Source organism: Amblyraja radiata, chromosome 13, assembly GCF_010909765.2.
Source record: "Amblyraja radiata isolate CabotCenter1 chromosome 13, sAmbRad1.1.pri, whole genome shotgun sequence".
NCBI lineage: Eukaryota > Metazoa > Chordata > Chondrichthyes > Rajiformes > Rajidae > Amblyraja > Amblyraja radiata.
In genome coordinates this window covers 12,395,667-12,525,154 of record NC_045968.1, presented here as the reverse complement: position 1 = coordinate 12,525,154, position 129,488 = coordinate 12,395,667, and the positions used below count along the sequence as shown (strand labels likewise).

General features: G+C 43.1%; 5 protein-coding genes across 14 annotated transcripts; 3 read left to right on the top strand and 2 right to left on the bottom strand.

Annotated features, from left to right (window-relative positions):
* Positions 1-10,586: 10,586 nt before the first annotated feature.
* c13h3orf33 (chromosome 13 C3orf33 homolog) lies at positions 10,587-18,722 on the bottom strand. The gene is made up of 5 exons (XM_033031245.1): positions 18,537-18,722; positions 17,019-17,078; positions 14,041-14,194; positions 12,659-12,819; positions 10,587-11,100 (listed from the first exon to the last, which is right to left on the bottom strand). Exons 1-5 carry the CDS (start codon positions 18,618-18,620, stop codon positions 10,828-10,830), a joined length of 732 nt encoding a protein of 243 aa, XP_032887136.1. The 5' UTR covers positions 18,621-18,722; the 3' UTR covers positions 10,587-10,827.
* Positions 18,723-22,441: 3,719 nt separating this feature from the next.
* slc33a1 (solute carrier family 33 member 1) lies at positions 22,442-49,946 on the bottom strand. Of its 9 annotated transcripts, none has more exons than XM_033031235.1 (8): positions 45,035-45,133; positions 36,815-36,934; positions 34,735-35,533; positions 30,296-30,489; positions 25,315-25,499; positions 24,435-24,552; positions 23,696-23,911; positions 22,442-23,545 (listed from the first exon to the last, which is right to left on the bottom strand). In XM_033031235.1, the coding sequence occupies exons 3-8, from the start codon at positions 35,477-35,479 to the stop codon at positions 23,378-23,380; spliced, it is 1,626 nt and encodes a 541-aa protein (XP_032887126.1). In that variant the 5' UTR covers positions 35,480-35,533; positions 36,815-36,934; positions 45,035-45,133; the 3' UTR covers positions 22,442-23,377. The 9 variants fall into 9 exon arrangements, with proteins under 9 accessions (XP_032887126.1, XP_032887127.1, XP_032887135.1 ...); XM_033031236.1 differs by having other exon boundaries at positions 22,450-23,545; positions 36,825-36,934; positions 45,035-45,145; XM_033031244.1 differs by lacking the exons at positions 36,815-36,934; positions 45,035-45,133 and adding exons at positions 49,306-49,391; positions 49,897-49,946 and having other exon boundaries at positions 23,378-23,545.
* On the top strand, positions 45,266-73,687 carry gmps (guanine monophosphate synthase). 2 transcript variants are annotated; one of them, XM_033031234.1, is made up of 16 exons: positions 45,266-45,605; positions 57,980-58,158; positions 59,667-59,781; positions 62,094-62,191; positions 62,333-62,436; positions 63,409-63,602; positions 63,716-63,881; positions 65,446-65,597; positions 65,723-65,896; positions 66,272-66,377; positions 66,462-66,577; positions 67,620-67,745; positions 69,076-69,191; positions 69,289-69,419; positions 70,402-70,574; positions 71,410-73,687. In XM_033031234.1, the coding sequence occupies exons 1-16, from the start codon at positions 45,579-45,581 to the stop codon at positions 71,509-71,511; spliced, it is 2,079 nt and encodes a 692-aa protein (XP_032887125.1). In that variant the 5' UTR covers positions 45,266-45,578; the 3' UTR covers positions 71,512-73,687. The 2 variants fall into 2 exon arrangements, with proteins under 2 accessions (XP_032887125.1, XP_032887124.1); XM_033031233.1 differs by lacking the exon at positions 45,266-45,605 and adding an exon at positions 49,963-50,111.
* Positions 73,688-83,873: 10,186 nt separating this feature from the next.
* LOC116979620 (extracellular calcium-sensing receptor-like) lies at positions 83,874-99,137 on the top strand. Its single transcript, XM_033031232.1, has 7 exons — positions 83,874-83,902; positions 86,788-87,079; positions 91,043-91,879; positions 93,897-94,124; positions 96,444-96,567; positions 97,086-97,969; positions 99,072-99,137. The coding sequence occupies exons 1-7, from the start codon at positions 83,889-83,891 to the stop codon at positions 99,105-99,107; spliced, it is 2,415 nt and encodes an 804-aa protein (XP_032887123.1). The 5' UTR covers positions 83,874-83,888; the 3' UTR covers positions 99,108-99,137.
* A 6,406-nt stretch (positions 99,138-105,543) lies between these two features.
* Positions 105,544-129,088, top strand: LOC116980126 (vomeronasal type-2 receptor 1-like). Its single transcript, XM_033032237.1, has 7 exons — positions 105,544-105,691; positions 111,461-111,626; positions 113,739-114,030; positions 116,557-117,447; positions 123,239-123,466; positions 126,500-126,623; positions 128,106-129,088. Exons 1-7 carry the CDS (start codon positions 105,544-105,546, stop codon positions 129,086-129,088), a joined length of 2,832 nt encoding a protein of 943 aa, XP_032888128.1.
* The last annotated feature ends 400 nt before the right edge of the window (positions 129,089-129,488 follow it).

Genomic DNA, 129,488 nt, shown 5'->3' with positions numbered 1-129,488 from the left:
TAATCCCTGACACCAAATGTGTATCCAATTTACATCATCTGTCTGTCAAACCAAGAGTTTATAGCTTTTTAAACAAAAGAACGAAGCTAATAGTTCTCACGCCCTCCATCAAATATATTTCAGATTGGATCCAATTCACTAGATTTTGTTTTAAACCATTAAGCATTGGTGCTAAAATAATAATCAGAAAATATAGGCTCAGGTTCCCGAAATTGATAATATTCTAGATCCATGCAAACAAGGATCAAGGGATAAATGCCCTTTCAGATTAATTCTGAAAAAAAAATCAAAAGTAGCAAATTCAGTCCTACCATTGCACATTATTTCTCTATTGACCTCTAGAGTAACTCTACGTATGGTACATACGAAATAAAGCTTGATAGCATCCAAAAACTGAAGGGAGAGCCAGTGGATGTAATGTACCTGGACTTTCAGAAAGCATTTGATAAGGTCCCACATAGGAGATTAGTGGGCAAAATTAGGGCACATGGTATTGGGGGTAGAGTGCTGACATGGATAGAGAAGTGGTTGGCAGACAGGAAACAAAGAGTAGGGATTAACGGGCCCCTTTCAGAATGGCAGGCAGTGACTAGTGGGGTACTGCAAGGCTCGGTGCTGGGACCGCATCTATTTACAATATACATCAATTATATGGATGAAGGGATTCAAAGTAACATTAGCAAATTTGCAGATGACACAAAGCTGGGTGGCAGTGTAACTGTGAGGAGGATGCTATGAGAATGCAGGTTGACTTGGACAGGTCAGGTCACAGAGTGGGCAGATGCATGGCAGATGAAGTTTAATGCAGATAAATGTGAGGTTATCCACTTTGGTAGCAAAAACAGGAAGGCAGATTACTATCTAAATGGCGTCAAGTTGGGAAAAGGAGAAGTACAACGGGATCCGGGGGTCCTTGTTCATCAGTCTATGAAAGTAAGCATGCAGGTACAGCAGGCAGTGAAGAAAGCGAATGGCATGTTGGCCTTTATAACAAGAGGAATATAGGAGCAAAGAGGTCCTTCTGCAGCTGTACAGAGCCCTAGTGAGACCACACCTGGAGTATTGTGTGCAGTTTTGGTCACCTAATTTGAGGAAGGACATTCTTGCTATTGAGGGAGTCCAGCGTAGGTTTACAAGGTTCATTCCCGGGATGGCAGGACTGTCAAATGCTGAGAGAATGGAGCAGCTGGGCTTGTACACTCTGGAGTTTAGAAGGATGAGAGGATATCTCATTGAAACATATAAGATTGTTACGGGTTTGGACACGCTAGAGGCAGGAAACATGTTCCTGATGTTGGGGGAGTCCAGAACCAGGGGCCCACAGTTTAAGAATAAGGAGTAAGCCATTTAGAACGGAGACAAGGAAACACTTTTTCTCACAGAGAGTTGTGAGTCTGTGGAATTCTCTGCCTCAGAGGGCGGTGGAGGCAGATTCTCTGGATGCTTTCAAGAGAGAGCTAGATAGGGCTCTTAAAAATAGCGGAGTCAGGGGATTTGGGGAGAAGGCAGGAACGGGGTACTGATTGGGGATGATCAGTCATGATCACATTGAATGGCGGTGCTGGCTCGAAGGGCTGAATGGCTTACTCCTGCACCCATTGTCTATTGAAATTATAAACTAAATTATATGAAATAAAAATACTTTATGAGGTGTTTAAGACTTATGCTAGATTGTCTCTTCTTCCTGGAGGAAAAGCTGCATGCAATTTCCCACATTTGTTGAATTGTCCATTTGAGATAGGAGATAGGGAACCCATCATGAAAGAAATGAGGTTGAGCTTCACAGCGCCAGACGGGTTAAATCCTGACCTCAGGTGCTGTCTTTATGGAGTTTGCATCAAAGATCCTATCCGCTATAAGATCTTTGGTTTGCATGGTCTCCTTGACTGTTTGGGATTCGTCCAAGTGCTCTGGTTGCCCCCACATCCAAAAGATGTGTAGGTAATTGGTTAATTGGCCGTTGTAAACCGTCCCCAAGAGTGGTAGAATTTAGGGAAGATAATGAGAATGAGGAGAGAATAAGAAATGAGATAATATAGGACTTGTGGCACAGACATGATGGGGCAAATCTATGATACCATGATGATGATCTATGATTCTATGACATTTAAACTACTTGAAATTAAGCCATCTCGTGATAAAATCCATTATCCGCCTACATCACATTAAAAATAATTGCAAATTTTACCTTATGGTTTAACTATAAAACACTTTGACCAGTTATATTGCTTATTAATGCACGGAAAGATTGTTTGTGTTCTGCTGTAGCATGCATGTTTGAAACTTGTGGTTTTACCTTATGGTTTGACCCGTTCTATTGTTTACTAATTTATTGAAAGATTGTTTATGCTCTGGTAAATCATGCATGCTTGATGTTGCAGAACATACATTCTTAAGAGAAAATAGTTGTTTGGGTTAATTGAGTTTTATTTTACTTTTTCATCGAGGTAAAGTTTTTGAATGGATGCCATGGTTTCAGTCCCACCTCCCCGGCTTCTAACTGCCCATGGCTGGATAGGTCAAAGTCTTTTACGCTCACTAATCAGCTTTCAATACACCTTCCATTTCGAATATTTCCACCAATGGGAACAAACAAACGCAGCTTTCGTCATAGTTATTAGCACAACAATCAAGTCTTTTGTTTTTTGTGTGTGTTCACGTTGGATTTCTTGTAGAAAAGCTGGAACCTTATCTATTTACATCTGAAAGAACTGCTTAGCAAACACAGCTTCTCCCAAGTCTGTTTGCTTTATACCTATACATTTACAGTTGTTCTACAATTCATTACCTTTTATTCTAAATGTGTTCTCAAAATCAATTATTATTTTGTTTATTTCAGTCTATCCCTTACTGTTTTTATCCTGTGTTATAGTTGGTTGCTAGGAGATAAGAGCATGCGTCGAATCACCTTGCAATCTTCTCTAACCATCTTGAATGGGATTATCTGTCCAGAATGCTGAACCGGGAGAATATAAACAGATTTAAAACACTTTGTTGGTGTAATTGATACATTAATTACATCAATGCATGTAATTGATGCAACCGCAGCTTTTTCAATAACATATTTTAAATGAACAAAGCAACCGAACACGTTGTGTTTTGTAAACCTGTATCTACAGAACTTTGTGTAGAAAGGAACTGCAGATGCTGGTTTAAACCGAAGATATACACAAAATGCTGGAGTAATTCAACGGGACAGGCAGCATCTCTGGAGAGAATGGGTGACGTTTCGGTCTGAAGAAGGGTCTCGTCCTGAAACGTCACCCATTCCTCTCCAGAGATGCTGCCTGTCCCGCTGAGTTACTCTAGCTTTTTGTGACTATCTCTGCAGAACCTTGTGTCTCTTCACTAATCAAGAATTTATTGCAATGATGCAATATATGAACATGCTATAAAACCACCCGTCTGAAGGGTCCGGATCCGAAACGCCGTTTATCCATTCCTTCCACAAATACTGCCTGACCCGCTGAGTTCCTCCAGCACTTTTTGTTTGTTTTCCAGTATCTACAGTTCCTTGTGTTCCTGATAAATCTATCAGTAGTGCGCCTCAATATTCTCGCATTATATGTTCGCTAAATGTAAGTAAAGCGCTTCAAAAAGTTAATGATTAATCATTTTAGCCAGTAAAATGTGCAACAATCCGAAGCCATGCACTTGCCCTTCAAGCTCCACCTATCTGTGGCAATCGGGACATCCTGCAAAGGACTCCAGTCACCACAGAACCCACAGCAAGTCACAGTATAGGCCTGTAAATGAAAGACCCTGCAGATTTTATATATTATAAAAAATGCTGGAAACCAATGCCAAAAGTGGTTCCCTGCATTTTCATAATGCACTGTAATAATGAGCATGGGGATTGACATTTTTGAGATGAATGCTGGAGTACAGATTGGCTGCAATTAGAATAGTCATTTCGTTCTGGGCACCACATCTCTCTAAAGTTATATTGAGTTTTGGTGGCCACAAAGCATAAATTTAGCAGAATGCTATGGGGCCAAAAGGTTTAAATAAGAGAACAGGTTTCATCAACTTGATTTGAATTGCTGTCAAGTATTAAATACTGCAGTTAATTTACCATTTAAATTAATATTAGAACATACTTTTCCACACAAACAGTAGTGGTAATGGTCATAAAGTCTCACAGCACATAAACAGGCCCACCATGTCCACACTGACCAACCCAATCTCAGTACAGAATTACTATGGACTTGTATACTTACTTACTTACTGCCTATTATGCCTCCTGGCATGTACACTCCTGACTGTTCTGGGCTAGCTTTTGGATCATACTCCAAGTCAGGTCCATTGTTTTCATTTCCTCCTCTACAGTTCGACACCAGGTGGTTTTGGGTCTCCCTCTTTTCCTTTTCCCTTTCGGTGTCCAGTGCAGGGCTATTCTTGGGATGCTGTCTGGTACATTCATCCTAGCATCTGTCGATAGCCCTGGAAGTCCATCACGCCCAGTAGTGTTGATTCCTTCAGTTGCTGTTTACATAACATATTTGTTTTACGAGACAGGATTCTTAGCCCTGTGCTCAACCTCCAACCTGGAGGACCAGTGGATCGCTTTTCGTCTCGCCTCTACCCTTCGACCTGCATGGGAGACCCTAACAGGAGACGAATCTCCCGCTGGCATAGCTCTAGGGGTCACTGAGACACACAAGCTCCCCGACCATGACAAGGTTGCCATCCAACGGGGAGGGACTTTGTATAAGGTTACACTAAAGTCACACTACTTTGGCTTGCACTATTATAGTCTGGTTATCTTGAATAACTGACAATTTGTTGTATTACAGTTTACTGTATTGTTTAGTTACTGTCTGGACCACCTATTAATTCTGGAGATGCTGACAAGGTCCACACATACCTATGATATAAATTAAACTCTCAGACGCAATGGTTTGTGCTTAACTTTGTGGAGTTGACTTCGCCAAGACATGTTGCAAATGTATGGCATAATGCTTTTAACTGCCAGCTTTACAAGATCTTCAAGAAGAAATATGCGAGAATAGGGATCAGAAATTCTTGACTCACCTCTCTGCCTTACAGGATTATATACAAAGTTATCACTGATCAAGTCAAATCTTTTCTGAGACAGATCAGACCCAACAGGACGGCTATTCAGGTATAAAGTGCACGATGGGGGAGTAGTCATTTGTTTTGTCAGCTTGGACCAATAGGTTCTTGATCACATATGCTCATAGTGGGTGTGCTCTTCAAAAAGGGGTTTGGAGATAGAATCTGCAAATGGAAATGATCTGGAACGAATTGGATAGGTAGGAAAACCTCCCAATCAAATCTTGAGTTAAGCAAGAGTGTCCTCTCGTCTCCGTCTTGTTTGTGTGTTGTATCAAAACCTTGTACTAAGTCCCAGATATACGAGTCACTCTGGTCAAAGCCTCCGTTTGTAGATAACATCATTGCCCTCTGTTTGGATCTACCAGAGAACTAAATATATTATTAAGTCAGATGGCATGGAACTTGGTGAGATCCCTGAAGATGATTCTAGAATTCCCATGCCTCTTTATGGACAGTGTACACTCGTCATGGTGCCTGGGTGATGTTTAGTTTAGAGATACAGTGTGCAAACAGGCCCTTCGGCCCACTGGGTCCGCACCGAACAGCGATCCCCGAATATTAACACTATCCTACACACACTAGGGAGTTTTTACAATTACCAAACCAATTTACCTGTACGTCTTTGGAGTGTGGGAGGAAGCCGAAGATATGAGAAAACCCATGTGGTCACGGGGAGAACGTACAAAGTACATACAGACAGCTCCTATAGTCAGGATCGAACCCGGGTCTCCAGCGCTGCAAGCGCTGTAAGGCAGCAACTCTACCGCTGCGCCACTGTGCTTGATGGATGAAGTGAATGTTTAAGAATGCAAATAGAGTTGAGTGAAGTAACTTGCATTATCCTGGCTGCTACAGTTTGACCGACACACAACTAGGTAAGTGTTGCAAATCACTGGAGGAAAACTGCCGAAAATGATTTATCTGTGAAAATGTAAATTTTTATGTATAGCACAATGCTTTTCACTAGCAGCATATTCATTTAAAACACTTGATAACATCTATTTAAAACACTTGATACCAATTTCAATTCTTCAACACTGAAAACAGCTGAATTGCTTACAGCTCAACCGATTAGTATCTAACGGCATAAACTCCCAAAAGCAAAACTCAGCTACAACTCTCTCTTCCTCTACATCATTCAAAATAATCAGAACTATTCAACTATGAAGGATACAAATTATGACTTGGTCTTTGTGAGGAAAAAAACAATTTGTCATTGCTAAAAGTATGTGCAAGTACCACTATTAGTTGGACTCACCTTCATGTATTCATTTTCACACATCATTTGAAGCAGATAGATTTTTATGCATTTAGCGCTGGTCATCACTGATGAATTTCTCTTCATTGTTTTACCTGGATGTCAGATTGTGCTTCTTCCACCTACCACCTGAGAGGTGGTATCAAAAGCGGCGGCTGTTTGTAAAGAAAAGGCTTAGTGGGCTGGAACTGCCTTCTTCTCAATGTGGTTTAATAATTATCTTCACTGGGCAACTACAGTGTTTGTTGGCCAGTCTAGTATCTCCACTGTGTTATTTGCACCATATGCTGAATATTGGAATAGTGTTCTTTGAAGCTCTCTTACTCTGGAGCTGCAGTTTGCTGCCATTTGAACAGGATACACTGGCGTGTCATTAACTACTTCTGAACTGCATGTGCTTTGGGTGAGGGAAGCAAAAACAATCATAGATCCTCATAATGTTGCTATAAATTTAATTGATGTCTGTAATGTGTGAGACTTGCTCCAAATGTTTTTAAATATGGTCCAGATACAACGTAGCATATTCAGCATAGGAGCTGGCTCTTCTGCCCACAATATCTGTGCCTAACACGATGCCAAGTTAAACCAGTCTCCTCTACTTGCATGTGATCCATATCCCTTCACACCCATGTGCCTATCCTAAAGCCTTTCGAATGTCACTATCATATCAGCTTTCACTGTGGTTGCAATGCGGATCAGGCGCCTACCACTCTGCGTAAATGAACTTTGCCCTGCACATCTCCTATAAACATTCTGTGGAGTGTAGCGGCGCCTAACGGCAGCGTCTCGACTGCAGTCCGTCTGTCTTTTTTTCATTTTTTGTCTCGTTAAATGTATGTTCTTGATTCTAGTTTTATTATTTATTAGCTGTGTATATGTGGGGGGTGGGGAACCGTTTAATCTCTTCCCTGTACTGGGACCCGACTTTTTCCGTCAGGTCTCAGATGACGTTGGGCCTAACATCGTGGAGCCGGAGGCGGCCTCCAACCGGAACGAACCTGAGAGCTCTAGTCGCGGAGCCTGCGGACTCGCCATCGCGGAGCTGGCCGGCTTCGGAGCGGGAAGAGCTGTGGTGGTGCGCGGCTGCAACCCGACTTCGGAGCTTCAGAGGCTCCGGCCGCAGGCCCGGTGGACAGGAACATAGGGAGTTTGCAGGACCCTAGTGGGAGACCACTTTTCGGAGCTCCCGCAATGGCAACTTCTTCCGCCAGAATCGCGGGGTTTAAAGGACTCGGAGCGGGGCTTAACATCGCCCGGCACGGCTTAATGGCCGCGGGACCTACCATCTCCTGCCGTGCAGTCTGAAGAAGGGGATGATTACGGAGTCAAAAACATTTGTCTACCTTCAGATATTTCTACTTTACCCAAACTGTTCTTGAACCTTGATCTTGTTCTTGAAAATTGATAGGACTGGTCGGCACTTTTGTACTTTGTCAGTGCCAACACGTGGTGACATTTGTGTACTGCCTAGGATTGCAAAACAAAGCATTTCACTGTACCTAGGTACCCCAGGTACATGTGATAAAATCATTCATTCAATCTGATGATGAAACTTTGCAGTGCCACTGCCATGTCCTTCTGGTTCTCAAAATATTTCTTGAGAAACATCCTATGATACAAACTCATGGATTTGTGAATTTCTCTTCTTTGGTTACCTGGGTTTCTGATTTGTCACAAATATGCTAATTTGCTTCTCATGATCTTCACAGCTAACATGAAATTTTAATGTCTGCTGAAATACTCAACTGTCCATGAGATACTGTTTAAAATTCACTTGTAAACAAGTCAAATAACTGCCCACAAGAGCACATTGAAGCATTTGCAATGGAACTGAACAAAATAAGAAACTGCTACAGTGGTCTGTAGACCATTAATCCTTCCAGTCTCACTAGTCTCAGCTATGTGGCTGAGATTTACCAAGCACGTCGGTCCTATCGCAGGATACAGAATTAAGCATAATCTGCAGGGAGGGTGAAAAAATAAACATTGCAGCAGGTGTCGCTCCCTTAAGTGTCCTAATTTATAGCTGTTATTATACAATTATTTTTAATTTACTTCAAAGTAAATTCTTCAAATTATTTGCAAAACAGCAGTTACAGTGTGTTTTTTGATCTTTGGTCTGATTTTTTCAATCTTTTCCCTTTTTTTGCATACTTCACTTTAGTTGCTTAAATGATGCAGTGTTCTTGAGCTGTAGTTAGTATTACTCTCTGAAGAATCTCTCTCTCTCTCTCTCTCTCTCTCAAGAGAGAAGCAAATGGACAGACGCAGAGACATACCTGATCAATGATCTCCCTTCATTTTCCAAATCTGTAAATTCTGAAGAATCCGAGAAGAAAAACCACCAACAGTTAGTAAAAAAATGTGCAAGTGAGTACAGATGTAGTGCAGGAAAATAGAAGAACTATTCCTGCGATTCAAAGGACTTTACAGGATAATTCAGGAAGCATTGTAAACATTCAGTTGCAGGGATACTAGTATTTCTCGATCATCATGAAAAGAGGTCCCCATCTATAAAAGCATACCATTTCAAACTCCAGATAGCACTATTATAGTACGTGGCAAAACAACTAGGTCTAAATGGCTCTATAGTTGTTCACTGCCATATGTACAAGTATGATGGGATACAGCTAAATATGAAAACCTTGCTTGCAGCAGCATCACAGACATAGGCTCAGACAGACACCATAAACACATTATTTATAAATAACAAACAATTCCGCAGGACAGTAACAATAAAAAAAATTGTGCAAAAAAAAACACGAGTGCAAAATGCAATTGGATAATGGTAGAGCAAGAGATGATCCATAGTGCTCCATTGTTCAGTAGGATTAGGGTTGTGTAGGTTGGTTCAAGAACCAGATGTTTGAAGGAAAGTAGCTGTTCCTGAACCTGGTGCTGTACGACTTTAGGCTTACCCTGATGGTAGTAGTGAAAAGAGAGCATTTCCCAGTTGGTGGCACCCTTAATAAGTGCTGCCTTTTTGAGGCAGTGCCTCGTGTAGATACTTTCGATGGTGGGTAAGATAGTGCCTATGTTTGAGAGAGCAGAATCCACCACGCCCTGTAGTCTGTTGCATTTCTGAGCATTGGAATTGGCATACCAGACTTTTAATCATCTAGTCAGGATATATTCTACAGTACATCTGTAGAGGATTGTTAGTGGAGTCAATGAAATGCCAAAACTGCCGGCATACCATCTTTGTGATTACATCTATGTACTGGGCCCAAGACAAATTCAAGATGTTGTTATACGAGAATTTTGCCTGACCCATCGCGCTATCTTTAAAGCCCGTAGCGCTGTGGCCGGTAGCATTATATTTAGAACCATAGCGCTGCACCCGACAGCGCTTTGTTTAAATTTCCACGCGCTAAGCGGACAGCGCCGTTTAAAACTTTGCACGCCCAGTTTGTAGCACTGTGTGTATTACCTTTGCGCGCCAAGTCTGTAGCGCTATGTGTATTGCTTTGCGCGCCAAGTCTGCAGCTGATAGCACTATTGTTTTACCTTGCGCACCAAGTCTGCGGCTGATTGCGCTTTGTTTCCGGGGGGGGGGGGGGGGAGCAGCACTATTGGCCAGGACTTACCAGCAGTCATTTCAATAAATTATTTCTGCCTGTATGATGGCAGGTGCCGGTAAGCCATAAGGTGGTTCTTGATGAAAGGGGTTCACCGACGGGCTGGGTTGCAATCAGCGCCGCGGACGGAGGCCGAGAGAGGGGGAGGTGTGCTGCTGTAAGACGGGCCCCCGCGCATACCAAGATAAGTATTGTTTTTGTTTTCTCTCTCGTATCAATAAAACTGCTTTGTAACTTAACGGACAAATGTGCCTTTTTTCTGTTCTACTAGTCAGATCCTTGAACCTGTTCCATTGTAACAGATGTTAACGCCCAGGAATTTGAAGCTGCTAACTGTCTCCACCACTGGCCCAATGAAAACTGCCGTGTGCTAAACCAATTTCCCCTTTCTGAAGGCAACCATTAATTCCTTGTTGACATTGAATAAGAGGTTGTTGTTACAGCACCACTCAAGCATGTGTGTATATCTTACAGAAGCAAAGAACTGCAGATGCTGGTCAGTATACTTATCTTGGAGGATTTACCAAATAAATTAGTTGGGTCTCTTGTGAGTGTCTTTGTATACAGCCTTCACAGTGTAAATTATGTATATCATTGTTCTCGGTTAATGGTACCTTCACTCAAGTAGAGGGTAATCATAAATGGAAAATACTATGGTGAAACAGCAGAGCTCATGGAGTGCAATATACACAGGCTTTGTTTATTGTAGCAAGTCAATGTACAGTTTAGAAAAGTGAACAATAATTTCCATTTCTGAATAAACCAGAAAAATAAAATAACACCTTGCATAGCAATAAATGGGTCTATGTATCTTAAACAAGATAACAAATTGTGATAGTGTAATGATATTGAAACTTATACATTCAACAATTAGATTTATATCATAGTTCACAAAATGTTTCCACAAAGGATTTATTTGTTTCTGAATGACTTGACCCATGAAAGTAGATTATTCAAATGGTGAAAAATATTAGAATTCTGTACATTATTTGAGACTTTTTCCAATATTGTAGGCTCTTTCCAGATGCCTTTACCTGTTTTTTGCGCCTTCATTTCTGCTTTAAGCAATTTTGTCTGTAGCCTCCAGTACAGTTTGGGATTAGAGTGTAAGCCTTCGATTTTTACGGCTCGCCCAAGACCTTTCTTCAAAATCTCTTCATTTAGGCTCACTGAGAAAATTGAACCCTTAAAGACAGAAATAACAACTAAACTACTTTTTGTCTCACACTTGAAAAATATTATATGGCTTTAATAAATAATTTCTTCAGACTTGATAATATTATGTGATGAGGTCCAATGGTGTTGGAATTAGTATGATCTCCGTGTAAACATAAGAAATATATACATTGAAGCATTTCAAATCATGCTGTTACAGTGGAATTATGCATTATTTTCTTAAATAAATAAATTAGTTTACAGATCATAAGGGATAGAAGTAGAATTAGGCCATTCGGCCCATCAAGTCGACTCTGCCATTCAATCATGGCTAATCTAGCCCTCCTAACCCCATTCCCCTGCCTTCTCCCCATAACCTCTGACACCTGTACTAATCAAGAATCTATCTATCTTTGCCTTAAAAATATCCACTGACTTGGCCTCCACAGCCTTCAATGGCAAAGAATTCCACAGAATCACCACCAGATAAATGGTCTTTAGTGAATGGGAGGAAAGTCGCCAAAAGTTGGAAGAAAAGAGTACCTTTAATGTTCACAACGCTTCTGTACTGGGGAGACCAAACATGGACAGGGAGAAACTTTGTTGAACATTTCCGTTAAGTCCACAAACCTGACCCTAATATTTTGGTGGCTGACTCATTTCAAATCTCACTTTAAAAACATTTGGGTGTAGCGGCCTGGACGAGATCAGGAAAAGGCCAGACGTCAGGCAGGTTCAGAAGTAGTTTAATGAAGTCTCGAGAACACACTGCACCTCAGCGAGCAGGACCTGGGAAACCCCTTGGACATCCCTGTCCCTCAAGAACCGAGGGGGATGACCCAAGGAGTGGCCTAACCCCCAGGGACCGCCACATGGACCAGTTAGACTTGGTTTTGTAACAATTTGTACTATTTGTCCAATGTATCTGCGAGAATCTGCATAGTTACTGTAATGACAAACCCTTTTGCATGGCACATATTACAAGCAATTATTCCTCAAGCATGTTATGTGAACACATACAATTTTTCTCAATGCTATTATTTCTTTAATGTTTATACATTTGAATGACTGGACAATTTATTTTTGAGCAAAGGTGCATCTGAATTAACAACAGTCTGGCAGTGTAGTCAGAAGATAAAATTATGGCTGTTGCAAATTTAAAATAATTCAATTGAAACCTTTAAAAAATGTATTAACAATCCTGTGCTCTGATCCAAGATGGGCGCCCAAGCCGGGCAAATCTTCGTGTGTTAGTCACAGAAGTGGATCTGCGATCAAGCTTTACAATGGGTCCACTCTTTTAAATCTTACACTGTGGATGGCTCCATTGAAATCATGCATTGTCTTTCCGCTGACTGGTAAGCATGCAACAAAAGCTTTTCACTATACCTCGGTGCACGTGACAATAAACTAAACTCAACTCAACTGTGGGCAGCTTTAAGTTCCAACATTACAGAAGAACCTAATATTTCAGTAGCCCTCCCAGCTTTAAAAACAGCCAAGCACTATTTGGATGCTCGTCATAATCTTTTTGCACCATTCTAATGAAACAAAAAATAGGAAAACATTCTTCTAAAATATTATTTACCTTGTTTAATTTCACCATGCAATCAACAAAAGAATTATCCCGTGCCAAAAGCTGAAACCAAATAACGTGGGGAGATTTTACTTGCTCGGTTAACCAGGTTCTGCCTTCATCGGTCATTTGCAAGCCCGCCAACCTAACCATCAGGAGACCATCCGATTGCCCTGAGGAAAGTGGAAGTGTTTCTTTACAAGACCAGGCAAAGTAAATGAAAACATATCACACCTTCAAGCAAAACCATTTACCAGACTATATTCGTCCAAATCAGCTCTGGTTATATACTCAATGCCATGAATTCTGGTTCAAGATAACATTCGGTGGGCTGAAGGGCTTGTTTTCATGCTGTAATCAATCTCCAATCAATGCATGTAACCATGCTCCAATCAATCAAAAAACAACACGCATTGCATTGCTACTATATTACAGATGAACAGCTCTAATATTCACATGACCAATGTTGAAAAAATCTACAAAGCCAGGACATTCAGGACCAACAATGGTCAAAGAGAATGCTAACAGTCAACTGTGTTTCAGTTTGTCACACATTCATGCAAGTCAGAACGTTGAACGTTCCATTCTGGAGCCAGGACAACAGCCCAGTGCAGTGATGGTCCACTCCATTTTTAGAGCTGCTGTTAGGTGCTGAGATAGCCTGAAAATACACCTGTTAACTCTCTTAAGTGGACGTTCAAGGCTTCACGGCAATGATCTGGTGACAGGCAGATTTGTCCATTATCCAGGCTAATATTTATCCGGTCATCACTGATATCGAAACATTTCCAAATCTTGTTTCATGGATGCTTGCTGCGAACAACTTGATGTTTTGTGCATTAATGCCAAATTCCAATTTATTGGCTGTAAAGTGTTGCTCCGGTTGTAAAGTACCGCTGAAAGGATGCTATTTAAAAATAAGTTTTTATTTTGCTCTCTTTCTTTCTGCTCTAAAATTGAGGCTCCAAATTGTATTTTAATTTCATAGAAATCAAGTTGCTTTCTTGATCTAACAATGTCCCAGAATTTAAAAATCTGCTGAAATTAAAGGCATAACCTACCTATCAAAGACGTTTCAACAGCAGTATCAAATAGATCAGTTATACTTACAACTGAGTTGTAAACTGTGCGATCACATCATTACAATTCCAAACTTAGACAAGCTTAAATCTATTGTTTACAATTTTTTTGCATAGAAACACATTACTTTCATTGTCTAAATCCGTTCAAGTGAGTCCTATACTGCCACTAGATTAATTTTACGAAATGTTCATTAAATATTAACATTAGCCATATTCAGTCACTTGTAGAAGACAATAAGCAATGTTTCAAATTTTATTCAGTACTTCTGCAGTTTAAACATGCTAAGTGTATGCCATTAAGTATTTACTCACATTTTCTTTGCAGAGATGAAATAAAAGGAAGGTAAATAGGAATATGTTCAATTTCTAGTCCATTTTCTGTTACTTGATGTATTCTCCCTCGAAGCTTAATACTTTTATCAATAAAATTATTAGGTATCTCCAAGACACTTGTAAATTTAGTCATCTATTAAGATGAAGGAAAATGAACTTTCATTATTCATCAGATTGTTTTATTTTATATTCAAGTGGCTACTGTATAAAATTATAGAGCATCAACTTTTCATACATTATGTAGTGAGTGTGAGTTATAAACAAAGGTAGTTTTGTAAATGCACCAGATCGCCCAGCATGTTATCTGACAATAGTAATGTCAGAAACAATGTGTCGTATACAGTGTGCAACTGTGTGGAAAATACAGTGCCCTCCTTAATGTTTGGGACAAAGACCCATCATTTATGTATTTGCCTCTTTACTCCACAATTTGAGATTTGTAGTAGAAAAAAATCACATGTGGTTAAAGTGCACATTGTCAGATTTTATTAAAGGCCATTTTTATACATTTTGGTTTCACCATGTAGAAATCACAGCTATGTTTATACATAGTCCCCCCCATTTCAGGGCACCATAATGTTTGGAACACAGCAATGTAATGTAAATGAAAGTAGTCATGTTTAGTATTTTATTGGATATCCTTTGCATGCAATGACTGCTTGAAGTCTGCCATTCATAGACATCACCAGTTGCTGGGTGTCTTCTCTGGTGATACTCTGCCAGGCCTGTATTGCAGCCATCTTTAGCTTATGTTTGTTTTGGGGGCTAGTACCCTTCAGTTTTCTCTTCAGCACATAAAAGACATGCTCAATTGGGTTCAGATTGGGTGATTGACTTGGCCACTCAAGAATTTACCATTTTTTAAGCTTTGAAAAACGCCTTTGTTGCTTTAGCAGTATGTTTTGGATCATTACCTTGCTGTAGAATGAACCACCGGCCAATGGGTTTTGAGGCATTTGTTTGAACTTGAACAGATAGGATGTGTCTACACTTCAGAATTCATTATGCTACTACCATCAGCAGTTGGATCATCTATGAAGATAAGTGAGCCAGTACCTTCAGCAGCCATACATGCCCAGGCCATAACACCCCTACCACTGTGTTTCACAGATGAGGTGGTATGCTTTGGATCTTGGACAGTTCCTTTTCTCCTCCATACTTTACTCTTGCCATCACTCTGATATAAGTTAATCTTCGTCTCATCTGTCCACAAGACCTTTTTCCAGAACTGTGGTTGCTCTTTTAAGTACTTCTTGGCAAACTGTAACCTGGCCATACTATTTTTGCAGCTAACCAATGATTTGCATCTTGCAGTGTAGCCTCTGTATATAATAATAATAATAATAATAATAATATATTTTATTGTCATTGCACATGTGCAACGAGATTTGGTATGCAGCTTCCATCCGATGTCATAACTTAAATAAGTAATAACATTTAGATTTAGATACCCCGAGAACATGGTTTGTAAAAAGAACATTAAAACAGTCTATTTCTGTTCATAAAGTCTTTTGCGGACATTGGTCATTGACAAATCAACACCCGACTCCTGAAGAGTGTTTCTGATCTGTTGGACAGGTGTTTGGGGATTTTGCTTTATTATAGAGACAATTCTTCTGACATCAGTTGTGGTCTTCCTTAGCCTGCCAGTCCCTTTGCGATAAATAAGCTCACCAGTGCTCTCTTTCTTCTTAATGATGTTCCAAACAGTCGATTTTGGTAAGCCTAAGGTTTGGCTGATGTTTCTAACAGTTTTATTCTTGTTTCTCAGTCTCATAATGACTTCTTTGACTTTCATTGACACAACTTTGGTCCTCATGTTGATAAACAGCAATAAAAATTTCCAAAGGTGATGGAAAGACTAGGTGCTGAGAACTCTCTTTTACCTGCATTAAAGAGGCAATTAAATACACCTGAGCAGTTACAAACACCTGTGAAGCTATGTGTCCCAAACATTATGGTGCCCTGAAATGGGGGGACTATGTATAAACATAGTAATTTCTACATGGTGAAACCAAAATGTGTAAAGGTACCCTTTAATAAAATCTGACAATGTGCACTTTAACCACGTGTGATTTTTTCTATTACAAATCTCAAATTGTGGAGTACAGAGGCAAATAAATAAATGATGGATCTTTGTCCCAAAATGGAGGGCACTGTCTGTACATGCTTGCCAGATTAAAACAATAAAAGTTTGATTGCCATAAATTAAGAAATTCTATGGGAATTCATTTTGATGGAAGAGCTAGAGAAATTAAAACGTGTTACTCATTTTTATACTGCAAAGCAGAGCTAACAAATTAGAGCATCTGGCACAGTGAAAGTGCATTGCCTCTACAAATAACACAAACTGGAACATTTTAACACAAAGAGACCATCTTTGAATACAAATCTCCATTCATAATAATAATAATAATAATAATACATTTTATTTATGGGCGCCTTTCAAGAGTCTCAAGGACACCTTACAAAAATTTAGCAAGGAGAGGAAAAACATGTAAGCGGAATGAAATAAATAGTAGACATGACTAGTACACAAATTAAAGACAGAATTCAATTCAAAACACACTCCTTTCTTCAGAAGGGTCTCGACCTGAAACGTCACCTGTTCTTTTTCTCCGGAGATGTTGCCTGTCCCGTTGATTTATACAAATATCTGGTTGTTTTGGTGTCAGTGCATAACGAAATACTCTTGAGAAGTCCATGTCAAATTGGTACTATAACAACATTTAAAAGTCATTTGCACTGGCACACATGGATAAGAAAGGTTTAGAGGGATATAGACCAAATGCCGGCAACTGGGACCAGTGTAGATGAGACGGTTTGGTCAGCATGGGCAAGTTTTTCTGAAGGCATACTGTATGATTCTAACGACATGCCGGGTATGTTAGTGACACAGACAAACAGGTGGTTTCTCACTAACTTTGGTTGAAACATGAAATTCCAGGACCACTTACTAGTCTGACGCTTCTGCCCAACATCACGATTCCGATCACTACCAGGCCTGTGGTGATGGTCTAAAAGCACAAGCGGAGAAACCAGATGATGAGAAAAGATCCACTAATGCTGACCTTCTGCTAAACACCACCACTCCACCTCAAATTACAATATAGCCTTCATCACTTGCTCCACAAATCTGCCAATCACACCCCATCCCTCACCTCAATAAGATCTTTGGGGATTTGACAGGCTAGATGCAGGAAAAATGTTCCCGATGGTGGGGGAGACCAGAACCAGGGGTCACAGTTTTAGAATAAAAGGTAGGCCATTTAGGACTGAGATGAGGAAAGAAGTTTTCACCCAGACAGTTGTGAATCCTTGGAATTATCTGCCACAGAAGGCAGTGGAAGCTAATTCACTGGATGTTTTCAAGAGATGGCTCTGAGGACTAACAGGATCAAGGGATATGGGGAGAAAGCAGGAACAGGGTACTGATTTTGGATGATCAGCCATGATCATATTGAATGGCGGTGCTGCCTCGAAGGCCTGAATGGCCTACTCCTGCACCTATTTTCTATGTTTTTATGGTCAATCCCTCTTCTCCCATCAGGCTGCTGGTACTGAAGTTTGAAAATGCATTTCTCCAGATCCAGGAACAATTTCTCTTCCAGCTGTTATCAAGCACCTGAACAGTCCTCTCATCATCAGTCCTTACCTCCCATCTACCTCACTGGAGACCTTTGAACTTTCCTTAATTGTACTTTATTGGACTTCAATGTTATGTCTTTTCTAAATGCTGGACCCTTTATTGTTTATCATTGCACTGTGGACAGCTTAATTGATTGTATTCATGTATAGACTTTTTCCTGAATGGATAGCAAGCAAACAAGCTTTTCACTGTATCTCAGTACACATGAGAATAGAAAACAAAACAACTTGCCGGGCTTTGTCCCACCCCCAACTTTCTTTATCAGTTTTCCAAACCCCAACTCCATTAGACCGAAGAAGGGTCCCGAGCCGAAATGTCACCTGTTGTTGCATCAATCCAGTGCAGGCGCCATATATCCCATTTGACTACATAGTACCCAGCAAAGATACTAGAGGAGCTATAATCTTTGGTACCCAGTCTGTATAAGACCATAAGACGCAGGAACAGACTTAGGTCATTCAGCCCATCTGCTCTGCTATTCCATCATGGCTGATCTATTTTCCCTCTCAACCCCATTCTCCTGCCATTGACGCCTTCAACCTATAAATGAAAGAAACCAACGTGGAAACTTCTATAATCATAATGTCCAGGTTTAAAAAATGTTTTATAAACTTGGAGTACTGCCTTTCACTTTGCTGTGAGGCAATTTAATACATTTAATCCCCATTTTTGGAAAATTATTCCTGAGGAGAGGATATGCCCGACCCGCTGAGTTCTCCCAGCACTTTTTGTGCAAAATAACTCCTCCCCTCACAGTGCCGCCATTTTACAGCAGCTCGACCTCTGCAGGAACGTGAAGAGTCCCCCCCCGTCCCCCCCTTCGTACCCGCACGGCTTGAAGGTGCCCGTCCACAAACTGCACGGCGCTACCCAGAGTGGAGCCGAGCGAGTTGGAGCCGCGGTCAGACATGTTGTCTCCACCGCGGGCGGGAAGCGATGGACAACCACCAAGGCGCGCGCTCGCGCTCGCTCCCGACTGCCCCCGCCCCCCCCCCCCCCCCCCAGCGCGCGTGCGCGCTCGCTCGCTCCCGACCAAAGAGCTCCGACTGCCCCCGCCCCCCCAGCGCGCGTGCGCGCTCGCTCCCGACCACGTGCACCGCGTTACAAGGGCATGCGGCGCGCTCCCGACCAGGACTCTCGCTGATTGGTCATCCTCAACACGTCATCAGATGGTTGGGGGAGCGGGGGAAGCTTACAGTTTCCACCAAAGATCCCACCGAACTTCATAGAGCCAAGCTAATTTGTTAGCTCTGCTTTGCAGTCGAAAAATGAGTAACACGTTTTCATTTCTCCGCTCTATGATCTTTGGTTCCCACTATAAATAGCCGTCATAAAGACAATGTGGTACAGTGTGGAAGAAGCCCCTTTGGTCCAACTTGTCCACACCTACCAACATACCCCAAACAGCACGAGTACCACCTGCGCGCATTTGGTCCATATCCCTCTAAACACTGTCTAACTGTTTCTTAAACGGGATAGTCCCTGCACCAACTACCTCCTATGTGTGAAAAAGTTACCCCTCAGATTCCTATTAAATCTTTTCCCCTTTACCTTAAATCTATGTCCTCTGGTTCTTGATTCACCTACTCTGGGCAAGAGACTGTGCATCTACCCGATCTATTCCTTTCATGATTTCATACCTCTATAAGATCACCCCTCATTCTCCTGCGCTCCAAGGAATAGAGTCCCAGCCTACTCAACCTCTCCCTATAGCTCAGTCTAGTCCTGGTCAAAATCACTATGGTCAAAAATGGTTTGCATATCGGGCCAATAGATCTGTGGATGATGCAGTCAATCTGGGCCTGCACTTCATTCTACAGCACCTAGACCGGCCATCGTAGAGTCTGTTCTCACCTTCTCCATCATGGTCTGGTTTGGCTCAGCCACCAAGCACGACACCTGGAGGCTGCAGCGAATCTTCCGATCAGCAGAGAAGGTTATTGGCTGCAACCTTCCCTCCATTGATGAACTGTACACTGCAAGGGCCAGGAAGCGAGCGGGCAAGATCATCTGTGACCCCTCTCACCATGGCCGCAAGCTCTTTGAATCACTTCCCTCTGGAAGGCGACCCCGGATATGTCGACATTTCGTTCAGACCGAAAGGTCTGAATGACAAATAAAGGATTCAATTCAATTCAATTCAAAGCTGCCACAGCCAGACATAAAAACAGTTTTTATCCACAAGTAGTTGCTCTACTCAACAGCCAAAATCTGTAGCCGCCCTGGTATTTTGTTGGTTCACATGCTTGAACAATGGTGTTTTATCATTAATGTTTTATTATTATTAATGTTTATAGTGTTTTCTGAGTCATTCGTAACTGTCACTGTATGTCATGTTGTTACTTGTGGGCGGAGCATCAAGGCAAATTCCTTGTATGCGAATACTTGGCCAATAAACTTATTTATCTACCTGCAACTCCACCTTCAAGGAACCATGCACCTGCACTTCTAGATCACTCTGCTCTGCAACCCTCCCTAAAGCCCTACCATTCATTGTGTCGGTACTGCCCATGTTAGACTTCCCAAAATACAACACCTTGCATTTCTCTATCAGCCATCATTCCATCAACCATTTCTCAGTCCACCTGGCCAATCGATCAAGATCCTGCTGCAATTTTTCACAACCATCTTCACTATCTGGAAAACTATCCATTTGACTAACTTCCGACACACAAGTGGATCTACCATCCAGGGTCCCGACTTGAAACGTCACCATGAAGAACAAGATGCCGGTAAATTAATTGCTGAATATAGCAGAAAATATTTAGCTACTGAACACACTAAATATAATCTGACTCCCATATTTTCAAAAGGAAGTCTCCCCATGCCAATGGTAAAATCGTTCAAAAAGTTATTTTCATTAAGTTGGAAAAAATGCAGAAGAGCTGCACCGGGATGTTGGCCAGGTGGAGAAATTGAATAGGCTATGACATTTTTTTATTTGAAGTGTAGGAGGCCAAAGGGTGATCTTATAGAGATACAGTCTCTTCCCCCCCCCCCCAAGAATAATTTAAGAGGAACCTCAGGGGCAACATTTCCTCGCAGAGGGTTGTCTGTATATGATACAATTGCCATAGAAAGTTATAGAAGTGGACACAATCACAATCATCTATCTCTTTGATGACCCACGGATTATCCTTGATCGGGCTTTGTTGCCTTTACCTTGCACTAAACGTTATTCCCTTATCATGTATCCATACACTGTAAATGGATCGACTGTAATGTATTGTCTTTCTGCTGACACACAAAAAGCTTTTAACTGTACCTCTGTACACGTGACCTCACTGCTTTCATGCATAATTGTCTTTAAAGTATATCAAATTAATTTTGAAAGTTTCTAGCAATTGCCTACAATTGGTTGTGAGTTACCTCTTTGTTAACTAACTTTCAAAATCAATCATAAACATGCAAAAGAAAAATATTTAAATTGTTGAGAATTCAAAATGCATCAATGCATCCCAGTAAATTGAGTAAAGGTCCACTGATTTGCACGACACCCTTGGTTCCAGAGCCTTGCTGGATTATCCGTTTTGTTGGTTCAGAGATTGCAGCCTCAGAGTTGAACGGGTACAGGGACAGTCAGCCAAGATGCCGGCCTGCACAATCGACTATGGGAACGGATCTGCCAGCTCCTTCAGGGCCAGAGTTCCAGAGTTCCGGCCGTAGGGGGCAAATCGACCTGCCGATTGACCGCAGGAGTCCCGATGAGGTCGAGATCGGTACCACAATTTTGGAGAGACTTCTGGATTAGAAATGTCACCGACAGAAATGGAGATCAATAACAAAAGGAAAGTTTTTTTCACCCCATAAAGAATTGAGTAGGTTTGTGGAAAGCAAAATACCACCTGGAGCTATGTTGGATATTAATTACAGATCCATGTTATTTAACACTGTAATTCTCCTAAAGCAATAAACATGTTTGCGACAGGGAAAAGTTACCAGCAAGTCTGAAGAGTCCAAATGGTAGTACAAAAATTAAAAAAAATGAATCTCTGTGGTAATAACAAGAACAAATTGAATAGATTAATGAATAGAATAATTCAAGATGTTTTAAGATTTGTTTTTATGATTTAAATAAAGCAAATCACAATGTGGCAATCAGCATAAATTATTCAGTTTGTTTAAATTCAAGTAGGTTTTTGTCACTATAATGTTCTTCTGAAACTGATGATCAAATGCTTCTGCTGCTATGCTTGCATATTGTTTCCTCAGATATAACTTGGATTTTTTTTCACATTTCATTACATCAGAATGCCATAAAACAGTCCACATCCAATTAATTATTTTGTCACTGTTATGTTACCAGATAAAGTAGCTAATTCTAACGTTGCATTCTTCCATAAACAGCCAATGAGTTGAATGAACACTTCATCTTTTGCTGGAGCTTTTGATGAAAGATGAAAGTTGTTGAGAACTTCACGACAACTTCAAACTTTACTTCAAATGATTCCATGATATATTTCACAACCACCGAAAAAAAAAGATATGGTTCTTGATTTAACACCTCATTTGAAAGATCATATCTCCATGGTGACCCACTAGATTAATGTGCTCAAAGCCTGGACAGATAGTTGAATCACAAACATTGGATTGAATTGATTACCATATGATAACGCAGTTCCTTCAGTTAAAAGAATAAGAGCATTTCACTGTTGGAATCTTGTTTTCATTCGACAATTTTTATATTGAAAAAGGCATTATGGAAATTAAAATAACTAGACGGACAATAGATAGATGTCGACTTTTTGAATGGAATCAATTTAATGTACAATTTACAAGCTATTCTGTTTTTTTGGACATTTGTCATACAAAGGATCTGTAACTCTTTTCACTGATGCTGCATGACCCACTGAGTGTTGGACACTTTCTCTTCCTGTTCTGCCGCTCCGATTTCATTAAAGTTCGTCCCAAGTTATTTCATATTATAAAATTCTAACTAGTTGAAATAGGTGTGGGACTACATTAATGTGGTAAATTGCTTTTATTTCCATGTGGGAAGATACAAAAATTTATGGTACATGGTACGAGGTTGGGTATTTTTTGTCGAGGATGGTTCTTTGTAGACTCCTTCCTCTATCATGTTACGGTCCAATTGTGTAAAAGAGTTTCAATGATATATAACTGCAATATTGTGTGCAGGAAAAATAGTTAGCACAATAGTATCTTTCATGTAAATTGACCCAAAAATGTTCATATGAATTTTCAATTCAAAATTTGACCTCGATTTAGAGAGGTAGTATGATTATTGGATTTACTTAACCAACTGTGCTCTTAAACAATTGCCTTATGAATCCGTTAAATAATTTGTGCTTGCAGTGGAGGGACAGTGAGCTTGCATAGTCAATCACCCAGTTTCTCTCACAAAAATACAATTCAGTTTGGACCAACTTTTAAAATGTGTCTTGTATGGCATCTGAAACAATGTAACCTGATAGCTATCTATGAGTGAATTTTGCACCATAGGTAGGTACTGTAACCAAAGAAAACAAAAACAAATGCATCATTAAAATTAATTCAATGCATACCATCACCAGTTGTAGCATAGACTTAACTATTCAAAATAAACTTTATAAAACGGATAAAATACTCTTTTTTCTCCTTGTTTCCATGAATATTGGTCATGAGGTCTAAATTTCATAAAACTCCAATGTTCCCATCACTAAGACCTCAATTATTCCTCTTGCACTGCCACGTGGATGGATGTTCATCCTGCAGATTTCGGAATTTCTTTCCATTGCAGAGCCACCAGGCGAACCCAAAAAGAATGCAGAACACAGATTCTACATAGTAGCCATCCAATACAGTTGAACAAGAACCACCAGATTTAACACAAAGCTGTATGGGAACAAAAGAAAGAAGATGGAAAATGAATGTTTCAATTTTAATCCAACAGAGATCTGATTTGTTGTGATCAAGCACGAAAAGCACTCCACCCCTACAATCCCACAGATCACACATCCACACCTCTAGTAAATGAAAACTCACCTCAGAATCTATTGCCGATCTACAGCTTTGTTCAGGTGCACCTATACACTTCTTGACAGTGAGTGGATCCACCAACCAAAGAGCTAATGTAGCTGGCCAGTTTCCAGCAAGGTTAGAGATGGTATTCAATAAAGTCATGTATGTTCCTCCAATCGAAGGATCACTAATTTTAGCATTAAATGCCATAACAGCTACATACATGCTATAAACAGCCACCTGAAAGGGGAGAATATTTAAGAATTATATAGTTGATCAATATTGAAGGCAATGCAATTTCAAACAAATGGTCTTTTAACATTTTAACAAACAAAAAAACTTACTGACAGTTCTGCTACAACATGCATTTCCAAAAAGCGAATTACATAGAACATGATTGATGAATTGTGGTACGGTCTTTGTATTATGCAGAATTATTTAAAAGTTACTTTGGAAATTGATAAGTCTTAATATTATGAGTGTAACAGGAAACAAACTTCATTCATTACTTTAGAACTCAGTTCAATTTCTTTTAAAGAAAAAAAATCTGGATGTTAGCAACCATCTCAAAATTAAAGAGAAAGGAAAGCGATGGCTCAAGGTTGGCAACTCAGATTTCCTGTGTATTATATAGTTTGTTCAAAAGCATGAATTTATACATTTTAGTTCTGTTCCTTTAGAATTCAATAGCTTTTAAAAAAAAGCCTTAAAATACTACAAATGTTAATGTACTACATTAAACTTTTGCAATGCATTCACTCACCTGATGCAAGGCATAACTGAACAACAGCGCTCCATAGTAATACGTAGGAAACTCTGTGCCCTGTTTTACCATTGGAGTCCAAAAAACTAATAAAGCAAATATTATGCCCATGGTTAATCTGTAACAGAGACACAATTAAGTTTAAAATCAACAAATACACAATTAAGTTTGATGACCACCAAATATAACTGATCTTAAAATCATATTAATATTGTCCTATTTCAGATAATAGTCACCGACTAACATACTTGTCTTTGGATTCCTTTTTACAATGCAAAAATAAATTATAAATCAGGTGGACAGTCATAAACTTTGAGAAGATCATTGTACTTATGAAATTAGGTTCCATTGAAGTTAATGATATTGAATTTAAGAAGTGCTTTATGATGTTTAGTATTACCCATGGAGGATGATACCAGGTTCTCGACCTAAAACATCACCCACTCCTTCTCTCCAGAGATGCAGCCTGTCCCGCTGAATTACTCCAGCATCTTATGTCTATCTTCGGTGTAAACCAGCATCAGCAGTTCCTTCCTACACATACTAATTAATTACATCCCAGGATTATGTTTCAATCCTTCAAAAAAATATTTGGCACAAAGCATTTTTAAGTAGGAAAGCCAAATTCAGGTAGAGGAAGGAACATTTGAAGGAACGATCTGGGGGTGACTTGATAAGGTGCCAAATTTATGCCAGTATTTTGATTGAAAAGTAGATATAAACATTTATAATGGAATAGTGGTCAAAGAATTGGAACAAAGAGGTCACTGGAACTTAAATTTTGGAGGTACCTTGCATGATATCCATTAATTAAGTAAGTATTGTTTATACAGCCACCTCCACCCTCACACAATTTAGTTAGGTAAAAGATAAACATTACCTGAATGGCATTGCCCAATAAAAAATATTCAGCGGTTTATGGCCAGCTGTATATTTGCTTATTGCGATGGGTAGTAAAATCTGCAGAGGAACCATGGGCACTGCAAGTATAGCCAACTGCTCTTTAGGCACTCCCATTTCAATCAACTTCAGTCCAGTCACTTCATCAGCAGCCGAGAAGCCAATCTGTAAATGTACATGTTCAATGGAAATATCAATTGCTTTTATAAAAAATACCAGTTTTTAGATGTTTGCACATAACATAATTTTAATTAAAACCATTTCCTACATTATGTAAAAAGATATTACGTAATCAAAATATCTGGTTCCAAAAAAGACAATTCAAATATTTACAGCTGAGCTAGGATGCATACCATTTTTCTGCCTTCTCAATTAATTTCATAACCACTCAGTTGCTCTTGCAATTGTTCATTTTTTTAATACACACACACACGCTACCTGTATTTGAATAATTTCCACTGCAAATGTTTAGTTAATCAGTTACAAAACAAAATTGAGTAGATCAGGGAAAAAAATGTAGTGCTTGCAGTTTCTGGAACAATGCATCATAGTATATTCATATATTTTTTGTATACAAATTGCAAACATGGTTAGTAAAAACATAAAATGAGAAAAAGTAAATTAATGCCCAAAAAGAGTTCTATTGCTCAAACTATTTTTGCCTACAACTCCCCATTCCGTGTTCAGAATCAAATACCCAATCAGACCGATGCACTTTCTCCAGTGATGCTACCTGACCCGCTGAGTTACTCCAGCACTTAGTGATTTTTTATGTAAACCTACATCTGCAGTTCTTTGTTTCTACACTCCTTGATCGGGGCGTTAGATCAAAGATGCGAGGAAGCTCACATGTTGTATGATCACTGGCCTGGATCCTCTATATTATCATCGAAGGGAATCAATCATTTTACAATTTTATGATATCAGAAATTTGACTTCTTATTTGAATGACAAGAATAAACTTAACTCAAAAGTTTCTAACCTACACATTTATTTTCATGCAGTGCAGCATTCTGCATCCGCTGCATCACAAATTACAGGGCAACATCTTCAAATTATTCTTCAACTATTCCAGAGTTATTCAACTTTTGGAATTTGTTATATACTGGGATCCTGAGTGAGGATTGCTATAATGGACATCCCAGAACATTCTTCTAGGCTGGAATGTTTAATGTGATGGCGGCAAAAAAAACAAAAAAAAAACGGTTTAATATCAGCATTCTCTGAGGAGTAATTCACAAGTTTTTCCTCTCATATGTTTAGTAAAGGTTACGGCTTCAAGACTTGGTTGAGTGGCAATGTACATCAAGAGATTTCCAATGTCCAATTTATAAAATATTTAAAGGGAAGCAATACCATAAAAGGTAAATCAATCAGCTCTTGCTCAGTAGAATTCCATCTGCTTTCTCATGTAATAATAATAATAATAATAATAATATCTTTTATTGTCATTGCACGTCAGTGCAACGAGATTTAGTATGCAGCTCCACTGATGTACAAGAAAGGTAAATAAATACAATACATAAATAAACAAGCTGAATTGATTGACGTGACCATCTGAGGGAGACTGTCCAAAGGGGGTGAGTGGGGGGGCACTCATTAGGGCCGGTTCAGAGCCGCTATAGCTCTTGGGATAAAACTGTTCCTGAGTCTGGAGGTTCGGGCGTAGAAGGCCTTGTAACGTCTGCCGGAGGGAAGTAGTTGAAACAGACCGTGGCAGGGGTGTGATGAGTCCTTATGGATGCTGAGGGCCTTCCTGATGCACCGCGTGTGGTAGATGCCCTCCAAGGCTGGTAGCTCTGTCCCGATGATCCGCTGCGCTCTGTTGATGACGCGCTGAAGAGCTCTCCTCTCCGCCTCCGTGCAGCTGAGATACCACACAGAGATGCCATATGTTAGTATGCTCTCTGTGGTGCAGCGGTAGAACGTTGTCAGCAGCTGTTGGGGCAGACCAGTCTTTTTTAATGTCCTCAGGAAGAACAGTCGTTGCTGCACCTTCTTGACCAGCGCGGCGGTGTTCGTGGACCATGTGAGGTCTTCTGAAAAGTGAGTGCCCAGAAACTTAAAGCTGGACACTCTCTCCACACTTTCCCCGTAAATGGAGATTGGGGCGTATTCTCCAGAATGGGATCTCCTGAAGTCAATAATCAGCTCCTTGGAGGTGTTTAGTGCCAAGTTGTTATTGGCGCACCAGTCCGCCAGGTTCTGCACCTCCGCTCTGTAGTTTGTTTCATCACCGTTGGTGATCAGCCCAATCACTGTTGTGTCGTCTGCAAACTTCACGATGGTGTTGGTGTCGAATGCAGGGACACAGTCGTGAGTGAAGAGGGAGTAGAGAATGGGGCTTAGTACACAACCCTGTGGTGTGCCGGTGCTCAGGGTGATGGTGGATGACAGGTGCGGGCCCAGTCTCACTGCCTGCGGTCGCTCCGTGAGAAAGTTCAGGATCCAAGCGCATATCGGTGAGCTGAGGCCTAGCTGGTGGAGTTTGGTGGTGAGCTTGGTGGGGATGACCGTATTGAATGCAGAGCTATAGTCAATGAAGAGCATCCTCACATACGTGCCATGTCTGTCCAGGTGAGTCAGGACAGTGTGAAGGGCCAGAGAGATGGCATCCTCTGTCGATCTATTTGCCCTGTATGCAAATTGATGGGAGTCCAGTGAGGCAGGGATGCTGGATTTAATATGGGAGAGGACCAGCCTTTCGAAGCACTTCATAGGGATTGGAGTCAGGGCAACCGGGCGGTAGTCGTTGAGGTTGGTGATTTTGGACTTTTTCGGCACCGGCACTATGGTGGCTGTTTTCAGGCACTTGGGGACCGTTGCCAGAGATAGAGATAGATTGAAGATTCTCGTGAATACCTCCGCCAGCTGTCCAGCACAGTCCTTTAATACTCTTCCCTGGACTCCATCCGGGCCTGCAGCCTTGCGTGGATTGATCCTACGCAGAGCGCACTGTACCTCCTGAGTGCTCAGTGTTAAGGCCTGTCCCTCCGCAATGGCCGGGGTTATTCCACACCTGGTGGTGTTGCCAGTTTCGAACCGGGCAAAGAAGGTGTTTAGTTCATTGGCCAGTGTGATATCACCGTGGGGGCAGGCGGGGCTGCTCTTGTAGTCAGTGATGTCCCTGACACCCTGCCACATGCTTCTGGTGTCCGCGGTATTGAAGTGGTCTTCTACCCTTTGCCTGTAGCAGTACATTGAGTGATATGACATCATTTTGATAAAATGTAGTTCCTGAAAGAACGATTACTAATGCAATTTATACAGATGCAAAGATGGTATTTGATCAAAACTCCAAATTAAAACTAATGATAATTATTGACCTGGTTCAAGAAATTCTTAAATTGTCAGAAGTCCAAGTATAAGGAGGGATTTTATGCCAGATTGGATCTGTAATAACTGGTTAGAAAATCTATAGCAGGAAAAGAGCAATGATTAGTTAGGCAGCCAAGTATCTGGTGAGGAGTTACTTAGCTTCACTGCCAAAGCCTTTCCACCTTCCAAAAAAAATCTCCAATTGTCTGCAATGATAGCAGCTCTAAAAATTTTCAAATGTCTCAACGCCATCCAAGGTACAACATACTTGATTAGCACTCCATCATCGGCATTACATAGTAACTTCATCACAAAAATGTTGTGGTCGCAATAATTATCATCATAATCATATTTTATTAGCCAAGTATGTTTTGCAACATACAAGGAATTTAATTTGCCATACAGTCATACCATTAAAAGCAACAGAACACACAAAATACATTTTAACATGAACATCCACCACAGTGACTCCTCCACATTCCTCAGTGATGGAAGGCAAAAAAAAGTTAAATCCTCCCCTTCTTTGTTCTCCTACAGTCGGGGGCCTCGAGCCTTCCGTTGACGGGACGATCTTGGCTCATGCAGCCTGCGGCGTTTGGGCCCTCGCGTCGGGGCGATCAAGCTCCTGCATCGGGTGGGGAGGTGGGAGGGGAATCTCAGCTCCCCCGCGTCGGGTGATCAGACCCCGGGTCGGGGCTGGCCGAAACCTTCTGAACATTGTCATCCTTCAAGTTACTCATTGTCCCTACTTGAAAATATTCCACTGTTCCTTCATTGTCATTGGGTCCAGATTCTGATATTCTTTGCTGAACAGCACTGTTGGAGTGCCTTCACCATGTGCTAAGAACCAGAGAATTAACATATAAGGACACAACTTTCAATGGTATAAAACCTTGTAACTATGTCCCATTTGCCTCACCCAATTGTTTCCTAGAGCTCACGCCCTCAAGTTCTGGCAGCATCCTCGTAAATCTTTCCAGCTTTGGAAAATTTCCCTAAAATTGGTGAAGCTGTCAGAAAAGATTGCAAAATCTTGAACACAAATGTTCAATACATTTTGGGAAATCCAAATCAAACCAAAACTTGGCCTTGATCCAAATGGTATGAATTACCAATACAAGCTTCCAGAATTTGTGCTAATTTGCAAGCCTTTGAGGAGGCTCTAAAAATTAAGCTATTTCTATAAGGTACAAGGGCAAATCTTGAAAACATTGGATTTTTAAAACATAACAAGAAATTGGCTACCATACACCAATGTTAATTCCAAAAGACCCAGTATATTTGCTAAAAAATGATTTACTTACAGGCAGCGGAATGATCAACATTTTATTTTGTGATAAACCCATTATTTTAGTTTTGGCAAGTTGAAAGGACGGCATTTATTGACCATCCCAAATTGCCCTATAAACATCATACTGCTCAAATATTTCAAGGAATATGCCCTAAAAATACACCTTTCTCAGTTTCATAGGAAAGACTGCTGCATTTAGCAGGTTTATTAACTTCAATATTAGAAGCAAAAATCTAAAAGAAAATCAGAAGCAATTAATAAAAAGGCATTATATACTGTGATTTTTAATTGGCCTTAAGGTACAGCATTGTTTCCAAGTTACTTTTAAAACACTGAAGTTAAATTATCTTACTTTTGATGTTAGCAGAAGGAAGCAGAAATTTAAGATAGCAGGCATCCTTATTATACAGATGAGCGACTTGTAAGTTTCCTTGATTCCTTGCTGAGCAGCTTGATGCAACCCCGCTTGTCCACTGTTTTCCTTTTTAAGAACCATTACCAAAGTTGTTGTCACCACGAAAACTATCCCCCAGAAAAACAGAAAATCTAAAAGTAGAAATTTTAAAACAATATATTGAATTGAAAAATGTGTAACTTTTTCTTGGTAGACACTTGTAATAGTATGATGACCTTGTTTACATTTCAAAATCAAGCTGTCAGCTCATGGAACTTGCTGTAAATGAGGAATTTGTGCAAGTTTGAAAACAATGTCCTTTATATAGTATTGCAGAAAATGACAACATTTGCAAAAAAGTTTGATTTTAGTTCAGGCCTTGTGGAAAATAAGTCTCCTAATTTGAAATTAGCTTCGGAGTTGGAATGATACAATTAAGTAAAAATTGATATTCAGCCTTACATACAATATCAAAGAACAGTACTGCAGAGAATGAGACAATTTGGCCCAAGAAGTCCGTTCTGGTTCTATCAAACAACAAATGATGCCCTTGCTCTTTCCCCTCCAAGTAGTTAGCCAATTCCCACATGAAGCAGAACTACAGAATGTGCATCTACCACCTTGGCAACAGCAAGCAAAATAACCAAATCCCAACTGCTCACTGGCACTTGTTGGGATATATGCAAATATATATTATATATACTATTTAGCCTTTACTTTAGAATCCATTTCACTTTGTTAAATGTGTCCTCCTATCTTCAACAATATAAGGCTTCTGTTCTAACCCCCTTACTTCCTATCAACTACTCCAGAATTCCAGGATTCACTGTTTACAATTTCAGTACGAAAACATCACTCTATATGGTGACAAAGCTATAAAGAAAATGTAGATTAGAAACTATAGAGTAAGTTGCAAAATATCAGGAATATTTGGTCTTGATTTCCAGATGAAAGCTCAACCAGGTTATGCATTGAGACAAAAGTAAAAGCATGACATTTTCAAAATCGGCTTTATAACATTATATTCCGTTGAATTACATTAAACATCTGCAGAACCTTTGCACAATGATGAACAGAGGAAGTTATTTGGACCTTGAAGGCTGTTTTGACCTTCAAAGAAATAATTGCTGATCTGCAACTTAAATCCCTGTACAGATAACTTTTCCCTATATCCCCAGATTGGTTGCCAAAAATGTATCCAGTTTCAAACTAACAACGAACAAGTAATCAATTATCGTCTGCAAGAATGTTCTGCATTTTTCTTCCCCAATGTACATATGAACTACATTTCCCAATTTCAACCTGAATGCCTCGTTCCTTCGACTTACCCACATTCCTAGATTCCCCAACCAGTAGAGTTTCCCTCCACCTAACTTGTCAATTCTGTTTAACATCCTGAAATGTTCAGTTCAGTTATCACTTAATTATCTAAATTTCTGGGAATGTAGCCTTAGTTTATCCAATCTCAGCTCAAAATTTAAACCTTGGGAACCCAGGTGCCATTCTGATAAATCTGCGCTGCACTCCATCCAAGAATAATACATTTCCCAGAATTGTTTACTGTACTGGAGGTGGATTCCAAGGCTTTATATAACTGTGACACAACTTCTTTCCCGTAGCAAACATCATCTTTGTTTGTAACTGTCCATGACATTTTAATGAACTATATTTCTAGATCCCAAATACTTTGACTTCTGCTACTTTTAGCTTGAGACCATTTAGTAAGATGGTTTTATCTTGTGTTCAAAGTGGCTGGTATCACATACCCAACGCCAAAATCCATTTCCCACTATTTTGCTTAATTGTATATTTTCTTTTAATTTTGAAACAAGGAATGTTGGAAATATTCAGCATGTCAGGTAACATCAATGGGAGGGGGGGGGGGGGGGGAGGGGCTCTTCCTCACCACTAATATCAGCTGATTTACTGAGTAGATCCAATGCTATTGGTTTCTATTTCAGATTGACAGCATGTTTGGATTATTGGATTATTTTTTTCTTCAAACTTATTTGAGAGAAATTGTGGGTGTTACCAGAGTGATCACCATATATTGTTTCTAACCTCACCTTCAGCTGAGTGACGTTCAGGGTCAATCACGCCATTGAGACTGATGTCACTAATCAGCCTGATTGGGCAAGGATGGCAGATATCCTCCAAGGACATTAGTTGGGTAACTGGGCTTTCACAGTAATTCAGTGGTTTCAAGGCAACCATTCTTTCCATCAGATTTTATTTCTTGATTTAGTTTATTACTAGAATTTAGGTTCCCGGCTACTGCAGTGGAGTATCAGTCCCCTGCATTCTACGTAGCTTCCTTTAAGTCCTTTAGAAATGCAACATATAGTTGATCCCCACATTGATTCTTTCAACAAACTATATGCTGCTAATTTGAATGCTTGTCTATTTTTTTTCTAATTCTGTTCTCTTGTTCAATAAACTTTATTAAATGGCTTCTTTAAATCCATGCACATTTTCTTGTCCATTACTTTAGTTTAGTTTTTAAAAGATTCTAATAGATTTGTCAGGCATGACGTATCTTTGGAATAGACAATAGGTGCAGGAGTAGGCCATTCGGCCCTTCGAGCCAGCACCATTCAATGTGATCATGGCTGATCATCCACAATCAGTACCCCATTCCTGCATTCTCCCCATATCCCTCGACTCCGCTATCTTTAAGAGCTCTGTCTAGCTCTCTCTTGAACGCATCCAAAGAACCAACCTCCACCGCCCTCTGAGGCAGAGAATTCCACAGACTCACAACTCTCTGTGTGAAAAAGTTTTTGCTCATCTCCGTTCTAAATGGCTTTCCCCCTATCCTTAAACTGTGGCGTCTGGTTCTGGACTCCCCCAACATCAGGAACATGATTCCTGCCTCTAGCGTGTCCAAACCCTTAATAATCTTATATGTTTCAATAAGATTCCCTCTCATCCTTCCAAATTCCAGAGTATACAAGCTCAGCCACTCCATTCTATCAACATATGACAGTCCTGCCATCCCATGAATTAACCTGGTGAATCTATGTCGCACTCCCTCAATAGCAAGAATTGCAAGTTAACCTCATGATATCACATATTGAATCTGAATATACTCTGTTTACAAAATTATTAAGGCTTGCATAACACTAGACCATTTTTTGGTTAATCAATTGAATATAGGATAACAAATAAATTTATTAATACACTGGATTACAAACAAACTCAGTGGTGCAGAGACAGGGACTGAAGTCACCACAGGAAAATAAAGTTGTGTTCCCGCGCCCTCAACTAAGACAGGAAAGGTCCTTTAATCTCCAGGCTCAGATGTACGTCTGGGCCGTTTTGGGAGCTCAGTGCAGGAAGAAGAGGCAGGTAAATATTTGAATGGAAAGAATTTGTCACGGGGAGATGGCAAAAGTCTGGGACTGCTCTTTCAGAGAACCTGTTCCAAATCAATGGTCCAAATGCCATAGATTTACATGATTCACTGCTATCTGGGTGCATAGACAAGTGAAAATCTGTTAAAGATTTCAAATACACTACGTGGAGGGTTGAGTGATATAGCTGGTGCCAGTCCTGTCATTGTAGTTAGAGCAATGCTCTATGGTGTAGGTGATTGAAGGAGTACATCCTCCAATTTAGTGAGGATAACTTTGTAGGTAGTACAAATGATTTTACATTGAACCAATGACAAACTAATATTAGCAAAACAAGGACATTCCCCATTTTCAAACTACAATATTGTTGCAAACCACAAAATTTACCTAGTGATTCTGCAGCAACTTCTGCCACCTAATGGTTTTATATTGAAACTGCATGCAGATTGTGTCATTGAGTTAAATGCTTCTAACAGACAGACACAAGGAACTGCAGATTCAGATTCAGATTCAATTTTAATTGTCATTGTCAGTGTACAGTAGAGACAACGAAATGCATTTAGCATCTCCCTGGAAGAGCGACATAGCAAATGATTTGAATAAATAATAATAAGTGTCCGGGGGGGGGGGTGATTGGCAGTCACCGAGGTACGTTGTTGAGTAGAGTGACAGCCGCCGGATGCTGGTTTACAAAGAGAGACACAAAGTGGTGGAGTAACTCAACCGGTCAGGCAGCATCTCTGGAGAACATGTATAGGTGACATTTTGGATTGCGACCCTTCTTCAGACTGAAGATGGGTCCTGACCCAAAATGTTACCTATCCATGTTCTCTCAAATCACGTATAAAAAAGACATAAAGGTCAATAATGGTGCTGCTAGAAGAATGAAAGATAATGTAGAAAGTGCTTTTGTAAAATATTTTGTTAAAGAAAATGCTAGAGTTTTCACTGTATTTTGAATTGTAGCTTTGCAATACCAGTTCTAGTGTAAATGCCTCCCAAAAATAAACATGCAGATTGAACGGTAAACATTCAGCACTTTACCTGCTAAGGTGACTATTCCAGTTGGTTGAGATTGGGTGCGTAGATATTTGTTGCAGAACTCAGCTGATTCCAGTGCCAAAAAGAGTATATTACCCAGAAAGTAACCAGCTGTCTGTCCAACTGAATTGCAAGTAGATGCAAGTCCGACATTCTCCTTGGACAGCATCGTTAATGCCCAACCATCCACTGCTATATCTTGCGTAGCAGCCAGGAATCCAAACATAAAAAACACAGCTGTAAGTTTAATAATATTGGGGCTGGTGTGTTCATTGCTTTTCAGTAATTCATCCACTTCATATGATAGAAAAAACATAAAAAGGCCTAGAAAATACTGAGTTGGCACCAACCATGACTTTCTCCGCCCAAATCTTGAAAAATAAGCAGCGTCCACTAAAGGTGCCCACAGCAGTTTCAGACTGAAAGGCCAAAATACAAAGCTGTAAATAGCTTGGTCAGAATAACTAACGTTTTTGCTCCGCAGTATTAGTGGGATGCTCCCAGCCACACCAAGTGGAATTCCCTGCAAGACATAGAGGAATAAGAGCAATAGAATGTTACTAAGATCATTTTTAAGAACTATATTATGATTGGATTTGTATAATCCATTGTCATTCAAAAGGGCTTTTTTTTCATCCATTTCCAAACTAGTGTCGTGGGTAAACACTTCATTTTGCATACGCCAAGCTTCAAGTGGATTTTGAAGACGTTGTCTGCTGCGTTCTTTAGGTACACCCGATGACGACATGTCAGATCTAAACAGCTGAGCTCAGTTTTTCAATCAGTGTACCACATTAGGAGCCTAAAAGCAACAGGGCAAAAAAAAAGATAATAAAGTCATAATTGTCCAAAAGCATTTTCCTAAATCAGAGATATTTTGCATTGTATCCCAAAGCATCTTTCAATATATATTTTTAAAAATCTTCTAAAATTATTCAATTGGAACGCAGGTTCCATTACAATGTTTAAGTAACATTTTGACAGGTACATGGATAGTTGGGCCAATGGGCCTGTTTCAACACTGTATGACTATAACTCTCTTGCACAACCTTCTAATATGCATCTACCCCAGAAAAATGTTTCAGCTGTATCTGTGTATATTTTTACTTTCTTACAACCAATCTGAGTAATGGCTTCATTAAATGTGAACAACCATAAAGTAACAATTATCATCCTTATTAAACCCATCACCACATGAATGATTTTTGAGCTCATGTTAAGAGGAAAATAAAATCCAATCACCCAAATGTTTTTAAAAAAGAGTTGTCATTGGCAATTTTGGCTAATAGTAAAACTCTCAAATTTTTGAGCATCAAAAACCATCAGCAGTTCACGTTTTGCTGTATCATAACTTCAATAAACAAAAGCAGTTATAATTAATGAATCAAATTGCATTTTATGATTGGGAATTTCCTTAATTTAAACTGTCTGCTCACATAAAAAAGAGAATGACTCAATTTACAATAATTACTGGGTGCCTTCCCGAGATCATCAATAACTTGTACAGCCTCACTGCAAAGGGGCAAGCATACATCTGACAAGTTGCAGCTAACCAAGGAAAACACTAATAGGAGAATTTGCCAGACACCCTCTACAGCTGCAGACAAATGTCACACGACGCTTCAGCGTGATTGCAGACTTCATACGTAGATAGCTGCAAAATATCCATGCAGGTGTGACTTGCACACCCTGACAATGGAGTCAGCACGGGTAAGAGGGAATGAGCAGCTTCCTCCATCAGACAGAATAAAATGGACCCTCCCCAAATACTCAAAGCTGTTTCTATACCCATTGGCTACCACGTGGTCAAGAGCCACGACAGCAAAGTAGGGCTGTGCTCTTATACCCGATGTGTGATTGCAGCAAAAGGTAAACCATGCAATGGCTTTTGATCAGCTTGATGCAGATGAACCATGCCTTGGGATGTTGCCAAAGCTGATTTAGGAGTTTTCCATTCTGCTCATCCATGAAAAGACTCGTGACTTTGATTGGTGGAGGGGACACAAGGAGAGAAAAATGCATCCGGACAATGAATTACAAAGACAAAGTGCATTTATCAAGGTAGCCAAAACCAAATGCTGACCCTTTCTTACTTTACATTGGTCTCTGGCAGGGCTCACTCATTGCAAATGGCTGTTGTTTCCTTCCTCTAAATACAATGACGAGGAGAAATTCCCGTTTCCATTCAGAGAAGTAAATCAATCTGAAAGTAAAACCAAGATAATGGTCAGTCACATTTTAGGCTTTATTTGAGTGCCTCAGAAGGATAAGTAAGAGATGGACCAGAAACCCAAGATCCTAAATATGGGAAGAAGCTTATTTAAATGTTGCCCAAGAAGAGCAAGGTGACGTGCCTCAATGACTATCGACCAGTGGCAGTAACGTCTGTGGTGATGAAGAGCTTTGAGAGGTTGATTATGGTACATATCAACTCCTACCTCGACAAGAACCTCGACCCACTGCAGTTCGCTTACCGCCACAACAGGTCAATGATGGATGCGATCTCACTGGCTCTCCACTCCGCTCTGAACCACTTAGACAACAAAAACTCATGTCAGGCTGTTATTTATAGACTACAGCTCAGCGTTTAATACCATCATCCCTTCCAAGCTGGTTACCAAGCTATCAGATCTGGGTTACTGCCCATCCCTCTGCAATTGGATCCTCGACTTCCTCATCCACAGACCAGTCTGTCCGTATTGGTGGAAATGTGTCATCCTCGTTAACAATCAGCACGGGAGCACCTCAAGACTGTGTGCTCATCCCCCTGCTGCTGTACTCACTATATACTTATAACTGCATAACTGGACATAGTGCGAACTCCATCATCAAGTTCGCTGATGACACCACTGTTGTGGGACAAATCACTGATGATGATGAGTCAGAGTATAGAAGTGAGATCAACCGATTGACCAAATGGTGCCAGCACAACAACCTGGCTCTCAACACCAGCAAAACCAAGGAACTGATTGTGGACTTTGGAAGGGGTAGGATAGGGACCCACAATCCAGTTTACATCAACGGGACGATGGTGGAAAGGGTCAAGAACTTCAAATTCCTGGGCGTGCATATTTCCAAAGATCTTTCCTGGTCCTAGCACACTGATGCAATCATAAAGAAGGCACATCAGCACCTCTACTTCCTGAGAAGATTATGGAGAGTCGGTATGTCAAGGAGGACTCTCTCAAACTTCTACAGGTGCACAGTAGAGAGCATACTGACTGGTTGCATCGTGGCTTGGTTCGGTAACTTGAACGTCCAGGAGCGGAAAAGATTGCAGAAAGTTGTGAACACTGCCCAGTCCATCATCGGTTCTGACCTCCCCACCATCGAAGGGATCTATCGCAGTCGCTGCCTCAAAAAGGCTGCCAACATCGTCAAAGACCCACACCATCCTGGCCACACACTCATCTCTCCGTTGCCATCGGGAAGAAGGAACAGGAGCTTGAAATCTGGAACATCCAGGTTCAGGAACAGCTACTTCCCCACAGCCATCAGGCTATTAAACTCGCCATCAAACAAACTCTGAACAGTAACAGCCTATGTTAATTTATTGTGTATATATATGGTCTATTGTGGTGACTCCCAAGGGTCAGGCCATTTCCACTATCGAACCCCTCGGCACGGGAATGGATGAGTCCGGGGGCGGCCCTTAGCTACAGGGATAAAGGGCAGGGGTTTAGGTGCAACCTCCCTCTTGCAGACTCGTCTGGTTAGGAGAAGGGCAGTGATTAAAATACCTCCTGAAACACCTGGCTCCTCGCTTTCATTTCGGGATTATCGTCGCGCTACATTGGTGACCCTGACGCTCCATTGTCGTCATGATGGAGGCAAAAGACAGAGCCGCCCATCCGTCCGCCTCACAGGCCGACCGGGCCCTGTCTCTCGATGCGGTCTCTGTTAAATTACCTACCTTCTGGACCGCCAGGCCTTGCGTCTGGTTTCAGCAGGCGGAGGCCCAATTCCTGCTGCGGAGCATTACAGTGGATGACACCTGATACTACTACCTGGTGGGGGCCCTCGACCAGGACACGGCCGGAGAGGTAACTCAGTACCTCGCAGACCCCCCGGCCACCGAGAAATACCTCGGCTTTAAGGAGCTCCTGCTCCAGTTTTATGGGCTCAGCAGAATGGAGCGTGCAGCCAGGCTCCTTCATATAGAGGGCCTAGGCGACCGGCGGCCATCAAGCCTCCTCAACGAGATGGTCGCGCTCCTGGATGGGCACACGCCGTGCCTAATGTTCGAGTACACTTACCTGCATCTGCTGCCGGCCTACATCCTCCTACAACTTACTGACGCCTCCTTCGCAAACATCAGGGCCCTCGGTAGGCGCGCCGACGCGCTGTGGATGGCGCGCCCGGATGACATCAGCGCGCTGGATGTCACTCCGGCAGCGCCCGATTTCCTCCGGTTGGGCGGGGGAGCTGTGGAAGGAGTGACAGCTGCGTCCCGGAGGCCTGTGCGATCGCCCCCCCCGCGGCCGTGGCGGGTACCACACGTGCAGTCCAGCACCAGCAGGCTCCAAGCTCCACCAGCAGGAGGCGCTGGTGCTATTACCACCAGCGCTGGGGTGCTGCAGCATGTCAATGCTGTCAGCCATACATGATCCTGGGAAATGCCGGGGCCGGCTGCCAAAAGTCCCTGCGGAGGCCGGCCAGATTCATCGCATCTTCGCCTGGGATCGGCGCTCCGGGGGTCACATCCTCGTGGATACCGGGGCAGAGCTGAGCATCCTGCCCCCTTCGCTGGCGGACATTCGTTTCGGTAAGCGGGGGCCCGTCCTCACCGCGGCGAATGGCAGCCCCATCCGCACATATGGGGTTTACACGATCCAGATCGTGTTCGGCACCTGTTATTTCTCGTGGAGGTTTACCATCGCTGATGTCTCACAGCCGTTGCTCGGGGCCGACTTCCTCCGAGCGTGACATCCACCAGGCGCTCCTGGTGGATGTCAGGCATCAGCGCTTGGTCCACGCCACCACGATGGAGCCGATCACGCTGCGTTTGGATGAGCCGGTTGTACGCCCCCTGTCATCCGTGGATTCCTGCTTTGCTCGGGTCTTGTCTGCGTTCCCGGACATCCTGACCCCACAGTTCCAGTCGTCGACCCCCAGGCACGGGGTGGTTCATTTCATACCGATTACCGGCCCACCTCTCCACTCACGAGCACGCCAACTGCCGCCGGATAAGCTACGCCTGGCACGGCAGGAGTTCCGCACAATGGCTTGGGGATCATCCGCCCTTCAAACAGCCCATGGGCGTCCCCACTCCACATGGTCCCTAAGGCATGCGGGGGCTGGCGACCCTGCGGGGAATTATCGGTGGCTGAATGCCGCTACCACCACAGACCCGATACCCTGTACCTCACATCCAGGACTTTAACGCCCATTTGGCTGGGCTACTTTTTTCTCCAAAGTGGATTTGGTGCAGGGTTACAACCAGAACCCGGTCCACCCGGAGGATGTGCCCAAGACGGCAATCATCACGCCGTTCGGGCTGTACGAGTTCGTGCGGATGCCGTTCGGCCTTAAGAATGCCGCGCAGGCATTCCAACAGTTAATGGACAGGGCGTGTCGCGGTCTCGTATTTGCGTTCATCTACCTCGATGACATCTTGGTGGCCAGCCGCTCCCGGCAGGAGCAATGTGCCCACCTCCGGCAGCTCTATCAGCGAGCATGGTTTGGCTGTGAACCTCACCAAGTGCCGGTTTCGGGTAACCACCATCGACTTCCTCGGCCACCGTTTTGTGCCATCCGCGGCCCACATCATGCAGCCGCTGTATCAACTTCTGGCGGGTGGGCGTAAGGACGTCGAGTGGACCGACGAGGTGGTGCCGGCATTTGACGGCGCGAAGGAGGCCTTTGCTCGGGCCGTACTGCTGGTGCACCCGCGGGGAGATGCCCCGACTGCCCTTACGGTGGACGCATTGGAGTCGGCGGTTGGTGCCGTGCTGGAACAACTGACGGACAGGGGTTGGCGGCCCCTGGCCTTCTTCAGCCGGCACCTCAACCACACCCAAAGTACAGCGCTTTCGACCGCGAGCTCCTGGCTCTTGTACCTGGCCGTGCGCCACTTCCTGGAGGGCCGCCCATTCACGGCTTACACACACCACAAACCGCTCACATTTGCCCTGGCAAAGGTTTCCGACCCCTGGTCCGCACGACAGCAGCGGCAGTTGGCGTACATCTCCGAGTACACCACCTCCTTCCGCTTCACCCAGGGGAAGGAGTTGTCCCGCCCCGCCGTCGACGCCATTTGCGAAGTGTGTTGCCTGCCTACCGGACTGCCATCTCCGTCCTTCGCCTTGAGGATGTCCCTCTCGCCCCTGGAGGAGCAACAATCCTGTGCGATGTGTCGTCCGGTCAGCCGCGCCACATCGTTCCTGCCGCCGGAGGGTTTTCGATCCACGGGCTGGCTCACCCAACCATCCGGGCGACGACGGCACTCGTGACTGCTCGGTACATGTGGCACGGTCTGCGCAAGCAGGTTGGCCACTGGGCCCGTATCTACATTCCGTGCCAGACGGCAAAAATCCAGCTCCATGTCCGGGCGCCCCTCCAGGAATTTGGTCTACCACGCCGGCGTTTCGACCATCTCCACATGGCCTCCTTCCCGCCGTCCCGGGGCATCACCCACTTCCTCACGATGGCGAACCGCTTCACGCGGTGGCCAGAGGTCATACCACTGGCCGATACTTCAACGGCTACATGCTCTTGTGCATTGTCCGCACACTGGATTGCTCGCTTTGGGGTGCCGGTGGACATCTCCTCGAACCGGGGGCCACCTCTGAGCTGTGGTCGGCCATGGCTCCCTTGTTGGGTGTGCGGCTGCACCACACCACGACCTATCACCCGCAGGCAAACGGGCGCGACTCTCCGGCCCGGACTGGATGGATGAACTGCCTTGGGTCTTGTGGGCATCCGAACTGCGCCTAAGAAGGACTTGGCCTCAACCTCAGCGGAGCTCGTTTATGGGTCGCCACACACGGTGCCCGTGGTGTTCGTGCCGTCGGCGCTGGGGCAGCAGGGAACAGCCTCATCGACTCTACAGCACCTTCGCGAGCGAGTTGGCAGGCTCGCGCCCATTGTGATGTCCCACCATGGGACATTCCGCCCGCACGTGACATCGGCCCTCCGGGACTGCCCCTATGTGTTCCTGCCCCGTGATGCCCACCGGATGCTGCTCCAGTGGCCGTATGAGGGCCCGTTCCAGGTGTTGGAGCATGGACAGGCAACCTTTGTGTTGGACATGGGGGGGCCAGCCGGAGGCCATGTCGATTGACCGGTTAAAGCCGGCACATTTCGACATTGACCAGCCGGTGCTGGTTGCCCAACCTTGGCCGCCCCCCCCCCCTTCGCGGCTCCCTCCGCCTCTGCCTCTGCCGGCCCCTCTATCGGCCGACTTCCCTACGTGGTCCGGTCGGGTTGTACACCCGCCGGTACGTTTCGTGCCTCCGGTTCTGGGGGGGGGGGGGGTCCTGTGGCGGCTCCCAAGGGTCGGGCCATTTCCACTATCGAACCCCTCGGCACGGGAATGGATGCGTTTGGGGGCGGCCCTTAGCTACAGGGATAAAGGGCAGGGGTATAGGTGCAACCTCCCTCTTGCGGACTCGTCTGGTCAGGAGAAGGACAGCGATTAAAATACCTCCTGAAACACCTGGCTCCTCGCCTTCATTTCGGGATTATCGTCGCGCTACACTATGGTATGTAGACACACTGAACTGTTATCTTCTGTTCCATATTATGTTTACATATTCCGTTGTGCTGCAGCAAGCAAACATTTCATTGTCCTATCTGGGACACATGATAATAAAAACTCTCTCTTGACAGGACATGGCAAAAATTGACAGGGCACAGCTACTTACAACTACATTTACATCCAATGAATAAATACATTTAAAAGTGAAACAGTGGGAACAAAAGAAAAGGACACAAAGTCTAACGAAAGACACAAGTAACTCAGCGGGTCAGGCATCATCTCTGGAGAACATTGATAGGTGACGTTTCGGGTCGGGACCCTTCTTCAGACGGGCATTTCAGGTCCTAACCCAATACGTCACCTATCCATGTTCTCCAGAGATACTGTTTGACCCGCTGAGTTACTCCAGCACTCTGTGTCTTTTTTTGTAAACCAAAATCTCCAAGTCCAAGTCCTGGACAAAAAGATATCGCTCATATTCATAGTAGCTCGTTTCCACATAACACACAGCTAACAATGGCCTTTCCTTTATCTGTTACCTTTTTGCATATCTTTCATCCATTTGTTCTACATCTCTCTACATCACCGTCTATATCTCTCGTTTCCCTTTCCCCCCGACTCTGTCCTGAAGAAGGTCTCGAACCGAAACGTCACCTATTCCTTTTCTCCAGACGCTTTCTGACCCGCTGCGTTACTCCAGCTTTTTATGTCTATCTAAGAGATATCAAAGACTAGAATACAATAAAGGAATCATACAGCAACTATAGAAAACTGGAAATAGAGGAAGATAAGACACAAAATGCAGGAGTAACTCAGCGGATCAGGCAACATCTCTGGAGAGGAATGGGTGACGTTTTGGATTGAGACCCTTCTTTTGACTGAGGAACCCCATTTGGCATATAGAAAATGTATTAGCATACTTAAAATTAGGAAGAGAAGTTAGGGCACAAAATATCATTGGCAGATAGATGAAGTCATTTGCAAGTAAGGGCATAATGGACAATCTGAGCATGAAGGCAGAGGCCACAGGTGAGATCTTAAATGAATTCTTGTGTTTTCACCAAGCAGAAGGACTTTGTGGTTGAGAAATGGAGATCATAAAATTCATGAATAAGTTACCATGAAAAGTGGTATCTTTATATTCTTATTTCTTACATTTATGCATCAACCTCTCCAGATACTAGCACATACACTACCTGTATTATAATTAATGCACATTCAGTAAACCAATGACCTTTTGAAAGTCATACAATACTGCCATTATACAAGTCTTTACTTCCTTAACAGAAAAGCCTATTCACGATTATCATTGTTTCAGAGAGGCTAACATAATCAGAGCCAAAACTATAATTTAGGGTTCAGGCATTATTATGTGATTAGGACATATAGCCACCAAAATCTTATGATTAAATCAGAGTTGATATTCCACAATTCAATAAATTGCACAAGTAGTACTTTGTTACCCATTATTAATTAGTAAAAGTAGTGACTAAGGATAGTTTAGGTTTATTATTATCACATGTACCTAGGTACAGTAAAACACTTTTGGATGGCATGCTGCCCAATCAAATCAAATAATACATACATAAATACAATCAAACCAAACTCAAGTACCATAGGTAGAGCTAAGGAAAAGATACAGAGTGTGAAATATAGTTCTCGGCATTGTAGTGCATAATTTCCATTGACAGAGTGCAATGTCTCAATGGGGTAGAGATGAATCAGACAGTACCCTAGCTTGTGGACGGACGGACTGTTCAGAAGCCATATAACAGAAGAAATAAAAAGCTGTTCCCGAGTCCTAATCCTAAATCACATAATTGTTCTCACATAATAATAACTGAACGCTAAAATAAATTCGTTTTAGCTCTGCCTACATTTGCCTCAGTGAAACAAGAGCATTCGTTTTTGTGCCCTTCCATATCTGGTTTCTCTCTCAGTCTGAAGAAACGTCACCGATTCCTTCTCTCCAGAGGTGCTGCCTGTTCCGCTGAGTCACTCCAGCATTTTGTGTCTATCTCTTAATAATATTAGTGAACAGGCTTGTGCTACACGGAAATAAAGACTTGGGTAGTGGCAGTATTGTATAGTTTCAAATGAGTAATTGATGTGCTGAATGTGTAGGCCTTGGCGGACGTAACACTTCTTGATAAAATCAATGTTGTTGAAATGCACAACGTTAATCCGTGTAATGTTATTCTGACTCTGTGATTTGGCAGCTTCATTCACGAATCAGCGAAAGGGAAGAGACCCAGCGATCAGGCCCTACGGTAGACACAAAATGCTGGAGTAAGTCAGCGGGACAGGCAGCATCTCTGGAGAGAAAGGAAAGGGTGACCTTTTGGGTCGAGACCCTTCTTCAGACGTGTCACCGGCGGCATCAGCAGGAGCAGCGGCTCGGGTAGCGGGGCTCACACCGCTGGGAGCCGGTAACCGGTTACCCGCGCCTCAGGTCGCCGCCGGGAAGCCTGCCCTGGGGGTGGGGGTGGGGGGGGGGGGGGGAGAGAGAAGCGCGACCGGCTGCTTTAACCACCACCCCCCACCCCCCACCCCCCCCCCCCCCCCCCCCAAAGCGGCCTGAGGCCCGGCGAGCACCGTCCTCACCTGACGCCGTCCGTCAGTCCCCGTCCCTGCAGCGGGCGCGCGCTGCGCGGCCTCGACACCCTCTCTCCCGCGCGCGGCCCCGACACCCCTCGCGCTGCGCGGCCCCGACACCCCACGCGCGCGGCCCCGACACCCCTCTCGCTCCTCCCCCCGACACCCCTCTCGCTTCCCCTCGCGCGCGGCCCCGACACCTCCCCCCCGTGCGCGCGCGCGGCCCCGACACCCCCCGTGCGCGGCCCCGACACCCCTCTCTCTCTGCCCCGCCCCGCCTGCCTGGATACCAGTGACGTGGCCGCTTCTCATGGGCTGTGCGCGCCCCCGCGCCCATCTTGTCCAGGGGTCGATGGCAGCTTCCAGTTGTGCCTTCACCATCACCCTCCTCCCCACAGTCCCGGCCATGCCCTCAAGGTTACCTTTGTGTGAAGAATTCACTTCCTTTCCTTTTCCTCTCCCTCCCTCTCTCTCCTCCTCCTCCTAGTGCCAAACTGAACCACTGTCACCACGATGTGAATAACTCTGCGGTTTAACCGTTCCCTTTATATTTATGCTGGAAGGAAGTCGAGTGCTCATGGTGAGTCATCGGTTTTAGAAATTGTTTCACGCCATGTAACCAAGGATATACTGAAAAAGGAGCACTGGGACATCACAGAATTGATTTGGGGTACTCTTATGGGAAACATGTGATGAGGTCCCATACTTGCCAATATAATTATGAATAACAGCCAAGGCACAAGTGGTAGGGTTATTATTCAAGATACAGTGGTATGGCTTATTATTTAAGGCACAGTGGTGTGGGTTATTATTCAGACCCAAGAGGTGTGGGTTATTATTCAAGACATGGGGGCCATGAATACAGAATTTGTATTCAGTTCTGAGCACCATCTTATAGGAAAGATGTTATCAAGCTGGAAAGGATACAGAGAAGATTAATGAGGATGGTGCCAGGACTAGAGGGTCTGAGCTACAGGCTGGGACCATTCCTTGGAGCACAGGAGGATGAGGGGAGATCTTAGGTGTATACAATCATGAGAGGAATAGATCGGGTAGATGCTCAGAGTCAATTGCCCAGAAAAAGTGAATCGAGGACCAGAGGACATAGATTTCAGGTGAAGGGGAAAATATTGAATAGGATTGAGGAAGGACATTCTTGCCATAGAGGGAGTACAGAGAAGGTTCACCAGACTGATTCCTGGGATGTCAGGACTTTTAAATGAAGAAAGACTGGATAGACTCGGTTTGTACTCGCTAGAATTTAGAAGATTGAGGGGGGATCTTATAGAAACTTACAAAATTCTTAAGGGGTTGGACAGGCTAGATGCAGGAAGATTGTTCCCGATGTTGGGGAAGTCCAGAACAAGGGGTCACAGTTTAAGGATAAGGGGGAAATCTTTTAGGACCGAGATGAGGAAAACATTTTTCACACAGAGAGTGGTGAATCTCTGGAATTCTTTGCCACAGAATGCAGTTGAGGCCAGTTGATTGGCTATATTTAAGAGGGTGTTAGATGTGGCCCTTGTGGCTAAAGGGATCAGGGGGTATGGCGAGAAGGCAGGTACAGGATACTGAGTTGGATGATCAGCCGTGATCATATTGAATGGCGGTGCAGGCTCGAAGGGCCGAATGGCCTACTCCTGCACCTATTTTCTATGTTTCTATGAATCTGAGGGCTAACATTTTCACATAAAGGGTGGTGGGTGTATGGAACAAGCTGCCAGAGGAGGTAGTTGAGGCAGGTTTGGAGGGATATGGCCCAAACGTGGGCAGGTGGGACTGGTGTAGCCGGGACGTGCTGGCCAGTGAGGGCAAGTTGGGCCAAAGGCCCTGTTTCCATGCTGTATCACTCTATGGAACAAGTGGTATGGGTTATTATTTAAGGCACCTGGTATGGGATCATTTTCATATTAAATATCTGAGGTAATGGAAGATGTTCCACAGCACCATAGGATCTTTTTCTCTATCCCTCAAAAGTAGTGTGGCCCATGGAATTGGAACTTATTGATTCAAAGGCAGAACCAAGCCCCATTCCAAAATTTGACAGCAGGAACTGAGCTGCCCCCTCATAAGGTCATATGGAAGACATTAGACAATAGGTGCAGGAGTAGGCCATTCGGCCCTTCGAGCCAGCACCGCCATTCAATGTGATCATGGCTGATGATCCCTAATCAGTACCCCGTTCCTGCCTTCTCCCCATATCCCCTGACTCCACTATTTTTAAGAGCCCTATCTAGCTCTCTCTTGAAAGCATCCAGAGAACCTGCCTCCACCGCCCTCTGAGGCAGAGAATTCCACAGACTCACCACTCTCTGTGAGAAAAAAATGTTTCCTCGTCTCCGTTCTAAATGGCTTACTCCTTATTCTTAAACTGTGGCCCTTGGTTCTGGATTCCCCCAACATCGGGAACATGTTTCCTGCCTCTAGCGTGTCCAAGCCCTTAACAATCTTATATGTTTCAATGAGATCTCCTCTCATCCTTCTAAACATCAGAGTGTACAAACCCAGCTGCACCATTCTCTCAGCATATGACAGTCCCGCCATCCCGGGAATTAACCTTGTAAACCTACGCTGCACTCCCACAATAGCAAGAATGTCCTTCCTCAAAACTGCACACAATACTCCAGGTGTGGTCTCACTAGGGCGCTGTACAACTGCAGAATGACCTCTTTGCTCCTATATTCGATTCCTCTTGTTATAAAGGCCAACATGCCATTCGCTTTCTTCACTGTCTGCTGTACCTGCATGGAGTAGAGGAGTATAATTAGGCCATTCAGCTCACCAAGTCTATTCTGCCATTCAATCATGGCTAATTGATCTCTAACTCCTAACCCCATTCTCTTGCCTTCTCCCCATAACCTCTGACATCTGTGCTAATCAAGAATCTATCTCTGCCTTAAAAATATCCACTGACTTGGCCTCCACAGCCTTCTGTGGCAAATAATTCCACAGATTTACCACCCTCTGACTAAAGAAATTTCTCCTCATCGTCTTCCCAAAAGAACGTCCTTTAATTCTGAGGCTATGACCTCTAGTTCTAGATTCTCCCACTAGTGGAAACATCCTCGCCACATCCACTCAATCCAAACTTCACTGTTATTCTGAAAGGTCATAAGCTCTCGGAGCAGAATAAGGCGATTCAGCCCATCAAGTCTACGCTGCATGGCTGATCTATCTTTCCCTCTCAACCCCATTCTCCTGCTTTTATCCCATGACCTCTGACATACATACGTACTAAGCAAAAATCAGTCAATCTCTGCCTTAAAAATATCAATTGACTTGGCCTCCACAGCCATCTGTGGCATAGATTTACAAAGGGCGTTACATTATTTACATTTAAGCGCCTTGAGTATTAGAAAGGCGCTAGATAAATCCCATCCATTATTATTAGATATGCAAAATTTTCAACTAAACTCAGGAACCACCAGAAGTTCACCAATGTTCAAGCTGATATTAGGAAGTCAATCAATGCTTTCATTTGAATACCTTCACCACAAACCACTTGAATCTAATGAAGAGCCTCAGTTCGTTAAGTTTATACTTTCTATGTTTCATTCCCTAATCCAAATCATTCCAGCAGTTCCTTACACCATTCACAGCCCAGTTGCCTCTTTCTGCAGTACTGGTACCAAGTACATTCAACTGTCCTGCTTCCTCCAAACAGGAATATCATCCTGCAAAACACAAAGTGCTGGAGTGGGGGTCAGGTAGCATCTGTGTATGAAATGGATAGGAAACGTTTCTGCTTTGGACCCTTCAGAAATGTCAATCCATTTCCTCCATAGATATGCCTGATCAATATGCCGAAAGCCTGGTTTGGTTTACTTATTCCAGTAAAATTCCCAATCGTTCACTGAGCGACTATTTGGAAATCCTAATGGTTTGGTACCTGGCACACCAGATAATATCTGCCTCCTCCCCTCTAACTTGCCCCTGGTCCCTGTGCTCCCCTCCCACTCACTCAGGGCCTGGGTTCTTGCACACTGTTCCTACTTGAGTTATTATCATAATACTTGGATTTATGATGACATTTTTTAAAAAGAACGAATTGGGAGTTTGTTATTAATAAAGACCAATAAACACCAAATCCTGAGAGTGCTGCATTATCAGAATTTTACTGTACTACACCATAACAGGAACATTCCATATCTTAATAAAAATATGTTTGATGTCACTTTCCTCATTTCCCGACTTACAGTAAATGCACATGTAGAAGTTACAACAATGGTTTGTTTCAATCAATCTGTTGGTTTACCTTCCATGTGAACAACGTTTTTTACCCTCATCCCATGTCCTTCAACTCCTTTTCCTTCACCAATGTATCCAGTTCTTGAATATTTACATACTTTCTGCTTCAACCTGTAACCTGGATTTGAAATTCATAATCTTTCTGCTTTAAATATCTGGTGTTTAATTTTGAAGATAGATACAAAGTGCTGGAGTAACTCAGGAGGATAGGCAACATCTCTCTGGAGAGAAGGGTCTCGACCCGAAACCTCACCCACTCCTTCTCTCCAGAGATGCTCCCTGACCTGCTGAATACTAAACTGAAAACTGAGTTACTTTCCCCTCCCTCTCCATCTCTCCCCCCACCAAAGTCACACCCAACAAACAGCGAACAATAGGAAACAGCGAACAATGTCCTTTTTCCTTTATCATCATTATTTTTTTGCGTATCTTTAATTCATTGTTCTTTATCTCTCGTCATCATCGTCTATATCTCTCGTTTCCCTTTCCCCTGATTTGTCTGAAGAGGGGTCTCGACCCGAAATGTCACCCATTCTTTCTCTCTAGAGATGCTGCCTGTCCCGCTGAGTTACTCCAGCTTTTTGTGTCTCACTCCAACCTTTTGTGTCTATCATCATATATACCAAACTTAAGATAGGCACAAAAAGCTGTTTGTTGTTGGCTGTGCTCAGCACTTTCCCAGCGGCGGGGCAGCGGGTCCGGGGCGAGGGGAGGAGCCGGTAAAACGCGGTGGAGTATGGGCCTGCCTCGCATTGTCGGCGCGAAAGCCGCGGCTGGTGCAGTTGGTGACGGTGGGGCCCGAGCGATATCCATGGCGCTGTGCAACGGCGAGTCCAAGGTCAGTTTCTCCCTCCCTTGGCTGGGCCGACCAGGCGCACGCCTGGCATTAGGATAAGTCGAGGCTGATGCCTGGAGGTGCGGGTGCTGCTTGTGCTCGCTCTGGCCTGGGCAGCGGCTGGCGAGGGCCTAGGCTCCATTCCCGGTGCAGTCCCATGTGTTAGCAACTTGTTATGCTGCAGAGTGGAGTCCCAGCAGCTTGGGGCCAGAGAGGGAAGGCAGCGATCAGTCTGGACCTGCTGAAGTTAGGTTCCGGTCCGGTATGGTACTTTATTTGTCACATGTACCGAGGTACAGTGAAATTCATTTTTGTTTACCGTTCAGTAAAAATAAACATACATCACCATACAAGGACAGATCTTAGATAAGCATTCAAACATTGTGCTGAAAAATGGACCCACACTTTTTCACGGGATGGTGGACAAGCTGTATGAGGGGTTTTCTATCCGAGTGAGTTCACGCCTCATCTTCCTTAATGCCAGAGGTTACCAGAGGTGACTTACTCTCACCATTATTGGCATGATAATATACAAGTCTTGTGGGGTGGGAGCAAAATTAATAGTACATACATAATTTTGTAATTGGGCCCATTTTGAAAGGAACCACGTTCTATCTTGTAGATCTTAAAGTTTTTGGTTTGAAAAAAATCAGCTTGGATATCAATAGATACCGATTCTCTGAAGGTTACAACGCTAGGTAAATAAATTGGACAACTTAACAAGAAAATGCATAAATTATCAATATTGCCCTGTTCTATAATGGACTGCAATATCAAACTTAGTTTTGAAATTGTAATACTTGAGTGTGGATACTTTAAAGATGTGATAAATCGGAACTACTGCAAAGTATCCTCCACAAACTGAGCATTTAATTTTGTATATTTCAGCAAGGATTCTTTGGTTTATTTCAAGATCTTTGCTATTACATGTACTTTTCTCATGCTCAGAACCTCTTACATCTCTTCTGTTTGAGAGACTTATGATACAAACATATCTCTTCGTTCTGACCCCATAAAAAAACTGACAATTCTCAAAATCAAGAGCAAGTACCATTCATTTTCTGGCTCCAAAATCACAATATTGAATATCATGAGAAAAGACTATTCTGCCTTATCGCCACTGTGGCATTCCTGCTCACATGAGCTTCTTTCCCTTTTTGAAATAACTCAATAAGCATATCCTCTTCCTTTCTCCATGTTCAGCTTAAAAATGTAAGAAATCTGAGGAAGGATCCCGACCCAAAACATCATTCTCCAGGGATGGGAAGATAGTTATATGGATGGGAAAGGAATGGAGGGTTATGGTCTGAGCGCAGGTATATGGGACTAGGGGAGATTATGTGTTCGGCACGGACTAGAAGGGTCGAGATGGCCTGTTTCCGTGCTGTAATTGTTATATGGTTATATGGATGCTGCCTGATCCGCTGAGTTGCTCCAGCACTTTTTGTCTTTAAAAAAAAAACCCTGCACATTGGATTTTTACTGCTTTGCATTTTTTTTCCTGAATTCATTGGTTGCTTTAAAATGTGACATTGTTCAGCTTTTCTTATTGTCTGAACCTTCTCCAGTACATATATTGTTTCCCCATATTTGTTGTTTTTGTGGAAATATTGTGCATGTTAATATTGGTCTGGTCAGAATTTTATGTGGGTTTAACATAATCTGCGGGTTTATTTTTTCCTCAAGAAATGGAAGCTACTGGTTGGCTTTTTATACATTTACATAATTACTTTAATCAAATCAAGTTTCTTTCTCTCTGAGTTTCGACTATATTGATCTTTTCAAATGTCCTGTCTACCTTGTTAATCAATTTGATAACATTTATGCTATAGTTCTTTTCTTGTGTCATTTAAGAACACAATTCTGATCTTTGATTACTTTATCGCCTATAGAATTCTAAATTCAATTCTTAGTTCTTTGTGGGTTTCATAATTTTTCACTTTCCTTAAACTTTGTATAAACTTAATATAGGTAGCTCTGCTGGAATAATAGCTGTGTTTTTAAGAAACCTTGCATTGTAGAAAACCATGTTGGGGAAGTAATAGTGTTGATGAGGAAAAGAGATTAGGGCTAGATAATTATTTTTCCTGCAGAATTTTCAAATACTAAGATTTTTAAAATGGTTATAAGGTTATTCACATTGTTTTACTAAGCGAGTTCAGTATTCCGACTGCGCATGCCCAGGCCATAGGTCACTCGCGATAAACATTCTCGGCAGCTGTGCTGCTGCGTGTGTGCAAGCCTGCATTTTGTCCATGGTCGGGGTTGGGTCCGGCGCTGCGGGCGCTGTTGAGTTGCTGATGGGCCATCCCCGTCCCTTCCCGGGTGTCCCGTCCCTGTCCGGGGGCGGCCGGAGCGGTGGCGGCCCGGACTTGCAGCCTGTGCGATATGGGGGGGGGGGGGGGGGGGGCCGGCTCGGCTCTGCACCGGCTCCCGGGGGGCTCGCCTTGTCCAGTGGCTGCCGTTGGCCCCCTCGGTGCCGGCGAGGGCCGAGCGCCGGTGTCCCGTCGGTCTGGGGCTGTCGGTTGGCCTGGCGGGGGCAGGCGGAGTTGAGTTGGCGCTGCTTCTCGGGGGGGGGGGGGGGGTTACGATGATGGTCCAGTGGCGGTTCGGCAATGCTTGCAACGCTGGGGAACCGGGTTCGATCCTGGCTGCGGATGAGGCGCGGGTCTGTGTGGGCACAGCAGCGCAGCTGCCGAGAATGTCTCTTCCCCCCGTCTCCCACTTGCATTGCCCCCCTCTCTCTCGCCGTTACACCCCGCTCTCCTGCTACCTGGCACCCCCATTCCTCAGATTAAATATATTTTTACACATAAATTATGAATAAAGATAAGGATTTATACAGCCAACGCTTCATTTGCTTTTTCTTTATCGCGAATGACCTTTGACAAATCCCATAATTCCTTTCGTTTTTTGAAATACCGAACTCGCTTAAAGAGCATGGTTGTGCAAGTGTGAATGAAAGTGATTCTTGTCAATTTCAATGCCTGCCTGCTGTGACACTGACACACTATTCTTCAGAGACAATGGTGTCTAATTACTGCAGGGGGAAGGAGTTTGAATTCCTTGAATTTTATTTTCGAGACAACTTTCTTTTCTGCTTACAATTTCCAAAGTAACTCTTGTGTGGGTTTCTAGCTCACAATAAAAATGTGTTATAACCAATTGGGCTCATGCATACAAAATAATTCCCCAATTCATCAATCACTTGTATCCAGTTCAAGTTACAAAAAACATGCTTTGTAGCAGAACTGCCTTAAGATGACATTTTCTTTTGCTTCACTCTTGGCCTTGTCTCTTATTTCATTTATTTTGATTGTTAGTTTTTGTTTCAGTCAGTGTTAAATATTTTTCACTGCTGTGCTATTTTTTCCAGTTTAATTGTTTTATTTTAGTCCCTCAATGTTTTCCCATTTTTTTTCTTTCTTTAACATTTTCAGGCTTATATTGTCACGTTTGCATGTGGATTCATTATTAGGTTTGGGCATTTTGGTCTTGGTCTCTAAGTTTGAGGAAGGACATTCATGCTAATAGGGAGTGCGGCGTAGGTTCACGAGGTTAATTCCTGGGATGGCGAGACTGTCATATGTTGATAGAATAGAATTTCTCTCTTTGAACTAGTTCAGTTTTGTGTATAATTTTTAATGAAAATCCTGAACGACATGAGGAGAAATCTTGGGGGCACTGCGAGAGTTCCCTGTTTTTAACACTATGCTGTGAAACATTTCCATAAACAAACTTTTGAAACTGTTATCTGTCGCCTGAAGGTTTGGACCAATGGCCTCAGTGATAAATAGACAATAGGTGCAGGAGTGGGCCAATCGGCCCCTCGAGCCAGCACCGCCATTCACTGTGATCATGGCTGATCACACTCAGTGCCCTGTTCCTGCCTTTACCCCATATCCCCCGACTCCGCTATCTTTAAGAGCTCTATCCAACTCTCTTGAAAGCATACAGAGATTTGGCCTCCACTGCCTTCTGAGGCAGAGAATTCCACAGATTCACATCCCTCTGTGTAAAAAAGTTTTTCCTCATCTCTGTTCTAAATGGCTTACCCCTTATTCTTAAACTGTGGCCCTCAGGAGCGCTAGTATGGGTGTTGTGGGCTGAATGGACTGGTTTCCAGAGGGCTAGTATGCAAATTGTGCGCCAAATGGATTCTTGGGCTGGCGTCTCAAGTCAATCAAGCCTGTTGTGCTGGCAACTCACTCACTCACGGCTGGTGGGCTGGTAATTGACTCACGGCTAATCCTTGAAATTCTATTTCAAGCAGGGTATATGGCCACCAAATTCAAGTGCAGTTTCTTACCACTTCTAGCAGGGTGCAAGGCCACCAAATTCAAGTGCAGTTTCATACCATTTGAAGTAGGGTGCAAAGCCACTAAAGACAGTGAGTCGTGACCTCTCCCTCCTCCATCTTGCAGAGACTGAGCCACACCCACATTTCCGGGTTTTATAATCCCTCCCACCCCCCCACCGGAAAAGGTGTGGCTTTCTCGGAGTGATTGACAGGAGAGAGATTCTCAACATTTTTTTAAAAACTAATAACACTTTTATTTTTCATTGATGAGACGAATTCTCTGCATCTGCTCAGCGGAGGGGGACTGAGTAAGATGGCCAAAAATCACAGCCGTAAGTGGTAGCGTTTTATCTAAAATCAATATACAGTGCAAACAGGAAGTGCATTTACAGTAGTGCCTTTTAACTTCAAGCCAAAGCACCCAAGCCACCATTTGCAGTAAGTAGTGCCTTTCAACTTCATGCCACCATTTGCAGTAAGTGGTGTCTTTCAACTTCAAGCCACACCCAAGCTACCATTTGCAGTAAGTAGTGCCTTTCAACTTCAAGCCAAAGCAACCAAGCCACCATTCGCAGTAATAGTGCCTTTCAACTTCAAGCCAAAGCTCCCAAGCCTCCATTTGCAGTAAGTAGTGCCTTTCAACTTCATCAAAGCTCCCAAGCCACCATTTGCAGTAAGTGGTGTCTTTCAACTTCAAGCCACACCCAAGCCATCATTTGCAGTAAGTAGTGCCTTTCAACTTCAAAGCTCCCAAGCCACCATTTGCAGTAAGTGGTGTCTTTCAACTTCAAGCCACACCCAAGCCATCATTTGCAGTAAGTGGTGTCTTTCAACTGCATGCCACCTTTGCAGTAAGTAGTGCCTTTCATCTTCATGCCACCATTTGCAGTAAGTGGTGTCTTTCAACTTCAAGCCACACCCAAGCCATAATTTGCAGTAAGTGGTGTCTTTCAACTTCAAGCCACACCCAAGCCACCATTTGCAGTAAGTAGTGCCTTTCAACTTCAAGCCAAAGCAACCAAGCCACCATTTGTAGTAATAGTGCATTTCAACTTCAAACCAAAGCTCCCAAGCCATCATTTGCAGTAAGTAGTGCTTTCAACTTCAAGCCAAAACACCCAAGCCACCATTTGCAGTAAGTAGTGTCTTTCAACTTCATGCCACCATTTGCAGTAAGTAGTGCCTTTCAACAGTAAGAAGCCTTTCAACTTCAAGCCACAATTTGCAGTAAGTAGTGCCTTTCAACTTCAGGCCAATGCACCCACACATCCCATTTGCAGTAAGTGGTGTCTTTCAACTTCAAGCCACACACAAGCCACCATTTGCAGTAAGTAGTGCCTTTCAACTTCAAGCCAAAGCAACCAATCCACCATTTGCTGTAAGTAGTGCCTTTCAACTTCAAGCCACACCCAAGCCATCATTTGCAGTAAGTAGTGCCTTTCAACTTCAAAGCTCCCAAGCCACCATTTGCAGTAAGTGGTGTCTTTCAACTTCAAGCCACCATTTGCAGTAAGTAGTGCCTTTCAACTTCAAGCCAAAGCAACCAAGCCACCATTTGCAGTAATAGTGCCTTTCAACTTCAAACCAAAGCTCCCAAGCCACCATTTGCAGTAAGTAGTGTCTTTCAACTTCATGCCACTATTTGCAGTAAGTAGTGCCTTTCAACTTCAAGCCACAATTTGCAGTAAGTAGTGCTTTTCAAATTCAAGCCAATGCACCCACACCCCCCATTTGCAGTAAGTAGTGCCTTTCAACTTCAAGCCACACCCAAGCCACCATTTGCAGTAAGTAGTACCTTTCAACTTCAAGCCAAAGCAACCAATCCACGATTTGCAGTAAGTAGTGCCTTTCAACTTCATGCCACCATTTGCAGTAATTGGTGGCATGAATGACACCATGGCATGATGGGGGGGGGGGTGCTTTCTGGAGCACTAGTATGAATCATTTTAGAACCAATAGACATTTTTTTTGCAAGCTTTAGAACCAATAGACACACTTTTTGCAAGCTTTAGAACCAATAGACACACTTTTTGCAAGCTTTAGAACCAATAGACACACTTTTTGCAAGCTTTAGAACCAATAGACACACTTTTTGCAAGCTTTAGAACCAATAGACACACTTTTTGCAAGCTTTAGAACCAATAGACACACTTTTTGCAAGCTTTAGAACCAATAGACACACTTTTTGCAAGCTTTAGAACCAATACACACTTTTTGCAAGCTTTAGAACCAATAGACACACTTTTTGCAAGCTTTAGAACCAATAGAGACACTTTTTGCAAGCTTTAGAACCAATAGACACACTTTTTGCAAGCTTTAGAACCAATAGAGACACATTTTGCAAGCTTTAGAACCAATAGACACTTTCTGCAAGCATTTTAGAACCACTAAGGGCACTTACACTTGAGTAGACATGTGTTCAGTGTTATTCACAGCACAGAGAAACGTGACCCTCTGCCTTCCTCCATCTTGAAGAGTGAGTGAGGCACACCACTTCCTGGTTTTATAGTCCCCCCTGCCGCCAGCGGGGGCAGCAGAGAGAATGGGGAATTTTGTAAAAACATTAATATCTCTGTCATTTTTAATCGACGGGAAAAATCCTCGGCACACATGCGGCGGAGGGGGGCTCTGAGCAAGGTGGCCAAAAATGACGGCCATAGGTGGAGGCGTTCTCTCGGAAATCGCAGCACAGATGGCCAAAACCGGTCAAGAACAGACTTTTAGTAATATAGATAGATATTCTTCAAAGTAATTAGTCTCAACTCTTTGAATGGATTATTTATCATGCTTTAAGGTAGATTGTAAATTTGAACTGCATTAGCCTTGGTAGGTTAGTTTTGGTTCAAGGGGATTGTAGTGCCAATACAAGTGATTTTGCGTTGGAGGATGGAACTCAAGTCTTGCATGCGGAGGGCTGAGGATGCTCACTCACTGAGTATTTTACTTTTAGTACACTCTAGGAATCTGGATTGGAGATGGGGTTTAAGAGTGGACTTCCCCCACAGTAGTTCGGGAATCCGACCTGGAGTTTTCGCTAAAGCTCATTCATGTGTATGGGTTGGACACAAATCAGACATTCATTAAGTGGAGATGACTTGTACACCTTTAAAGCATGGTATCCTTATGTTCCTCGACATTATTTGGTATTCTGCCTTATTTTCTTACCTTGTTGCTGCTCCCCATATGTTTCATCTTGCACCCCTTGCATTAAATTCTAATCACTGCTTTTCTCCCTGACGGCCAAACCATCTTCATCTTCCTGCAGTTTAAAATTTAATTCAAAAATTGGGCATGTGGTTTCCAATAAGGAGGAAATTGGTTAATACCATTTAAAACAAGCCATTACAAATCAACTCCAGGCTTGAAACAGCCCCTCTCTGATGCCTGTCTGTCGGTATAATTGGATTATGAATTAAATAATTTGCACTGTACCCTTGCAATTAGAATTTCGATTTGAGTCCATTCTGGTATCTTTTTTATTACTACTCAGTAGATAGTAGGTATTGCATCTTTGCCAGAATTTCTTTTGAAGTTTTGAAGTTTTCTCTGATGTTGTTTTCCGTTTGATCAGGAGAGTCCTGGAAGAGACATCAAGGATGCTAGACATCAATATGAAGGAGCTTTAGTGATACTTGATGCAGGAGCTCAGTATGGAAAAGTAATCGACCGGCGTGTGAGAGAACTTTTTGTACAGTCAGAAATTCTGCCACTAGAGACACCTGCTTTTGCAATCAAAGAAAATGGTTTTAGGTAAGAATTGGCTTTAATTGGATTCATGTGTACTTTCTTTTACATTTTTTCTCTATATAATTTATTGCATTCAATAATGTAAACTTGTGTTTTGCGGAGGATGTGATAGCTTGCTTCTACATCAACTCTTGCTCTTTTCTCCATAATCTCTTTAGTTTCCTCGATGCTCAAAATTCTATTTCTTGAGCCCAAGCAGCAGCTAAATATTATCACCTCTGGTGTAGATAAACCAGATATTTACAACTCCACTGTGAAATAGTTGATACTTTCTCTTCATACTGCACAAACATTTGTAGAGATTCGTGGATTCATACAGCGTGGAAACAGGCCCTTCAGCCCAATGCATCATTCTGACCCACATGTCCACCCAAGCTAGATACATTTGCTCGTCTTTGGCCAATATCCGTCTAATATCCATATACCAATCCAAATGTTGTTATTGTATATGCCACAGCCTCTTCCTCTGGCAGCTGTTCCATATACATACCACGCTCTGTATGGAAAAAGTTGCCCCTTGGTTTCCGATTAAATCTTTCCCCATCACCTTAATTGATTAGTTTGTGATTGCCACCTCTGGGAGAGAGAGAGAGGTTGTGCATTCGGTCCATCTATGCCCCAAAGTCAGTTTGGGGAAAGTGCATCTCCACATGTATTCAAAGAAGTTTGTATAATTCATTGTGTTTCCCTCTTGTTGAAGCAAATTACAAAAAATGTTGTAAGTCAGCAGTGCCTGGACTGTATCGTTGAGTACAGACCAAGGAACTTGTGTCTGTTTTTCCTGCTTCTCAAAACTGACATTGGAAGCCACATACATGTTTGCACCTCCTGTGACCATTTTTTGAAGGCGTTCAAAGGAAACCGTGCAGCATTTTTTAAAGTTGCCTTTGTGGTGAAATCTGCATTTGCCAGTGATCTGTTGCTAAATGGAATTGAATGACCTTAACTGCAGGATGATTAAAAGAAAAAAAAAGCTATTCAATTATGACAAAGCTCCAATAGTTCAAATGAATAATGGAATTGAAATTAAAAATTAATTTAGCATTAAACTCGGTTATGAGGTATATCTGTTGGCATGGCATGTTGCTTTAGACAAGTTATGTACATTTTTTAATCAGTTGGCAGTATGTGAACATAACAGCACATTTGAGATTTGTATTCGCTCATAGCCATGCATCATGGAAACAAACCGAACTGAAAATTAAAGGTCCTTATCCCAGTTTCATTAGCATTTTTAAATTATTTTATTCCCATGCACTAAAAAGTCTCTCAATTGTTGAGGCTGAAGTTTAAAAAAAATGCATGAACTTTGTCTATACTTTGTTTCAAAGTTTACTCTGCTTGTTCTTTGTTGCACAGAATGTTCCATTCTTTTGTGTTTAATTCCACCTTTGTTAGAATAAACTAAATTGCTAATTTTATTTGAGCTGAGCTGATTAATTTCATTGCAAGTTTTCTTTTATTAAAATGTTTCTCTTTAATTTGAATAACTTTAAAAAAATGTTTTGCAGAGCTATCATTATTTCTGGGGGCCCAAGTTCAGTCTATGCAGAAGATGCTCCCTGGTTTGATCCAGCAATCTTTACAATTGGGAAACCTGTTCTCGGAATCTGCTATGGCATGCAGGTATGGTGCACGTTCAGATTGTTAATATACAGTGCCCTCCGTAATGTTTGGGACAAAGACCCATCACTTATTCATTTGCCTCTGTACTCCACAATTTGAGATTTGTAATAGAAAAAAAATCACATGTGGTTAAAGTGCACATTGTCAAATTTTAATAAAGACCATTTTTATACATTTTGGTTTCACCATGTAGAAATTACAGCAGTGTTTATAGGTAGCCCCCCCCCCCCATTTCAGGGCACCATAATGTTTGGGACACAGCAATGTCATGTAAATGAAAGTAGTCATGTTTAGTATTTTGTTGCATATCCTTTGCATGCAATGACTGCTTGAAGTCTGCGATTCATGGACATCACCAGTTACTGGGTGTCTTCTCTGGTGATGTTCTGCCAGGCCTGTATTGCAGCCATCTTTACCGTATGCTAGTCCTCTTCAGTTTTCTCTTCAGCATATAAATTGCATGCTCAATTGGGTTCAGATCGGGTGATTTGAGATCATTGGCTTGCTGATGAATGAACCGCCGGCCAATGAGTTTTGAGGCATTTGTTTGAACTTGAGCAGATAGGATGTGTCTATGCACTTCAGAATTCATTATGCTACGACCATCAGCAGTTAGAAACATATAAATTAGAAAATATGTGCAGGAGTAGGCTATTCGGCCCTTCGAGCCTGCGTAGGTTTACAAGGTTAATTTCCATCAGCAGTTAGAAACATATAAATTAGAAAATAGGTGCAGGAGTAGGCTATTCGGCCCTTCGAGCCTGCACCGCCATTCAATATGATCATGGCTTATCATCCAACTCAGTATCCTGTACCTGCCTTCTCTCCATACCCCCTGATCCCTTTAGCCCCAAGGGCCACATCTAACTCCCTCTTAAATATAGCCAATGAACTGGCCTCAACTACTTTCTGTGGCAGAGAATGCCACAGATTCACCACTCTCTGTGTGAATTTTTTTCCCCTCATCTCTGTCCTAAAAAACTTCCCCCTTATCGTTAAACTGTGACCCCTTGTTCTGGACTTCCCCAACATCGGGAACAATCTTCTTGCATCTAGCCTGTCGAACCCCTTAAGAATTTTGTAAGTTTCTATAAGATCCCCCTTCAATCTTCTAAATTCCAGCGAGTACAAGCCGAGTCTATCCAGTCTTTCTTCATATGAAAGTCCTACCATCCCAGGAATCGGTTGTGTCATCAATGAAGATGAGTAAGCCAGTACCTTCAGCAGCCATACATGCCCAGGCCATGACACCCCCACCACAGTGTTTCACAGATGAGGTGCTATGCTTTGGATCTTGGGCAGTTCCTTCTCTCATCCATACGTTGCTCTTGCCATCACTCTGATATAAGTTAATCTTCGTCTCATCAGTCCACAAGACCTTTTTTCCAGAACTGTGGTTGCTCTTTTAAGTACTTCTTGGCAAACTGTAACCTAGCCATCCTATTTTTGCGGCTAACCAGTGATTTGCATCTTGCTGTGTAGCCTCAGTATTTCTGTTCATGAAGTCTTCTGCGTACAGTAGTCATTGACAAATCCACACTTGACTCCTGAAGAGTGTTTCTGATCTGTCGGACAGGTGTTTGGAGATTTTTCTTTATTATTTAGGGAATTCTTCTGTCATCAGCTGTGGAGGTCTTCCTTCGCCTGCCGGAACATTTGTGATTAATAAGCTCACCAGTGCTCTCTTTCTTCTTAATGATGTTCCAAACAGTTGATTTTGGTAAGCCTAAGCTTTGACTGATGTCTGTAACAGTTTTATTGTGTTTCTCAGTCTCATAATGGCATCTATGACTTTCATTGGCACAACTTTGGTCCTCGTGTTGATAAACAGCAATCAAAGCTCCCTGTGAAGCCATGTGTCCCAAACATTATGGTGCCCTGAAATATTGGATGTGGGGGGGGGGGGGGGGGGGGGGGGGGTGTGAGCTATATATAAACACAGCTGTAATTTCTGCATGGTGAAACCAAAATGTGTAAAAAAAAAATCAAATCTAACAATGTGCACTTTAACCACATGTGATTATTTTTTTTTCTATTATAAAAATTCCAAATTGTGGAGTACAGAGACAAATAAATGATGGGTCTTTGTCCCAAACATTAGGGAGGGCACTGTAGGTGTTTAAATTCAAAGTGAAGAACATCACGCATTCATCCATTAATTTGTATTCAACATGGATTCTGTTGTGTGTTATGAAATAGGGCCTCTACTAATATGATCTATTCTTATATTGTCTTCTACATTACAAAAAAAAATGCAATTGCAAATATTATGTGGGGGACAATTAAAGCATAACAATGTTTTTATTTTACAGATGATGAATAAAGTTTTTGGAGGTACAGTGCACAGAAAGAATATGAGGGAGGATGGTGTGTTTACAATAAATGTAGACAATAGTTGTTCACTATTCAGGTACAGATGGCTTATTTAATTAGGACATGCTTGCAGTTTTAAGATTCAGTTTAAACGAGGTCATGGTTTGAGATTATACAATTTAAATAAATTAACAAAGTTGGTTCGTTTTTGTATACATCGCATCTCTCCTTTCATTAGAGGTCTGCAGAAAGACGAGCTTGTGCTGCTCACTCACGGTGACAGTGTGGATAAAGTGGCAGAAGGCTTCAAAGTGGTTGCGCAATCTGGAAACATTGCAGCAGGTACATTTATGTCACAGTAGAAATCGTTTTTGATACAGGTTTTATCATGTTTGTGATTTGATAGACATTGGTTTAGAATGGCCACTTGACTACATTGCTTTCCCACAGTGATGACTGTGTGCGTGTGTGTGTGGTGATTTTTATTTAGCTGCTATTGAGGGAGTGCAGCGTAGGTTTACAAGGTTAATTTCCGGGATGGCGGGACTGTCATATGCTGAGAGAATGGAGCGGCTGAGCTTGTATACTCTGGAGTTTAGGAGGATTAGAGGGGATCCTATTGAAACATATACGATTATTAAGGGTTTGGACACGCTGGAGGCAGGAAACATGTTCCCGATGTTGGGGGAGTCCAGAACCAGGGGCCACAGTTTAAGAATAAGGGGTAAGCCATTTAAAACGGAGACGAGGAAACACTTTTTTTCACAGGGAGTTGTGAGTCTGTGGAATTCTCTGCATCAGAGGGCCGGTTCTCTGGATATTTTCAAGAGAGAGCTAGATATGGATCTTAAAGATAGCGGAGTCAGGGGATATGGGGAGAAGGCAGGATGATCAGCCATGATCACATTGAATGGCGGTGCTGGCTCGAAGGGCTGAATGGCCTACTCCTGCACTGCACCTCTTGTCTATTGTCTATTGTACCCAATTGCAATGAAGCTTTGGAATCAGCTTCTAGAGCCACAGTGAAGTGACGAGTGCAATGCATTCCAGAGCTCTTGTGGTTGACCTGGTGGACAGCTCCCTATTGACAGGTGATCCCTAAAGTGGTGAGCCTCGACTTTAAAAAAAAAAAAAGGTAAAACTGAGCATATCCTGTGACGTAGGAGACATTTTAAACTTTTTCCAGTTGATACAAATACATCAATAGATGCTCCTGAACACATCATCAGTGATGTAACCTAGGGTCATTGGGTGTTTCGGGTCTTTCAACATAAAATCATGTTGTAATGGTAATTTTGTTTTAATTTTACATAGCAATAGCAAATGAGACCAAGAAGCTCTACGGTGTACAGTTTCACCCAGAAGTAGATCTGACACAGCATGGCAAAGACATTTTGAAGAATTTCTTGTTTGATATAGCTGGTTGCAGTGGAACATTCACGGTCCAGAATAGAGAAGCAGAATGCATACAAGAAATACAAAGGAAAGTTGGGCATTCCAAAGTTTTGGTAAGCTCCATTAATAGCATAACATGTTTACAATGAGGAATGTAATTTACCAGCAAATATTTGCTTCAATAAACTGAGCCTCACCCTTAAGAAAGTGAACTCTTGCTCCACAGGTTTTGCTGAGTGGAGGTGTAGATTCTACTGTGTGCACAGCCTTGTTGAATAAGGCTCTGAAACAAGATCAAGTTATCGCTCTTCACATAGACAATGGTTTCATGCGCAAAAGAGAAAGTCAGTGTGTGGAAGAAGCCTTGAGAAAACTTGGTATTAAAGTCAAAGGTAAAAATCAAAACAATTTGGACTGATTTAAATGAATAACGTTATCGATCTGTTCAGATTTATGAAAATATCTATCTCGGAACCTTTGAATATCTGTAGTTAATTGTGTAGTACAAGTCCAAACTAGGATGATGTCAATGAAAGTAAATCCTAGTTCTGAGGAGTCATTTGAGAAGGTTACACCATTTCCACTGAAGCAGAGAAGGTTAAGACGTGGGGTGCATGGGTAGGTTAATGATTGAAAGTTCTGAAGGGTTTTGAAGTTGGGAAAGACAGATGCAAAAATAATTGAGTGAAGGGGTTGGAAGATTCCAGGTATCATTTATGGCTGTGGTGGAAATGTCGTAATCCTGCAGTAGAACTCCAGTGGTGTTACAGCTCAGAGGCTCAACATTCTTGCACTGTAGAGAGAAATGTTGAAAGTGTTGACTTTGCCCACTGGAAATCGGGGAAGAGAGGTTGTGGAGAGAGGGGAGATGGAAATATAATCACTCAGGATGTGGTACTGAATAAATTGATGTGGTCGCATACTGATATCTCCAGGACCAGACAGACTTCATCCTTGCCTTGAAAGTAGTGGCTAATGAGATAGTTGATGCAATGGTTTTATCTTTCCGAAATTCCCATATCTGGGGTTCGATCCAGGAGATTGGAAAGTTGCAAGCATAATTCCTTTCAGTCAAAAACAAAAGGGAGAAACATTTCAGGAAATTGTAGGCCTGTTGGCTTTACTTCTATTATCAGGGAAAGTGTTAACGCTACTATTAAAAACTTTGAGCAGTTGGGAAATTCAATGTCATCAAGCAGTTGATCTTGTTTTGCAAATGGAAATTTGTCTTGTTTACCTTGGAGTTAATTGAAGAAGTAAAGTGCTCTTGGTAAAAGGAACTGGTGGATATATGGATAGACTTAGGTTTCCAGATGATATTTCATAAGATACCACATCTTGATGACTTGAAAAATAAAAGCTTGCTTAATTGTCGTCGATAGAAAACTGGATGGAGAGAGGGAAGCAGGTTAAGTATAAATCTGTTTGGTAACTTGTAACGTGTGAAATATCACTATGGCCTCAACTACTTGCAATTGATTTATATAACTTGTATAAAGGCATAAGATTGCTAAATTAGCTGATGAGCCAAGCATAAGCAGGATATAGGGTTCTGCAGAGAATATAGGGAAGAAGCATATATACCCGAAGTGAGAGCATAAGAACTGGTAATTTAAGCTTTTACCCATTATATTAGTTCACTAAATAAAAATTTGAAGCAATCTCTTTTGGGCAAAAATGTTTTCTTTGTATAGCAAATGTAATTAAATGCGCTTTGCTTTTGCATTCAATTTGCATTCAATTTTAAATTGAATTTAAAGAATACAATTCAGTTCAGTTTAGAGATACAGCACGGAAACAGGCCCTTCGGCCCAACGGATCTGCACCGACCAGCGATCCCTGCACATTAGCACTAGCCTACACCGCTGGGGACAATTTACACTTATACCAAGCCATTTTAATCAACAATCCTGTAAGCCTTTATTCTGTAGAGTAATAATATATTTAAACTTTCAGTGATTAATGCAGCACATGCATTCTACAATGGGACAACAACTCTTCCAATTTCAGAAGAAGACAGAACTCCAAGGAAGAGAATAAGCAAAACTCTAAATATGACAACAAATCCAGAAGAGAAAAGAAAAATAATTGGAGATACTTTTGTGAAGGTACTTTTGAATGAAGCCTATAATATTAATTAAACCAATGTTGGTGCACTCAAAATTACAGCTGATAATTTAAAATTGTGTGAAGCATGTTAAGTACCAATGCTTTTTTGAAATTGTTTTTGTAGGTGGCGAATGAAGTAATTGGGGAAATGAATCTAAAACCTGAAGAAGTCTTCCTTGCGCAAGGTACTTTAAGGCCAGATTTAATTGAAAGTGCATCCGTAGAGGCAAGTGGGAAAGCGGACGTCATCAAAACTCATCATAATGATACAGAATTAATACGAGAATTGAGAGAAGAGGTCAGTAGAATTTTGTCAGCTTTGTTTCTTGAATTAAAAACATTACTGAACTATCTCTGCATGTTTGTTTTCTGTGATTCAAACAAAATGTAGGACTTACATCCAAAGTTTAAATTAGTTGATCCTTTATTCTTAGGTTTTCCCTCGTCCTTTGGCTACAGATTTTGTGGTGATTTTGTAGCTTAGTCATACAGCACGAAAACTGGCACTTCGGCCCACCTTGTCCTTTCCGATCAAGATGCCCGGTGACTATGTTATAGTCAGCCGTGTTCTAGCATTAAGCAATTGCATACATGTGTTTATGTTTGTTAATTTAGTTTTCAACTACATTTCATAGTTTGACTACATGCTCAATGTGTATATATATTGTTGCAGGGCAAAGTCATAGAGCCACTAAAAGATTTTCACAAAGATGAAGTCAGGGCATTGGGCCGCGAACTGGGCCTTCCTGAAGATCTTGTTTCAAGGCACCCTTTTCCAGGTAAATTAAGTACAGTCCTGTCCTGCCTTTATGTAGTCCCTTTATAGTATTTTAAGTAATTTTTGACTGAATTTTCTTTTAAAGGCCCCGGTCTTGCTATTAGAATAATCTGTGCTGATGAGCCTTATATTTGCAAGGACTTTGCAGAAACCAACAACATTCTGAAAATCTTATCTGATTTCTCTGCCAGTGTGAAAAAGGTAAACATCAAATTTTTTTTCCTTTATTTTTACTGCAATCGAGATTACTAAACCATTAATTTAGCTAACTTGATCCAACTGATTTCAATGTGTAGAGGGGATGTTTACAGAGCTGATATTCTGTATATTTTTACTAGTGAAGATGTCTTGTGCGGTGCAAAGGTTCTAGCAGATTACAGTATTTGTAACGTCACATGTCACCTGCAACTTGCCTTAATTTCCTGAATTTTTTACGTCATAATTACGAGAAAATCTATGCCAGTTTTAAAAGTGTGGATGTATTTATCTGTGAACACTGATTTAACACTGAGGATGGTCGCTGGCTAATAAAGTTGTTGAAGCATTTGTGTTACTTCGTTCAGCGAGAGAATGTAAATGAAATGGCTTGTCGGTCTTTTAATAATTGGTTACTATTTGGATGGATTATTATGGATACCGCATCTGTGAAAAACACATTAACAAGTGACTTAATAGATGATGATGTGTAAGAAGGAACTGCAGATGATGGAAAATCGAAGGTAGACAAAAATGCTGGAGAAACTCAGCGGGTGAGAAATGATGATTTCAGATGGAGGTGTTTCAATAAAAAGGAGAAACGATTTCCTTCGGTGCTTGGGTCAAAAACTTGTGGGTGGTGGCACAATTGCTCTTTGAGAGAGAAAATAAACACAACAGACCTGGAATCATTTAACGTCATTTACTGTAGAATTTTTTCTCTGGTTTACCTGTATATTGTATGTTCAAAAAGCTCTATATTGTATGTACAAAAAACTACAGGTATATGTTAGTGTGCTGGTTTGTCAGTGGTCCAATATTCAGAGAAGTGGGAAAGATGAGATGGGTGGAAGATTTAACTTCTGGAATTCAAATCTGCTCTTAATTGGCCAAGCAGATCAATCAATTTGGGGATATTCAGGATAACCAGTCATATCCACACCCTTTGAATACATTTCCTGCAAACTTTACGCTTGTTTTGAGCACACAATGTTCTTGCAGAAACTAATGCAAAAATCTTATTCAGTAATGATATGTTCTTGTGCAGCCACACACTTTACTTCAAAGGGTCAAATCCTGTATGAGTGATGAAGAACAAGAAAAACTGTTACAAATTACTAGCCTGCATTCACTAAATGCTTTTTTGATGCCCATTAAAACAGTAGGAGTACAGGTTAGTAAAGTTCTAAAGTTTTGTGTATCTGTGTATGGTACATCTGATCTGTTTACATAGCATGCAAAACAAAGCTTTTTCACTGTACCTTGGTACATTTGTCAATAATAAACCTAGACCGACTAAATTTACAAACATATTTTAAAGTCTTAATTTTTTTAATGTGAAGTTTGAGTAAAATGCAATTGTTTCACCAGATGTATTCTGAAAGTAGAAATAGTTGGTAATTGATTTTAATGTGCCATTAGTTTAAAAGAATGTAATCCATGTGTACAGTGCATAATTTAAATGCTGAGACTTGCACACTTAACTAATATGGTTCAGTCAGTAGAAATATAATCTGTATATCAAATAAAAATAAGAAGGTAGCTTTGCTGCCTTACCGTGCCAGAGACCCGGGTTCGATCCTGACTGCGGGTGCTGTTGGTATGGAGTTTGAACGTTCTCCCTGTGACCTGCGTGGGTTTTCTCTGGGTGTCCTGATTTCCTCCCACACTCCAAAGACGTACATGTTTGTAGGTTAATTTGCTCCTGTCAAACTAACTTGTCCCTAGTGTGTGTAGGATAGTGCTAGTATGCGGGGATCGCTGGTCGGCGCGGACTCGGTGGGCCGAAAGGCCTGTTTCCGCGCTGTATCTGTATCTAAACTAAATGCAAATTGGTTGGCGTTTGCTGGTATGCGATCCATATCAGTCTGTAAGTGCATGTATTAGTTTGTGAGCCAAGTGAATGAAGGGTTGGGCCTTTCTTAATATCAAAAGGACCAGTTTGTCTCCTGGGTGCAGGTTGGTTCTCCCCCCTCCCCCTCCAAACCACCCAGATCAGAATGGACGTCCTTCTTAGCCACATTTGTGGCTTTCATGAATTGCATAAGTAGTCCTGGTATAAACCGATAGGTGCAGTACTAAGAAACCTCGTGTTATAGAATATTGCTTTGGAAAAATAGTAGTATCAATATGGGGAAAAGGCAAATTTCAAACTCGCTAACATTTTTTTTCCCCCAACAGGATTTTCAGGTCTTTATAATAGCCTTATGTCATTCATTCATGTTTATATTTTTTACAGCAAACTGAAAATACCAAAGGCTGTATGTTACATGGTTTAATAGTATCACTGTACAAGTGTCAATAGAAGTGATTGCTTATCACTTTATCACATGGCCATGTACAGTGAGCATAAGCGCTGTGTTCTTGAGAATTGGTGGCAAGGGGTGCCTCTATAGAAACTTTTTTTCCCTTGTCTTTTTGACCATGGCAGGTTTTTTTACTGCTTGTCTATTTCCAAAGTAACTTTGAAGCAGTTCTCTAATTCTCTGAACATTGTCTTGCAGGGCGACTGCCGATCATATAGCTATGTTTGCGGAATATCAAGTAAGGATGCACCACATTGGGATTCCCTCATGTTCTTGGTCCGACTTATTCCACGAATATGTCATAATATTAACAGGTTTGTTTTTGTTTATTGTAATAAATATGAAATGAAAATTAGATCTCATCAAGGTTGTTTGTTGTTATGGATTTATTCTGCTACTGTTGTGTTTCAGAGTCGTGTACATTTTTGGACCACAGATCCGAGAACCCATTATAGATGTAACACCAACTTTTCTAACTACTGGAGTGCTGAGCACACTCCGGCAGGCTGACTTTGAGGCTCACAACATTCTTAGGGAGTCTGGTAAGAATGAACTTATTAGGTATTCTTAAGTTTTGTCTATGTGAGATTTCTTAGGATGAGATGACGACATTTTTCTTTCTATTGAATTCAAATTGGTCTACGTTTGCTTTTGAGCAGTTTAGTATGTAGGGAATAGTTGGGCACATGAAATATGTTGTAATATGTTAAAATATAGGTAGGAAGCACAGATACTGTAACTTGCAATCATGTGTTGGAGGCCTAAAAGCTGTGCTGGCAGGGGTAAGGGAATCTCCTGGTGGATAGAAGTGTGAAATTGGAGATAAAAGATACAGTTTCACCCATTCCTTCTATCCAAAGATGCTGCCTATCCCACTGAGTGACTCCAGCATCTGCAGTTCCCTTCTACAGAATAAATTTTGAGTGGTGCTAAGTTGATTTTAAGTTTCCACGCATCAGTGGGAAAGAAGCAGGATGTTGTAAAATAATTATTAATGTTCTTTAATCTACATAGACTGGACCAGTAAAATGAGATGAATGTGTGAAGATGAATTCAGAGAGTAAATGAGAAGCTTTTCTAGATCAACATGTTGAGGTCCCAATGAAAGAACACACCATTTAAAATCTAATACTGTTGAATGATGGTGTTAAAAGTCTGAGAGATATGGGGCCTTGAGGGAAGAAAGATCATGATAAAGAATTTTATATAAAAATAAAATTTGATGATTTGGATGAGGAGATCAGGTATAATATATCCAGATTTGATGATGATAAGCATGATGATGGTGTGATATGCGGAGAAGCTTTGGGAACTTGGATTAAATGAATCAACAAGAACTGGCAGATGGTTCAACGTGGAGTAAATACAAGGTGCTGAGAGGGATGGTTTTGCTTTTATTAACTCGGTTTCTACTTTGAACAATAGATAATTAATTGAGTACCTATTACTTAAATACCTTTATCTGCAATTCATCTAACCCTGAATCGGCTGTGACACATATCTAATCATATTGATGGTTTGTAGGTTTCTCTGGGAAAATTAGTCAGATGCCAATTATTTTAACTCCGTTGCATTTTGATCGTGACCCACTGCAAAAGCAACCATCTTGCCAGAGATCTGTAGTTATTCGGACCTTCATTACAAGTGATTTCATGACTGGCATCCCAGCAACTCCTGGTAACCACATTCCTGAAGAGGTGAGATTGTAATTTGTTTAGATGCACATTGTCTCTGGTGTTCTCCAGTCTTGACTCAGAAATATTATTGAATGTAAGTATTTTCATTCTCATTTGATACTGAAATTAACATGGCATTTAAGTATATTTGGACAGTAAATTATGTGTTCTAGTTTTTTTTCCCTCCTGAAATTCCATTATCCTTTTCGGTGAACCCAAGTTGGCGACCAAATTGTTTTTGAAATACCTATTCAAATGTTGAACGAGACAGTCAGTGCAATTTTCAACCATGCAAATCATACTAGCAGGGTGCTCTAGTTTCTACCTTAATCACCTACCTAGTTGGTGACTTATTTCTGAAAGGACTGGCTATATTCTCTTCAGGCTCAACATAAGGAGCCGTTTTAAACCATTCCTCAGCTACCTTGACAAATGATCAGTATAGACAGGGTATTTATGACATGATAGCTTGTTCTAGTAAGGCATTTGAGATTTTTACCTGCGTCATAAAATGCTTCAATGCTGTATAATGGGCGGCACAGTGGTGCAGCTTCTCGAGCTACTGCCAACACTGCCAGAGACCTGGATTTGATCCTGACCTTGGGTGCTGTCAGTGTGGAACCTGCACGTTCTCCCTGAGACCGCGTGGGTTTCCTCCCACAGCCCAAAGACGTGAGGATTTGTGGGTTAATTGCCGTGTGTAAATTATCCCTAGTGTACAAGGAGTGAATGTGAAAATGGGATAACAGAACTACTATGAACGGGTGATCTACTATGAACGGTTGTTTCCATGTTGTATCTATAGACTGAAGTTTAGATGAAAGTACATATTAATAAAGCTTTTTGTAAATGCCAGGTTATTTCTAAAATGGTGAGAGAAATCAAGAAGATCCCTGGAATCTCCCGTGTGATGTATGACATGACCTCAAAGCCACCTGGAACCACAGAATGGGAGTGAAGGCAGTAATTTCGTTCTCTGGAAACATTCCCGATGTTAGTATGGTGAAAGTGTAAATGGAGCTGCTACGTTGCACCTTTTTTTGTTGTGTCTAACCCCACCCATCCCTGGAGCCTGGTGTGTAATTCAGTGCTTGGCAAGGACACACTTTAATGGGCTAAGGATATGTATGGGTGAATGAATTTGGCATCAGGTTGTCCCAGTAAAATGATTCAGCTTTTGCTGATGTATTTTGATGTCCTCTAATTAGTTTTTTTGTATATCCTGAAATGAAGTTCGTTTACAGTACATTTACTTAAGCCATTGCCACTGTATCATTGCAAAGCTTGTTTCCTGCTGTGACCAATTTTCTTTTTGATCAGAAATGTTAAGTATTTTGCCAAATAATAGATTGTATTGAATTGTATGGATAAGGTTAAGTGTATTCCAGTCTATATAAAATTCTTGATGGTTTATAATTGCATTTTTCGAGATTTACAAGTTATCGACTGTTTGGCCTTTTCACTATAAACTTGGAAATGGCTAAAAGGAATGCACTTATGGTTTTAATGGGCAATTGAACTTTTGGAGTATTTTATTTTTTGCCAAAAACCTTGATAATTTTTGGATGGGTATTAACAGCTAACTTTATTGTACTGTACATATTTCCTAATTTGGGTGAACAAGTTTTATTTGATGTATAAGAGGATTAGCATTTTCCAACAGCAGCCTTTTTAATGTATCATTTGACAATTTTGTATCTATTTTATGAACTGACTATTTCATTCCGTGAAATAGTTTCAATTTGATACCTATCTTGATAAGTTTACCAACATAATACGTACGCTAGTTGTCTGTTGCCTTAATTTGATCACTTGCATATCCCACGGTCAGAAATTGTAATTTATAAATGTAAACTTTGTCAAACTAATAAATTCATAAGATGAAGTTCCGAAACTTCCACACAACTGTATCTGTGTTAATAGCACAATGTAAAAGATTTCTTGTTTTGAGTTTGCTATGGAAGCTTTCATGAAAATCTAGTCTGTTTGGCAGAAGTTCAGTTGTTCTCATATCCATAAAAACGCTGTTCAATTTGTTAAAACCAGAATTTTTAAGTTTAAAGAACCATCTACCTTGCTATTTCTATGCATTACTTAATCTAGATTTCATTTATGCATGCTTGAAAGTTAATATTTTAACCCATCTAAAAAATGGAAGTATAATGAAATGTGACTTTTAAACCCTTTGCAGCTAAGGTACAGACTTATAGGTGGATTGTACAAACTGTTGCTTTATAATTCAGCTGTTTGGAAAAAGCAAAACTAGCACCAAAGACTTTATTTGAGGTATTTTTCTCTTCATTTCAATTAATAGAGACTGGAAGCACTTGTATGGCATAGTTTAAAAAAGCACTGATTTCATGCCAAATCTGACTCATTTTAATGTCTGAACAATATACATGGCTAAGACTGCTGTTTTATAACAGCTAGGTTATTCATCATGCTTCGGGTGTAGCAGTCAGTTTTATTCTGGGGGGAGGGCGGGAGAATCATGATTTCTAATGTGATCGGGAAAGATTCTTCAGCTAAAAAGGTCTCCATTTTTTTCTGTTACGGTTCCTTTAAAGGAAATGCCTGAATCACAGCATTTAGGTCAATACTCCAATCTTTTTTTTTCCACTCTGGTTAAAATCAACTTTTATAGTAGGTGCAAATCGAGAATTTTATATTCAAGTTGTATGTAACCAACATTGAGGGAAATGTGAGTTCAAGTGCGTGAACTTTGCCATTAAAAAAGACTGACCAGTAGTTTTCTTCTGAGATCTCCACCTTATATCATAAAATTAAGCAAACTGCCTTTTCAAGAACCAGACAGGCATGAAGCAAGAAAAAGGGTATTTTTGACGTGCAAGTCAAAGGCATGTATCCTTTTGCAATCTTGCTGGAAATGAGATCTATTGGTCAACATGCAAATAACTTAAGTGACTTATGTCAGTGTATAAATATATATATAGGTGCTGCTGTAAACTATTTTCTTAGTAATTCATTTTATTGCATGCGTATTTCCTATCTACAGATTCTGTTTGTTGCGTCTCAATAAAGTATAGTATTAAATTGCTCTGTCTTTTCCGTGTAAACTTCAAACTGGATGGACTATCGTTTGATCAATAAAATTCCAAACCGTTCAGAAACTATTTCCCCATATAGCTCTTTATTGGTATCATTGTCTTCATTTCTATATTTGAGGTCCACTTTTGGTTTTGCACGCTTCTGCAAACTCACTGTATATTTGTCCCTTAGTATCATTTCTACTAGTTGCAGTCATGGTGTAGTTGCTGTAGAGTACTGTGCCATAATTGTTTTAAAATTGTAAACAGATAGCATCTGTCCTTGATCATTACAGGAGGTAGAATGGCGCAGCACAGCAACAGACCCTTTGGGCACAAAGAGGTGCTGACCATAGTGCTATCTCACCTGCCTGCTTATGATCCAGATTCCTTGTTTCCCTGCATGTTCATGTATCTGTCTAAATAGCTCATCAGGATATTGAAATAGGCCCTTTGGACCAACATGCCCCATCTAAACTAGTCCCACCTGCCTACATTTGACGCATATCCCTCTAAACCTACCCTATCCATGTCACTAAAGGCAAGCAACTTTAGAGATGGACTATCCCTCTGTCTCAATACAACAGTGAATTGTTCAATTTACAATATTCAATTACATTCATAATTCCTCAGGGAATGAGACAGTCAGTCCATGCCTACATGCAGTTAAAGCAAGACAGTGGCACGGCTGGTAGAGGTGTTATCTCACAGCGCCAGAGACCCCGGGTTCCATTCTGACCTCGGGTGTTGTCTAAGTGGAGTTTGCACGTTCTCCCTGTTGGGTTCATGTGCGTTCCTTTCGGGTGCTACAGTTTCCTCAATGAACATTTGAAATCAAATTTATGAATTGCTGTAGCTATGCAAAAGGACTTGGTTTTTTATTGTTCATGAATGTAACAACTTTTCTTTACAAAACGACCTGTTATAAGTGCTGGATGTTGAAGAGGAAGCAGAATACCGTTGCCTAGATATCTCTAGTGAGTGGAATTGAAGGTGTTATACATTACAATAAATACAGCACATTTTACAGCACAGATCAGTCTGAAGAAGGGTCTCGACCCGAAACATCACCCATTCCTTTTCTCCAGTCTGAGTTACTCCAGCATTTTGTGTCTACCTTCGATTTAAACCAGCATCTGTAGTTCTTTCCAGCACATTTTACTCTGCCTCTGAAATACAATTCTATTGACTAGTGAAATGAATTTCTCAGTGCAATTATTGGCACACAACTGCACTACAACTGACCAGAAATAAATTTCAAAGTATTGATACCATGCCAATTGTGAAGATAGAGCAACCAAGGGATCCATTATCAAACGTTCAGGTGACTGCATTAAAACATTATTTCTTCTGAGAAGTTAGTTCAAATCTGACATAAACTGATGGAATGAAAAGCCCTTTTTGATTGTCATAAGAATAATGTGAAATAAGTAAAGTACATATGGTGTCGCAGTGGTAGAGTTGCTGCCTTACGGCGCCAGATACCTGGGTTTGATCCTGACTATGGGTGCTGTCTGTACGCTCTCCTTGTGACTGCATGGGTTTTCTCCAGGTGCTCCGGTTTCCTCCCACACGCCAAAGAGGGTTAATTGGCTTTTGTTAAATTGTCCCTAGTGCGTTTGATAGTGCGATCACTGGTCGGCGCTGACTCAGTGGACCAAGACCAATCTGCTATCCACTTCCTTATAGTTGCAGGAGACTGGGAATTCAATTGATCTGTCAGGAAACAAGTTGATGATAAATAATGTCTGAGAACCATGTCAAAAAATGAATTACGTGTGTTGCAGTCATTGGATGGCCAGAATTAGTTGTTGCCCTATGGGTGCTATATTCCCAGTAGAACTATTACATTTAATACCTGTGGCAATTACACTTTTTATAGCTCACCGCTCCTTTTGGTTTCTTCCTGCAATTTAAGCACATTTTCCGTTTTGTAATCTGTCATTTCTCATATGATTTCCTAATTACAATTTCATGCATTAATAATAGTTCCTTTTGGTCTCTGCTATTTTTTAAATCCTGTGCCTGTAACTTTTTTTCTTTTTTTCCTTGAGTATAATTGAATTATTTGCTCAGGAAAAATAGGTTAAAAACATGCACGAGCAAGGAAAATAATATGAACCACAATTAAGGGGGTCTCGTTGGCGTGGCGGTAGAGTTGTTGCATTACAGCGCCAGAGTTTGATCCTGACCTTGGGCCCTGTCCGTACAGTGTACGTTCTCCCTCGTGGGTTTTCTCTGGATGCTACGGTTTTCTCCCACATTCCAAAGACGTACAGGTTTGTAGGTTAATGGGCTTCTGTAAGTTGTCCCTAGTGTTTAGGATGGAACTAGTGTACAGGTGTGGTCGGCGTGGACTCGGCAGGCTGAATGGCCTGTTTCCACGCTGTATCTCTAAATTAAACTAAGAATCAAACAGAAAATGGTAAGACAAGTCAGACCCCCAAAACATCTTGACACTTGTGAACATAACATGCTTCAAATTTATTAGGATAATAATAGAAAAGAAAATACCTAATCCAGAAACATTGTAAAAGTCAGATAGAGAGAAAATAGGTGCGAGCTAAGGAGAATTACCGGTAACTGAAAAGAGCTATGGGGACAGAATTAAGCAGTGGAAATCTGTATTAGAAATACAGAGACCACACAGAAACTCGTGTTGGCAACAATAACAGCTTATGTGATTTCAAATAACCAGGTGGTACAAAAAGACAAAGTGCTGGAGTAACTCAGCGGGTCATGCAACATCCCTGGAGAGCATGGATGGATGACGTTTCGCGTTGAGTCCCTATGTGAATACTTGGCCAATGAATAAGTTTATTGGCCAAGTATTCACATACAAGGAATTTGCCTTGGTGCTCTGCCCGCAAGTGACAACGACATACAGTGACAGTTAGGAATGACACATAAAACATTAAACATTAATAATAAAACATTATTGATTAAACATGTGAATTAAATAAAATACCAGAGAAAAGGCTACAGATTTTTGGTTATTGAGTAGAGCTACTACTCGTGGAAAAAAGCTGTTTTTATGTCTAGCTGTGGCCGCTTTGACATTCCGGAGTCGCTACATGAGAATAGTATTTTAATGTTCCTCAAAAGGGAAGAGATTCCTACATGAGTTTTATGATATTTACCTCAGCCACACCATACTTCGAAATACAGAATTTCTCGAGAGTGGATTTCTTCTAGGCCATGCACTTTGAGATTTCCTTATTTGAAAACAAAATCATATATTAATGGAATCTCACAGTGGTGCAATTATTCAGGTTGCCACCTGTTTTTCTGCATGATTGTGCTGTGCAGGTGCAAATGGTGATGAGGTAGAGAAATAATTGCTGAATTATCCAATTACTGTGATTACTCAAATATACACAACATTTTTCAAAATAACTATTACAATGATTTAATCAATACACCTGTCATATAAAGCACCAGAGTACCTTTCGCAGCATATTTATCTGCTTGTGTTAATTAAAGCTGAAACAATTTAACATTTTTTAAAAAAGCAGTATACTTAAAATGAAAAATATTAAGTCGAAGATACAACTCGAGTCTTAGTACAGCATCTGCAACATTAAGTTAGTAAGAAAGTTTATTGGCCAAGTATTCACATACAAGGAATTTGCCTTGGTGCTCCGCCCACAAGTAACAACATGATATACAGTGACAGTTACGAATGACTCAGAAAACACTAAGCATCATTAAAGTTTTATTATTATTAATAAAACACCATTGATCAAGCATGTGAACCAACAAAATACCAGATCAAAGGGATTTTTTATCCTATTTAAAGAACTAGATACACAAAATGCTGCAGTAACTCAGTACATCAGGCAGCATCTTTGGAGAAAATGGATAGGAGATGTTTTGGGTCGGGGCCCTTCAGACTGATTGGGGAGCAAATGGAAGCTAAAAAAGACTGAAACAATTCAGGTTACTCTTGCATTTTGTGCCTATCTTTCTTCTAAACCAGCATATGCAGTTCCATTACATTATATATAATAAGATCTTTACTTATAAAAATAAATAATACTTAGAAGTTTGGCTAGCATGATCTTTACCATATATAATTTCCATATGATATAGAAGGTCATTTGGCCCAGTCAGTTTATGCTTGCTCTCAGAGCATTATCTTCATTCCCATTTTCCCATCATAGAAACAAGGTGCAGGAGTAGGTCATTCGGCCCTTTGAGCCTGCACGGCCGTTCAATATGATCATAGCTGATCATCCAACTCAGTATCCTGTACCTGCCTTCTCTCCATACCCCCTGATCCCTTTAGCCACAAGGGCCACATCTAACTCCCTCTTAAATATAGCAATGAACTGGCCTCAGCTACCTTCTGTGGCAGAGAGTTCCAGAGATTTACCACTCTTTGTGTGAAAAATGTTTTTCTCATCCCGGTCCTAAAGGATTTCCCCTTTATCCTTAAGCTGTGACCCCTTGTCCTGGACTTCCCCAACATCGGGAACAATCTTCCTGCATCTAGCCTGTCCAACCCCTTAAGAATTTTGTAAGTTTCTATAAGATAGTGTCTATCATAGTGTCATACAGCATGGAAACATGTCGGTGGGGGAGGAGGGAGAGAAGGGGTAGTGCACATTAAAAAAAGAGAATGATATGGACAGACCAGTGATATTGAATGACACATTGCCAATACTGCATTACCTGACATTTCCAGCACTACTGACTCCCACAGCTATCTAGACTACACTTCTTCCCACCCTGCCTCCCAATTCCTCCTCCTACGCCGCATCTGCGCCCAAGGTGAGGTGTGCTCATTCTTTAAGGAACAAGGATTTCCCTCTTCCATCATAGATGAGACCCTCACTAGGGTCTCCGTGATATCTCGCAGCTCCGCTTTTGCTCCCCCTCTCCGCAGTTGCAACGGGGACAGAGTCCTCACCTGGTCCTCACCTTTCACCCCATCAACCTTTGTGTACAGCACATAATACTCTGACATTTTCCGCGGCCTCCAACGGGATCCTACCACTAGCCACATCTTCCCATCTCCACCCCTTTCCGCAGAGACTGTTCCATCCGCAACTCCCTGGTTAATTCATCCCTTCTCACCCAAACTAACCCCTCCCCAGGTACTTTCCCCATGCAACCGCAGGAGATGCAACACCTGACCCTATACCTCCTCCTTCGACTCTGTACAAGGACCCGACAGTCTTTTCAGGTGAGGTAGAGGTTCACTTGCACCTCCTCCAACCTCATCAACTGTATCCGCTGTTCCAGGTGTGGACGCCAATATATCAGTGAGACCAAGTGCAGGATTGGCGATCGTTTCTCTGAACACCCACACACATTCCACCTAAACCTACCTGATCTTCCAGATGCTAAACACTTTAACTCCCATTCCCATACCGACCTTTCTGTCCTGGACCTCCTCCATTGTCAGAGTGAGGTCCAGCGCAAATTGGAGGAACAGCACCTCATATTTCGCTTAGGCAACTTACACCCCAGCGGTATGAACATTGACCTCTAACTACAAGTAACGCTTGCTTTCCCTCTCTCTCTCCATCCCTCCCCCTTCCAGTTCGTCGATCAGGCTGATTGGCCCCTAATTAAATTTTACATTGTGTGCCTCGTTGTCACCTTCCCCTAGCTAACAGCGATCTATTCTACATTTTCCTTAATGTCTTGTTTTCATGCACTTATCTCTGTGTCTCCCTCTCCCCAGACTCTGTCTGAAGAAGGGTCTCGATCCGAAACGTCACCCATTATTTCTATCCAGAGATGTTGCTGAGTTAGTCCACCATTTTGTGTTTATCTTCGATGTAAACCAGCATCTGCGGTTCCTTCCTACATATTTCAAGCACTTTCTGCTTTTATTACCCAAGGTTTTTGCTGCAGGCTTACTCGATTTATGTACTGCCTTTTATTAAGCAGCAGTTCAGATAGTTCCAGACAAAGCACATGTTAATATGTGTACTTACTGGGATGAAAAGCAGATGAACAAAAATGTTTCTGTGTGAAGCTGGAATGCAAGCAACGACATTCCATAAATAGATTCCTAATTAGAATCACATCTCCTCGTCCCAAGACCACTGTAACAAATTGAATATCCAGAGCATTTGCATTTTAGATATAAATTAAATTAAGATTCTTTCCATCGCACATGATCAAGAGTTCAAAACCTGAGCACCATGTTATACTGAATTACATTACCCATTCACAAAACTCCATTGAATATTTTCAAATCATATTAGAGATAAAATCTCTTTCTCCATGAAAATGAGACCATCTTCTAGAATTATTCAATGAACTTCCATTAGAATCAACATTTTCTAATGTTTAGTTTAATTTAGGAACAGTACTATGGCTAGTAATTTTAACTTTGCTAACACACAAACCCCTTGTTCTGTTATATATTCAGTTATACTGACTACATTTATGACGTTAAATATGCATTTTAATATTGTATTTCCAATGAAAGCAATTTCCAATTTCAGGTGCCTCAGGCAAAAGATATCGTAGCATAAGGAGCAGAACGCCAAGGTTTTGCAACAGCTTCTTCCCAAGAGCCATCAGACTCTTGAATGCCATGTAAATGGGCCGCCACCATTATCTATTTTATCTTTTTATCCATTTTATCCTTCTGTTTATTTTTTTGTTGCAACGGAATTTTGTTTAGAATTGCATATATCGACGTATTTCTAAATGACAATAAAGTTTTGATTGATTGAGATGAAAACTGTAGATTGCATGTCTAATTTACCAGGTTTTCTCCAGAATGTTGAAGGTTGAGTGGAGACCTGATAGAATTATATACATTTATGAGAGGTATAGATGGAATAGGCAGCCAGAACCTTTTTCAAATACTTGAAGGCATAGCTTTAAGGTCAGAGGGGTCAAAGTTTAAATGGAGATGTGTGGGAGCAAATTTCTTGCCAGAGATTCAGATTCAGATTCAGATTCAATTTTAATTGTCATTGTCAGTGTACAGTACAGAGACAACAAAATGCAGTTAGCATCTCCCTGGAAGAGCGACATAGCAAATGATTTGAATAAATAATAATAAGTGTCCGGGGGGGGGGGGGGGGGGGGGGGGTGATTGGCAGTCACTGAGGTACGTTGTTGAGTAGAGTGACAGCCACCGGGAAGAAGCTGTTCCTGGACCTGCTGGTTCGGCAACGGAGAGACCTGTAGCGCCTCCCGGATGGTAGGAGGGGAAACAGTCCATGGTTGGGGTGAGAGCAGTCCTTGGCGATGCTGAGCGCCCTCCGCAGACAACGCTTGCTTTGGACAGACTCAATGGAGGGGAGCGAGGAACCGGTGATGTGTTGGGCAATTTTCACCACCCTCTGCAATGCCTTCCGGTCGGAGACAGAGCAGTTGCCATACCATAATGTGATGCAGTTGGTTAGGATGCTCTCGATGGTGCAGCGGTAGAAGTTCACCAGGATCTGAGGAGACAGATGGACCTTCTTCAGTCTCCTCAGGAAGAAGAGACGCTGGTGAGCCTTCTTGATCAGAGTTGAGGTATTGTGGGTCCAAGAGAGGTCATCGGAGATGTTGACTCCCAGGAACCTGAAGCTAGAAACACGTTCCACCTCCGTCCCGTTAATGTGGATGGGGGTGTGCGTGCCGCCCCTGGACTTCCTGAAGTCTACAATGAGCTCCTTGGTCTTCTTGGAGTGGTGGGACCCTGGAACACGCTGTCACAGTGCAAAAACCTACTGGATATTTTTTTGAAAACAGTCTTCCTGTGAGTCCCCCCAAAAGGGGAGAGATCCCCACTTATGACATTTACCTCAGCCACACCGCACTTCGAAACACAAAATTTCATGAGAGTGGAGTTCTTCTAGGCCGCGCACTTTGAGATTACCTTATTTGAAAAAGAAAATAATTTATTTATGAAATCACACTGTGGTGCGATTATTCAAGTTGCCATCTGTTTTTTCACCCCGATGGTGGTGGAGGGAAGTATGATAATGACGCTTGAGAGGTTTTTAGATGGCATGTGTACTGTATATGCAGGAAACGGAGAGATATGGATCATGTGTAGGCAGATGAGTTTGTTTATCTTGATATCACGCGCTGCCCAGAGACCCTGTTACTCTCCTGTACATTTCTATGTTCTCTGTAAACCAGAACAAATTAGTGGCATCAGAAGGATGTGGGATGCTGGGAGAAGGATTGGATATATTGTCGCCTTTCATGGTTGTGCTCTTTCTCATGTGCGTTCAAAACGATTATAAATATCCTTTCCTTACCAGGGCTAAGGGGATTTTGTTGGATATCCGTACGTGCCTCTAGTAATTCTGTCTTGCAAGATGCTAGTGAGATTTCAGTCATGTGTTTGTGCAATGTTTCATGCCGGAGTTGTGGAAACAAGTGGTGTATGAGGTGATTATAGGTGTATGATGGGGAAGACCCAGTGGAACAGCCACTGAGGTTACCAGGGTTGGGAAGACTAGCACTAGGACCCAGTGCAGTCAAACCCAGAGGAGTGGGAGTTAGCAGCGTGGAGGCTTCAGGCCCGGTGCTGAGTCCAGGCTGCAGGTAAGGCAACGGCTGCGGGCTGCTGGAGGGCGGTGGTCTTCAGCTGTGGTGTGAGCATGACACAAACACTGAAGCAATTGAAAATTCGATACGGGGTGTATTTTTGATAGATGTCATGTTAACAATTAGTGATGGGATGTGGTCTACTAAGTGAGGAATGAGGCTCGAGATGGATTTCAAGAGATCTGGCATCCGGATATTCATTCATTGGCCTTGAAGATACCTTTAGTGCCATTGGACTTTCTGTCAGTTTGAGTGCTGGGGTTGATGGCCAAAACGCTCTCCACTGATTCCTTATGATCTATGCATTTGAAGTGCAACACCGTTCCCAGTGAGGTAGAACACTTCTCCTCCTCTCCATGTTCTCTAATAAGGCAGTGTAGTGTCAGAAAAGCGGAGAGCATGCTCTCTCCCCAACGATCCCATTATCAAATATCTTCCAGCCTAGCTTCAGAAGCCAGATGCCTGCAAACATGCTTTTAAGAGGCACAAGCTCTTAAAAGTTGGGTAGTGACTTAAAGTATTAGTCCGCTGCTCAGGAGATGACAATGGGTATGGAGGAGTTAGTCAAGGTTGCACAGTGAATCAATGTAATGTGCAGCCAACATGGGTTTAGTGTGGTGTCCCATCGATATCTGGCTGAATTCATTAGGTCAATGGTGGATTCATTAACTGTGATATAATTTCTTTCCTGATATCGGGAAGAAGGTATAGAAGCCTGAAATATATAATGTCCAGATTCAGGATCAGCTTATTCCCTACAACTATCAGGCTATTAAACACTACAACCTCCAAATACACTCCGAACTACATAGACATGGGAGCATTGTTTTTGTCTTTGCACTCTATCGTTTATTATATACTGAACATTTTTTTGTTGTTGTTACTCTGTTTTGTTATTGTTCTTACACTGCAAGTAAGAATTTCACTGTTCCATTTTGGGACATGTGACAATAAAACACTCTTGACTCTTGAAGAATCATATTCCTGTATTTGAGGAAGATTCATTTTAGCTTTTATCGCAAGTGAAGACGTGGGTGGTTTTATTGGCGACAAAGGGAACTGCAGATGCTGGACTCTTGGACAAAACACAAAGTGCTGGATGGACACAGCAGGTCAGGCAGCATCTGTGGAAGGAATGGACATGCGACATTTCGGGTCAGGTGGTTTTAGTTCTCCACGACTCTGATTTTAGGTATTCTTCTGCGTTTGCTTTTCCCCAAAAAGTTCTGAGAATATACATTCTTTCCCCAGTTGCCAAATTATGCTAATTTCAAAGAAAGTGGTAATATTTTTAAAAGCGCTGCTAAATCAATAATCTACCATGAATTTTAAGAAGGGAAAGCTGAATGTTGTTTACCTGAGATTTGAAGTACACTTTCCCTTGATTTGCACATAATTTGAGATCCCAAGACCACTAAATGCTCTCGCGGTTGTAACAGTCACAATTCTCAGAGGGGGGCTCATTGGAGATGATTATATCAGTTCACCAACCAAATACCAGGTGATTTCAAAAGTGCTCTATAAATGGGGGAAGGCGTTGTTAGAAGCTTCATTGGTCGTCAAAATGAGGTTCTGTTACCGATTATGTTTTCTGTGGTTTTCCTTTGAGTTTTCAGGGTTTGAGATGGCCTTGCCGGGCTGTAACCTTCAGGAATATACAGCGAATGGAGTCTTGCAACACGGCAATATAATTATTGGAGGCGTCTTCCCACTTCACGGCACTGCGGCTATATCCAATTTGTCTTTCACGTCCAAGCCAAATCACCGAATGTGCAATGAAAGGTGGGTACACATTCAAACAACACTTTGAACACGCTGTGTGACATGCTTAAGACACTTTGTGGGTCGTTGTAGTCAAGAGTGTTTTAATGTCATATGTACCGAAATGAAACAATGAAATTCTTATTTACACAACAGATATGTAAACATAGTATTCAGTATACACCATTATACATGGAAAAAGAAGTTCAATATATATATATATAATATACATTATAGTGCAAAGACAAACGCATAGCCCCAAGTCTCTAGTGCAATCAAGGCAGTTTGTAGTTGTATGAATGAATACTTTTTTGTCAAATGTGACAAGTCACAGTGAAATTCTTCACGGTTTAGTTGGAGTTCGACACAAAATGCTGGAGTAACTCAGCGGGACAGACAGCATCCCTGGATAGAAGGAATGAGTGACATTTCGGGTCGACTACCTTCTTCAGACTTCGTAGTGTTCAATAGTAGTAGTAATTATTTATTGTTACGTATACCAGATACAGTGAAATGCTTTATTTTGCATACCCTTCACAAAAATCCATACCATACTTAAGCACAATTATACATGAGTAGAAGTGAGAAAATGTTTTCTGATGCAGTGCACAAACACTGTGCCATCTTGTAACTTTCAAGTATCAAGACTTTAAAAACATCAAGACTTATCTTGGCCTTGAAGGTCCATTGCTCTGCTGGCAGCACAGGGTTGGTGGTGTGGGGGTCAGACTGGCCTGGCGATGCTTTGAGGATTCAGATCAATGAATGGAGAAAGAGGATTTCAGGGTTACAAACAACTATCTTTTTATAGTAAAATGCAGGAAAATGCATTGAGAAAACAACACACCTCACACCCCTCTGCTGGTCGAGTTTTTACTGATACTAAAAATATTAGCAGCAAAACAAATTTTAACATGAAGAGAAATATCGAGAAGGAGGAGGGAGTAAAAGGGAAGGTCTGTGACAGGATAGAAGGTGTAAAAAGATAAACTATGAAAGGGATGATAATAGAAACATAGATAAACATAGAAAGTATGTGCAGGAGTAGGACATTCAGCCCTTCGAGCCAGCACCCCCATTCAATATGATCTTGGCTGATCTTCCAGAATCACTGAAGAAGGGTCTCAACCCAAAACGTCACCCATTCCTTCTCTCCAGAGTTGTTGCCTGTTCCGTTGAATTACTCCAGCAATTTGTGTCTATCTTCAATTTAAACCAACAACTGCAGTTCTTTCCTGCACATCCAGAATCAATGCAAGGTAAAGGAGTGGTAATGGGACAAGTAAAGAAACAAGACATGGGTTAAGATAATGTATGGTACACAAAAATGCTGGAGAAACTCAGCGGGTGCAGCAGCATCTATGGTGCGAAGGAAATAGGCAACGTTTCGGCCCGAAACGTTGCCTATTTCCTTCGCTCCATAGATGCTGCTGCACCCGCTGAGTTTCTCCAGCATTTTTGTGTTCCATCGATTTTCTAGCATCTGCAGTTCCTTCTTAAACAAGATAATGCATGAATGGGAATAGCATAGTTATTATCAGAAAGGCTGCACGTTGAGGCAATGCGACCCGACAACAAAGCAGGGAAGTTTGGTAAATGTGACAATCAACCTTGCTTGCTGAGACCGAGTTGAACTTTTCATTATTCTGGTGAGATTACCCTGCTTTTTATTGAAGAATTTACCACAGTTTCTTTCATAATTCTGCTTCCTTTGCTCTTCAAATATATTCTGGGTAAGTTGCCTTTCCTTGCAGGGCACACCTCTGTGTGAGCCTGGACCCTGCCTCTAACTCATTGCCTACGCAATAGAGATTCTGTATTTATAAATGTTTTCTACTTGTATATTCCCGTGATATGTTCTCTCCGCTCCGGGCTCATCCCCATGTAACACACAGCCAGCCATTTCAGTGTTTCCTTTTTAACACTCTCTACCCTTTCAAGTGTCACAGCTGGTAGGGCTGCTGTCTCACAGTGCCAGAGACCTGGGTTCAATCCTGACCTTGGATGCTGTCTATATAGAGTTTGCACATTATCCCTGTGACCATGTGGGTTTCCTCCGGGTGCTCCAGTTTGAGAAATTGAAATAACACAGAACTAGTGTGAAAGGGCGATCGATGGTCAGCACGGACTCGGTGGGCCGAAGGGCCTGTTTCCAAGTTGTATCTCTAAAATAAACTAAAAATAAACTTTCTCCTCCTTTACCAAAACTTTGGAAATGTCCTCTTCCTTAGTGCAATATAAATGACTCATTAGATAAGTGAGAAAAGGCTTATGCTTCCACCACTTGATTTCCATCTTTGTCTCCATTTGGTCCTAATGTCCCTTTTATACTCATAGGCAACCTATGAGAATGCCTTTCTATTTGTCACCCTCATCTCCTGTCATACTGACTTTCTACTCTCTTATTTACTTTTTTCTGATCTTTTATGGTTAGAGATATTTCCCCTTGTATGAACAATTTGCCAAATGCCCCTCTCTAAGTTTCATCTGCATCCAGAGAGGTCAGGATTTGCTGCCCCTTCTTCTACCCCTTCTGTGACAGGGCCCTATCTGAACCATCCCCGTCTCAAAAGGTTGTCCCCCTGTTCCATTACAGTCCTGCCTGCCAGGGTTGGACCTCTTTTCAACTCACTGAAAATAGCTTAAGTGATAGAGTCATGCAATATGGAAACAAACCCTTCAGCCCAACTTGTCCATGCCGACCAAGGTACCTCAGTATGCATGACAATACACTACACTAAAACTAAAGATTCCCCATCATCGCAAGTCCCACCTGCCCGTATTTGAACCATTCCTATCCATGTATCTGTCCAAACGCCTTTTAATTATTTTAAGTATTTTCATTCAAGAGTCTGAATTTAAATATTAACTTTTGGTTGTAATCATCATGAATTTCTTTTTTCAAGGTTCAACATTAGGAATTACCGATGGATGCAAGGAATGATCTACGCAATTAAGGAAATAAATGACAATTCAACACTGTTACCAGATGTAACTTTGGGTTATGCCATCTATGATACTTGCTACAATAGCCCAACAGCAATAGAAGATGTGTTTGCACTGGTATCTGGGCATCGTAAGTTCACGCCAAACTACCAGTGCCAGTTAAATTCTACCTTAGCTGCTGTGGTGGGTGCATCAACCTCAGCGATCTCAATTGCCATGGCAACAGTACTTGGGATTTATCGGTACCCCCAGGTGAGAGATCTGTAAAAGATCATAAAGTTTTAAAAATAAAAGTTAACCTTAATTAAATTAGGTTGAGTCTGACAGATGGTCCTGGCCCAAAACGTTGCCTATTCCTTCCCTCCGCTGAGTTCCTCCAGCACTTTGTGGTTCCTCAAGATTCCAGCATCTGCACTTCCTTGACTCTAGTTTAGTTTAGTTTAGCGATACAGTGCGGAAACAGGCCCTTCAGCCCACCGAGTCCGTCCCGACCAGCGATCCCCGCACATTAACACTACCCTACACACACTACGGACAATTTCACATTTTTATACCAAGCCAATTAACCTACAAACCTGTATGTCTTTGGAGTGTGGGAGGAAACCGAAGATCTTGGAGAAAACCCACGCAGGTCACGGGGAGACGTACAAACTCCGCACAGACAAGCACCCGTAGTCAGGATCGAACCCGGGTTTCTGGTGCTGTAAAGCAGCAGCTCTACCGGCTGCGCCACCGTGCCGCCCATTCCTTGAACGGTTTAAGCAGCCTAAGCAGGAGGATAATCTGCCATGGAATTATATAATCCGGAAGTGGCGGCGCTGTTAACAGCTGCGGCTCGCCTGCAGTCCGTCTGTCTTTACTTTTTTCTGTTGTTTTTTTTGTCTTGTTTTGGTTAAGTTTTAGTTTGTTGGGTTGTGTTAGAAGGGGGGGTGGGGGGGGAAACATGTTCTCTGTCTCTTCCTTCGGGGGAATGCGACTTTTTTGTATCGTATCCCCCTTCTCTGCCTCCGTCTGCGCTGAGGCCTAATGGCGGAGCTGGCGGCCTCCAGCCTGTGACTGACCCCGAGGCTCCGGAGGCAGAGCCAGCCAGGACTCACCAACGAGAGGCTGGCCGTCTTCGGGGCTGAGGCAGCGGTGGCCCGACTTGCTGGTGCGGCGTTCTGGCTTTCGGCGGCGGCCTGGAGCTGATGCAGCGGGGCTCGGACTGGAGACTGCGGGACCCGGAGCTGGGGCAGCGGCCCGGAGCGGAGACTGCAGGACCCGGGGCTGGGGCAGCGGCCTGGATCGGAGACTGCGGGACCCGGAGCTGGGGCAGCGGCCCAGAGCGGAGACTGCGGGACCCGGAGCTGGGGCGGCGGCCTGGAGCTGGGGCGGCTGCCCGGAGCTGATGCTGTGGCGGGCCGTCTCGAAGCGGAGACGGCGTTCCGGCTTTTGGCGGCGGCGACATCACCACGGAGGTCTGCTGGACTGGAGAGCGGCATCTTCGGCCTGGATCGATTGCCTCAGCGCAGAGGGCGAACAAGGATGGAAGAGACGGAGACTAAGACTTTGCCTCCATCACAGTGAGGATGTGCTTGGTGAACTCACTGTGGTGGATGTTTAATTTGTGTTTATTGTATGTTTTGTTTTTATTGGTTCTGTGTATGACTGCAGGCAACATAATTTTGTTTAGACCGAAAGGTCTAAATGACAATAAAGGAATCTAATCTAATCTAATCTAATCTAATATGCACACCAGCATCTTATTGTCTTACAGAATAAGATTGCTCACCAAAATAAGATATGTACACCAGCACCTTTTTGTCTTATTTGACTAATCTCACAGGTTTGAGATTACATCCATCTTAGTCAGGGAGCTGATGGGTGGCATAAAGTCTGGCCTCGGAATTGGAAAAAAAACAATCGACTGAAATATAAAGTTTTGAAAAAAGAAACAAGAAACTGTAGATGCTGATTCACAAAAGAACTGCTTAAAACACTTTAAAGCAAATCAATTACTTTGGAAGTGTTGGTGCTGTAATAATGCAGTGAATTAGCACACAGCAATAAACATACACAGCAAGGTGACAGTGATAATCTGTTTTAGTAATGGTATGTAGCAAAGATCCTATAGACCACTCCTGCTAAATGCAATGGGCTGACGTGTAGTACGCAACGGAACGGAACGTGGGCCTTTTTTTCATCCATTGCCGTAACCAGACCCGACCTGACTCGCAATGTAATCAACGTTGCGGGGGAACAGTTTGTGTTAGTAAATTAAAATTCTGAAAATGAGGAGAAAATATTTACCAAATATTTTTACGAGGATGTTTCCGTAACCGGCTTCCGTCTCCGCACTATTATCCTATGGGATCTTTGGTGCGGAGACGGAAGCCGGTTACGGAAATGGGGCCTTAAATTACCCATGAATCTGCCCTTGACCGTACTACGTCTTTTTCGTCGGGTGGACTAGCTTGCTCGCTATAGGATCTTTGGTATGTAGTCTCTAGTCCTTGACATTTCCACCTCGGCAAAAGGATCAGCCGAGATCTTTAAGAAGGAACTGCAGATGCTGGAAAAATCGAAGGTCGACAAAAAAGCTGGAGAAACTCAGCATCTATGGAGCGAAAGAATAGGTGACGTTTCGGGTCGAGACCCTTCTTCAGACTGATGTGGGGGTTGGGGGGGGGGAGCGGGAAGAAGAAAGGAAGAGGCAGAGGCAGTGGGCTGAGGGATAGCTGGGAAGGGGAGGGGAAAGAGTGAGAAAGCAAGGACTACCTGAAATTGGAGAAGTCAATGTTCATACCGCTGTGGTGTAAACTGCCCAAGCGAAATATGAGGTGCTGCTCCTCCAACTCACTCTGGCCATGGAGGAGGCCCAGGACAAAAAGGTCGGATTCGGAATGGGAGGGGGAGTTGAAGTGCTGAGCCACCGGGAGATCAGGTTGGTTTTTGCGAACCGAGCGGAGGTGTTGGGCGAAGCGATCGCCAAGCCTATGCTTGGTCTCACCGATGTAGAGCAGCTGACACCTAGAGCAGCGGATGCAGTAGATGAGGTTGGATGAGGTGCAGGTGAACCTCTGCCGCACCTGGAAAGACTGTTTAGGCCCTTGGATGGAGTCAAGGGGGGAGGTAAAATGACAAGTGTAGCATTTGTGCTCTACTGTTTGGAGCAGGACTTAAACCCGGAATATCTGTCAGAGAGACATGATTTCACAGGGGTGGCTCAGCAGTAGAGTTACTGCCTTGCAGCGCCAGAGACCCGGGTTTGAATCGACCATAAGCATTATCTGTACAGAATTTGTACGTTCTCCCTGTGACCATGTCAGTTTTCTTCTGGTGCTCCGGTTTCCTCCCAAACTCCAAAGACGTACAGGATTGTAGGGTTAATTTGCTTTGGTAAAATTGTAAATGGTCCCAAGTGTGTCGGATAGTGCGATTGTGCAGGGATCGCTGGTCGACGCGGACTCGGTGGGCCGAAGAGACAATTTACATTTACACCAAGCCAATTAGCTTACAAATCTGTACGCCTTTGGAGTGTGTGAGGAAACCGAAGATCTCTGAGAAAACCCATGCGGTCGCAGGGAGAACGGACAAACTCAGTACAGCCAAGCACCAAACAGGATCAAACACGGGTCTCTGGCGCTGTAAGGCGGTAGCTCTGCCGCTGCACCGCCATGCTGACCTTGAATATATACTGAATGGATTTAGATTTAGATGAAGAGAGGCCCTAGGCTGTTCCACTTGTGAGGCCCCTCACAATCCCCACGACTAGAGGAAGATGTCCACCAGATTGACACCAATTTGCAGCCAAACGTGGCCAATGAGATAAGGGGTTGGAAAGCCGCACTACTTATTTGTTTATTTATTTATTTATTGCCAGTGCTAGTGTCGAGTTATCGGATTAAAACACTATTATTCTGAAATGGAGGGCAAGGAAAATTACTGAAGGGTTGTTTAGAGACTACAGTGCGTTGTGACAGCATATGTAAGAAAGGCCTATGACAGTGTCAAAAATATTATACACCTTGGCCGGAGGCCCCCGAGGCTTCAGCTTATGAAGCCTAGTGGTAAATCCAGCTCTGACTGAATGGAACCATTTAATAAATGATGCCAGTTAATGTTACATGATCATCCCAGAAGCTAGCCATTCTTTTGAATTGAAAACAAACAGTATGAATATACATGTACAACTATGCTTAATGATCATTCACATTTTGTGTTGTTTCTCTACAGATCAGTTACTTTTCATCCATCCCAAGTCTCAGTGACAAAGAAAGATTCCCGTCCTTTTTCCGCACCATGCCAAGTGATATATTTCAGTCCAAGGTCCTTGTCAAACTGATCAAACACTTTGGTTGGAAGTGGGTGGGAGTATTGGCAGATAACGTGGACTATGGCATTCAAGCAGCCGAGATGTTCAAGATTCAAATGGAGCGTATGGGAGCCTGCATTGCCTTCAATGAGGCGATCCCAATCGACGGCTCCCAAAAAAAGTACCGCGAGATTGTTGAAGTGATAAGAAAGTCAACCGCGAAGATCATTGTTGCTTTTTCTTGCGACACCAACATCGTCCCCTTGCTTGAAGAGATTGTGAGACAAAACATAACAGACAGAACGTGGGTGGCAACCGAGGGCTGGAGCACATCAGGGCCACTCAGTGCTATCAGAAGAGAGCACGCTAAGTACTGGACCGGAACCATCGGGCTAACACTCCCACTATGCAAACTTGAGGGGTTCCAAGAGTTCCTCTATGGAAAAAATCCGGTGACAACCCGTGATGATACTTTCATATCTGAGCTCTGGGAAGACATCTTTGGTTGCAAGTGGGCTTATAAACTTCCATCAAACGTAAGTCAAGCTGATGTGAAGAAATTGTGTACCGGCCTGGAAGACCTGAGGAAAGCGGATCACGCCTATACGGATGTCAGTAACTTCCGCATTGCCTGCAATGTCATCAACGCTGTGTATGCTATTGCTTATGCCCTCCAAGACCTGCAGTCCTGCAGAAATGGGAAAGGGCCCTTTGAAAATGGAACATGCGCAAACATACGTTCTTTTGAACCTTGGCAGGTTAGTTCATGAATTATGGGAGCAGAATTAGGTCCTTCAGCCCATCAAGTCTACTCTGCCTTTCAATCATGGCTGATCTATCTCTCCCTCCGAACCCCATTCTCCTGCCTTCTCCTCATAACCTCTGCCACCCGTACTAATCAAGAATCTCTCTACCTCTGCCTTAAAAATATCTATTGGCTTGGCCTCCACAGCCTTCTGTGGCAATTAATTCCACAGATTCACCACCCTCTGCCTAAAGAAATTCCTCCTCATCTCCTTTATAAAGTTACGTCCTTTTATTTTGAGGCTGTGGCCTTTAGTCCTGGACTCTCCCATTAGTGGAAACATCCTCTCCACAATCACTCTATCCAGGCCTTTCACTATTCAGTAAGTTTCAATAAAGTACCCCCTCATCCTAAACCCTTCAAACGCTCATTATATGTTAACCCAAGCATTCCTTGGGATCATTCTCAAAAACTTCCTCTAGACCCCCTCCAACGGCAGCATACCTTTCCTCAAATATGGTGCCCAAAACTGCTCACAATACTCCAAATGCGGTTTGACCAGCATTACATCCCTATTATTTTTAATTTGGCTCCTTGATCTCATTTAGCTTCAAAGGATGAGATACATCAGTGAAAAAAAAAATATTTTTCATGCTATTCAATCAGATAAGACAATAATATACATTAATAGAATCATGTCAAATTCAAGTACAACCGGTAGAGCAAAGGGGAAGACACAGAGTGCAGAATGTACTGTAGGTATAATGCAGCAGTTCCAGAGGCAAAGTCCAATGTCCACAATGAGGTAGAGGTGAATCGGACAATACCCTAGCTTATAGAAGGACTGTTCAGAAGCCTGATAACAGAGGCGAATAAACTGTTCCTTAGTCTGGTGGTGCGCGCTTTCAAGCTTCTGTATCTTCTGCCCGAAGCATTGAGAATAAGGAAAATAAGTTAATTATGCCTCTTTAAAGGTTTCCACTGGTTTGTATTAAGAGGATGCACCACTAATCTCAGTTCAAGAGGCTTGTTCCTATCGAAGTTGTCACAGATTTATCCGAAATTCTTGAACTTGTTTATTTTTTTTGGATAAAATAGTCTGTGGAACTTGCACACAGATTTTAAATAAACAAACAATAAGTTCATTTTTGTCTTGCAAAATAAATTTATGTTTAATGTCACAAATATGTTGGATACTAATTTCTTCCAAAACCTTAGACAATGCCGACAAAGAATTGGGTTTGAACGCCATCATACCACTTAGACAAATTCATTTCACTTGCACTTTGTGTGCAATGTGACGAATAAAACCGTTTTGTATTGTATTGTAGTTTCAAACCCCTTTTGCATCCCATGAAAATGCTCGCTGGTGTGCCTCTAGTTTGTTAAACATTAATTAAGCTCCAATGATAGATGAATACCCAGCGTTCAAGCAGTTAGCATTCCTGAGAGGATACAGCTGGTTTGATATGTGGCTCTATCAAGCGGGCAAATGGGACTGGCTTAGATGGGACATCTTGGTCCGCATGGGCAAGTTGGGTCGGCGGGCCTGTTTCTCTGCTGTATAACTTTATGGCTCTAAATGTAAAACTGCAGAGAAGGACATTTAACCATATAACCATATAACAACTACAGCACGGAAACAGGCCATCTCGGCCCTACAAGTCCATGCTGAACAATTATTTTCCCTTAGTCCCACCTGCCTGCACTCATACCATACCCCTCCATTCCCTTCTCATCCATATGCCTATCCAATTTATTTTTAAATGATAACCAACGAACCTGCCTCCACCACTTCCACTGGAAGCTCATTCCACACCGCTACCACTCTCTGAGTAAAGAAGTTCCCCCTCATGTTACCCCTAAACTTCTGTCCCTTAATTGTGAAGTCATGTCCTCTTGTTTGAATCTTCCCTATTCTCACAGGGAAAAGGGACATTTGATGCTTCCGACATCAGATATTTTGTTGTCTCCTGCTTTGTGTGCCCTGACTGTATAAAACAGTGATTGAGTGTACATTTCTTTTCTAGCTTCTACATTACATGAAAAATGTTCGCTTTGTCGACCGATCAGGGATGGAGAGATATTTTGATAAGAACGGTGATTTTTTAGCCGTGTATGATATAATAAACTGGCAGGTGTCTTCCAATGGAAAGATTCGTTACGTGACTGTAGGTGAATATGATGCCAGAGAAGAACCGGGGCATGAGCTAACCCTCAGAGAACAGGACCTGGTCTGGACTGGTGGCACGAGGCAGGTGGGTTTACGATCAACATGGAAGGTCAACCTTTCTTTCCAGAAACCAATAGAATCCATTTAAAGTGTAAGAGTTTGTTAAAACAAATAATTGAACCTGTAAAAACTTCATCAGAATTTGAATTACTCTGAAAGGTTTAGAGGGATATGGGCCAAACGTGGGCAGTTGGTTCGAGTGTAGATGAGGCATCTTGGTCAGCATGGTCAATGGGCAACACAGTGGTGCAGTGGTAGTGTTGTTGCCTTACATTGCCAGAGACCTGGGTTCAATCCTGGGTGTAGTCTGTATGGAGTTTTCTCCAGGTGGTCCGATTTCCTATCGCATTCCAAAGAAGTACAGGTTTGTAGTTTATCTGGCCGGTAAAATTGTAAATTGTCCCTAGTGTGATGGATAGTGCTAGTGTACGAGGTGATCGCTGGTCGGCGTGAACTCGGTGTGCCAAAGGGCCTGTTTCATGTCCCTGTATCTCTAAAGTCTTAAGACAAGTCAAGTATGACTCTATATACTGACTGCCACTTAACGCCCCTGGATGAAATAATTATCGTAAATATTCTACACACTGGCATTTATTTCTAATTTACATAGGCAGAATATCTGTTAAAATTGCTCATATTTGATTGTTGGAATAACTTACCTTTACGAATGCTTGTACATGGTTGGCAGAAGAATGGTGCTACAACTAATCTGATCTCACTTGCCCACGCTTGGCCCATATCCCTCTAAACCTTTCCTATCCATGCACCTGCCCTAATGTCTTTAAAATATTGTTCTTGCTCCTGCCTTTACTACTACCTCTCTGACCAGAGGTCAAAACATTTAGAAGATCTTCAGAGAGGGAGAGGAATTTCTAGATAGGGTATCGGAGAGTCATCTGTTGGCTTTCTGAGAGGATGGGCGATGGTTGTGGAGATGAATGGCAAGAGGACAACATCTTAAGTTGAAGAGCAAAAAAAACGCAAAGTGCTGGAGTAACTCAGTCAGTCAGCATCTCAGGAGAACATGGATAGGTGGTGTTTCAGGTCTGAACCCTCCTTCAGACTGAAGAAATGTCCCGACCCAAAACGTCACCTATCCACATTCTGCAGAGGATGATAAGAATTTTAAGTGAGTTGCTGCCGATCCTGTTCAATCCTGACCTTGGGAGCTCCCTTTGTGGAGTTTATTCTTATCCACAAATGCATGGGGTTCCCCTGGGTGATTTGATTTCCTTCCACACCCCAAGGATATTCTGGTTAATTGATGACTAATTTACCCTAGGTGTAGGTGAGTAACTGAGGAATCAGACAGGTGTGGATGAGCAAGTGAGAGAGAGAGCAGGCTCCAGGGGAATAAATGTGGCAATGGGATTAATGGAATGGCTCTGAAAACTGGCATAAACTAGATGGGCTGAATGGTCTACTCTGTCTTCAGACTTAACTTTGGAGATAGCATGTGCCCACCGTTTCCATGCTAACCAGCGATCACCTCATACGCTAGCACTATGCTACACGCTAGGGACAATTTACAGAAGACAATTAACCTACAAACCTGTACGTTTTTAGTGTTTGTGAGGAAACCAGAACACCCGGTGAACACCCACGGAGTCACGGGGAGAACGTACAAACTCAATATAGACAGCACCCGCAGTCGGGATCGAACCCGTGTCTCTGGCAGCAACTCTACCGCTGCGCCACAGTGCCGCCCTTCTACAAAAACAATGATAAAATATGTCGTAAGGAATTGTAAAGTATGAAATGTGAAGGGGGGGGGTGGGGCACGCACTAGGAGAGAATCATGGGATCAATGAAGGTTTGATTTGGAGATGAGAACCACAATGGCATTGGGACAAAAGATAGAGGCAAACTGCTGGAGTAAAAGCCCTGTCCCACTGTACGAATTCATTCAAAGAGTTCTCCCGAGTTTGCCCTGATTCGAACACGGAGATTTACGGTATTGGCCGCTCGTCGGTACTCGGGGATCTCGTGGACATTATTCAACATGTTGAAAAATCGTCATGAGTCTTCCCGAGTACCTGCCATTAGCGTTACGAGCCACTAAGAGAAGTCTCCGAGCTCCGATGTACCCGCTACGTTTTTACCACGTTTTACCATGATTTTTTTTAAAACTCGGGAGAGCTCTTGAATGAACTCGCATCGTGGGACAGGACCATTACTCAGTGCGTCAGTCAGCATCTCTGGTGAAAATGGATAATGTTTCGGGTTGGGGCCCTTCTGCGTTTAATGATATTGGGAAAGTTTGGCTGGATCTTTTGTCCAACATTTTCCATTTAAACTTTATGGCTCTATTTTTCACGACATTGTTCTCTTTGCACTTGCGAAGGTTCCTCGCTCTGTGTGCCGTGAAAACTGTCGCCCGGGAACTCGGAAAAACGTTGAGGAGGGAGAGTCGATCTGCTGTTTTGATTGCATCCCCTGTGCAAACGGCGAGATATCAAATGGCACAGGTACGCATTATAACGAGAACAAATGTTATTAAGGACACTACTCTCACGAACACTTGACTATATCTGAGAATACAAGGAGCAGAACCGGCTTATATAATAAACATTGAAGAAATTCCATGCTTTTTCAATTCAGTGGAAATCCTTCAAAAGGTCAAACTTCGCACGATTTCCGACGATAGGACCCGACCCAAAATGTCACCTATCCTTGTTCTCCAGACATAATCCCTGACCCGCACCCTTACTCCAGCACATTGTGTACTTTTGTGCAAACCAGCATCTGCAGTTCCTTGTTTCTGCATGTTGCCTGACCCGCTGAGTTACACCAGCACATGCTGTCCTTTTGTGCAAACCAGCATTTGCAGCATCAATGCTCCTTGTTTCTACATCTTGCCTGACCGACCCACTGAGTTACTCCAGCACTTTGTGTCTATTTTAGTTAGATTTTTTTCAATTCTTCCAAAGTGATTCTTAATTTTCAAATTATTCACAATATTCCATTTTCTATTTCTGTTTCTCAGAGTGTTTTGAGTGTCCGGAGGATTACTGGTCCAATAAGCAGAAGGATACGTGTGTGCTGAAGGAAGTGGAATTCCTTTCGTTTGATGAACCACTGGGGATTGTTTTAACTTTCTTTTCAATACTCGGGATCGCCATCTCTGCAGCTATTTTGGCGATATTTATAAAGTTCATGAACACACCCATTGTACGAGCTAACAACTATGAGCTTAGTTTTCTCCTCTTATTTTCTCTGACATTGTGCTTCCTGGCCTCGCTCGCCTTCCTTGGGCGACCGACGGTCAAATTTTGTATCCTCCGTCAGATAGGATTTGGTATTGGCTTTTCCCTCTGCCTCTCTTGCATCCTCGTGAAAACCATTGTGGTGGTACTGGCTTTCACAATGACCAAACCCAACCAAAACGCCCTAAAACGCTTTCGGCCTATGTATCACCGTGTGATTGTAGCATCCATTACCTTCATTCAGATATGCATCTGCATTGGATTCCTCTTGTCCTCGCCCATCTCTGTGCAGAAGGACGCAACAGTCGCAGTTGGTAAAATTATTTTAGAATGCAGCCAAGGAGCAGAACAAACGTTATTTGCTATTTTAATTTACATTGGGCTCTTGGCTATTCTCTGCTTCATATTGGCATTTCTAGCTCGGAGGTTGCCGAACAATTTTAACGAAGCCAAATTTATCTCTTTTAGCCTCCTTATCTTCTTTGTGGTCTGGGTTTCCTTCATACCTGCCTACTTCAGCAGCAAAGGGAAATATATTGTTGCAGTGGAAGTGTTTGCTATTTTGGCCTCCACCTTTGGCCTGCTTATTTGCATTTTCTTCCCGAAATGTTATATTATTTTGTTAAAGCCTGAACTGAACACAAAGCGTGAGATGATGGGGCGTGCTCCCGCAGCAGCAGGCAATGTCCATAAACCTTAGTTATTTTAAACCCAACTCATTTCCCTGGGGTTTTAGACACCTTGCGTAACATCTTCTTTCTGCATGTCAATCTTTCTCAGACTTTTACGGTGATTTAGTAAGAATCTGAAGGGGTAACTTTTTCTCATAAATGGTGGTGGGTGTATGGAACGAGCTGCCACGGGAGGTAGTTGAGGCAGGGACTATCCCAACGTTTAAGAAATATTTAGACAGGTACATGGATAGGACAGTTTAGAGGAATATGGGCCAAACGCGGGCAGGTGGGACGAGTGTATGTTGGCCAGTGTGGGCAAGTTGGGCCAAAGGGCCTGTTACAGTGTATGCCCATCAAATGTATCGGGACATCAAATTGCTATGTAAGTCATGTGGTTATTTTTTCAGTGAACGCTGAGCATTGATATCAATTTAAAATAGGAGTCTCACAATTGTGCCGCAATGTTGTATACAACCCCTCAATCAAGGAATAAAATATTGTTGAATTAAACAATGATTTTTCTTTTGTGATGGATTTTAAATAATGTTCAAGAGGCAGTATGAGTTTAGTTTATTGTCACATGGACCGAGATACAGTGAAAAGCGTTTGTTGCATGCTAACAGGTCAGTGGAAAGACAATACATGATTACAATCGAGCCGTTCACAGTGTACAGATACATGATACAGGGAATACGTGAATAATGTTGAGTGCAAGATAAAGCCAGTAATGAGTTGTCATTAGCTAGATAGGTCTCTTAAAGATAGTGGAGTCAGGGGATATGGGGTGAAGGCAGGAATGTGGTACTGATGGGGATGATCAGCCATTATCACATTGAATGGCAGTGCTGGCTCGAAGGGCAGGATGGCCTACTCCTGCACCTATTGTCTATGGTCATATGTCCTGTTCCCTTTTACACCAGAAGAGTCCAGACCCAAAACGTCATGTATTTATGTTCTCCAGAGATAATGGCTGAATGGTGGCCGATTAGGAAAAGGGGAGATGCAACGAGACCTGGGTGTCATGGTACACCAGTCATTGAAAGTAGGAATGCAGGTGCAGCAGGCAGTGAAATACAGAACATTTCATGAAAGGATTCATCAACAAATTTGAGAATTGTTGATTCTTGATCCAGATTTCTAGTTTGACTCATTGATGAGCAAAGGTATGGTCTGAAATGTTATTTAATCATAATGAAATGTAGGTTAAAAATGTTCACATGGACTTCTCATTTGCATGCAACATGAGCAAACACGTAATAAAGACATTGCCAAATTATTCACAGCTTGGATATTGTCTGTTCAGGCAGCCTTTCTCACAACAAATCCATCTGTGTATTGGCATCCTTGTAGATTTTCTTAAGTCACTTTAAGTTTCTTTTGATGACGGAGAAATGCCTTCATGGGGAGTTCTTTGTGTTTTGTGGATGATTTGGTGAACTTCTGCACCAAACCTGCTTTTTGCACAGTCTTCGTATTCAATCCTCACAAACACCCTTTGCAGAGTGCTACTTGTTCCTTACGGAAGTCTCTGCAGGGACAGAACCGCCTATATATCCGCAAATGGTATGTTAGCATTCATAGCAAAAGGATTTGAGTATAAGAGCAGGGAGGTTCTACTGCAGTTGTACAGGGTCTTGGTGAGACCACACCTGGAGTATTGCGTACAGTTTTGGTCTCCTAATCTGAGGAAAGGTTCACCAGACTGATTCCTGGGATGGCAGGACTTTCATATGAAGAAAGACTGGATAGACTCGGCTTGTACACGCTGGAATTCAGAAGATTGAGGGGGGATCTTATAGAAACTTACAAAATTCTTAAGGGGTTGGACAGGCTAGATGCAGGAAGATTATTCCCGATGTTGGAGAAGTCCAGAACTAGGGGTCACAGTTTAAGGATAAGAGGGAAGTCTTTTAGGACCGAGATGAGAAAATCATTTTTTACACAGAGAGTGGTGAATCTGTGGAATTCTGTGCCACAGAAGGTAGTTGAGGCCAGTTCATTGGCTATATTTAAGAGGGAGTTAGATGTGGCCCTTGTGGCTAAAGGGATCAGGGGGTATGGAGAGAAGGCAGGGATGGGATACTGAGTTGGATGATCAGGCATGATCATATCGAATGGCGGTGCAGGCTCGAAGGGCCGAATGGCCTACCCCTGCACCTATTTTCTATGTTTCTATGACCCGCTGAGTTACTCCAGCACTTTGTGTTTTTTCTTGCAAACCAGAATCTGCAATTCCTTGTGTCTCCAGAATTGGAAGTTGATCCATTTTGTAATTTACACTTTACAAATGTAGATATTTGCTTTGTGTAAAGTACAGAATAGTTGTTCTATATTCCGCACTCTGGTATCTTTCGCTTTGCCCTATCTTTTGTGATTGTGTTTACCTATATATAGTATTATCTGATTTAATTGGGTAGCATGCAAACAAAATTTTTTCACTGTGCCTCAGAACACGTGACAATATTAAACCTAAATCTAAAACCTATAACAACATGAGTTTGGATGGCGAACTGGCTTATCAGCCCCATATAGTCTTGCACCCCAGCGGTCCAATGGGTGAAGGAAGGTCCAGGTTGATCAAGCAGGTAATCTGTGCCTTGTCATTATCAACGGTAATACTCACAGTATTGATCTGACTAAAAACCTAATAAGGACTGGAATATCTTTCTCACCTGACATATAACTGAAACATAGCACTCACGTTTAGTTTAGTTTAGAGATGCAGCATAGAAACAGGCCCTTCGGCCCCCCACCGAATCCCCACCGACCACTCATTTGCACTGGTTCTATGTTCCACTTTTTCATCCTCTCCCTACACATTTGGGGCAATTTACAGAGGCCAATTGCTCTACAAAACCACACGTCTTTGGGATGTGGGAGGAAACCGGAGCACCTGGAGGAAACCCACGCCGTCACAGGGAGAACGTGCAAACTACACACAGACAGCACCTGAGGGCAGGATCGAACTGGGGTCTCTGGCGCTGTGATGGCAGCAGCGCTACCAGCTGTGCCAATGTGCTGGCCCAGTTATTGTTTGTTATGGTTTATATCAAATATGGCATCTTCCTTTTACTTCTCAGCAATCTAGCATTTAGAAATAATATTGCGCTGTTTTAGTGAGGAATTAATTATTCTGCACTTTAGAACAACTCGAAATCGTGGATCAGTCAAGCGAATCCTTGTGTCTTGTCTCTAAATCCTAAAAGTGACTGCAGGCAAGCATGCGATTTACATAAAAAATAAATCTGTGTTATCTCTCAAGTATAAGTCATGGGATCAAACTAATGAAATAACCAATGAACAACGCCGCTGTGTTTCCATATACTTGCCGAATATATGAACTATAATAGAATGAGTTTTCAAACAATTAGCAAGGCCATGGGTAAATTAACATAAATCAGAGCACAAAGTAGCTCAGTAGAACTATAATTGACAAAGTTGACTAAGTAGAACTCTAATTTAATTACCCCTCCCTTTTCAGATTGCTTGGCAGCATCTTCAATGACAACGCTGCTTTCATGACAAGCTCTCTCGATGTATAGTTCCCAGGTTCTAATTTCCTCCTGACCCAAGAAAGATTAAAATCTGTGTTTAGAGAATCTTAATCATTGTTACAACTTAGGTTTAGTTTAGAGAAACAGGCCCTTTGGCCCTCAGAGTCCGCACCGACCAGCGATCCCCGCACATTAACACTGCCTTGGCACACAAGCCAATTTACCTACATACCTGGACGTCTTTGGAGTGTGGGAGGAAACCGAAGATCTCAGATAAAACCCACGCAGGTGAAGGGGAGAACGTGCAAACTCCGTACTGACAGCACCCGTAGTCGGGATGGAACCCGGGTCTCCGGTGCTGCAAGCGCTGTAAGGCAGCAACTCTACCGCTGCGCCACCATGCCGCCCTTCATCGAATCATTTCCATTAGAGTGCCAGTATTTTCATTGGGGCGCATCAGTGTCAGCCTTTTGATTCAAGAGTGTTTTGTTGTCATTTGTCCCAGATAGAACAATGAAATCCTTACTTGCAGCGGCACAACAGAATACGTGAACATGTAGGAAAGAACTGCAGATGCTGGTTTAAACCAAAGATAGACACAAAATGCTGGAGTAACTCAGTGGGTCAGACAGCATCTCAAGAGAAAAGGAATACGTGATGTTTCTGGTTGAGACCGCGCCTCGACCCAAAATGTCAGCCATTCCTTTCCTCCACAAATACTGTCTGACCCGCTGAGTTACTCCAGCATTTTGTGTCTATCTTCTCATGGCTGATCATCGGTTCATGAGTTGGATGGGGTGCGGGCCAAAACTCCTCAGCCGGTCCCGCCGGCTGGGCTTTGTGTGCTGTCCAGCACCCGGGCCAACTCATCATTCACCCAGCCATTACCGAGTCGGTCAACGAATTGCCGTCGGGTATTTGTCCCGTATTTTGAACTTTTGCCTTTATTTGGGAGTGAGAAAGTTGGCAGCTCTATCCACAGATGCTGCCTGACCCGTTGCGTTCCTCCAGCACTTGGTGTTCTGATTCTGATCCTGCCATTTAAACAGCACAATGACCCTCTGACAAGCAGAAATATGTGTCTTTAAATACCGAGAGCCAATCCATGAAACTTGGACATTGGGACTGTCCTATGACTGCAGGTTATTAGTTTATTTCAGTTTAGTTTAGAGATACAGCATAGAAACAGCCACATGGGCCCACTGAGCTTGCACCGATCAATGTTCACCAGTACACCAATTCTATCCTACACACTAGGGGACAATTTATACTTGGCAATTAACCTACAAACCTGCTCGTTTTTGGATTGTGGGAGCAAACTGGAGCACCCGGAGAAAACCCATATGGTCACAGGAAGAATGTACAAACTCAGCACAGACAGCACCCGTAGTCAGGATCAAACCCGGGACTCTGGCGCTGTAAGGCAGCAACTCTACTGCTGCGCCACTGTGCCGCCCTTATGTTATGTTTGTGTATTGTAATTTGTGATTTTTTCTGATATATCTTGGCCATTACCTATCCCTGCTCCTTTAGTTCGAAATTGTTTAGCATTGTTAAGAAGGTTTGACCCTTCCTCCAATGGATGTCCATGCACTGTGATCTGCCAAGATGGAGCACATTGAATTCTCCAATTTTAGGTAACCTCTAACACCCCCTACCCTTTTGCCCCCCAAATCCCCCTTTCTTTCCCCCCTCCCCCAGTACCTCACCTGGACACACCTATTGCTCCCCTCCTCCTCCTCCTCCTCCTCCTCCTCCTCCTCCTCCTCCTCCTCCTCCTCCTCCATTCCTTCCTCTGGATTCACAATTCGCAACCCTCGATCATTTAGTCTCACACTCTTTTTCCCCATCTCTGGCCTTTGTCCTGCCATCTGCCCCTCAAGCCCACCCCCTCACCTGTGTCCACCTATTATCTGCCATGCTTTGTCTCACCCCTCCTCTCCCAGTTTCTTTCCTCCCCATCACTCTCCCACAAGGGTCCCGACCAAAAACGTCACCTACCCATGTTCTCCAGAGATGCTGCCTGACCCGCTGAATTACTCCAGGTGTCATTTTTTAACATTAAATTCTTTCTGGTCATTGGATTAGGAAAGGTACAGGAGGAGGCCATTCGGCCCTTTGAGCCTGCACCACCATTCACTGTGATCATGGATGATCATCCACAATCAGTAACCTGTGCCTGCCCTCTCCCCATATCCCCTGATTCCACTATCCCTTAGAACTCTACCTAGCTCAATTGGCCTCCACTGCCTTCTGTGACAGAGAATTCCACAGATTCACAACTCTCTGGATTACAAACTGATCCTGAATGTTATGGGCAGGAGCTGGTTTACACCGAAGATGGACACAAAATGCTGGAATAACTCAGTGGGTCAGGCCACATATCCAGAGAAAAGAACTAGGTGACGTTTCGGGTCGAGACCCTTCTTCAGACTGAAAGGCAGGAAAGAGGGAAACTGGGGGCATAAAAAGATTTAGATCAAATGTGGAGTTGGTAGCAATGACCAAAGACAACAAAGAATCTTGGTGTGCCCAGTAATTGTTACTCTGGCGCCACCTTGTGCTGATGTTAATGTTGTGCAGATACTCTGCGGGACTGAAATACTATGGAAACATAGAGGGAGAAAAGTACAGCACAGCCAGGGACAGGCCCTTACGATCCACCAGTCGGCAGTGGAACATCATAAAGACCTGATGCACATGAGGAATACTTTGTTGAAGACCTGTGATCTGTCCAACATGGCCACCTGGAGCTCGTGGCTGCTAGTCATTTCAACTCCTCCCTCCATCTCACATAGACCTGTTTGATGGCAGATAAAAATGCTGGAGAAACTCAGCGGGTGAGGCAGCATCTATGGAGTGAAGGAATAGGTTTCGGGTCGAGACCCTTCTTCAGACTGATGTGTGGGGGGGGGGGGGGGGGCAGGAAGAAGTAAAGAAGAGGCGGAGACAGTGGGCTGTGGGAGAGCTGGGAAGGGGAGGGGAAAGAGGGAGAAAGCAGGGACTACCTGAAATTGGAGAAGTCAATGTTCATACCGCTGGGGTGTAAACTACCCAAGCGAAATATGAGGTGCTGCTCCTCCAATTTACGGTGGGCCTCACTATGGCCATGGAGGAGGCCTAGAGGTCATGGTTCTCAGGCTCCTGTGCCTGTTTGCCAAAAGGTTCCTAAAGGCGTGCTCCAAATAACCCGGAAACTGGAGCCACGAGGGAGTGCGAAGCATCTTGAACAAAACACCAAGTGCTGGAGGAACTTCTGCGAGCATGGCCAGGGTGGTGTGGGTCTTTGATGATAGCAGTTGCCATCCTGAGGCAGCACTTCCTGTAGGTCCCTTCAATGTTGGGGAGGTCAGTACCCATGATGGGCCGGGCAATGTCCACCACTTTTTGCAGCTTCATTCGTTCTTGAGTGTTCGGATTTCCAAATCGGACTGAGATGCAACCAGTCTGTGTGCTGATACACTTGTAGACGTGCACTTGTAGAAGTAGAGGCATTAGTGACCTTCGTGGTTACATCAAAGTGCTGGGTTCAGGATAGAACATGGGAGATGTGTACGTCCAGGAATCTGAAGCTGAATCTGAATCTGAAGTGCACGGTCACTTGCCTTTCTCTTCCCAAAGTTGGTAATCAGCGTGGGCAGCACGGTGGCGCAGCGCCAGAGACCCGGGTTCAATCCTGACTACGGGTGCTGTCTGTACAGGGTTTGTACGTTCTCCCCCCGTGAGAACCCCGCATGAGTTTCTTCCCACATCCCAAAGACGTTCAGGTTTGTAGGTTAATTGGCTTCCATAAATTTTAAATTGTAGTAGAGTGCAGGATACTGCTTGTGTACAGGGTGATCACTGGTCAGCATGGACTCGGTGGGCAGAATGGCCTGTTTCCATGCTGTATCTGTAAAGTAAAGTACAGCTCCTTGGTCTTGCCCATGTTGGGAGCAAGCTTGTTGTCTCACACCACCCAATCAGATCATCAAACTCCCTCGTCGTTACTAGTTATTCATCCAACAAAGGTGGCATCCTCATTGAATTTCAGGATAATGTAGGAGCTGTCAGGCTCCCTAGTCGTGGGTATGAAGAGAGGAGAGCGGGGGATTGAGGGTACAGCCCTGATGGTGGTCAGTGAGGAGGAGGTCAATGGTAACAGGCAGGACGTTGATGGTAATGCCACTGAACATCAAGAGGCGGTGGCGAGACTCATTGCTGCACATGTTCATTGTGGTATGAACATCACTTGCCATTTACCACCTGCCTTAATATTGACAAGGTCTTGCTGCAGGTTTAGGTTTCACGTGCACAGAAATACAGTAACAAACTTTGTTTTGCATGCTATCTAATCAACCAGGTATCCATAAATACATTCAAGTGAAATTCAAGTACAACAGGTAGAGTACAGAGTGTATACTACACAAGAGTCTATATTCTATACAGAGTGTTCTATCCGGAATATACTGTAGTTCTCAGCATTGTGGTGCATCAGTTCCAGAGACAAGGTCCAATGTCCGCAATGGGTTAGAGGTGAATCGGACAGTCCCCTAGTTTATAGAAGGAACGTTCAGAAGCCTGGTCACAGAGGGGGAAGAAACTGGTCCTAAAGGGCCTGTCCCACTGTACGAGCTAATCCCCTGATTCGAACTCAGAGAATTACGGTAATAGCCGCTTGTAGGTACTCGGGGTTCTCGTGGACATTTTTCAACATGTTGAAAAATCTTCACAAGCTTACCGCGTTTCCCAAGTACCTGCCGTTAGCATTACGAGCCGCTAAGAGATGTCCCGAGCTCCGACGTACCCGCTACGTACATTCTACGTGCTTACCACAAGTTTGATTTTTTTTTTAAACTCTGGAGAGCTCTTGAATTACCTCGTACAGTGGGACAGCCCCTTAAGTCTGGCTGCTTACATGCTCTGTAACTGAAGGGAGTGGAGAGAAAGAGGGAGTGAAGAAAAAAACCAAGTGTAGATGTGTCATTATTTGGGGAAGCAGGAAGTGGCAATGAGCATTGGACAGTCACCAGCAAGTATTCGAAAAATGTCTTTGCAGCTATGCCCATTGATTGACTGTGGTGGGACACGGCCAGGTAATACCAGTGTACCTTTCACTCGTTAACATGTATTTCAGGGGTATATTTCCATTTACTGCTTGTAGCATTAAAACATATGAATTTTAATAGTTTTATAGTATGGAAACAGGCCTTCAAGCCCAATTTGCCCACACCGGCCAACATATCCCATCTACACTAGTTCCACCTGCTTGTTTTTGGCCCATATCCATCTAAACCTGTCCTATCCATGTAACGGGCAATTTTTTTCTTAAACGTTGCAATAGTCCCAGCCTCAACTACTTCCTCCGGCAGCTTGTTCCATACATCCACCACCCTTTGTGTGAATAGGTTTACCCTCAGGTCCTATTAAATCTTTTCCCCTCACCTTAAAACGATGTCCTCTGGTTCTCGATTCCCCACCGCTGTGCAAGAGACTCTGTACATCCACGGCAGTTATGCCCATGTCTACAATTATATAGGCTAACCTTTGCAGTTTTCTGTGTGCGTTCCATACTTAAAGAATATTTAAAGAGGTTAACTAGCCCATTGAATATGTAGGGGCGGCACTGTGGCGCAGCGGTAGAGTTGCTGCCTTACAGTGCTTTCAGCACCGGTGACCCAGGTTCGATCCCGACCACGGCTGCTGTTTGTACCGAGTTTGTACGTTCTCCCCGTGGGTTTTCTCCGAGATCTTTGGTTTCCTGCCACACTCCGAAGACATACAGGTTTGTAGGTTAATTGGCTTGGTGAATGTGTAAATCGTCCCTAGTCGTGTTGGGTAGTGTTAATGTGCGGGGATCGCTGGTCGGTGCGGACTCGGTGGGCAGAAGGCCTGTTTAATATATCTAAACTAAAATTAAAACTAAATCATGGAGCAAATCAACTCCTACATCGACAAAAACCTGGACCCACTGCAGTTCGCGTACCGCCACAACAGATCAACGGTGGATGCGATCTCGCTGGCCCTCCACTCCGCACTGGACCACTTGGACAACAAAAACTCATATGTCAGGCTGTTATTCATTGATTACAGCTCGGCATTTAACACAATCATCCCCTCCAAACTGGTTACCAAACTCGCAGAACTGGGTCTCTGCGCATCCCTCTGCAACTGGATCCTTGACTTCCTCGTCCACAGACCACAGTCTGTTCGTATTGGTGGAAATGTGTCAGTCTCAATAACAATCAGCACGGGAGCACCTCAAGGCTGCGTGCTCAGCCCCCTGCTGTACTCACTCTATACCCATGACTGCGTAGCGAACCACAGTGCGAACTCCATCATCAAGTTCGCTGACGACACCACTATTGTGGGGCGTATCACTGATAGGGATAAGTCAGAGTACAGAAGAGAGATCGAGCAACTGCCCATATGGTGCCAGCGCAATAACCTGGCCCTCAACACCAGCAAAACCAAGGAACTGATTGTGGACTTTGGAAGGAGTAGGAGGGGGACCCACAGCCCCATTTATATCAACGGGTCGATGGTTGAAAGGGTCAAGAGCTTCAAATTCCTGGGCGTGCACATCTCTGAAGATCTTTCCTGGTCCGAGAACACTAATGCAATCATCAAAAAAGCACATCAGCGCCTCTACTTTCTGAGAAGATTACGGAGAGTCGGATTGTCAAGGAAGACTCTCTCTAACTTCTACAGGTGCACAGTCGAGAGCATGCTGACCGGTTGCATCGTGGCTTGGTTCGGCAATTTGAGCGCCCTGGAGAGGAAAAGACTACAAAAAGTAGTAAACACTGCCCAGTCCATCATCGACTCTGACCTTCCTTCCATTGAGGGGATTTATCGCAGTCGCTGCCTCAAAAAGGCTGGCAGTATCATGAAAGACCCACACCATCCTGGCCACACACTCATCTCCCTGCTACCTTCAGGTAGAAGGTACAGGAGCCTGAAGACTGCAACAACCAGGTTCAGGAATAGTTACTTCCCGTCAGCCATCAGGCTATTAAACCTGGCTCGGACAAAACTCTGATTATTACCAACCACTTTCTGTTATTTGCACTATCAGTTTATTTATTCATGTGTGTATATATTTATATCATGGTATATGGACACATTTATCTGTTTTGTAGTAAATGCCTACTATGTTCTGTGTGCTTAAGCAAAGCAAGAATTTCATTGTCCTATACAGGGACACATGACAATAAACTCACTTGAACTTGAACTTGAACTAAACCCGATCTATTCCTCTCAGGATTTTGTAACGATACAGAAACATTTATGCCCCCCTTGTCACATGGCCTCATGAATTAACGGCTGTTGTGGTTGGTTTGGTTTAGTGATGTTTCCTTCGAAAAATGTGCCTTTACCAACACAAAGAAAAATTGCCTTGAAACTTCACAATGCCATGAGTCACCTGAAGCAGAGGCTGAGATTATAACTTCATGGCCATGGTAACTGTTAATTCTCTGAACAGCTCCTTGGAAGTAAACAATTCTATAAAGTTAATTGTTTTGTTCGTGTTCATTATATTTTTCTGCCTGGGGAGATTCGGCCACAGTCATCATTCATTTGGAACAGATTTGTAATTGTTAAATTAATTTAGTTAAAAATAATTAAATTAATTGTGTTTACGAGCGAGGTACTGGAACCTTTTTGTTTTTTTAATTTTGTATGCTATCTTTGTACTGAACTGTTGGGAGATATTGTCGTTCTCAGTTTTGTTTCAAACTCTTTCATCCAATGAGATATACAGCTGTCATTTTTTTTTGTCTTTATACTGCAGCAAACAAACAAGCCCTTCGGCCCTGCGAGTCCATGCCGACTGTCGATTAGTCTTTCACACTTGTGCAAGGTTATACCGCTTTCTTTATTTACACATTATGGGCAATTTTACAGAGGGTCAATTAACCTACAAACCCGCACGTCTTAGGGATGTGTTGGGGTACCAGAGGAAACCCATGTGGTCTAAAGGGAGAACGTGCAAACTCCACACATACAGCACCTGAGGTCAGGATCGAACCAGGGTCTCTGGCGTCATGAGGAATTGGTTCTGCCAACTGCACCACTGCTCCACCTAATTTTATTCCTCATTGCTGAAAGAAAATCAAACCATGTTCATAAGTCACAGAAGCTGACGTAGGTTATTCAAGTCTACTTTGCCATTCACTAATATGAGGAAATGCATACATCTTTAGACTTTAGAGATACAGTGTGGAGTCCGCACCAATCTGCACTCATCTTGTACACTAGCACTATCCTACAACGTGGGACTGCTTTAAGAACACCCATTGACACGACCTTCACACCCATCTGTGGCAATGAATTCCGTAGATTCACCACCCTCTGACTAAAGAATCTCCTCCTCATCTCCTTTCTAAAGGTACGTCCTTTTGTTCTGACCGTGTGCCCACTGGCCCTAGACTCTCCCACTAGTGGAAACAGCCTCTCCACATCCACTCTGTCCAGGCTTTTCACTATTCGGTAAGTTTCAATTAGGTCTCCCCTCATCCTTCTTAACTCTAGCGAGTGCAGGCTCAGTGCCGTCAAATGCTCATCAAACGTTAACCCAATCATCCCAGGGATCAGATGCTGGTTTACAAATAATGAAGTTGTCATAAGTTGTCTGATTGTCTTATTATCATAAGTTGAGAAGTTCTAAGCTGAAGGACTGAGTTGGCAGTCGAACCAATTCCTTTCAAGGATGGCGTGATGAATTGATCTCAGGACGGCCAGTAGCCCGAGGGGTTTGGTCTAACAGTTGTGGAAGATGTTGGATGTTTGTGGTGTCTCAGCCCTTTGGGATCTGAGACATCAGGATCAGCAGCCTAACCAGAGGCCCCAGTTTAATACAGAGGTCCATGGTGGTTTCAATCATGTTTGTCAGAAGCACAGACCAAGGTTAACTGAGGATTGCAATCATCCGAGTGGTTTGAATAACAATTGCTCAGGTGCTCCTCAATTATGTTGTTACAGTAATTAATTAACCTGGGATGGTTCACAGGGCCAGAAGAGATTACCAGCTGTCTTTGGCCGGATACGTTTCACACCAACGCAACCCAATTTCAAAGCTTCAGCAAGTCAGAAATTAAACGTCCTAACTTTCTGCTAAGATTTCGACCTCATATTTAAATGAAACTGGTTGGTTTGCTGGTTGCTTTTGACAGTGTATTTATCGACCAGCGATTGTCACCCCACAGTTTGGTATCTCCACCCACATCCATCGGTACATAAATATTTACAAAAGCAGAACCAAGCAGCCACTCAACCCAGGATAGAAGTCGGAAGAAGGGCCCCAACAACAAAACATCCATCTTTATTCTCCAGAGATGCTGTTTGACCCGTCTCCTTCTTCTTGCATGTGGCGTGCACAGCCTAAAGTTGTAAGACAACTTGTACTATTTGATCTTATTTGATTGTGCACGCCAGGTTGATTGCATTCGTCGAAACAGGGCGGACCACGTGAAGGTTGCAATCTTCCCACCCCTTTGTCCCGTTGAGTTACTCCAGCACTTTATGTCTATATTTGGTATAAACCTGCGGCTCCCTGTTTCCATAGAAGTCAGTTGCTTGGCAGAATCTATTTTTTTTCCACCCATCATTTTGCAGTCAAAAGTAGTTTTGAAAAAATCTACTTTTTCTTTCTACAATACCTAGGAAACACGACCCACATGAAAATATTTTAATTAATCATTTTTACTTGCAACGCTTAAGTACTAAAAGATATCCACAGATAAATGTAATGCAACCATTTTACAAGGTAGCGTTTCGTTAGGAGAAATGCTGAGCTCTGCTTCGTAATAACATCCGAAATCCCTTTGGGATGATTTCAAGGTGTTTCTTCTGTTCATTTCATCGTTTTAACCAATGGGTTGAAGGTTGGTGACATAAAAACAGGGGACCTCCAGGCGATCGAGTTTTTTCCTCCCTCTTGTCCTGAAAATCCTGACATGTATTCACCAAGTTACTTACGTCTTGTGATGTGTTTAATCGTTTCAGTAACAGTTTCTGGACGATCGACGTGCAAATTGAAAGGGACGTTTAATTTGAACAATTTCAAGATGCCTGGAGATGTGATGGTAGGAGGGATGTTTCCTATTCATTACAGAGTAGTGAGCATGAACTCATCTTCCAGCACTTCACCGCAAGCCTCAGGCTGTGAGGGGTAAGAATTAAACTCTTAATTATAGCGATGAGATTGCCGGTTGCAGAATGCTTGGACAATTCGTTTATTACTTGCCGAAGTAATCTTTTCTAACATCGTCTTTTAAAAAAAAATGCTCTCAGGAAACAAAATACATTAGTTTCCAGTTCCACAGAAAACTTCCAGCAGCTGACGGCTTCTCATACTGATTAGTGTTTGGCAAATGGAAGTTGTTCACTTATGTTGGATGCTTCATGACATTTGGCACGCTGGAGGCTGAGGGGAGGCCGGCTACAAGTACATCAAATTATGAGAGGCGTAGCTAAGGCAGACTGTCAGAACCTTTCTCCCAGGGTGGAAATGTCGATGACTAGAGGGCATAGCTTTAAAGTGAGAGGGCCAAAGTTTAAAAGAGATGTGCGGGGCAAACTCTTTTTACACAGAGGGTGATGGGTGCCCAGATGCGCAGTTGGGATTGTTGGCAGTGGATGCAGATGTGATAGTGGCGTTTAAGATGCTTTTAGACAGACACATGGATATACAGGGAATGTAGGTATGTGGATCACGCACAGGCAGATGAGATTAGTTTAGCCTGGCAACCTTTCCGGCACATATATTGTTTGCCGAAGGGCCCGTTCGCGTGCTGTACTGTTCTATGTTCTATGTTTCTGCTATTAGTAAGCTTAGCACACTCAGTGCACTATGGAATGTGCATGAAACATTATTGTCTTGTCTGATAATTTACTGTTCATTCCTAGTTAAAATAAGTTGTCCATGTTGGAATGCCAGAGTGAAGGGTGATCGATGGTCAGTGTGAACTCAGTGGGCTGAAGACCCGTTTCCATGTTGTAAATCTAAATTAAACTATAACCGGTAGAACAAAGCTGTGCAGATCAATTTTATAATTCAACTTTTTTTAATCCTTCCAGAGGCTCACTATTTTTTATTTAGTTACAGTCCCCCAACATATTAGTAACAAAGAATGTAATTGTTCTGTTGACGGAACATATGACAATCAAGGACACTTGAATAGCAGTCGACACATCTATTCCATTGTTTGAGCATATTTTTGTGAAGCACTTTGAGACAATATTTTACCTTTTATGAACACAAAGTGCTGAGGTAACTCAGCGGGTCGGGCAGCATCTCTGGAGAACATGGATAGGTGACAGTTTGGGTCGAGACCAGTCTGAAGAAGGGTCCCGACCCAAAACGTCACTTATCCATGTTCTCCAGAGATGCCGCCTGACCCGCTGAGTTACTCCAGCACTTTGTGTTCTTTTGTTTAAATCAGCATCTTCAGTTCCTTGTTTCTACATTTGACCTATTATGTTCCTTTAGTTCCCACTAGTAATGTTAATAATAATGACCTCTCTGTCTAGTTTAGTTTAGTTTATTGTCACACAAAAGCTTTTTGTGGCATGCAGTCAGTCAGCAGAAAGATGATTATTGGGTCACAATCATTCGATCATCGCAATTATACAATCGAACCGTCCACAGTGTACAGATACATGGTAAAGGGAATACCATTTAGTGTAAGGTAAAGTCCGATTAAAGATAGTCCAAGGGTCTCCAATGAGGTAGATGGGAGGTTAGGACCGCTCTCTGGTTGATGATAGGATGGTTCAGTTGCCTGATAACAGCTGGGAAGAAACTGTAGGTCAGGAAACCTACAGGAAATTGAAACATATAAGATTGTTAAGGGTTTGGACACGCTAGAGGCAGGAAACATGTTCCCGATGTTGGGAAGTCCAGAACCAGAGGCCACAGTTTAAGAATAAGGGGTAAGCTATTTAGAACGGAGACGAGGAAACACTTTTTCTCACAGAGAGTGGTGAGTCTGTGGAATTCTCTGCCTCAGAGGGCGGTGGAGGCAGGTTCTTTGGATGCTTTTAAGAGAGCTAGATAGGGCTCTTAAAAATAGCGGAGTCAGGGGATATGGGGAGAAGGCAGGAACGGGGTACTGATTGGGGATCTTCAGCCATGATCACATTGAATGGCTCGAAGGGCCGAATGGCCTGCTCCTGCACCTATTGTCTATTGTCTATTGTTGAGGACCGCTCTCTAGTTGTTATTATTGTGCGTTTGTGAAAGACGGACTTTTCTCATGATCTTCATTGATTTGGTGAACAGATTCAATTTCAGAGCTTTCCGTTGGGCGAGAACGATGATGCATGCGATCAATGAAGTCAACCAGGATAGTTCAATACTGCCTGGTATCCATCTGGGCTACACCATCTATGACTCCTGCTTCACCATTGCCAAAGCCGTTGAAGGAACGCTGACGTATCTGACGGGGCAGGATGAAGCTGTGCCCAACTACCGGTGTGGGTCTGGGGCACCCTTGGCGGTACTGATCGGGGCTGGGGGATCAGCTCTCTCCATCGCCACTGCCCGGATCCTGGGGCTGTACTACTTTCCACAGGTAACTCCATGTAAAATACAATCGTCAAACAATCTTGAAACTTTAGATATACAGCGTAGAAACAGGCTCACCGAGTCCGCACCGACCAGCGATCACCCCACACACTGACACAATCCTACACACACTAGGGACAATTTACAAAATGCTGGAGTAACTCAGCGGGGCAGGCAGCATCTCTGGATAGAAGGAATGGGTAAGGTTTCGGGTCAAGGTCCTTCTTAAGACCCTGAACTTCAGACTCTGAAGAAAGGTCTCGACTTGAAACATCACCCATTCCTTCTCGCCAGAGATGCTGCCTGTCCCGCTGATTTACTCCAGCATTTTGTGTCTATCTTCGGTTTAAACCAGCATCTGCAGTTCCTTCCTACAACAGGGACAATTTACAATTTTACCAAAGCCAATTGATCTGCAAACTTGCCCTGCACATTTACTTTAAACTTTGCTCCTTTCAACTTAAAGCTCTGCCCTCTAGTTTTCAGAGATACAGTGCAGAAACAGGCCCTTCGGGAGGCGCTACAGGTCTCTCTGTTGCCGGACCAGCAGGTCCAGGAACAGCTTCTTACCTGCGGCTGTCACTCTACTCAACAATGTACCTCGGTGACTGCCAATCACCCCCCCCCCCCCCCCCCCCCCCCGGACACTCCTCCCACAGGAAAAACACTATGTCTGTATACATGTAAAAAGATTTATTTATTGAAATCATATTCTATGTCGCTCTTCCAGGGAGATGCTAACTGCATTTCCTTGTCTCTGTACTGTACACTGACAATGACAATTAAAGTTGAATCTGAATCTGAATCTGAATACACAAGGAACTGCAGATGCTGGCATCTTGAGCCAAACACAGATTAACTCAACGGGTCAGATTGCATTTGTGAAATAACATTTCGAGTCGAGACCCTTGTTCATATATATTCTGATCGTGTGTTGGGATTTTTATTAAAAATATGTTTTGGGTTACTACTCCTTACTAAGTGTGGCAGAATCTCCATCTGCAATTTGCCAAGTATTTCACGTGATAAATTGTAAAATTTAGTGAATTAATTTACTCAATATATCTTTGAAAGGTCACAATCTTACTGTAGGTTCCCGATGTATGAAGTTGAACTTTTTGTAACGTTATCATTTTATGCACATTGATCCATAATTATGTTTGGTTTAATAGCAGGTTGTGTATATCCCACTGTGTAACCAGGCCAAAAATAATAGATTTCAGCAGATTTGCAGCTTTTTGTTAAATCTCTAAAGAATGTAATTTGTAAAAAAATGAAGTATTTAACTTTCATAGTGCTCCAACTGCAGGGAGTCGAGTGAAATATCGCTTATGTTGAAAACAGCTCTCTGGAAGACAATGCATTTCCTCTTAATCAAAAAACAAAATGCTGGAATAACTCGGCGGGTCAAGCAGCATCTCTGGAGAAAAGGAATAGATGACGCTGAGTTACTCTAGTATTTTGTGTCTACCTTCAATCCAAAAGTCTAAATGACATAAAATGCTGGGGTAACTCAGCGGGTCAGGCAGCATCTCTGGAGAACGTGGTTAGGTGACGTTTCGGCTCGTGACCCTTCTTCAGTATAGCTGACTAGATTAGAAACCATGTAAGCGGAGGCTTGAGAGTATTAACTTAAATCATATTTTCAATGCATAGTGATTTAATGGCAAAACCAATAAACAAAATAACGGTTTAGGTTTGCGATCCCTCGGGCCGTTATTATTATTGCCATGTGTACCGAGGTGCAGTGGAAAGTGTTGTTTTACTCCAAACAGAGCAGATAATACTACACATAAGTCGCAAATCAAACTCAGGTACTAAGGATTGAAAAGACATTTAAAAGAGTAGGCACGGTTATATCGGATAGTAGATCCTTCTCTGGGAAAAGCATGCGATATAGTCACCATGCTTTGGCTGCAACCTGTTTAGTTTAGACATAGTTTAGAGATACAGCACGGGAACAGGCCTTTCAGCCCACTGAGTCTGCGTCGACCAGCGATCCCCTTAACCAACTCTATCCTACACACTAGGGACAATTTACAATCTTTACCGAAGCTAATTAACCTACAAACCTGTATGTCTTTGGAGTGCGGGAAGAAACAATAGACAATAGACAATAGACAATAGGTGCAGGAGTAGGCCATTCGGCCCTTCGAGCCAGCACCGCCATTCAATGTGATCATGGCTGATCATCCCCAATCAGTACCCTGTTCCTGCCTTCTCCCCATATCCCCTGACTCCGCTATTTTTAAGAGCCCTATCTAGCTCTCTCTTGAAACCAGAGAACCTGGAGAAATCCCACGTAGGGAACGTGCAAACTCCATACAGACAGCACCCGGAGTCAGGATCGAACCTTGGTCTAGGGCGCTGTAAGGCAGCAACTCTACCGCTGCGCCACTGTGCTTGTCTAAGTACACGGGTGCATGTCTGAATAAACTAGGTGGAACAAAAGGTTCCACGTGTAGATAGCGCTATTGAGGTGCTGTTTTGATTTGTAACATTACAAAGTAATTGCTTTGCTGACTCTTTGCAGGTGGATTATTCAGCCTCCAGCTTAATCCTGAGCGACAAGTTTCAGTTCCCCTCCTTTATCCGCACCATAGCAAGCGATACCTTCCAGTCGATGGCAATGGCCAAGCTTGTGATACGATTCAGGTGGAAATGGGTTGGCATGATTGCGTCAGACGATGACTACGGCAAGTATGGCATCAAACGCTTTAGCGAAGAGGTGGAAAAGGCCGGTGTGTGCATCTCCTTTTCTGAGACTATCCCCAAAGTTTACGCCAAGAACAAGATAGTCCGGATCGTAGACGCCATTCAAGAATCGACTGCCAAAATCATTGTGGTCTTCTCCGCTGATATCGACCTGAGCTCATTGATTGAAGAGGTGGCGCGGCGTAACATCTCCGACAGAACATGGATCGCCAGTGAGGCTTGGATCACCTCCGCCTTGATTTCCAAACCAGAATATTCCTCGCTGATGGCTGGGACCATAGGGTTTGCGATCCCTCGGGCCGATATCCGCGGTCTTTACCAACATCTCATGGAGATAAATCCACAAAAAAACGGAGACAAACTGGAAACCGAGTTCTGGGAGGAAGCCTTTGACTGCATGTTTTCCGAGAGCGGTGCGGCAGTCGGTAGAATGGCAGATTACAAAACAGCAGCGTACAACAGAACGAGGACTAATGCTAGAATTCATAATATTCTCCCTCTTTCTCAGCGGCCATGTGATGGAAACGAGAATTTGAAAGATATTGAAAATACGTACACCGATGTATCCCAGCTGAGGCTGACGTACAGTGTGTATAAATCTGTATACACCGTGGCTCATGCTCTTCACAATATGTATACCTGTAAGCCAGGTGAAGGTCCATTTGTAAATGGGTCGTGTACAGACATCCTAGACTTTCAGCCTTGGCAGGTATGTACTCAATGGTTATGGGCCTGTCCCACTTAGGCGATTTTTTAGGCGAGTACAGGCGACTGCCGCAAGATTTTCGACATGTTGAAAAATTTTCGCCGACAGTGGTGACAATTTTTGCTGTCGTAGTTTGACGTAGGTGTTGTCGTAGGTTGTCGCCAGGTGTCGTAGGTGAATTCCATTAATACTAGTCCCTGGCAGTCGTCTAAAGAGTCACCTAAGTGGGACAGGCGCATTAATATGAGTTAGATATACACTAGCTCTATAATTTGAGTTAGATATAATACCCGTTCTAAATGGCCTACTCCTTATTCTTAAACTGTGGCCCCTTGTTCTGGTCTCCCCCAACATTGGGAACATGCTTCCTGCCTCCACCATGTCCAATTCCTGAATAATCTTATAGGTTTCAATAAGATACCCTCTCATCCTTCTATATTGCTGTGTATACCACACACATTGTGATATGTGGTAAGAGCATATTTCATTGACATTGAGTTCAAGATGCAACCTTTGCAAACACTTTAAAATAACAGGAGCTGAGGTTTGATGTATTTGAGTAAAACATACAAGAGAATTGCCAATCAACTGGCAATTTAGCAATCCCCATCATGTTAAAGTTCTAATCTGTCAGTATGGTACCTCATTTATACATTAATAATGGCAAATGGAATTAATATCTTTTTGGTATTATCTTTTTCACAAAGACAGACACAAAATGCTGGAGTAACTCAGCGGGACAGGCAGCATCTCTGGAGAGAAGGAATGGATTATGCTTCGGGTCTCGAACTGAAACGTCACCCATTCCTTCTCTCCAGAGATGCTGCCTGTCCCGTAGAATAACTCCAGCATTTTGTGTCTATCTTCGATTTAAACCAGCATCCGCAGTTCCTTCCTACAAGATACCTTTTTCACAGTGCATTTCACCGATGCAATTTAGAAGTAGAGTCATAGATAGTCATAGACACACAACATTGAAACAGGCCCTTCGTCCCAACTCATCCATGCTGACTAAGATATGGGAAAAAATGGCGGCGGCGGGAAATTCAAATTAACAACGGTCCCTTACCGCGAATTGGCTCCATCTGCTTCAATTGCCGACTGCGGTTTATTTCCATCCTGGACGAGGTCTTGACTTACCACCTGACGTGGGACCACTGGAGGGTCGCTCCGGTTGCGGTGGTCTGTGGTGTTTTTTGGCCGTTTTCGGCCGTTGAACGATCGTCCCCCTGCGGCCTATACTGCTAGCTGCTTGCTGCTAGCTGCCAGAACCGCTAGAATCCCTGCACGCTGCCCGGAGAGGACGGTGGCGTTGACTGTTCGCCGCTTCTCCGCCCGCTGCACCCGCTCTGCTGGACAACCTCTCTGCACCCTCACCGCTGGATACTCTCTCCACCTGCACCTGCACCGCTGGACACCTCTCTGCACCCTCACCATCATGCTCAAATATTCAACTCTACAAATGACTGGTTTCTTCAACAACCACATCCCATCCTGCATCCAAGTCATTAAACAGCTTAGACTTCTACGTCGACCCCGTTTCATCCACAGAGGCTCTCGGCGCAGGCTTGTTTGCTTCAACCACGGACATTCCATTCCATCCATCTGCCCACTACCACGCTCTGCCCCCCCTCACCCGCGTCACCCCCCATCCCAGCTGACTGCACGCACTGTCAACCGGGACAACCTCAGATCTCTCCAGCCTGCCCCCATCCCTCCACCCTCTCACAATGCCAACTTTGCCCTCCTCAACACCAGGTCGCTCAACAACAAAGCCCTTGCCCTCCATGAACTAATCCTTGACAACACTCTGGACTTCCTCCTGCTCATTGAGACCTGGCAACAACCCAATGTCTTCTTCTCCCTCAATCAAACATCCCCGCCTGGATTTAATTACATTTCCAAGCCCCGCCCCTCCCGCCATGGAGGTGGCCTCGCTGTTATTTTCAACCAGAATTTTCGTATCACTGAACTCACCCTCCCCCCAGTAGCATCATTTGAATTCCTCGCCTTCAAAGCCCTTTCCTCCATGACAGTCATCCTCATTTACCGGCCACCTAAACCAAACCCCTCCTTCCTATCTGACTTCACTGAACTCCTCACACTTGCCTAATCCCTCTCCCCACGTCTGCTGCTACTTGGTGACTTAAATATTCATATGGACTCCCCCACCTGCAAGCTGGCATCTGAATTCGCCTTTTTACTTGACAACTTCTCTCTCACTCAGCACGTCACCTTTCCCACCCATGACAAAGGTCACATCCTTGACCTGGTCTGCTCCACAAATCAACCGGTACTAGACCTCCATCCTTGCCTCTTCCCCCTCTTTGATCATAAGCTTATACGGTTCACCATCCCTTTTCCGACACCTCGCCCCCGCTTCCTCCGAGAAATCACCTTCCGTAATCTAAAATCCATTGATCCCCACCATCTCTCTGACCTGCTATCCACCACTCTCCCCCTGGACTCAACCCCCATCTCATCTGATGATCTCACAAACCATCTCAACTCCACCTTGTCTACCTCCCTTAACACCATGGCCCCCCTCAAAACAAGAACCGTAACTTTCAACACATCTTCACCCTGGTACACACCTGCACTTCGTAAACTGAAACAGACTGGTCGCCGACTTGAACGACTCACAAATAAATCATCTCTCACAGTCCACCTTGAAGTTTACAAACTCCACCTCACTGACTACAAAGATGCCCTCATTGCTGCAAAATCTGCCTACCTCTCCTCCATATTCACCGATCCCTGCCTAAACCACAGAACCCTCTTCTCCACAGTGGGCAACCTCCTCAAGCCTCGAGCCAACACTCTCCCTACCTCTACTCCGGAGCTCTGCAACTCATTCCTCCACTTTTTCGCTGATAAAATCAGCACCATCTATCAATCTTTATCCCCTGTACCCGACTCCCCAGCATCTACTCCACCACCTACCAAGGCCCCTCCTTTCAACATCTCCACTGACCTCCTTACCCCTCCTCCACACTGCTTCCTCTCCCAGTTTGACCTGGTCACCCCTATTGAAATCTCCAAACTCATCAGCTCTTCCAAACCCACCACCTGCCCCCTCGACCCTCTCCCCACTCCCTTGCTGAAGTCCTGCCTCCCCGTTCTCTGCCCCTACCTCACTAATCTCTTCAACTCCTCATTGTCCCAAGGAATTGTCCCCTCCGCTTTCAAACCTGCTGCTGTTACACCAATCTTAAAGAAACCTGGTCTTGATCCCTCCTCTCTCATTAACTACCGCCCAATCTCAAACCTCCCCTTTCTTTCAAAAACCCTGGAGCGTATCGTTGCGTCTCAACTTCATTCCCACCTCCTTGCTTATAACCTACTTGAACCCCTCCAATCTGGCTTTCGCCCCCTCCATAGCACAGAAACTGCTCTCCTCAAAGTCCTCAACGACCTCCTCACCTCTGCTGACACCGGTTCCCTCAACATCCTCATCCTCCTCGACCTGAGCGCAGCCTTTGATACAGTGAACCATAACATCCTGCTCACCAGACTCAAAGACCTCGGCATTGAAGGCTCTGCACTCAGCTGGCTCCTTTCCTACCTTTCCAACAGATCCCACTTCATCTCTCTCCACAACCACACCTCTGCTACAGCCACAGTTACTCAAGGCGTTCCCCAAGGCTCCGTACTCGGCCCCCTCCTCTTCATCATCTACATCCTCCCCCTTGGTCAGATACTCCGCCACTTCAACCTGGACTTCCACTGTTACGCTGATGACACCCAGATCTACCTCGGCACCAAATCCCCCCACAACCCCCCCCCCTCTCCCATATCAACTCCTGTTTGTCAGCTATAAAAACCTGGATGCAACATAATTTCCTCAAACTCAACAGCGATAAGACAGAATTCCTCCTCATAGGCTCCAAAGCCACACTCAGCAAAATCCATAACCCCACTCTCACCATCGACGGCACCACTGTCTCCCCATCTCCCCAGGCCCGCAACCTTGGCGTGATCTTTGATTCCACCCTCTCCCTTGAGCCTCACATCCGCCATGTCATTAAAACCTCCTTCTTCCATCTCCGCAACATCGCCAAACTCAGACCCTCTCTCACACCTCCCGCTGCTGAAAGACTCATCCATGCCTTCATCTCCTCCCGACTGGACTACTGCAACTCACTTCTCCTTGGCATCAGCTCCACCTACATCAACCGACTCCAACTGGTCCAGAATGCAGCCGCCCGACTCATCACCCACACCAAATCCTGGCATCACATCACTCCAGTCCTCAAAGAACTTCACTGGCTTCCCATCTCCCACCGGATCAACGACAAAATCCTGATCCTCACCTACAAAGCCCTCTACCATCAGGCCCCCCCATATCTCACTGACCACCTCTCCCCCTACCAACCCTCACGGTCCCTCAGATCCACATCAGCCGGTCTCCTCTCCATCCACAAGTCCAACCTCCGCAGTTTTGGGGACAGAGCCTTCTCCAGGGCAGCTCCCAGGCTCTGGAACTCCCTCCCCCAACTGATCTGCAATTCCGTGTCCCTCACCATCTTCCAGTCCCGCCTCAAGACCCATCTCTTCACCTCTGCCTATCCTTAGCCGCACGTCCCCCTCCCTTTTCATCTGTGCATTAATTGCCTCATATTGTGTTTTGTATTGAATTCTGTCTTTACTTTGTGTACTAGTCATGTCTCTACTATTTATTTCATTCCCCTTACATGTTTTTCCTCTACCTGCTAAATTTTTGTAAGGTGTCCTTGAGACTCTTGAAAGGCGCCCATAAATAAAATTTATTATTATTATTATTATTAAGATGCCTCATCTAAGCTAGTCCCATTTGCCTACATGTGCTGCTCAAAACCTTTCTTATATCCTTCAAAACCTTTCTTATCCATGTATCTGTCTAAATGCCTTTTAAATGTTGCATTTGCTTCAACTACCTTCTTTGGCAGCTCATTCCACACACCCACCACACTTTGTGTGAAAAGGTAGTCCCTAATCTTCCTATTCAATCTTTCTCCTCTCACCTTAAATCTCTGCCATCTGGTTTCTGATTCCCCTACCCTAGGTGAATGACTCTGTTCATTCACCCTATCTATTCCCCTCATGATTTTATACACCTCTATGAGATCAGGTCGATGTTAAATTAATACACTGAACTTATAAAGTTCAACGTTTCTGCAATATTTCTGCAACCATTTGTGCACTGCCCTTACCATTTCCCATCAGGATATGAATCCTTACACTGAGCAATATTCTTCCATTTGTGATTTATATTTGCAAACAACCTGTCTCGTATTGACAAACTATTGAGCCTTTCCGAGCTGTCGTGGGTCTAACACCAGTGAAGGGAGGTGCCCACTTGATAACCCCAATGATATACTGGCATCAACACCATCAGCTTTTATGTGCTTGCTAACATGTAGACATCTTATTATTGCATATGGAGTTAGTTATTGTCCTTTGTATTGGAAGGAACTGCAGATGCTGGTTTAAACTGAAGATAGACACAACATGCCAGAGTAATTCAGCGGGACAGGCAGCATCTCTGGAAAGAAGGAATGGGTGACGTTTGGGACGAGACCCTTCTGAACCCGAAATGGCACGCATTCCTTCTCTCCAGAGAAGCTGCCTGTCCCGCCGAGTTACAGTACTCCAGCATTTTGTGTCTATCTTTGGTTATTGTCCATGATGTAACTGTGTATAAACAGTTTAGATACAACTTTGGCATTGGGCTTGGTTTTCTTGGCCGAGCGCTGATCCTGGCGTTATAGCACGTACATTGTGGTTTAATAGTAATTTGCTTCTTTTTTTGCAGCTTATGTATTACCTGAAAAATGTTCGTTTTCAGAGCCTTTTAGGCGAGGAGATATATTTTGATGCCAATGGAGATGTTGATGCAATGTATGACATTATAAACTGGCAGAGGACCTCCAATGGGTACATCAGCTACAAGGTCGTAGGCAGTTACAATGGGACTGCGGCAGCTGGAAAGGAGATGACCATCTACAATGACTCTATCATTTGGCGTGATGGCCAGGCTACGGTATGTAAGTAAGGAAGCCTCTGCTTTATGGAGAACAATACAAGGAGATTTGAATTCCACTCACTTTGGCGAACAGAGTTAAGTCAAACTTTGTTTCGTTTAACAGGCACCCATTCCTTCTCTCCAGAGATGCTGCCTGTCGCGCTGAGTTACTCCAGCATTTTGTGTCCATCTTCGGTCTAAACCAGCATCTGCAGTTCCTTCCTGCACACTGTGTTTAGTTTAGTTTAGAGATACAGCACGGAAACAGGCCCTTCGGCCCACCGAGCTCACGCCGACCAGCGATCCCCGCACACTAACGCTATCCTACACACACTAGGGAGAATTTACAATTTTACCAAGCCAATTAGCCTACAAACCTGCACGTCTTTGAAGTACGGGAGGAAACTGGAGCTCCCGGGGAAAACCCGTGCAGGTCACGGGGAGAACGTGCAAATCCTTACAGACAGCACCTGCAGTCAGGATCGAACCCGGGTCTCTGGCGCTGCAAGGCAGCAACTCTACCGCTGCGCCACCATGCTGCCCCTTTGGTTGATGCAACTTACTGGTCATAGAATCCTAGAGTTACACAGCGCGGAAACAGGCCCATCGCCCCAACCTGCGCTAACCAACATGTCCCATTTACACTAATCCCACCTGCCTGCGTTTGGTCCATATCCGTATAAACCTGTCCTATCCACGTACCTGTCTAAGGGTTTCTTAGAAATAGTTTTCGATAGTACCTGCCTCAACTACCTCCTCTGGCAGCTCGTTCCATGCACCCACCACCCTTTGTGAGAAAAGGTGACTCTGCAGGTTCCTATTAAGTCTTCCCCCCCTCAAATAAACCTACGTCCTCTGGTTCTCTATTCTCCTACACTGGGCACGAGACACTGTGCGTTCACCCAATCTGTTCCCCTCATGATTTTGTACACTTATTGATATTGGTAGGAACAAGGAACTGCAGATGCTAATTTACAAAAAAAAAGAATCACAGTGCTGGGGTAATTCAGCAGGGTCAGGCAGCATCTCTGGAGAATGTGTGTAGGTGACGTATTGGGTCAGGACCCTCCAGATGAAGAGGTAAAGAGAAAAATATCAGTGGATAGAATATAGATTTATGGCATTCCAGTGTAACAATTACAGAGAAAAAGTGAAGTGTCCACAATGAAGGTAGGTTGGAAGATTGGGACTATCCCCTGATTCATGGGTGGGCTGTTAACTTGACTGATAACTGAGGGGAAGAAGCTGTTCTGGAATCCGGCGGTGCCAAATGGGAGAGGGGAGAAGAGGGGCGAGAATGATCCTTGATGCTCTCCTGAGGCAGTGTGAAGAGTAGATGGAGTCAATGGTGGGGAGTCCGGTCTGTTGGATGGACTGGGCGACAACCACAATTCTCTGCAATTTCTTGTGGTTTTGGGCAGAGCTGTTCCCAAACTGAGCCGTGATGCAACTCGATAGTATGCTTTCTACAGTCCATCTGTGGAAGTTAATTCGTTAACCAGCCAATGAGGATATAAAAAAAATCCCAATTGGAATAGTTACATATTCACTATTTTACGAAGTATTCTGCAAATTCTTATTAATTCCATTCTGCTGTTTAAAATGCTTAACAGATGATGTATAAATATAACGTGATGACTATCTCCCAATTCATAGTTTGAACATGGAGCATAGAAAGTACAGCACAGGGACAGGCCCTTCGGCCCACAATGTCTGTGCCGAACATGATGCTAACCTAAACTAATCACATCTGCCAATAACGATCCATATCCCCCCCCATTCGCTGCATATCATGTGCCCATCTATAATTTTATATACTTCTATCTGACTTAAACTTTACTTTAGACTTTAGAGATACAGCACGGAAACAGGTTTTTAGGCCCAGCGAGTCAGTGCCGACCAGCGATCATCCCGTACACTAGCACTATCCTGCACACTAGGGACAATTTATAATTTTACTGGTGCTAATTAACCTTCAAACCTGTATGTCTTTTGGAGTGTGGGTTGAAACCGGAGCACCCTGGAGAAGACCCACACGCGGTCACAGGGAGGACGTATAAGTTCTGTATAGACAGCACCCGCAGTATGGATCAAACCCGGGTCTCTGGCGCTGTGAGGCAGCAACTCTACCGCTGCACCACCCTCGATCTGGGCCCGATCGCTCCTCAACCTCCAGCGTTCCACAGAAAACCATCCAAGTCTGTCCAACCTCTCCTTATAACTAATGCCCACTAATCCCAGATAATTGTAAGTAAGTAAGTAAGTAAGTAAGTTTTATTTATATAGCACATTTAAATCAACTCGCGTTGAAACCAACAGAAAAAATAATTAAGTTTCCGTACATCCATAGAAAAATTAATAAAAAGAAAAATAACACAACACATTATAGAATTCAACATGAACGTCCCCCTCACAACAGAATCAACATTCTCCACTGTGGGGAAAGGCATCAGAAAGTTCAGTCCTCTTCCTCTGTGATCACCCGAGGTCGGGGCCTATTTGTGGCCTCCGTAGCCATTACGATGTTTTCAGGCCCTCTTGCCGGGAAGCTGGAACCAGAAGCGTCGGGTGAACACTTCTGTAGTCTTCTACACGTCTTCTGCATCAGTGTTAGAGTGGAGCTTCAGATCAGTTCAGTTTAGTTTAGTTTATTGTCACGTGTACTGAGGTACAGTGAAAAGCTTTAACCAGTCAGCGGAAAGACAATACATGATTACAATCGAGCCACTTACAGTGTACAGATACATGATAAGGGAATAAGGTTTAGTGCAAGGTAGAGCCAGCAATGTCCGATCAAGGATAGTCCGTTGCTCACCAATGAGGTAGATAGTAGTTCAGCACTGCTCTCTAGTTGTGGTCGGATGGTTCAGAGTTAACACAATCAAAATCATTCTCTTTTGTTGCATATCTGAGATGCTACTTGTTCTTATGCTGATTTCTTATTTTCCTTTGGGTCCTAGAAATGGCAGCTTCACTCTGGTAGTCTTTTTATTTATGTAAGCTGCCTGCTGGAAAGTCCTGTTTAATTTGAACCAATGTTCCATTTGTCAGCCTCCAGTGTCCATGTGCAGTGAAAGCTGTCGGCCTGGCACCAGGAAGGGGATCAAACAAGGAGAGCCCATTTGTTGCTTTGATTGCATTCGATGCGCTGATGGTGAGATCACCAATAAAACTGGTGAGTTACATTACTTTCCATGTCTCTTGTCATAGAATCGCGTCATGGAAACAGACCCTTCGTCCCAGGATGCCCCATCTGGGTTAGTCCCATTTGCCCACGTTTGGTCCGTGTCCCTCTAAACCTTAGATAGACACAAAGTGCTGGAGTAATTCAGTGGGACAGGCATCATCTCTGGAGAAAAAGGAGAGGTGACGTATTGGGTCATTCATCTAAACCTTTCCTATCCATGTACTTGTCCAAATGTCTTTTGAATGTTGTTATAATACCTGCCTCAACTACCTCCTCTGGCAACTCTTTCCATATATCCAGCTTCCTCTGTGTGAAAATAATCCCCCCCCCCCCCCCCAGGTTCCTATTAAACCCTTTTCCCTCTCACCTTAAACCCATGTCCTCTGTTTCTTGATTACCCTACTGATGCTGTTTCCTTAAAACTGAGAGCAAAGCAACACAACACAATGAATGAATGAATGAATGAATACGTTTATTGGCCAAGTATTCACATACAAGGAATTTGCATTGGTGCTCTGCCCGCAAGTGACAACATGACATACAGTGCCAGTTAGGAATTACACATATTGGACTTTATTCAACTTTATGCAAAGGACTTTATTCCTTGGAATGCAGGAGGCCAAGGGGTGATCTAATAGAGGTGTATGAAATCATGAGGGGAATAGATAGGGTGAATGCACAGAATCTTTTACACAGAGGGGGGTGGGTGTTTGGAAAGAGCTGCCAGCAGAGGTAAAGGAGGCTGATACTATAACAACATTCAAAATACATTTGGACAAGTACATGGACAGGTACTATCACGATACTTAAAGACATTTGGACAAGGTGAGGAACAGCTGAGAGGGAGGGATGTGGGCCAAACGCGGGCAGGTGGGAGTTGTGTAGATGGGCATTTTGAACGGTATGGGGAGGTTGGACCGAAGGGCCTGTTTCCATGCTGTATGAATCTATAGTTTTGTTATAGTTTAGACCGCTCTGTAGTTGTTGATAGTGGTTGATAGGATGGTTATGTCGCCTGATAACATCAGGGAAGAAACTGTCCCTGAAACTGGAGGTGTGCGTTTTCACACTTCTGTACCTCCTGCTTGATGCAAGAGGGGAGAAGAGGGAGTGACTGGTCCTTGATGATGCTGCTGGCCTTGCCGAGGCAGCATGAGGTGTAAATGGAGTCAACGGAAGGGTTGTTGGTTTGCGTGGTGGTCTGGGCCGCATCCGCAACTCGCTGCAATTTCTTGCGGTCTTGGATGGAACTGGACCCAAACCGCGCTGTGATGCGTCCCGATCAAATGCTTTCTATAGAAGTTGGTGAGACTCGATGATGCTGCTTCCCGGAGTGGTCATTTTAGATGTACTTGGGAAGGGTTATGCACATTATAGGAAATTACTAGTGCACCATCGGACTAAGTATGAATGAAGTAATGGATATGTTTTTGTCAAAATATGTAATTTGATTTTGATGTTCATTAACAGATTCGAGAGAATGCATTCAGTGCCCTGAAGATTACTGGTCGAATGCAAAAAGGGATGAATGCGTGCATAAAGTGATTGAATACCTCGGTTACAATGATCCTTTGGGCATAGCATTAATTGCATTGTCTGTATTTGGGGCTTGCATTTCTTTTGCCATGGCTATAGTTTACATTGCCCGTAAAGACACGGCCCTTGTGCAGGCTAACGACTGTGGGCTGAGTTTAGTGCTGTTGTTTTCACTTGCTATCTGCTTTCTCAGCTCCATTGTATTTGTGGGCCTGCCCGTGGCGTGGTCTTGCATGACACGCCAGGTCCTCGTTGCTGTCAGCTTTGCTGTCTGTCTTTCCTGCATGTTATCCAAGGCCGTTAACCTGATGCTCATAGCCAAGGCTGATAGAGCCGAGGGGGGAGGGGGGAAACAATTGGGCCCTCATCAGCAAAGAATGCTTACGTTGGTTTCCATTCTGTGTCACGCCTGCCTGTGTACAGCTTGGCTCCTCATCTTCCCTCCTTACCCTATCAAGAACACACTGTCCCAAAACATCAAAATCATTATGGAATGCAACGAGGGCTCTGTCGCATTTCTGTGTTGCGTGTTAGGCTACGATGCATTGCTGGCTGGAGTCTGCTTCTTCTTTGCATTCGTTGCGCGCCAAATGCCCGACAACTTTAATGAAGCCAAGTTCATGACCTTCGCCCTGCTTGTCTTTTTTATCGTTTGGATTTCTTTCATCCCAGCCTACCTAAGCACCCGGGGTAAATACATGGTGGCTGTAGAAATGTTTGCCATTCTAGCTTCTGGTTTTGGCTTGCTGGCTTGCCTTTTTGTTCCCAAGTGTTACATTATCGTACTGAAGCCCGAGAGGAACACAGAGGAATTAGTTAAGGGCGTCACTAGTAACCGGGAAAAGAGCTCTCCATCAACCTCGCAGTCAGTCTCTGCTGTAAGCACTGCCTGTTCAACAGTAACACTCAATACCTAAACCTGTCTTTTACACAGTCTGTTTGAATGACTAGACTCTTTTTGCTGCTTGAATATACATTATTAAAGCCCTAAATCATTTAAGAAAGCTATAGGTTATATATTCTACATATAAAATGCCCGTGCCTTATATTTTAATGACGTAATTTATGCAGTGTTTAACTCTTAATCTTTGTCTAATCTCTGACCAATACTACAAATATATAATGACCTGATTCTGAGGAAGTTCACCTTAAACCCAATGCTGGATTCATAAACTGTACTTCATGTTTTTAGGCTGAAACAAAGTAAACTTATTTTGCTTAACATGCTTTGTAAGTTTCCAGTACTTTTTTTACATTGGTTGCTGAGATCGGATAGTTGTGCACTGTTAATGGATCCATGTCACAGGTAAAATACAA

Excerpts from the sequence above, each read along its gene's own strand:
- c13h3orf33 (XM_033031245.1), bottom strand. The coding sequence starts at position 18,620 with ATGTCTGACCGCGGCTCCAACTCGCTCGGCTCCACTCTGGGTAGCGCC. Across the intron at positions 17,079-18,536 it reads GGCACCTTCAAGCCGTGCGG|ACCATCACCACAGGCCTGGT; the intron begins GTACGAAGGGGG and ends TTGTGCTTTTAG. Across the intron at positions 12,820-14,040 it reads TTCATCTCTGCAAAGAAAAT|GGCAATCGGATGGTCTCCTG; the intron begins GTGAGTAAATAC and ends CACTTTCCTCAG.
- LOC116979620 (XM_033031232.1), top strand. Across the intron at positions 94,125-96,443 it reads GGACTGGTGGCACGAGGCAG|GTTCCTCGCTCTGTGTGCCG; the intron begins GTGGGTTTACGA and ends GCACTTGCGAAG. Across the intron at positions 96,568-97,085 it reads CGAGATATCAAATGGCACAG|AGTGTTTTGAGTGTCCGGAG; the intron begins GTACGCATTATA and ends TCTGTTTCTCAG.
- slc33a1 (XM_033031244.1), bottom strand. The coding sequence starts at position 35,479 with ATGTCGTCATCGGGTGTACCTAAAGAACGCAGCAGACAACGTCTTCAA. Across the intron at positions 25,500-30,295 it reads TCCTTCTGCTAACATCAAAA|ATTGGCTTCTCGGCTGCTGA; the intron begins GTAAGATAATTT and ends GTACATTTACAG. Across the intron at positions 23,912-24,434 it reads TCAGTTATGCCTTGCATCAG|GTGGCTGTTTATAGCATGTA; the intron begins GTGAGTGAATGC and ends CTCCCCTTTCAG.
- LOC116980126 (XM_033032237.1), top strand. The coding sequence starts at position 105,544 with ATGAAGAGAGGAGAGCGGGGGATTGAGGGTACAGCCCTGATGGTGGTC. Across the intron at positions 117,448-123,238 it reads TAGACTTTCAGCCTTGGCAG|CTTATGTATTACCTGAAAAA; the intron begins GTATGTACTCAA and ends CTTTTTTTGCAG. Across the intron at positions 126,624-128,105 it reads TGAGATCACCAATAAAACTG|ATTCGAGAGAATGCATTCAG; the intron begins GTGAGTTACATT and ends GTTCATTAACAG.
- gmps (XM_033031233.1), top strand. The coding sequence starts at position 50,010 with ATGGGCCTGCCTCGCATTGTCGGCGCGAAAGCCGCGGCTGGTGCAGTT. Across the intron at positions 66,378-66,461 it reads TTCAAGGCACCCTTTTCCAG|GCCCCGGTCTTGCTATTAGA; the intron begins GTAAATTAAGTA and ends TTTCTTTTAAAG. Across the intron at positions 69,192-69,288 it reads ATATGTCATAATATTAACAG|AGTCGTGTACATTTTTGGAC; the intron begins GTTTGTTTTTGT and ends GTTGTGTTTCAG.